A 144,179-nucleotide genomic window follows, 5' to 3' on the forward strand; every position below is an offset into this window, starting at 1 on the left:
ATGTGATCCGTCAAATTGTTTTCCCGCACGATGGTGCGCATGGCTGGATAGCACATTGCGCTCTCCGCGGCTTTCGTTCTTGGTGGATCTGGCGCCATTTGCTTCTTCAAATAAGTCGCGCTTAAAGGTATTTCGTTGTTAAGAAAAGTGTTCTTTTCTAGACTCTAAACGTTTCTTGTTGGCAGATGTGTTAGGAATATAACTCTGGTACCCGAGCAGACGTGTCCACAGAGCTAGTCCTTCGATATAAGGAATTGTGAAGAATAAATATTTAAGAATATGCGCCATAAATGAAGTCTACTTTTGTCCTGTGAAGTTGAAATCGAGGTTTCTGCAAACCAATTGATTTGTACGTAAAATTTTCACTTTCCCTTTTTCACGAAAGAGAAGTAATGGGACTAGTCGTGACGTTGAGCGCACAGGAACGCGACTGGGAAACCGGTTTCGGGGGATGGACACTTAAGCTTCGCAATGTGACGAGTTCATTTGGCATGAAACAAACGAAGCGAGGGGAAACTTGAGCGTGCAACCCCGTTTCTTTGCTGCGTCGAGGAAACTGGACCGAGCTTCGAAACCCGACTTCTTTGAAGAAGCATCCACATATGACTCCAGCAGTACCAAAAATGAAGGCCGCGGAGAGCGCATCATATGTCAGGCAGTCACGACGCAATCACATGGTCATGGACGCCTCGCCCCTGTAACTTTTTCTTTTTGTCAAATAAATAATTGATTTCCGGTAATCAATTACAGAAAAAATACTGGAAATATCAGAGAATAGTGTAGTTATTTACAAGCAATCGTTTACAATTAAACAATTACGTACAGCTCTGGTCACAACTTCCCTTTTGGAACACACCACGTGAATCTAGCGTTTTGTCTAGCCCTGATCACGGAGACGCGCGAAGGGTGCACGTCACTCTCAGGCATAACTAAGGGAGAGGACTAAAACTGTGAAAGAGCACTCGTCCATTCTCGCGGATCATGACCGCGTCTTGTCTTGCGCTATTAGCAAGCAGGTAATTCGGACGCTCTTCTGAATGGGCTGTGAACATGGTTATAGATTTCTTAGAAATGAGACGAGACGCACCAAGTGTTGCGGAACGTCAACGGCTACGGTGTCCTGTGGCGCGCTCCTTGAGCTGCTCCCTGTCACCTGAGGTGGAGGAATAAAGTGTCCGATCAGACCGGGCTCGCCATGGAATGAGCGAGACAGCGTAGAAGCTCTGTATTATTATTATCTATAGATACTGTAAGCCTTTGCAGGATCATACAGCAGCGGGTCACAGGGCAAAAATGCAACAGTGGAAGAACGGCAAAAAAAAAAAAAATATATATATATATATATATATATATATATATATATATATGGGAGGGGTCTTTGGCTTCAAGAAGACGTGGTCAGAATGATCATAACGGCGAACTGGCTGGTAACGTTGAGAGCAAAAGCAAATATATTCATATAAAAAGCATAATTATCGATGATATTCGCAATGAAAAGTTACCTTTAAGACGTAGACTTGACAAAGACGTGTAGAGCGCAGGGCACGAAACCGATGATCTAATCTACTGGATCATACTGTTCAGCGGCCTATTACCACTTCAGTATAAATGCCTAATCAGCTCGTCGTCAGCAAGAAGTTAACATGCATCCACTCGCGGAACCGAATGTTCCCACGGCCACTTCTCGCTTCGCTTAGCACTAAGGCAGTGTCGCGAGCTTTGTTTATTATTTTTCTTCACCTCACACAGCTCGAATGACTTCGTGCTAGACGCTTGACTGCGACTCTGCGATGAGGTGAAGGGCGCCCCGGGCCGAGTAGTGTTCTCATGTGTCCTTCCTCCCTGCGTGTTCAGTCATACAGGCCCATATGACACAAGAATGACTTCAACTTACATATGCAGCCGACGCATTTACACCTCATGAAAACATTCTCATCAACAGGCCTTTATATGAAATAATTGACTACCCTTGTCCTCAGTTGGTGCACGGCTCTTAGCTCCCTGAAATTATTTACAGGAACCATACAAAGTAACTGCATCTGCATTTTATGATAATACTTCCTTCATTGGTTACCTGCGCCACTTTTGTTATGGTATTGCGAAACTTACTGTATCTGGTCAACTACTTTCTATTAGTTCGCAGTCAGAAAAAAGATATGATATTGCAGTTATAAGAGAGCGTTAACGCCGGTAACTGAAAACTAAGTCTAAAAATCACGCGCAGTTCTCATCTAGTCCTTGATGCTTTGAAATTACGGCGAAGTTTAGGACTATAGCTTATATGGTAGGCTTCCTTACGTAAACACACCTCACAAAGCTAAACCAGCAGGAGTCGCACGATACTTTATTTCGAATGTTATGCAAGTTTAAATAGCGTGATTTGAAGGGCCATTGACCACCATCAGGTAGATATATATATATATATATATATATATATATATATATATATATATATATATATATATATATATATATGTGTGTGTGTGTGTGTGTGTGTGTGTGTGTGTGTGTGTGTGTGTGTGTGTGTGTGTGTGTGTGTGTGTGTGTGTGTGTGTGTGTGTGTGTGTGTGTGTGTGTGTGTGTGTGTGTGTGTGTGTGTGTGTGTGTGTGTGTGTGTGTGTGTGTGTGTGTGTGTGTGTGTGTGTGTGTGTGTGTGTGTGTGTGTGTGTGTGTGTGTGTGTGTGTGTGTGTGTGTGTGATGCTAAAAATGCTAACAGCGGAGGTACATCAATCGCAACCAGTTATTTTGCCGTGCTCTTGTCCTTACGTTTCGTCTCTGATGCATCTCACTCTCCTTCCTGATCGACTAGCCTGCGAAAGCGAAATGCGCCTTGGGTAACGTATTGAGCCCACGTCATGGACCGTAGTTGGGAGATATTTCTTTTCCGTCTTGCCTCGCGTATACGTAGGACAGCGGTTCTTTCTAAACGGACACGCACGGTGTCCGTTTGGAAAGACTTGGCCAGCAAGTGCAGCCTTATGGGGACACGCAACAAGTGCAGCCTTACAGGCGACACGTCTCTGCGCAGTGCGGTAACGACAAAAGGACACCCGGATCCTCCACCTTCACACGATTGATGGGTGATGGGAAAGCGTGCGCGCAATGAGCAAATGACGCAAAATGCGATATAAGCCCACCCTTCACTGTTTTGTCAGACAGACGGCCCAATGACTTCCTCTCCTGTGTTGGCATCAACGCTAAGGTCAGAATGCCAGCCTCGAATGAAAGAGGTTCGGTTTCGCTGAAGAAATGGTTCTAGCTTTGATTTGAATTTTTACTGCTTTTCGGGCCGTACGGTTGCAGAATTTTGAAGAGGCTATCTTCGATGCCTGATCTGAGCACTGTTGCTTTCTTAAAATTCCCAGACCCTGACGAGTGGCCTTTTAAACAGTTACCAAACTAATGCTTACTGATGAATATCGCTAATGTGCAAGACTATCACCATAGACAGCAATAGTCAGGAACGGCTCACGATAGCCCACGTAGGCTGCCCTACCTTGCCGGGCTAACGAACTATATTTGCCTTACGTGAGAACAATAACACGCAGAAAGAGCTCAAAAACAGCTGATAGGGCTATCACATTACGTACCATCCTAGCTGGAAAGCTTGCAGAAAACTGATAAGCAGATAGTTGGCTTACCTTTGGCGCCATTTTGAAGGTTCACTCAGGAGTTGATGCGAAGGTTTCAAGTTGAAGTCCGCCTCCGTTTCCGAATGTCCACGCAGCCGCACCAGGAAGACCGAGAACGACTGCCGCAACGGACTGAGGCTCATCTTCTTCCTTATCTCCCGTTAATAAAAACTTCATTCCTCTCGTAGGATCCAACGGCTGTTTTGAAATTAAAAGCCCTCATTTGCGTATAATGTGCCGGATCACTCAATACTTGACCATATCCCTATAGGCTGGTCCATTAACATCGGCCGTAAGCTTCTGGAGCGAGGGACATGGAGTGCGTGTCGAATGATCAAAAAGAAAAAGAAGAAACGATAATTTGAAGCTTTCATTTCTTCCTTGCCATTCTCCAAGGGCACGATAGCAACAGCTTTTTCCTTATGTTGCCAATTCCTGTCTGGTATGTATTAATCACCAAGGACACAATAACAACGACTGCCACTGTAGGAAGAGCATACACAATTAAACCAGCGTGGGAGCTTCTGTAAAGTAATACTTTCGTATGCAGAAGATTCTTTTGTTGGGAACAGCTTTGTAATAAAATGGCCTTTTTTTTTTTTCACATAAAACTAATAACACCTAGTAATATATTGTTACTACGGCCTTCTCAACATTCCTCAACCATCTGCACAGTGTCTTTAGACCGAACTTAAACTCTATATTTTATCTCTTGTTAGGCTGGGCTCTAAACACTGGTCAATCTTCTTCGTGGATGTGCGGTATCTCTGGTGAGGGACATTGTTGATCATCTTCAAATCGTCCCCTTTGACTTGGCCACTTATACATTGAATAAACAACAAAAACATCTGGTATTATCCGAAGGCCGGGCGACCATGCCAACCGCGTCCTAATATCTAATAATAATAATAATAATATAAGCATATTATTTTATAGGATTAACCGCCGATTAGCTTGCAGAAAACAGATAAGCAGATAGCTGGCTTACCTTTGGCGCCTTTCTGAAGGTTCACTCAGGCGTTGATGCGAAGGTTTCAAGTTGAAGTTGGCCTCTCTTTCAGAATGTCCACACAGCCGCAGCTACATCTGGTATTACATCTGATAATACAAGGTGCTATTATGACAAGTGAAAAAATAAAAAGACTGTTTTATTACAAAGCTGTTCCCCACAAAAGAATCTCCTGCACGCGAGAGTATTACTTCACAGCAGCTCCCACGCTGATTTAATGGTATGCTCTTCCTACAGTAGCAGTCGTTGTTATTATGCTCTTGGTGAATAACGCATACCTAGACAGGAATTGGCAACACAAGGAAAGCTGTTGCTATCGTGCATACCCTTGGAGAATGGCAAGGAAGAAATGAAAGCTTGAAATTATCGTTTCTTCTTTTTTTTTTTATCATTCGACACCATTGCGTTACGAAAATGCAGCCGTCTTGTGTAACGATTTGGACATGGATAATCCATAGTAGCAACAGAACTCATGTTTTTGCGATAAATCTATATGAAAAACGCAAGTCCTTGTCAGGAAAAGAAATGATTTATTTTCTGGGTAAACTGCGACGCCGATGTTATCTTCGCTACACCAGCGCAGTCAGTGGCTCTCTAAGAGGCGCTTCTTTCGTCGTAATTGCAGGGCGAGCCCATCAACTACGACTGACCTGAGATGACGGCGTTGATGTCGTTTCTAATGATCGGAGGTAATCGGCTTATATCCAGTCCTGCATCGACGGCAGCAAGTATGCACAAGTTCTTCAACGTCGGTTCCAGGTGCAATATGTGCAGGTCCAACAAAGGTGCTTGCACCTGGTTGTCCATCGGGCCGAAGCCACCGAAGATAAACACCCTTTCACCGGTAGCGCAGCAGCTGTGAAAGTGTCGGGCAGCTGGGCCTGAACCACGCTGCTTCACTTCAGTCCAGCGGGAAGCCTTGGGATCGTACTTGTGCATATCAGCGTAATAGATTCGGTGGATAAAGCTGTACCCTCCAAAGATGTACAGCTCTCCATTGTACACGAAGGCTGAATGTTCCATGCGGTCTGCAGGGGGAACGCCTTCTACGTGGGGCCGTACCCACGTCGAGGTAGTTGTTTCCAAATAGTAAAGGGCATCGTCGAAGACAACTCCATACACTCGGGAAGGATCTTTTGCGTAGCTTCCCCAAATGTACATGCGGGTCCCGATGGCAGATGCAGTGTGGAAGCAGGGCTCAACTGGGGTCTCTGCACTGATGGGGACGCGATGCCATTTCATGGACTCCAAATCAAGGAACCAAGCAGGATGCGATGGATCACCCCTAAGAATGGTGGCAAAGATGTACATTCGATTATTTATCACGCAGGCCGAATGGCCGCAGACTGCTGTCGGCACCTCGCCGTGCACCTTCGGACGACTCCATGCCATTGTGCGGGTGTCGAAGCGATAAAGCTTGTTCGGCGTTATTCCTCTGTCGCCGCCCCAGATGTAGGCGCAGTGGCCGTAAGCTACAACTGTGTGGCGGCAAATGTAAAGTGGCGCATCGTTGGGAAGCAACTGCGTCCGCACCATATCCCACCGGTACGATGAGGGGTCAAAGATGTACACATCGATAATATTTCTTGATTCCGTAACGACGTTATCTAAGTCGAACGAGTACAGCTTGCCTTGAATGAAGACAGCGGTGTGGTCTACGTGCTCTGGAACACCCTTCAAACGTGCAGTCCACATCTTGCAGGGCCTGGCAGTTTTCTCACGACCGAGGATGGGCTGTTTACTGCGGCAGCCACGACATCCCACAGATGATGCTGATGGTGATGCTGATGATGATGATTGCCTCTGTCAGAATGGCGCATACAAAAGCCGGAAAATGGATTCTTCGTCTTTGGCTGGGCATGCGTTATTAAAAAAAAAAAAGGGGGGGGGGATTCAGTCGTGTTAATATCTCTTCTCTAAGGGATAACCTGCAAAAATGTTTCTCTCAAGATATCAGTGGAGGCGTAACAGCGAACATTCTCTTACGTCTACAACAGTTTTATAACAGACATAAAGAACGCCTACTACTAAACTTCATCTTCTTCTTGCTTCAGAAGACATCACGCACCAGAGCGTCGTCTGCTCGAGTGCTCCTACGGGCAATGGTTTGGTAATAAGCGTACGGGATTGGCCAGGGTGTGGTGCAAGCATAATGAAAGAACAGTATAAGCAATTACAATTTTAACTTGCTCAGTACTTGTTTAAAACCACAGTTTCGCTTAGGCCAGTACAACTCTTAGTAATGTTCATGCTACTTCTGCAATGTTATTTGACCAGTCGTTGCCATATAACGCAAAGCACCTGACTACTAATGTGATAAATGGCCTGCTGAAGGATTGATTACCTGTTACCGTACCCGCAACATGTAGCTGTTTTCACAGATTCATTACAATATCATGAAAAAGCAACAGTAAGTATTTTTTCCCGGACACTAGTGAAGCTTTCTGTCCAGATCCCAGATTAGAGGCCACTATTTACTGCTGAATTGCTTGCAATTGTTTTTGCCCATCAAGATGTTGCCTTTAAAATTATGTAATCTTCCTCTGTCACTGAATCTCAGCCTTAGAAGCACTAGAAAGCTCGATGAAACGCCTTTTGAGGTAATCCCTTATATTTCCGCCCCGCCGGGGTGGCGCAGTGGTTACGGCGCTCGACTACTGTTCCCAAGGACGCGGGATCGAATCCAGGCCTCGGCGGCCGCTTTTCGATGGAGGCGAAAACCAAGGTGCCCGTGTGCTGTGCGATGTCAGTGCACGTTAAAGAACTCCAGGTGGTAGAAATTTCCGGAGTCCCCCACTACGGCGTCTCTCATAGCCTGAGTCGCTTTGGGACGTTAAACCCCACAAACCAAACCAAACCTTATATTTTTCCTTCTAACAGCAAGTACAAGAAGTGCGTTTTCAGTGAGTTCAGGGACAATGCGGCAATACTGTCAATATAAAAGCCGATTGCTTAGCAAATTAAGCTCTCAATAGGCCTCTTGCCAGTATTGTACTTAACATTATTTAGCTATGTGCCGTTTTGAAAGGTTCCAGTCATGAGTCGCTCCTTGAGTCTGCGGACTTTTAATGCTTGAAATTTCCTTCGATTAGCTCGTATTGCAGCTCGAAGCAATGTGAGGCCTCTATGATGTTCTTGCTTTGCAGAATTCCTTTCTCCGTTTTGATTCTTCTCTTTCTGAATTCACGCCCCTTGTGCGTCATGAGATAAGACGTTGAAACTATCTTCTCCTGAAGGAGGTATGCTCTTCGGGAAAGAACTATCTCTACTCGCTCAGACTTGTCAATTCCTGTCCTCTTCTCAGCTGGTGCAACCGTCAAAGGGCATGTCCTAAACTCGGTGTGTGAGTTACTCTACGAGTATAATAATGCAACTTGAAGATTTGTTTGTTAGCGCTTCTCTGTATTGATTTTCGGTAAAAGATTTATTAGCAATTTTTAGTTTTACTTTTATTCCTTGATTGCTATCCCTCCCCCCCTCCCCCCCCTAAAAAAAAAAATGTGTCCAAAACGTTTTCATCAGCACTGAGCCCTAACTCATAAGTTTTACATTTTACAGCCTAATTCCGGATCAGGAATTCATTTTCTGCGTCTGGAAGCGCTGGTCAACTTCCCACTTTGGGTATGTGCCATGTGTACAGTGGAAGAAAAGAATATTTCACCTTGATTAGAAGGAAGAAGAAGATCGCGGAGAGAAAGAGAGAGAGAAGAAACTTTAATTGGTTCACGAAGTTGCATGGGTGGGTTTCCTTAGTAGGACCCTGCGTGCCCTGCTGTGCAGCTTGCGCTGCTCGGAGACCTGTGTGGCCCAGCTCCACCTTCCACTCCGCGCTCATCGCGAGTTCACCGTGGAAAGGCAGACTTGCTTCACGCTCAGTCGTTGTCCACTCGCATGTCCATCCCTACCCACCTCCTAAACAGCATTTGGCTCGAGTCCAAGAAGACATCACGAAGTCACAGATACCGCAGCCAAACAGGTGGGCCAATTTTGGCGGCTCATCGACGGCACTTAAGCTGTCCGAGGACACGTGCGTTGGGTTTAAGCGCGAGGCTTAGCTTCAGGGCAGAGCCCTCGACGCGGCACAGGTCGCAGATGTCATGGCTCTACTATGAGGCAGCGACCAGGACAGCATGCAAATCGCGGAGGTTCCGACTGCGAGCACACCATCGGTCAGTCAAGGTGCGGAATATGTCACCCAGCGTAAACACGCGGCACTGCGCCGGTGGTGACACGGATGGCCACGTAATCGCAACAGCTCCGAGCAGGCAGCAACAGCCGATGCGCTGGAAACCTCATTTTACCGAAATTCGGCACTGAAGACGCCGTTGTCGTGGCAAATTCCAAAAGCACTCTCAACCTTTTCAACTTTAAAGAAAGCCATCACATTGGGGAAGCTCTTTATGCAACCGCTTGCATTCCACCCTTATCTCGGGTGCTTACTATATGGCTGCCGTGGAATCAAAACATGATTCTCACGCTAAATCCCAAGTGCACAAATTATCAGGCAAGCCCAGTTAATCAACAACCTATGCACCGCCCAAGTCTACCTCCAGATGACTGAAGGCCCGTGATTCAAGTTAAACTTGCTGCTTCATAAGTCGACATCGTCGAGGTCCTGCACACTCCCGACACTCCCGTGCTTATCCAAAAGGAGCTTAAGCGACTCCAACATGGTGGCAATGACCTTTTATGACAGGAGAGTGCCGCTAACACTATTCCACAAAAAAAATACAGTTCAAATTCACCTATACCTTAAGCCAACATCAGCCTGCGGATCCGTGGGCCACCGGGCTGATGTTTTGGTCCATCCGTTTTTTAAATTTGTGGAAGAAAAGCGACTAGTAGCCCAACATGTTCGGAAATAATGACACACTGCAGGCTTACGTAAGGGATGACTGATACTCGCATGTAATGAAACTCCACACTATACGCAAAGAGACGGAGTCTATAAAAACTATAGGAACACTTTAGCTCCGCCATTAAGGGTATGAGGCGATAGCGTTTCACAAACACGAACAATGTTCTTTTTCAGTTTTGTAGCGAGAGCTACACTACGCTAGTCAGCAGCGCATTTCGCCGTGTGTAGTTTCGTCGCAAGTGTGCATGTGCGAAACCACAGCTGCATCGTTAGTGACGTCACAGGTGAGCCACAGGTGACGTCACAGGCTAGCTCCCGCTCCCGCTGTCTACGGCGGGAGCTAGCCTGTCACCGGAGGTTGTATCTGCTGTAGGCCGCCGTCACTGCACCCGCCACCACTTCGGTGGCGGACGACGGCCGTAGCAAAGCGCGTCTTTCTCTCTCTCCCTCTTCTTTTTCTTTCTTCTCCATTTTCTCCTCTGCACGAAGAAGCGGAGGTGGCTCAGCTACAGAGCCAGTAGCAGGCCCGTGCATTTTCTTTTCCTTCTTTGTACAGTTACAAGAACAACTATTGGCCTCGAGATCGAGCAGAGTCGCCACCTTGCGGCTCAGCGGCGAAACCTACTCAGTGTGGATGCGTTTTCGCGTCGCGTGCCAGCCCGCAGTGATTTACGCGCGCGCATGCGGCGTGTACAGGAGTGTTTTTGCTTGTTTCGCAGTTCGTGTGAGCTTTTGCTTACCTATATGCCTCTTGCAAAATAAATATGAGCAGTCTATAACCCCACGCTTCTTTAAAAAATATATATACTTGTCCGCATCGAGCATGTCATGCTTGGATAAGGACATCGTCCATCGCGGTCTTCGGTACTTGAGATCCTGTGACATGCAATGTCTCAAACGAAGTGGTACTGTCGTTACCGCCGTGTCAAAGCAAAAGAGGTCGTTGCCGTCAATAAAAGTTAATGCAAACGCTCAGAAATCGCATATTCTCGTTTCTGTTTGGAATACCGCAGCTACTAAAACATATGCCACCGCAGACAGCTTCATATAGCAGAATGCAGTTTGAACAGACCACTCTATGCCTGCTATGCCGTCTATATGCACGATAGATTTGTGTGAGTACTTTGTCCCCCCCCCCCCCCCCCCCTTTTAAACCTCTGTTGCGGTGTCTCAATGGTAAGGGCACTCGACTGCTGATTTCGAGAACGGGGAATTCAATTACAACCGTTTCGAAAGGCGTTCCTCTGCTGTGGGATTTGACTGCACAATAAACAATCCCAAGTGGTAAATGTGATGTTAATAACGAAAAAAAAAAAAGACTCCCAAACCAGCCTCTGCAATCATCCGTCATAGCCGATGCCACTTTCATGCGTTAAACCCGGGCCAATATGCATTTCTTTTCTTTTGTTGTTGAAGGCTCTGTGCATCCGTAATAGTTTTAGTGAGCACATTTTGCTTTAGAGAAATGCTCGAATGTTTGGGAAACATATTCCCTGCACCTAATTGTTACCCTAAATATTACATAATGCACCTAAATCAATATACTCTACTGGTAGCCTATTAAAATCATTATAATCCCTTTTCGTCCAAGTGCTGTCTTCCGACAAAACTCGTCATTTCTGACAAGGGGAGTAAAACAGCTTCATGCGGGTTTAAATATCAGTGTTTAGTTCGGGAATAAATACATTTTTATAGTCGCATGATAAGATGACCTCCATTTCTTTCGGAATAGTTTTATATCCGGCATCTGTTTTGGAAGCAACCCTAATATTTTACTTCGCATAAGATTTAGTCACTGCTAAATAATTAGTGATAAATTTTCAGCCTGTAAAATTGCTTCCCAGAACATGAGTGCCCATGCGCAATTTATAACGATGTCTTCGCAGCGAGTAATTCGTAGCTTGCACTTTAACGTTACTGAAAATTAATCGCTGATTATTGTAAATTCTGTCAAGTGCGTAAAAGTTCTCTCACAGGGTGAAATTTATTCGCATTGCAAAACAAAATATATACACTACTAATTTACCGTTATATATTAACATTACACATCAGAAATCCCTTATACTTTCCTCGGTTTCAGGAAATCATTTACAGTTAGTGGCGCATGCATTAATGCACTATCACACTCTATGACAGTGGCCGCAAAAAGCATCTCGGCAAATTCAATTCGCTCAGCGCTGTACACGTGAACAATGCTTTCCTGTGCGGCGAGGTTTCCTGTATAGTGTCGGCGTGATCTCATTTTTGGGGAATACTTGTGCGTGGTTGTCTGGGCCAGAGTTGATGTGCACTCAGTCTAAAGCAACTCGCCATGCAGTGCGCTGCCAATGCTACATTTAACCTGCTTAATCCTCGAGTCAAGTACGATATAGTGAACCAGGATGCCTTGTATCTGCGTGGGCTTGACACTAAATTCGCCGGTCTCACTCGCATTATACACGTGCAAACCGTTTAAAAGTCGATAAGAAAAACAAAGCTGTCATTAGGCAGGCCCAAGCATTACGCGCGTGAGCGCGGTACAGCGCAAGAAACGTGCAAAGTAAATCTAGAAGACTGGTGGTTGCGTGCTTTGTTTCCCTAAAATCCGCTCTTCTTCTGCTGCATTGGCGAAATCCTTGAATTTTTTTCTGCAATATTACAGAAATACTGCAGAAGACACGTTTTCATCGCCAACAAACCCGCCGTAAACTCGGAAGCAGACCTACGCAGCGCGCGTTTCTGCGAGCGCCGCCGGCTGCCGATCCACACTACCGGAGTGACGGTGGCGCCACCTCTAGGTCGATCTCGCGGCGAATAGTTGCTGTTCTTGCAAGAACTCAGCCCCGACAGGTGCCATACTGTGGTGGTATAGTGCGTTCTTATGGAGTGCGAACAAGATGAGGGAAAGATCATAGTGTTCGGCGTTAAGACCGCCGATAAGGAAAAGTACGAAACAATCCAAGCGATTTTCGTGTAGGCAATATTTGCAAAGGCTGATAAGTCAAGACGCATGCGTAAGCGTCACAGACGCAAGAGCTAGGGAGAATGCGGACTGCCTGTCTCATCACCTCGCTGCCTGATGGAACAAGGAGTCTAGTCTGCATTGAAGCCGAACAGGCGTAGACAACGGGAAATTATATTCTTGCAATCGTAATGCTCGGCGCCCCGAAATTCGAGTAATGTCTTTATGTGAAGAAAGCCTCCCCAAGGCATTGCCGCCCGTTATTAGGAAAGGGTCGGCCTAACAAATAAGGGCGAAATATTGTAATAGCTGAAACAAGCATCCAGGCAGTGATGAAATCATTTTGTAGAGGTGCAGATAACAGGCGGCTGAAATACGCCGTCACTCTTTTACTCACGTGCTGTCGCTGAGCAGGGATAGCTCCGATGCCGTGTTCCCTTATGCGAGTGCAAAGTTCAGGAGGGTCGTAAAAATAGGCAAAGACGGGTGGAGTTTTGAAAATAGTAATAAGCTGCAAGAAAGCTTCAGTTTGTTACAGTCCTGGAGAGAATGGCCTCTTAGCTCAGAAGATGGGTGAGAGCGAGCGAGGGCTGAGAAGTTCGGGAGGAACGGTCTGAAATAGGAGCGGAAGCCAATAAAGCTTCGCCTATCGTTTGAAGAACGCGGAGTGAGAAAACCTCTCAGCCACTGTGACACTGGGGTGGGGCAACTGTCACCCGTTAATAATTAGGGGGTATTAATAACGATGCGCCCTTAACGGTGCGCGCACTTCCAGACACCCTTAGAGTGAGTGGGGGTAGCTGTTCCGGTCGCAAAGGAGCTGCCCTCGACCTGCGTGGCAAGCTCAGCCGGAATTCAACTACCTTGTAGTGACAGAAGGGGGTGGTCGTTTGGTGCCCAGCGGTCGCCGGTTCAAACCAGAGAATGGATCGGAGTCAGAAGTAACAAACAAAACACAATTTATGTAGAGCAAGAGACGATACAAATGAATACACAAGATCACTTGAAATACAACAGACGAGAGGTTCACAGAATACAAACGCTAAGCATGCAACTACAGAATGATTCAATAACGCAGGCTTTACAACAGATCAAACACGAGAGAGTTACATAAACAAACACCAAATTGTTCACCGGGCACTGTTGCAGTCCGACGCCTCAAGAGTCACGATGTGGCCGCCATACGAGACGAGCGCCGCTCCCTTGAAAGTCCGTGGGCTTGCCAGCAGCGGGTGATCCCCGGGAGTCCAGCCGAAGCACAGGCGAGCACGTCGCAAAACACTGACGAACTGACTGACTGACTCACAAGCGGCGCGGTCGCTTTAAATAGGGCGCGCCGCGTCTGTTTGTTAGCACGCGTCAAAGCTAGCGCACACACACACACATAGCTTCGCTGGTTATAGCTCCCTCTTCTCCTCCCGTCGAGCCGCGCGTCGTCATTGGCTAGGTCCCATAGAAGATTCCGGAATTTTCTGGCGGATTCCAGTCCCATGAACCACCGTCCTCCCCGGGCAATGGGAAAGAGGGTGACGGTGACGCGTACAAAGCTACGCGCTCTCCCGCGCGGGGAAGAGGCTTTTCTCGCCATGTTTTCCACGCGACGCCGCGCGGCCTCGCGCCGTACCGGCTTGATGAAAATGTGCGCCGATTTCGTGACAGCAACATAATTTTTTTTTAATTAAATTGGTTTGCAGAAAAAAAAAAAAAAGGCGCGGTATCAGTCACACATTTTCTTATTCAGGTTTGTTCTGATTTACAACATGTAAATCAAAGGAGAGCAAGCAAAAGGTGGTTTCCCACATGACATTGGCCCGCTCTTCCTGAACAATCAAAAACTTGCTTGTGCATTAAAAAAACTACAACATTAAAACACTGTATCACGTGTATTAGGACTCTAATACATTATTGCAATGAGGAAAACTAGAAAAGAAAAAAAATCATCATTGTAGTCTTGCTTGGACAAAAAAAATGCAAACCCTACATATTTGCCCTTCACAATACAAATATAGCAGACAATTGTCGACTTACACATCAACCAAAACAACAACAAAACACAAGAAACTTCACACCAGTTTATGTGCAAAACAAGTAAGTTAATCAGAGAATGTATTTTGTAAACAAGGGAAGACGTCGTGTGGTGGCACTTTATCTTTATGCTATAAACAAAGCAATGCTTCATGGACACTATTTTTGTATCTTTCTGGGCTTATATGTTTTCGTAGTAAATCTTCAAGGGTCGGGCAAGTAGAAAGCAGATATTGTATAAGATACGTTAATTTCTGAAATCCGCAATTAGTTCTAGCTCTTGAAAATGTTTTACATTGTATGCCGAAGATTGTAACCGCTATGAGCCAGGTAAGTTTGCTCAAATTCCTGCTTGTGTGTTCTTGCCAGCTTATAAATCAGAATCGCTAATTTCTTTCGTTAGAGCTGGTCAATAGAGAGCAGATTATGTTGATTATGTTTTTGCAAAATATTCGGCAGTCTTTACATAAATGCCCCGCCGTGGGGGTACAGAGGTTAAGGCGCTCGACTACTGTGCCCAAAGATGCGGTACCGAATCTCGGCGCAGCGACCTCTTTTCAATGGAGGTGAATAGCAAGGCGGCCGTGTGCTTGCGATGTCAATGCATGTTAAAGAACCCCAGGTGGTCGAATTTCCGGAGCCCTCCACTAGGGCGTCTCTCATAGCCTGAGTCGCTTTGGGAGCCCTGCAAACCTTTACGTAAATGTTATTGTTGTCAACAGCGCGAACAGCTCGTTTTCGCAGACGCAAACGCTCTATTTTGTTTGTTTGAGTGGCAGAACCCCATACGAGTAAACTGTAGTACAGGTGTGAGTGAACTAATGAATAGTAAATCTATAGTTTTACGCTAATTAGGAGGACTGTTCGAAATTTGGTAATTATACCAGCAGAACGAGCTATCTTGTTAGAGACGTAATGTGCATGGTCTGTCCATAACGTGTGTACTTGAAGTATGACACCAAAGAACTTCATTGCGCGTCCTCGAACAAGAATAAAGCCTTCAGACGCTAGCGAAAATCCCTGTCAAGATCTTTGTTTGTTTCTTCTTTTTTTTTTCTTTGCTTTGAAAGGCACATATTTTGTTTTGTGAACATTCAACTGAAGTTGATCTGAATTCATCCAAGTAGAAAGCTCGGATAGCCATTCATTTATTGCTACTTCTATCTTCTGAAGGGCGTTTCCAGAAAAAAATACATTCGTGTCGTTCGCATAGATTACACGTCAGTGGTAAGTTAACTACGTCATTGATGTACAACAGAAATAGTATCGAACCTAAAACTGAGCTCTGTGGAACACCTGTTAAGACGGAACCACTATCCAATTTCACGCTATTGATGACCGTGTATTGATATCGGTTGCTGAGATAGTTTGTTTGTCATCAGGTCTGATGCGATGCCCCTGATTCTATAGTGGCTCAGTTTTCTAACCAGTATGTCATGCGGAACTTATTTAAAGGCCTTGCGCAAGCCAAAAAATATTCCAACAGTTGTAAGCTTATTTTTAACATTAATGATAAACTTTATTTCTTTAGAAAAGTGACCTGTTTTCAAATTTTTATTTATAACTTGCGTTAATGGACAATGAAAGCCAAACTGCTCTGGCTTAATTATTCTCGTATAACCGCCTGTGTGCTCAGACACTTTTGTGAATACTGATATGATAGAAATTGGTTGGTAGTTATTTAAGTCATTAAAATCGCCTCCTTTATGAATGACACTGACTGGGATAAACTTTATTTCTTTAGAGAAGTGACCTGTTTTCAAAATTTGATTTATAACTTGAGTTAATGGACAAGCTAGGATACCGGCAAACAGTTTGATTGGTTTCACTGATGTACCGCCAGCACCAGGGCACTGCTATCACGGAGAGAATTCTTTCGAGCACTGGGAACTTTCACTGCTAGGATTTAAAAATTGAATTTGTGTAGTGATTGTTCAAGTAACTTATTGGGTCTACTTGTACGGTATTAGCATGTGTTGATGAACAGCCGTTTAAAAATTGGCTATTAATTTTGTTTAGCAGTTTCTTCGTAAATTTCGTCGTTGAACCGGAGGGAAGGTGAAACATTCTGCTTGCTTTGATCCGGCAAATCACCCAGTCCCTCCCAACTCTCCCGAGGGCTACAAGCTGTCGAAAATTTCCTTTCATAATATTCCATTCTTGCCTTTTTTATGTCAGTGCCCAATTTATCTCTAACCTTCTTGAATCGTTTGAAGACATCAATGTTTTTGTTTTAATAAACTGAGAGAAAAGGGGATTTGTTTCTTTATTCGCTTGTAGATCTCTTTTGAGATTCGTGTTTTTCAGGCTTTTTTAAATTTTATCAGCTCTTGTACAGGAAGATCTTTATCGTAGTTTTATGCAAGATGTACACGAATATGCTGAACGATCTGTTTGGATCACACTCCTGGACAACTTCATTACAGTTTTTTGTTAAGTGCTCACTGGCGGAAATTAGCTAAGCTCGTATCATCCATCTTTCGAAAGGTTATGCTTGCTTTATCGGCACTGTCCCGTTTGTCATAGCGAGAGAGAAAACAAAATATTGGCATATGCTCACTTATGCCAATAGCTAAACTGCCAGCGAAGGTGTTTCTGTCAATAAGAATTTTAGTCTGATCAGTTACTCTAGTAGGGGATGTTATTAGGTTTTCAAATCCACAACTGCATATTATGTCACACAACTCTTTTGTGGGCGTGGTGTTCATTAACATGTTGATATTTATGTCACCTACTATAATAACGTCTCAGTTATGCAAAGAGATATAATCAAACAGCTGTCCCAGGCGACTATAATATTTGCTTAATGAGCCCGAAGGTGGCCTATATATATTGTTACGGCGAAATAGGAAAGGGGGGTGTTTATTTACAGTGCTGTGGCAGCGGGACAAGGTGAAGCCTACTAGACCCCAGAAACCAACGCCTCTTCCTCTTCTTCTGCCACACAATCCTTCATCGTCGTCAGTAGCGTGACATTTCCCCCCTACTCAGACGAAGCCCTCTGGGCGTGTTCGTGAGACGTGCGAGGCTGACACGGCTTCAACCGGGCGACATGACATGGTTCGGTTTTGGCAGACAGACGACCCGATGCTGTCAGGCGGGCTTTTGCATAAGTTAAATCACTGATGCATTTGACAACCACATATGGGCCGTAATAGTGGGCCAAGAGTTTTTGATGTAGGCCGCGGCGCTGAATTGGACGCCACAGCTAGACTAAATCGCCTATAGAGTACGTGACACGCCCGTGACAAGCATCGTGTCGTACTTTGGAACGTTCTTGTGACGCTCCAGACTGTACGTGAGCGATTCTCCGAGCTTCTTCAGCGAGACAGAGGGTTTCAGCCAGACAGGGATTGTCACAGCTTGAGAAGGGCAGGATAGTATCCAGGGAGTGGTCTGGCATACAGCAGGAAGAAAGGGCTGTGCCCAGTCGTCTCGTGCGTGGCGGTATTAAACGCATACGTGATGAAGGGTGTCCCAGTTCTTACACCATGATCCACATACATGGCCAGCATGTTTATAAGCGTTCATGTTGACGCGCTCAGTCAAGCCATCTGTTTGGGGATAGTATGGCGTCGAGTGTCGGGAAGTTACGGCGCATAAACGCATGAGCTCTTCAACAACACCAACGGTGATTTCTCGGCCCCGATCAGTGATGACAATTCGTGGCGGCCCGTGTCGTAAGATGACTCAGTGCAGCAGGAAAAGCGACACTTGATGCGCCGTAGCAGATGGAATAGCGGCGGTTTCACAGTAACGTGAGAAATATTCCACGCAGATTACAATCCAGCGATTTCCATCCAAGAACTTTGGAAACGGACCTACGAGGTCAATGCCTACTTGATCAAATGGAGCTGTCGGGGTCTTCACAGGGTGCAGCAAACCAAATAGAGTTGCAGTGGGACGTATGTGGCGTTGACATTGCTTGCAACTGGAAACGTATTGTTCAATCGTCGAGCGCATTCTGGGCCAGTAAAATCTTTCTTGAGCACGGTGGAGTGTTCGAACCGATCCCAAATGCTCAGAAGTTTGATCATCATGCATGACACGCAATACGTCCGTGCAAAGCGTCTTGGGAACTGCTAGTGGGTATCACTGGCTTACAGCCGAATAACTATTTTTCCATAAGAGGCCATCACGCACACAAAAACGGCTTGCAGCTGCGCTGGCTTGGGCAGCGGCAAAGAGAGGCTGCAGACTGCTATCCCTTCGCTGTTCCGTTTTGAAAACATTCGTGTCGGGGAACGCTGGCTCGAGGGTCGATATATAATTTTCGAAATCGTCGCTGTCAGATCCGGTCGTGGCCACTGGCATCCTAGAAAGACAATCTGTGTCTGCATGACGCCTCTCGCTTTTGTACACTACGGCAAAATCATATTCCTGTAACTACAGCCATATGATCAGGCACCCTATGCCTGACCATTGCTGGTGTGGACACAGCCGTTGCTCGGGCAGCTGTACAAATTTTAGATGCTGTTGAGCCGGTCCTTGCAACTATTCAACAAAAGACAGCAATCATGGCTCTACCGTCGTCACCACCATCATTACAAGAGATAATTTCTCGATGTGTCCGTAGCAGCTGGTTCTATTGAACAAGTCACATTTACCCTGTCAGAAAAATGAAGATAGCCCGAAACGCGCTCATTTGGCATCGGTGAAAGAGCTGAACAAATTGTGGCGAATGAGCAGGACTCCCCCCATTGCTACACGGTCTGAGCATGTGACAGCACCACCAAATCACTCATCCTCCGCAACATATATATGGCCTTTGTGGAAGCTCTGGCTGACCATCCTCCTCCCTAGCACTCAGCTTCTCACGCCCGGAGGAAATCGTAGCCAGCATTGAACTTCGAAATAAGCGGCTTACCATCGACTACTAAAATCCTGAATATTGTCATTCTGTGCATTTAAAATTCAAATTCCTTCTAAGAAAGCTCCAGAAGAGATCTATGGAGCTAATTTATATTGTTCTTTCCTCCTGATTCTTAATTCGAGCTACTCGCTTCTTGTCATTGTATTCCTCTCATCTTCGCAGAAACAGTGGAATAAATCTTGCAAGGAGATTCTCATCCTCCCCATATTTGTAGCTCCCCGATAAAAAGCTTGCTCCCCATCCTTGTCGTCTTGCTTGACGCCGATATAATCGGATCGTCGAACTTCTATCCGCTGTCTGAAATATGCTTTTCTCTTATAAGTGATTCGCGTTAAGAAATTGCAATGGTGGAAGATTTATTGCAATGAAGAAATCAGATTAGATATATACTAAACTTTAATATCCAATGGATAAGGTGATCTACCCACCCGCCGACACACAGGTCAGGGGGCGGGGGCCGTGCCTCAGATGCAGGTTGGGAGGTCTTAGGTCCCAGCAGCCTCTTCAGCCAGCTGGACGAGCAGGAGCTGGGGCTCAGGGTCAGAGCTGCGCAGCAGGGTCTCCCAGGTGTCTTTACTGCCTATATTGTGCGTCCCCCTGGGAGAATACGGGCATTCCTATATTATGTGGTCAAGGGACCCTCTCGCCCCACAAAGATTACACTTATCACTCCTGGCCTCAGGAAACTTGTGGTTTGCTATAACCGGGTGCGGATATGTATAAGCTTGCAGTCGCCTCCACGCGATCCGCTTGTCTGCTGTTTAATTTCGGGTCTGGCGGGGGTACCAGTCTACGATCCAATCTGTGCTGCGTGATCTCCCCATATTTTAGCAAGCGCTCTCCGCTTCCTCGTTTATCAAGGGGCCCTGTAGCGGTTCGGCGTTCTCGAACCAGCTTGTGGGCCGCCTCGTTGCCGGGGACGGCTTCGTGCGCTGTTTGTCATCAGTGACAGCAAAACTGCCATACAAAATTTTAGCAACGGCAGGATCTTGCCCTTAGCATCCAGAATCCTAGGCCAGAAAAAGTTGAATCGAAGAAAACTGAGCTGGGAGCAGTGAGGTTATCTCGATGAACAATTCGGTATCATCTACGCTTCTAAGAGAGGAGTTCGCAGGATAGGCAAATTCAAATAATGAGAAATCGGATTAGGAATTTTGTTCTGGGAATGGCCACGACTGGTGCTAGAAATATTCTGTTTTTAATAAGTGGTGAAAGTGAAAGACAACGAAGGGTGTCGCCAAATCATGCACGCACACGAGCCACGTGATGTGCGCTCAGAAAATAAGTCCATAGCGACCTGGAAAGACGTATTCCCCCCGAATGCTGTCGACGAAAGCCCTAATGCCAACGCCCAGGCCCGGCAGAAGCCGTTCGGCACAAGGCGGCCTCCCCAAGCTTGCCACGGACCACAGGGTCCCGGAGACGCCGACGGACGAGACTGGGCAGCATTCGTCATCGGACGGCGTTTTCCCGTCGGTCAAGCGGGACTCAATGAGCATTCAGCGGCGGTGCCTTTTTGTCGCCGTCATAGCGGTGATAGTAGCTACCTGCTACATCATCGGCACGCGGCTGGTCTTCATCGTCCAGCAACTGTCGGGAGGCGGCGTCGGCGCCTACAAGTCTGCGCGGAGTCCGGACGACCCCATAGCCAAGTGGGGAGGCCCGCAGGTGTAGATGTTGGGCTGCCGCTGTGGTGCCACTGTTTAGAGGCGCTGCACCGCACCTGCCGCCAGCGCTGCTTTGCGCCTTGTTCCGACGAATGCAACAGTTACGCTTGGACTGCTGACCGAGAAAGATGTGAAAATATAAATATCGTTCTTCGTTGTCGGGTCGGCCTATCGTTACACCCCGAACATGGGTGGCCGCTGCACTGTCCAATTGTGCCGCTCAAGGAGAATGTTGCACAACTGGACAAACATATCCTATCATTTCAGTTAAGTCATGCCCGATCCTTAACGACCCTATAAACCATATCACGCCAGTCTTTCCGGTCTCACACTATCTTCAGAATATCACATGCTCATCTGCAATGCCTCGAAGATTGATCTAACCGTCGCGTTCGCTGCCTTCCGCTTCTCCTGTGTCTCTAGCTCAATCTTTTCCAGCAGCACCTATCTTCTCATGAGATCATCAAATGTAACTGAGCTTTAACTTTATAATTTGACATTCCAATGAGCAGTTGGTGTTTATAGTCGCCATTCTAGACAGATTTGACCAATTCTGACAGTCCAAGAAACTCTCAAGAGTCTCCACCAGCACCACAATTTAAAAGCGTGAATTCATCGGTGGTTAACCTTCTTCACAGTCCAACTCTCATATCCATGCATCACAACTGAAAAAACCATGGCACGATTTATCCGGATCTTGGCAGTGTGGTTACTAGGCGGTCAAGGCAGCCATGGCATTCTTTCCCAGAAGCAGGAGTCTCTTAATTTAATGGCTGCAGTCACCTTCCAAATAACCTTGGAGACCAAGAAGAGGAAATATGTCACTGCTTCCATTTCTTGTCCCTGTCCCAGGCAGCACAAACTACGGGCCAACACTGGAACTATGTTCGCATGTCTGGCCCAACATGCCACCACTCCAATATTGGGCCGATGATTTGATTTGTGCTACGTGGGCATGTTCCAGGACTTGATAGGGCAAGATGCCATGATATGTCTTCTTAATACTCATTTTAAGACCAAACTTATGGCTCTTTCACGCATATGTCAGGAGACTCGTGAGTTCGACATCACTTTCAACCATTAAAGTGGAATAATTCGCATATCTAAGATCGTCGATCCGTTTTCCATCCATCGTCACTACAGTCCGGCCTTTCTCATGATGCACTCGGCATATTAAATAGGCAGGGCGACAGTATGCAGCCTTGTCTCAGTCTTTCTCAATCGAGAACCAATCAGTAAGATCATGATCTGTTAACTCCCTTCATACAGGCCTTTTTTTCTAGTTCACACACGTTCCTCGGGAGACAAACGAGGTGAGTTGGAACTCCGATCTATTGGAAAACTTCCCACAATCTGTTGTGATCTACACAATCAAACACTTTCGCATAACCAAAAAAGCAGAAGTATAAATGTGTTTCTAGAACTTTGTTTTTCCATGATTCAGCGAAGGTTCACAATCTAGTTTTTAGTTCCTCTTCCCTTGCGAAACCCAGCTTACACGTCTTATGGTGGCTACCCTCCACGTAGCACTGGAGCCTCGCTAGGAGGATTTTCAGCACCCCCTTGCTAGCATGAAAATAAAAGCGCAAATGCGTCGGTTGTGACGTGTCAGTGGGCGAGGCCCGTGGAGCAGGGCCAGCCTTTGCGCGTGCTAAAAAGTTGAAAGGAGGAGGAAAACCGCGAAGGCGCAGATATTGAAATTTTGATTGCAAATAACTCTGCTTCCAAATGCCGCATTTCAAAAATTCTTGCGGGAAGTTCCACGTAATTCTTCCACATACAAGGCATAGGGAAACTGTATCTCTAGCTATTTAAAGACCCTTTAAGAAAAAAGCTGGCTCCAAATTTGGTTCAATAAAAGAATATTGGACAAAACATGTGGTGTTTTCGAAGGTGGAAGCAGAGTCCAGCCGTCCCGAACGAACACAACCCGTTTATTCACACATACATATAACGAAAACAGAAACGCCCCCTGGGGAATAAAGAATTCAAACCGAAAACGAAACTGAATATAACATAGCTCCTAATGAAATATTCCTGCTGGGCCCGTGCTGCTTTCCAGGTTATTATTATGAAGCCATTGGATCAGTGGAGGTTAACCAAAATAGCGTTGAAGGCTTCTTCCTCAGCTGCCCAAAGTAAAACAAAGCAATGGAGCTTCAGCACACGAAAACCACCTCAGAAAGCAGCAGTGCTTATGTGCCTCCTGGGATAATAGAAGTATGCACATAAGGACACTGCACCCTGATGATGCATTCCACTTGAGTTTGACAGTGCTTGTCACCTCACAACTAGTGATCTGGCTAGTCCTATAAAAACTGAGAGCTCTAACTTCTGTAAACTTGCACATGTTCACATTACTATGCATGGTTCGCATTACTATGCATATATATATATATATATATATATATATATATATATATATATATATATATATATATATATGTTGACAGCTGTTTCAAAGCCTCATTACTCAGACACTTACTTTTCACACTTTCAATATTCATTCTGAAATCAGACTGCAGCAAAAAAGCCACAGAAAAAAATCCCCAAAGCTAGAAGATCATTGTACATGTATATAAGTATCGGCTACTAGATTTTAAAGTGTTATATAGTTTCTTTACAATGTCTTTTAGGAACTAATCAAGTTGAGTCAAACCTACTTTACATTTTCTCCTGCAATGATTTGGGTTATAGGGTTCAATGCCTGAAGTGGCATTTGCTATGAAGGGCACTGTAGTGAAGGAGACCACAAATTTAGAGTAGCTCAAGTTGTTTAATGTGCATTCAAATCACACAGTATATGGGCACGCTGCCTTTTGCCCCCATCAAAACGTGGCTCTTGCAGTTGGGATTGAACTCTCATCCTCAGGAACAGCCATCAATCACCCTAACCACGGAGACGGGCTGTTCTCTCCAATAAGTATTTTGGAAAAGAAATTATTGTAGCTGCTGCAAAAAGTGCGATATGCTTTCTTCTACGATATGCAGCCTAATATAACTTCAATCCATACAGTTCACAGGAAGGCTTTCGTTTCAAAACAATGAAATTTTGTGCAAGCCTACAAATGGGGTTTAAGATACTAACTTCAATAAGCATTTAGGGCAATGAAATTATTTCCAACTGCCAAAAAAAAATGTCCTTATCCTGTGCAATTCACTTCATTATCCCACGTGGTCCGTAACACAGAAGCTGCTTGTGGATTTCAAAAGCACTCGGTGCAAAACAAGGCCTAATGCACCTTGCCTTGTGTCCAAACACTAGGCATTGATGGTCAATATTTTGCAAACCATGTGCATATAAATGCTCTCGATGTGTGAAATCTGCAGCAGATGCTTTAAAAGGTCCACATTCACTGCCTTGTCCTTGGCTTATCACACTAACCTGTGAAATGAAGTCAAGCAAATGAGAGTATAAGTACATGACATTTCCTAATGCAAACAGTGTTCATGTGTTCTTTGTATTCAGCTGCCATCTAGCAGCATGTAGACTGCAACTACAGATCGTCAAATTCGATAACCTTATAGTTCCAAGTAGGGTTTAATACTCTCCCATCACGCTGCCACATTGCTATAAGTGCTACTGCCATAATCATAACCCTATGAAATGCTACCCAAGTGAATGCAAAGACGTCTTGTCACATAGAAATCTCACAGTGAATTCTGTGTTGCTTTCACTATACAGGAGCACATTGCCTGTGCTGGCTATATTTTACTTTGGAACCAATATTTATCCCACAGATGCACATGTAGGGCTCCTTTTAGCATTCATGTTTTGTCCCAGGGCTAAGCAATTATTGCCTGCAAGGAAGTTTAAAAACAAAGGGTCAACTAATATCTATTCTGGTATGTAGTTAATGCCAAGATTTATTCCTGTAAAGAAATTAGGAGCAATAAAAGGAGGAGCAAATACCATCACGAAATTTAAAGTTATGACTACACAAATTTGCAAGCTTTTCCTGTAACTTGCATCATTATAGTAACAGTCTTGCAACTGTAATTGACAAAACATTTGTAAGGTCGCGGTGGTCCATTTTTAGATGTTTAGGTGCACACACCAGAGAAAGCGGCAAAGATGAAAAGGTCGACCAAGAAATGTCCAGAAGCAAGCACAGCCGATTGCTCTTGCTTCTGGACATTTCTCGCCCCCGAAGACAAGAGTGAGAAGGCACGCTGGCCCATGCATCTATCCCATTGTGTGGACCAGGTTCTCACTTCGTGTCGTTGAGAAGGCCGAGCGCACAGCGTATGAGTTCCAGAGTTCCAAGCTTCTCTAGTGAGCCAAAGGAGAGGAGCACAGCTTTGGTAGCGCTGCGCTGTTTGCGCTCCTTCTCCGCAGCTCGAACTTTCGGTGGCGGTTATTTGAGAGCACGTCACACGGAGATCCACATAGAGATTGTCGGTTCTTGACGAAGCTAAGACACCGGTAGCAGGCAGGCCAAGGCTTAGACGAAGTCGTGAAGTGCCAGTTAACGCGCCAGCTTGTGAAGCAGTGTGCAGCGTGAGTCGTCTTTTTACAATTGTGGCTGTGGTTGCCTCTGTCTTTTGTAAATACCTTTTTGTGATTGTCTTTTGTTACTGTTAACAAAGTTATTTCATCAGTTACTGCAAGTTTGTCGTCCTTCGTCTATTGGTGTGTGAGCTACACATCACACATCGCCTGCCAAATCAACGAGCACCTCGAAGAGGCGCAGAAGAACAGAACGAACCTGATTTTACATTTTTTCATGAAGTAATTAGTGGTATTGTCTTTATACTTTCTACACAGTACATTATTATTAACTTAATGTCTCCTGTAGAATTAAGTTTCCTTGTTAGTTAAAAGCACGCTGCTGTGAAAACCATGTGAAAGTACCTTGCCAACCAATCCATATTTGCGAGCTGATGTGGCACAAATGTTAATTTTAGAATTTGGTGTGTATTGTCACAACACTAACATTAATCAGGTCATTAGCAGGGCATGTCCCTCTGGACACTGCATTGTGCTGGCAAAATACCTTAAAGCTAAGTTCAGGCTTTCCTAGAATAGCAACAAACACTGTGAAGAAAATAAATAGCTCTACCAGCATTAAAGACATTGCTTCCTTAAGAGAAACTCTCATCAAGACAAACAAAGGTGCCTTGACTCAAGTTTCGCACAGAATTTACCCTAGCACCTTAGACTGCAATAAAAAGTAGAGCCTCACAGGCACATACTGAGACTTGATAATTGACGTAAAAAGAAGTATTTATTTTGAGCAACACACTGAGGGTTAGGAAGAGTTAGGATACAACAAACAACACTATTCATTAGATATTAAGATTATAACAACAAATTTATGCAGCATTTGCTGAATGTCTCACTTCAATGTTAAAATAACATCTGTGCCCTAATTCACATCATGAGTTTGATGTGGCAGTCTCAACAGCCTGTTATCCAGAAAATAAATTGCCAGTTATTTTTATAGCTCAAGAAAAAACATTGACTGGTGGCCACTTTATTGTACTGAGGAAGGCTTGTTTATTGTTTTAAGGTACAGCCTTTGTCAAAAATTTAGAGCCCAGAACATTGCTTTTAAGCTGTATATCATGGCTTCCTTAACAGTCACAGATGTCCTAGCCATTGGAGAGGGTAGGATGAAAAATCTTGCCTTCAGCAAGTTTGGAAACCTGGGAATGCATGCATTATGAGCCACATGGTATGGCTCAGAAGCTGACCCCCTGGGCTCTAAACATTTGACAAAGGCTGTACATATTAGTATGTCTAAGACAAATGTTTCTACTCTGATCAAAAATGTAGGACTTTGCATCCAGTTATTTTATATCCACATATCTTAAAAATTCTAAAATGCTACACAAAATTTTGAACATTTCAAGTTTTATGCAAGCTGCAGCAATCGAACAGCAGCTAACTACGGGCCATGGTACATGGCATGTATATTTCACTGAACAGTAAAGAAAATCAGTTACTGAAATTTGACTATACCAAAAAAAGGCAGAGGCATCGAAATTTCTTAGCTGGCAATTGGGTCCAGTAGCTGCCTCTTTATTTAGGCAACCAGATATGCTTTAATAGTGAGGTAATTTCTGTTGTGAAGGAATCGTCTGGCAGTTACTGCAAACTTGAGTTGAATCAGATTATAGCAAATTTCATATCCAGAAATTTTTTTTACTACTACTTCATAACAAACTCTTCAAAAACCATTTTTAAAGCTGTACATCATCTTAAATTTCTAGAAGTAGGAGGTACCACTGCAGACAAAGCATAGACATAATAGAAAACAGTTCAAAAAGAAGGCACAATGTAAATAATACATTCCAAATGTAAATGCAATGCTAACTCTAAAACAGCCGAGAGAATAAAAGTTCAATACACAACTGTATCTCTCACTGTATTAGAGTGCCTTGTTCTGTTTGCATGTCAGCAAATGCACTTGCAGCAACAAATTATAGCAGTCACAACAATGATTCGGTGGCTACAGATCTAGCAGCCTACTTTTATAGGGAATGCCTTTGCCAATAGGCTTCTCATAAAAGGAACAGCAACACTTCAATGTGCTATTTCAAAGTGAAATCATACAAATAAATTATTCAAAACTTGCATGGCCAGTACAGTATAAAATATTGCACCATCCAAACCAGAAACATTTCAGCACAGATATTTTTTTGCTTATGTTACCTAAACTAGAGAAAGTTCCTAAAGCTTTCAAACTAATCAAGTGATATCATGTTGAGGTGGGGCCTGTTTGTGATCTCATTTCCGCTACTAGCCAAGTAGAGTCGAAGTTAGAAAGTATATGAGAGGAGCAGGTTTCCCCTGCGCTGTTATGCAAAGAAATGGACAAAAGGTGCACTAATGATTATTAATTTCACCAGCAATAACACAAAAACAAACATACTCAGAATGCACAGTAGAGACGATGGCCACAAACTTCTATTGCTTCGAAAGGAATGACAGAGGTAGACTGCGAAATAGAGTCAGGAATATTAAAGTTGTTTAATGCATCTTTACTAAAAATAAAATGATGGTTCCCAATAATACTAGTTTAAGAGCTCAATTGGTTAAAGCAACTTTATAATCAGAGTTTAAAAAGTAGCTGTAAGTCAGTGCAACCTGAAAACTTGGGAATTCCTTTTTTAAACAAGTTCGCCAATATGAAAGCCTGCACTTATAGCATATACGTACGGGGATAGTAAGCGCAAAAAAAGACAAACACAAGAGAGAAAACAGGACAACGCGCTACTGGCAACTGATTTTTTTATTGAAATCCACACGCAATATATAGGGACATCGTCAAACCACCTATCGGCTCCCTACACGTCAGAAGGCAATATTATCTAAGAATAAATTCCATGTTTAACCTAGGTTGATCTAAACCCGATAAAAACACCTTGCTCTTTAAAAACAAATTGACACGTGGTACGTAAAGGGCCAAAGTAACATAAAAAATTAAAAAATAAACAATAAATTCCATGTTTAACATAGGGCGGACTAAAACCGATAAAAACACCGATGACTTTAAAAACAAAATGACACGTGGTGTAAAGGACCAAAGTAACATGATGGAATGAATAAGAAGTGAGCGGAATTTAAAGGCATAAAAACCAACCCCGAGAAATCATGTAACATCCTAAACCTTCTTCAATGTTTTAAGCACTATAAGCACCTTGTGCCACCAAAAGCAGGCAAACGAAACTTCTATGAAGATGGGACCCAGCGATATGTTGAAAAGTGATGACGACATAAAAAGCGCGCGAAAACAATGTTTTAAGCACTATAAGCACCTTGTGCCACCAAAAGCAGGCAAACAAAACTTCTATGAAGATGGGACCCAGTGATATGCTGAAAAGTGAAGACGACATAAAAAGCACGCGAAAACAAACTGTTTGTTTTCGCGTGCTTTTTATGTCGTCTTCACTTTTCAACATATCACTGGGTCCCATCTTCATAGAAGTTTTGTTTGCCTGCTTTTGGTGGCACAAGGTGCTTATAGTGCTTACAACATTGAAGAAGGTTTAGGATGTTACATGATTTCTCGGGGTTGGTTTTTATGCCTTTAAGTTCCGCTCACTTTTTATTCATTCCATCATGTTACTTTGGTCCTTTACACCACGTGTCATTTTGTTTTTAAAGTCATCGGTGTTTTTATCGGTTTTAGTCCGCCCTATGTTAAACATGGAATTTATTGTTTATTTTTAAATTTTTTGTTACTTTGGCCCTTTACGTACCACGTGTCAATTTGTTTTTAAAGAGCAAGGTGTTTTTATCGGGTTTAGATCAACCTAGGTTAAACATGGAATTTATTCTTAGATAATATTGCCTTCTGACGTGTAGGGAGCCGATAGGTGGTGTGACGATGTCCCTACATATTGTGTGTGGATTTCAGTAAAAAACTCAGTTGCCAGTAGCGCATTGTCCTGTCTCCTCTCTTGTGTTTGTCTTTTTTTGCGCTTACTTTCCCCGTACGATCATGAACCAACTAGCCCAGCAACAAGTTTTACTTCAGTAACTTATAGCATACTCCCGATGAATTTTACTGGGAACATTCATCTTAGATCACTTAATTGGCATATTGCTACCGGTTTGCTTCAAATGCGTTTACAGAAAAATGCAATCTCAATTATGTTTTTTCTCCTTGTGATATTTCAACCTTCTATCGTCGACAAAAGTCTTGAAACACAAGTCACACTCCTTTTCATCCTTGTGAGATTGCATGTGCCTTTCAAGGTCGGTCTCTTGTGCAAACGCCAAGGGGCAGAGCTGGCACTGGTGAGGCCGGTTGCCAGTATGGGTAAGAATGTGTCTAGTCAGAACACTGCTGTGTGCAAAGGAGCTGTCACAGTAGTTGCAATGGTACGGACGGTCGCCCGTGTGAGTGCGAAGGTGTACCACCAGTGTCTGTTTTAGGGAAAAACTGTTGCCACAGTGGCCACAACTATATCTGCGGTTGCCTGTGTGAGTATCGAGATGCCTAACAAGGTTGCTTTTCTTTGTAAAGCTTCTGCTGCAGTAGCTGCATTGATGTATCTTCTTGCCTGTAGGTTTAATCTGGTGCAAGCTGGTAGTAGTACTCTGTGTTCGGTGGCCAACTAGGTGCTGTTGATGCGGTGAATCTTGTCTAGATGCACCAGACTTGCAGTCTGTGATCACCAAGCCTGCATTTAGGGAACAGCACTTTCAATCAAACGAGTGACCCAACACTGCACTTTCATTGGTGCTAGACATGAACTAAAATGAACATGGAAGACAATCTGACGTAGAGAGACAAAATAAATTATAACTGTTTTAACTATATATGCATAAAATAGAAGCAAACTTGTTGCATACATGAAAAATTATCATTTTCGGACTGCCCTTGTAAGCTAGCTTGGCACAGTTGTCTAAGTTAATACACTCAGTACCCTTGAAGCCATCCACACTACATTAGAGGATACGAGCAAATATTGCCATGTTCACAAAAATGCTGGGGGCAGCTTCTCTGCGCACCAAAAACTCCTTTACCATAGCAATCAATTCTGTTTTGGGGCAGAAATTTCGTATAGCACTAGAGGTGTCATGAAAATGCCACACCCATTTTCTAGATTCCTTTGCCTCCTTTGCTTATGCAATTAGGGGATTAAGCATGGCTCTGCCAAGCCAATGCTTCCCAGCTACCATTCACCTTCACCACACTGCAATTGCAAATGTATGCTTCTCATCAGCATCACGTGCCGCATATGGCATAACAATGAAGTATTCAGCACTGCACACACATTCCCTATGACAAGCTACACCACCCTGGTAAAGGGGTTCTTACTATGCAGGAAGGTTGACTTGAGTTTCACAAGAAATCTATTAGTTTTCTTTTAGATGCATGACACTCGTAGAAATGAGAAATTACAGCATGCATATTACCATTACAACATTTCTTACAAAAATCCCTTAGAAGATCAAGAACTCTATTGCACTTCACAGCATTCATCCACAATGAAAAAAAAATGACTCTCTTTTTTTTAAGAGGGATTGTAAAATTGAAATCAGGGGAACTTTGTGCTTTTCCACACAAGCTTGTGGCAACAGGTGCACACTTGCGTCTGTTTTGTAAACTAACGGTGCACCATGCTGTGATGTCACACTCTTTTTGAAAGTGTTGTGGAAGGATGCACCCCAAAGTGCTAAGTACGTATTGAGCTTTCAAAACTGGAGACTGTTGCTAAATGTCCTATCATTGCTAAAATTTCTGGAATGTCTCAACACTCTTGTGACAAAGCATGCCAACAGCCACAAGTGTCTGATCAAATCGAATATATCACAGGCCCACACATTACCTTTCGCCCTACTCCTAATTATGCCACAACACTAAAAAAAAATGCAGACAAATATGGTCTTCAATTGCCAGTAGTTAAAGCACTGTGAATCTGAATTCATCCCAAAACACTGGCAAGAACTGCCAGAAAAGCAAATGCACACAATCTCACACAGCAGCTCCATACATAAAGCACCAAGTGGAGAAGAAAAAGCAGCAATAAAAATGGGCAGAATAGCAAGTTTCAATCAACATATCAAAGAAAAACCATGAATAAAAGCAAGGATTGAGGACAGTAGACACAAGATACAAGCTGCAGATTATTGCACTAAAAGCACAGGATACCTGCTATTGCTGATCTAATTGCATGCTTTTTCCTGGAGTCAAGCTTTCAAAGGCAAATGTGAAATATCACAAATAAAGCATTTCACTCACACAATTACACTGCATGATAAATATGGTCTAGCATACCCCTACTTCTGCATGCAAGATGAAATTGCACCTGGAAAGTTTTGGTGAAATCACTACTCATGCGTTAAGAAACATGACAAGGTTTATCTTCACCCACCTTCAACAAGGTGCATCATATACCAGTTGTTCAGAAGGTAGGCTTCTACTTAGATAACTCAATTCCCTTTCTTTATTATTTAAAACATACTGCAGCTTTGAAGACAAAGAAGGTGGGAATTAACACACATACAGATACAACATATTATCAGTGCTTTTGGAAACAGACTTCAACCATATCCTTAGTTTAAGGAAAAATGAAAAAATGACGCACGAAAGTAACAGAAAAAAACATTCAGCAAAAGAAACATATTGCTTAAAACAGAGACTGGCTAGCTCTTGCTTAATTGTGTGTAACGTCCCAAAAACTGTACATTAGTAGAAAAGATCCACATGAAAAAAAAAAAAAAAAAAAAAAAAAAAAAAAAAAAAAAACGGTACACAGAGCAGGAAGAGTTAACTGCACTTGTGCAGAAAAATGAGAAAAATGCTATAATAAATGTTTTGAATTTGTAATATGACTAAAGAATACTCAAGATTTTGTCAGGAAAATAAAACTGCCAGAGGTAGGTCATTCCTTTCATTTATATATAGTACGAAGAAAAAATGAATAGTGCTTAAATTGGTGCTTGTAGAATAGCGGAAAAGGTTATGGACTTGATGGCATCTGGATTGATGTCATGAAGATGGCCAAATGAAAGGTATTCGAAGTTTTGTAAATTGCAAATAAAATTTGGGTCGGGAAATTTTTTTTGCAATTTCCAGTGGAAATGGTATTTTTCCAGAGGGTTTTTGGTAAACTTTTAATTATATGGAATGCTGGTATGCCACAAATGCAAAGGAATTTGGGATTTTACCTTGGCTTCCAGATTTTTCTTTCTTTGCCTCATTACCAGTGACAAAACATTTTTATATGCAACATAGTATTTGGAACTGATCGCAACAAATGTTGCTTGTATCACCTTTAGGAAAACGCGCAACGTCACTAATTTCAAGGGGTTCTGTTGCGGACTCGGCACTTCAAGACTTGTTTCGTAAACACCCTTTCTATGCAAAGATAATGGAAGAATCTACCTAAAATAGTCAATGATATTTGGCATTGTTAGCGAGACATATTTATTTCAAGATGAGTTGTCCAAAAATGCTAAACTTGATTTTTAATTTTCTTGCATTTTTCAGACTACACTTTGTGATGTTTTCTTAGACCTGTCATTTTTTGCTCAGGTTCAATTTACAGACCTGGGTAAATATGCTCATGCAATATTTCTCCGTACTGTCAAATGGCAGCCACATGCACCAGATGGAATTACATAAGTTTTGACAAATTATAAGCCAATTTTCAAAACTTGTCAGGAAAATGGGCCTCAGCATGGCTGAAATCTTTCCCAGCTTTAACTTGTAAGCTGTTTAGTCAGGATGCATCATACTGCCGTTTATCATAGTAAGTTTTAAATCACCGAGATTTCACTTAATAGCAATTCATGTTTTAACCTGGTGCTCCAGAGGCTCCAGAAATAACAGACCCCACAACTACGCTGCTACTGTGACCAGCTTAGGAATTTTAAGGAAGTAAGCTGGTTCTGAATCTACCTCAATGACAAAAAATATCTTATTAGTATATATAGTTTTCCAAGGCAATGCCATGCAGTGAAGTTGTTTCTATCCAAGAATTTGTGTTGAGCACATGATGGTGTCCAGGTTGTGAAAGCCATTGAATCAGTGAAAGTCAGCTTAGAAGTATTGAAGGTTCCTTCCTCACTGCCTCCCTCAAAATGGCCTATAACAATTGCCTGCAATGTCAAGCAAAACAATGGAATTTAGTACAAGAAAGACACCACTGCAGAAGGTGTTCATGTGCCTATTGCACAAAGAAAAAAAATGCACATAAGAATACTGCACTCTGATCAAACGTTCTTTGGACAGAATATATACAGAACATGAGCAGGAAAGAAAGCACTACTAAAATTGCACTCTAAACATGACAGCGAACTCAGGATGCAATATTTTTCTTGAATACCTCAAGCCACATATTTGACGATGCTCAACTGGCTACTAGTGATCTGGCTAGTCTATGAAAATAACTGCATGGATTCTGACTTATGAAACCTACTGCCCACTCAGATTGATGATGAATATTAAACCTTGCATCTGCACATGACAGCAGTTACTTCAAAACCTTCCTCAGGCAGCCTGCACTCCTCATTCCCTTTACTGGCTCTGAAAACAAAGTGCAGCAAAATGACCCCAGAAAGAAGTCCCCAAAACTAGATCATTGTGCATGTGTAATGGAGTGGTCTACTAGTTTCTTAACAGAACTTTCTTATGGGAATCAGCCATGTTGTGAGAACCTGCTTTATATTATCTACTAAAGTGGTCTGGTTTAAAGGGTTTAACATCCCAAAGAAACATCAGCTGTGAGAGACACTGTAATGAAGAGCATCAGAAAATTTGGGCACCTGGGGTTCTTTAATGGGCACTTAAACCACACATTATATGGACACCATAGAATTTGCCTCCATTGAAACATGGCTGCTGCAGTCGGGATTGAGCTCGCATCCTTGGGATCAGTAAAGTGCCCCAACCACTGAGCCATCGTGACAGGGCCTTCTCTCCAAGGAATGTGATGGAAAGGAATCTATTTCCTGTAAAATACTGTATATTTTTTCCTATCTTCTGAAGTATCCTGAAGGAAAATAAAATATGCTTTATAGAGGGGCTCTTATTTCACATAACTGAAATGTGTGCAAATATACAATGACGGCCTAACAACAAATAATAAAGTATTCAGGGCAATGACATGACCTCCATTCACCAACAGATGTCTTCATCGTGTGCAGTTCCTTCCACTGTCTCATGTGATTGGCCGTTCATTCTTAAAACAGCAGCCACTCGTGGATTTGAGAAGAGCTCAGTACAAGGCAAGGTCAGATGCACCTTGCCAGGTGTGTAGACATGAGACACTGATATCACTGGTGGGAAATATTTTGCAAGCCATGTGCATCACTGTACTCAATATGTGAAAGCTGACACTAGCTGTTTTAAAAGGTTTACTTTTATCGTATTGTCCTCCTTGGCTTGTCCAAGTAACCTGTGAAATGAAACCAAGCAAATGATGGTGAGTACACAAATAATCCTAGTGCTACATGAACAATATTCACATGTTATTTGTACTCAGCTGTAACCTGGAATATGGGATTTCAACTAAGATAGTTAATGCACTTTGATAACCTTGTGTAACAAGAGTACATTGCATAGCAGTACTGGTTATTAGGATGAAAAGCTATATTGGTTTAGTCGGTTTACTGGAACTGCCGCTTACTGGTGCAAAACTTGAGCATGACCAATTAGTTTCTGCTAGAAATTTCTACAAAGCATGAGGGATGCCGTAAATTTAATGCCCCTCACTTTTTTCTCCCAAACACTATTCAAAATTTGAAACTCGCAAGGAATACAGCTGCATATCTTAATGGTCCTATATTGCTTTTCAATGCAGTCTGTCAGCTTGTATGGCTTGGCTTTGGGCTATGGGTGAATTTCATGCATGCCTTTTTCTTACAGCATTTTTTCTTATGTGCAACCAAGTCTTCATAACATGGATAAAATTTTTTTTTTTCTGTTTTGAAATTTGGATCCACAAACCGCAGAGAAAGAAATCCGAAGTCGTCAAGTCACGACTGTCAGGAAAATGGAGGAGCCTTACAGACACATTCCATTCCCTCAATGACACAATCCCATAGCTTGTCTCAATGACACATATCAGACAACCCAAAATATTATGAAAACATAAAACAACTAAGAAAGCAATAAAAAAAAAAAAGAGCACTCATTCAAGTCATTTCTGTGGTGCTATGGGTTAGCACAGAATTTTCAATGCAAAAGGAAGCAGGTCAAATTCACATAGTAGTTGGATTTTTTTATTTCCTAACTATTCCTAACTAAAACTTTACAGCACGCAAGTGATTTAACATATTGTCACGCGCCTTTGCAGAATGTCGACGGAAGATGAAGAAGAACAGTCGGGTAGATCGGTGAAGAAAAAGAAGAGCAAGGGCAGAGAAACGTTTGTACGCTTCGCCGCAGTCCTGTTTGGACCGATCCCAGTAAATAACTCCCCCCCCCCGTACAAAGCACGTAACAATATCTTTGGGTGCGTGCATTATTCTTCAGGCTGCACTGGTATGCTTTTGATTCAAAACAGCAACTGAAAATGCGGCAATATGAGCCATGAGGTGGCATCGAACGTTGAGCTACTGTATTGCCAGAGAAAGCTATTGACAACGGCCAAATCCTTCACCACCTTCACTGGGTACACGTCACTATATGGGTTGCGTTAGCACCCTTCAGGTCCTGCCTTCCCATCAACCTCGGCAAGAAACTGATATGATGAAGGCATGCATGTCTTGTTCATCATTTGCACAATGCCAAACAAGTTGAAGAAAATTACGTTGAAAAGCAATGTACTTCTAGCAAATCTACAGCCACATTTCTCTTGAATTTCATAAATTTTGAATAAGCAGAGTTCGAGAAAAAAGAAAAGAAAAGTGAACGGTGTTACTCTTTGATTAGTGAAGAAAGCTGGGCAAGTTGGTATATATTCATAACGAATCAACGAAATGCAAACAGGGAAAGATGGAAGATAGAAGAGCACATGACCTGTCTCAAACTTTCCTTTGTCCATGTTTTCTGCTCTGTTGTTTCATCATGAACATTGCTTTTTGGACACTGCTTGTGGATGTGCTGACAAGACAAAATTCACAAGTATAGGTAAGAACCATGTTACACAGTAAGTTGAAACTGGCATTCAGTTGAACAAAAGTTGTCTCTCAACTGACACCAGACTCAAAGGGAGTCAGATGCAGTTACATAGCACGTCTGGTGAAACTTAGTTTAACCTCTGGATAACATGATCCTGCCACATGCAAGCAATGCATGAAAAAATGTTCCCTTGTTCATTACTAATTTTCAAACACTATTTACATACATTTAAGAATGATACAGATTATATCATACAACTGCAATACACGTATACAAGTTTACTGCTCCGAGCACACCCTAATTTAACAACACACAAAGCCAAATAAGGTCCAGTTGAAGCACATGTGTGGCTTCACTGCTTAGTTTTTGTGATGCTTTCATGACATGAGTGCTTGCACTCACATTACTATTATTTATTTATTAGTAAATTGTTTATTATTATTTATTAGTAAATGTTCCAGGTTAAGACTTACACAAGCCACGACAGAACCTTTCCTGTGATTTGAGAACACACGGTAGGGTGGAATACTACGAACTAAGACAATGCAGCACGCAATCTTGTCAGTTGACCGATTCAAACGTGAACCCCAACTTCAGCTGAACTGAACTGCTGTTGAGATCTCAACTGCAGCTACCGCTTCTCATGTAGCACCCCTAACTGCTGTTCTGCTCAACTGATTGTTAAATAACAGTCCCTGAAAACGAATGTGCAAAAGGAACATAATGTGCTATTTCAAGCATTTGTTTCTCAAAGAGAGTGCTCTAATTTGACTTTTCCTTCTTTTATATAAAGTGTCAGTGCAAATAGAGCCGACACACAAGGCATAGGTCAAATATATGCATATGATATTTTCCCGTCTTTAAAAGAGCGCAGCTGGGCCCATATATAATGGCCCTCAGAATAAAGTCCCAATATGTACCGCTAGAAGCACTAAACTAAAAAAACGGCTCTTATGATTTTTTAATGCTCCATAAAGGTGAGAGACAGTGGTATTGCAACCTAGAAATACAACAACTGCTACCCAACCTACTTAAGTCAGGTTGTTACACTGTGTAAATGCTACTGCCTTAGTCACACTGCTATGAAATGCTGCCCCAGTGAATGCAAAGATGTCCTGTCATGTCAAAATCTCACTGTAAAAACCCAGCAGCATTCTTGGCACAGGAGCAGATGTTTGCCTGCCATGGCCATGTGCCATGTTGGTACTATTATGCATAGCAGTGGATACATAATTCAAAAGGATATGAGATTGAAGACATCTGCATAGTTTGGCAGCAGATGTTCACGATGGTTCTTCCTCTGGTAATTAGGTAATACTCCTTCTTCTGCCTCTACACTTGTTTTGCCTGCAAAGTGATGCAAGGGAAAAGACACTGGTGCTCCAAAAGCACTTTTATGCACTGGGAAGGCGAAAAATATTTACTGTGATTGAGGTGCACCAGGATGCCTAATGCCAGCAGCAGTGACTACCATGCATGCATTCATTCATTATAACTACGAAAACCACGGCAGCACGGAGGGATGACTTTTATACACAGGAGCCTGGTCGCATGCTTGATCTGGGGGATGCTGATGCGATTTTAGGAGCAAACTTGTGGTTAAGGAAAATGTAAGTTCCATCACAACCATTACGTTCCACGAGCCAGAACAAACCTCATAAGTGGTAGTATACACAGCACTGCGCATTTCAAAGCAAAGCAATCCTTACTGCAGTGACCTCCAATACAGTTTTACCATGGCATTCAACACTATACATGCCAAGATGCAAGGAAGTGCATATATCAATAACTAAACTGGATGCAATACTCTCAATGCTCTGCATGCAAATGCCGACTGCAGCAGAAGCTGAAAGTTTATCCTGTCAGACTGCTAAAGCAGCATGCTAAATCATGTTCATAGTTGAATCCTTATGAGCAAACAGAATTAGAACATTACAACTTACTAAATTTACATGACTGAAAATTCTAATGCAAAAGTGCTTCAAGCAAGATGTCTTTACACTTGTTACTCCAGCATTTCTTACTAACATGGTACAGGCATCAAAGAATCTGAAACCACCTTCAGCGGGAGGCAAGTTAGGGCAAGTGCGCACAAAGCCAAATCACATTCTCTCCCATGCAACACAGTGAGGGTCGACGTTTTAATGAGCTGGCCAGACATATAGCATGTGCACACATTTTCAGCATAAAAGCTTCGCCTCGATACTTTGATGTTAAGGGGCCCCAGGTCCACCGAGCCATGGACACTGAAAAAAGAAAGCGTGAACACACGCAGAGCACAGATGTATTGGATATGCAGACGGTAACGAAACTGACAAGAAAAGGTGTCACAGGAATGTTGGCACGCAGGTAGGTGTCCAGCTGAGAAGAGGGGCGTCCGCGATGAGTCATCTGCAGTCATCGATGGTGCTTGAGCAATGCAGCATGGTGGCTTTGGCTGGTGTGACACAACCGTTGTGTCGCAGTGGTGGGGTGAGCCGGGTGGTTGGCAGCGTCGGATAACAGCAGTCTTCTGACAGTGTGGCATCGGTTGAGAGTGCGTGTCAACTGATAACGGACCCCAGTCCCGCGGTGCCGTGCCGGGCATGTGCCAATTCCCAGGTCTCGTCACCACCGAGATCTTGACTTTTGTATGGTGGTATGTGACATAACATACCTGTTACACTTAAATCTCACTATAACGAAGTTGAAAAAGTGCCATACTTTTTTTCATTATAAGCATTCGTTTGTTATTGCGATTGACAAAAATATTGTAAGTTTAACTGCTATATACAAGGGGGTACTTACTACAGGTAAGCCACCGCCGAGCTATCAGCTCTAGATGCACCTGCGTCTGTGGTAAGTACCCGATCCCATGCAGCAAGAAACTGAAATCAAACACATTGGAACGGATTTTACTGACATTCATGTCGATGGCATAAAAAAATCAGTGATGCTACACTGCTGAGTCTTCCGCAGACGAAGGATGGCCTTCTCAACGGCAGATGCTATATCTAGCCCATCTCCGCAGTCTTCATAGGTGCCGAAGTACAGGCGCAGCAGGTCTACCGCGTCCAGTGCCTGGGATGATGTTGGTGTGCCGTATGCACCGGACGGAGTGTCGTTGTCCCCACCGACACATGCATCGTCAATTTGTTGATGCGCCCGAGCAGCAAGCACGAAGTCGGCGTCTGTCAGCTCCTCCGCTGTCACAACGGGCTTCCACATTTACGTACTCGCAGAAGGTTTCCCCTTCGCGCCAACACCAGCGTCGTGCAGTGCCCTCCATGACGTTACAGCTTCGTCCGAATCGGTGGCATCTTTGGGTGCGGTGGCTACACGGTCCGTCGAGTTGTCAGTGTCATCGTTTTCTTTGGCGGCAAATGACGCACGTCGAAAACAGTTGGCGATGATGCTGGGAGACACATTCATCTATGCCACGTGAAGCATCTCTATTGCCATGTACAAGTCGATCGTCATGTTACGGTTCAACTGCATGTTGAGAAGTCGCCGGTCTATTACCTACTTATGGTACCCAGCCTTGGAAGACATGATCACACCCTTGTCAAGGGGCTATATCACCGCCATGCAGTTCGGGGGCAAGAACAGAGCTCGGTGTTTTCCAGCGCCACAGTTGTGTGGTGGGCAGCACAGTTAAGGCATATCTTTTGATTCTGCCTCTTCAACTTCTCGTCCCAGTCCCATAGCCATCCTGTAAAAATTTCCCTTGTCATCCAGGCTTTTCTGTTCGACAGGCATTGCGATTGAAGTCGCCTCTTTCCTTTCAAACATCGTGGCAAAGCGCTTTTCCCAATCACCAAAAGTGGCATCTTCTCGGACCCGTCCATGTTAATGCAAAGGAGTAGGGTGACGAGGACTTTACTGTTTGCCACTGCGACAGAGCTCGCCTTTTAAGGACAGGGTCATCTGTGGCAACATATGATAGAAGACATCCTTCTCTGCTGAATAGACCTTTTTCAAGTAGTGCTGCTGCGCATGCGCGAAGCGTCCTAGGCCGCCATTTCCACAGGGATGCCACGCTAAAACAGTGGGAACAGTTCGCTGCACATGCTTTTCCAGGAAAGCGATGTCCCTCGCTTCATCGACGCGACAAACTGTTGCACAATGATTGCGTACAGTGCTAGCATCTTCTAGACATTCGGAATGAATGCACTGTATTACCCCTGCCTCACACTGCTTGCCCAAATTGAGTTCGCTAGCTTACTGCCGTCATTGTCATAATTTAACAAGGGGGGCGTGGGGGGTTAAGTGTGTCGCGGTGCGTTGACAGATGACTCTTGTGCCTCTGCCCAGGCTAGGCAAGACCAGCCCTGCACTCAATTACTGCTTGAAATATCCCATTGCAATACTGTGAACGAATTCCTGCACAAATTCCACCCATCATGTCAAACCTACTTCGCCTGGCGGCCGCAAGAGGGGTGCGCTACTGGAAAAAAAGGTCCCTTCTTCTGCAGAGAACTTCCACTTGAACCTCCAGATTCCATTTGAATCTTAGGTTCTAGAAACCTTCCTGTAATGTAGCTAGCTGACTGACTACTATTAGTAACTTCATCCTGATCGCTCGCTTCGGCAACGTCTTCCAGTTCCTTCTCGATGGCACTAGCTATCCTCTGCAACCTCTGTGGGTTGCTAACCGCACTGAATGAGTTTTTAACCGTCTTCATTTTGCTAGGGAATAATATATGCCCAACCATAATATGTTAGTAAAGAAAAATGAGTGCACGCTGTTTCGCGACACCAAAATAACTAGTGTGTTCTACCATAATATGTTAGCACATAAAGATGAGTGCCGCTGCTTCACTACACCGAAAAATTAAGTTTCACCATTGGCACTGTGCAGATGAACAAATATCAGCAAAAGCACTCACCGCCACAGTCATTCACCGGCAGAGTTTCACTGTGTAGTTGGACATGCACCAAAGTCGTTTGGCGGGAATGGTCGAAAGCCAAATGGTAGTAAGCCAAAGGCAAATCACCTGACAAAAAAATGCTGATGATGTTGATGTGGCCTTACCCCTTTGCACCGGGGAATATCAACTTATTAGATCAGAGAAGGGAAAAAAAAAAAGCTCAACCTTTCGGCATGAAATCGAAAATGTGTACAAGCCCACTCAGCCACCAAAAAAAAATGCAAATTGTGCACGCATGCAGCGCATGAATACGCTTGCATAACTTAACAGTGCTGGCAGTTCATGTCACATAGTAATTATGATGCAGTGTCGCCTGCTGATGAATTAAACAAACTGTTGTCATTGCAAACCACTCAGCACCACCTTCCTACAGTCAGTGTCTTTACCATTCAGTAAGAAAGCTTTCGCCTCCTCACATCGCTAGAATGCACCAAAACGCCCTTGCTCACAGCATACAAATAAGACTGAAATGATAACACCAACCATAACTGCCATCATGGTTTCTTCTCCTGCTCCTTTCTCCTCTTCCTGAAACATATGCACAGCTTTCTTGACCAATCCACGTCCAACTTAAATGAATACTGAGGGAAAACTGAACTTGGTATATGCTAATAAATGCCTGTGTTCTATTAAAAGAAAGGCTTTTTATACAGCATAAGTTTTATATATGCTGCAGATAACAATGCTGCTGATAACCCAATCGGGGCCACATGCACCTCTCCACGAATGCAAGGTCGCCGGGCTCCCACTGTGTTCAATTGTCACCTGCAGCAGCAACCGTTGTCGCAGAGCCGCAACTCTAGTGTGGGCGCAACAGCCAATATATGCAAACACTGAACTTAACAGAGGGCTCTACCAAGCAGCACTACATATACGATCAGCCCAAGTTTATACGCTACTAACATGTAGTACAGTAACAAGGCAGCTCCAAGCGACCTGAAGGAAGTACAAGCAAGCTACCTTCGCGGCCTCATTTTGGCAGCCCGCTACATTCCTTACTCTGCAATGCTGCTAATGCTAATCATCCTTAATTAGAATCAGAAAAGCAGACTGCTGAAATGTAAAACAAGCTGACACAGTACACCAAGGTACATTTTTAAGGCAATGCCACTGCCTACCCCAGGTAGCACCGAAATATTAGAGCAATATGTTACATTTTTGTTTCAGTCAAACATTTTTTTGATGTTGTAAATGTCCTTTCTTTATAATGTTCAGCAGGTTGGTATAATGTGTCCATAAACATTTAAATAATATAAATCTAACATGTATGCAACATAAATGTAACACACGTGAAAATCTACAGCAACCTTGCATGAGCATGTAGGCCCACCGCTCGCGATGGTACACAGCTTGCACGCTTTGCGAAGACCACAATACAGTACAGCAACTCCATAATACAGTACAACTCCTACGCTCACCTCTGAACAAATATCATAGAGCCAAGCTTTTATATCCATCGCCAACAGGTGTGCAACGAGTCGTAGAGGCAAATGAATAGTAATCAAACTGTCTTACAAAATATTAGGGCTATGCTTGCATTCTATGGTGGGCATCATTTCAAAGCTCTAATTGCAAAGAAATGTTATTGAAATAACATGGTTACTGGAAGGAAAAGGGCAAAAGTACTGGGAATCAGTGTTTGAAATATATATGCTGTGTTGTTTTATAGTTATGATCCAAATATTATTTTAAATATTAGACTAACGTTTGTTTGTAACATTAAAATACTGTTTGCTATGCAACATAAAACATTATTTAACATTATTATAACATTCAAAAGTCAATATATGTGACAGAACATTAGGCAACCTTTAGGCGATTTAGATAGCAATTTTGTAACATTATTCTAATGTTCAGTGCTACCTGGGACGTTGTCATGTAGTCGCAAGTTCCTGATAGTGTAGCCGAAGAAGAGAAAGTGCGAGCGGGATACACTATCATCCGTTTGCATTGGCGATGAAGAGCGTTGAAGATATTCACGGTCATCGGTTCGCATGGGAGTGAAGCATGGAAGATACTCCTGGATATCTCAGGGTTGTTCACTGTAACGAGGTAGCCGGTCGCTCCGGCTGAATCCTCGTGGGCCGAGCTCTCGGCATGGGCAGCGGCGGTACATGTGGTCAGGTTCACCACAGTGAAAACACAACGGTCGGCTGTTCCCAGTCTTTCATATGTCGGCTTTTCGTCGTCTCCACGGCTCCGAGTATGTGTCACGCTGCACCAGGAATTCACGGCGTCACGGTCCAGAATCCGTAGCCCGTTGGTACCGGAGACGTTATGTCCATTTCCTGCCTGGAGAGAAGGTCTGGGTGTGAACACCGGTTCGCCATCGAGGGCTTTCAGAAAAACTCATGAAGCGGTATTTCGGGCAGTACACAGTTGTTCGTCGCATCGGTGAACTTAATTACGAGGTGCTGCCCTGTGTAGCGCAACCATTGTCATGCCGTTCCTCGCGTCCTGACATCGTGCACGTAGTGCGGCTTAAGCCGTATTACCAGTGATCACCGAGAACCCTTCTTTCTACTAGCAAACTTGCTGAGACCGTGAGTACTTCTGCACGGCAGTTAATTCATTTTGTGTTTAGCATCGAGATGATGCTTCTTTTCGGAAGGAGGCAGTGTTCGCACCGGCGTCAATTCTTTCTTCACAGAACGCTTGCACTGAAGAAGAGAAAGTGCAAGCGTTCTGTGAAGAAAGAATTGAGGCCGGTGCGAACGATCCTTTCGGTGTTTTGGGGATCCCCGCTGTCGCGCTGGTTCCTGCTGCTACCCTGCTGACCTGCGGTTGGTGTTATCATCCTGTTGTTTAGCTAGGACGTGACAATAGAAAAAAATATATGTACATGAGCGCAAAGCTGTACTGGAGAGAATTTCATTCCTTCCAAAGCCATTTTTGCTCCACTGCTTATTGATACATGCTCTGATACAACACACGAGTTTTGCACCGTCTCCAGATTGCATTCAAACGCTAGAAGGTGGCATACGTGCCACAGGGATAAGTAATTGACAGATTGCACAGTAATTCATATATGCAAGCTCAAAAACAATTGACTATCAGGATGCTCTGTTTAGCTTAATTCATTGCGGAATGACACCTCTCGCATTGATTTCGTGGAGAAAAATTGGCCCCGAATATGCAGGCCCTACAGCCGGTCACCTACCGCTGCACTTATAGTGCACCATGTAAAAAAGCAACAGCAATGACAATGGCTTACCCCAGAAGCGACGGCCGCTGTCAGATTGTTAACGCAGACATATATCGCAAAATTACTCGGTAGCAGGTACCCATGAATCGAAAACTGTAACTGTCAAAAACAGCAGTCGTGACGTTCGCCGACTTTCGCAGCTGAATGGTTTAATGAATTTAGTGGTGAGGATCCGCATTACCTCCGCTGCAGCAAAACCGCGCCCGCTGACATCCGACAGTAGGAAGAAGGAAAAGAAAATGCACGGGCCTGCTACTGGCTCCTCCGCTGCCTCGTGCGGAGAGAATTGAAAAAGAGAAAAAAGAAAGAAAAGGAAATCCGACTGCGCCGACGAGGAAAAAGCCGAAAAGCCCGCCAGCCCGCGCACTGGGATTGTCTGCTACAATCTGCGGTGTACTTTCTGCTATGCTAAATATTACGGCGACGGCTTGCTCGCTACTTTTGTTACCCGCATACCATAAGTGAGTTAAATCCAGTCATTACGCACGCAATCGTGATTACTCAAAAACAAGAAATGAAAGGACGTGTTCTTTAGCCGTCTTATGTAGACAACGCCCGCTGCAGACGTTCCTGCTCACTACTGCTCACCCAGAAATGCTTTCGGAACTGCATATAATACTGCTGTCACACGGGCACGGCTGAACTCCTTTTAACTCCCTTCAACCAAGGTAGTCTTTATCTCAATGGAGATACGCACCATGTCACACGGCAGTCCTTTAGGAAAGGAAGTTTAAGGAAGTTCCTAGCGTAAGGAGTTCCAATCATCTCCCTCGAGCAGGTAAAGGGAGTACTCTGGTTCCCCGTGAGCTTTATGCAAGTTTTAAAAGAAGTACTTATGCATTAATTTTGCGTTTTTAACGAATTTTAATACTGCAGCATAACGCAAAGCATGGAAAAAAAGTAAATGTGCAAAAATCCAAGCATGCACGCAAGAATTTCACAAGCACATTGTGGCCAGCAGAACAGACAAACACGATATGCTAGTAAAAGTAACAGCGCATTCCTTTCACATGAATAAAGATACATTTATATTTTAAAGTCAATTCAAACTGTTGAAAAGAAAGCAGCTAAAAATTATTTCACATGTTTTTAACTTGATTATTTTATATGTATACACAAAACGAACAGCGCCTAATGGGACCCTGACGGCGTCTCGGAGAAGCTGGTTCTTAGCCGTGTGACACGGCGACAACTCCTTTAGGGTTGAACTCCCTCCGTGGTCCTTTATGGAAAAGAAGTTCGAAGGAGTTGGAACTTGCCCGTCCCAAAGGCACATGTCGTACGTTAAAAGCTTGACGTTTCAAAGGCTTTGCACACTGCTATTACTGCTATGTTAAGCAGGGAATCGTAAACAGCCGCTCGCTATCGTTCAGGCGCCAGATGACCGGCCCGATGAAAAAACTGGATCGACATTCGGGCGTTCGCCGTGTTTACGCTGTGTGAGGTCGATTGTCATACCATCTCAGGCGATGACCATCTTCGTAACCAGAAGATCTTGACAGCAGTTTATCGATTGCGGCAACCATCCGTACTATTTTTCTCCATCGCATCAGTCTGCGTGCAGACGCGAGCACATCGAGCAGGGCAATGCGTTTTCTCTGCGATTGCAAGAATTGAAGTTATTTTGCGACAACAGTAAAACGGATTTACAACAAAACCTATCACTTTCGTATTAACTGGCGCTGTACAATCAAGTAGTCACGTGACCTCTTGACTTTTTTTTTTTGTTGTTCGGTCGCGATTAGAGGTTTTTTGAATACTTGATCATTCACTATGGTTCATAAAAAGCGAAAAAATTACGCGGTAATGCACAATCTCATTGAAACACTGCAAAAAAAAAAAAAAATCGTGCGAAATGAGCGGCAGTGACGTACGCAGGAGGTTCGGTTTCGGTCGGTTCGGTTCGCAAAGTTGTTTCCTTCCTCCATGGGTATAGTGCTCTAGATATTCTAGAGCACTATACCATGGTTCGCACGTTCGCATCTTTGAGCAAAATTTACTTACCAACTCCCCTTTCGAGATTAGGCCGCCTTCCACTATACCTTCCACTAACCATTCCATTCTCCTCTCCTTCGGGGCAAGGTATATGCTTGGTATATGCCTTAAAACCAGTGTGTGATTTTATTTTATTCATGATTACATAATTTCAACAGGTAGATTCCTATGCTAGGTACGATGTCATTATCTCTTCTTTTCCTTTTTATTTTTTTCCAAATTCTAGTTAAACATTCATATTTATCTGAATACTCCAGTCCTTTAACGGCTTCAACGGCTTCAACATAAATCTGCAATGCACCCTGGCCAATCATGATCATCATCACCATCTGAGCGAGCGACGCATGGAGCGACGAACCAAGCGACATATGCATTTCTGTTTGCGCGAACATTTCGCCGCGTTCGCGTGAGTTTGTGAAGCGTCTCGCTTGCGTTAGTGGTATTATAAGTGTTTTTATCCTTGTAATCCGACGCACATCATAAAGTGGTCACCATGGTAAGTAATAGTTGTCGTTGTGTAACTTACGGAACGTGCTTGCTACTTTATTTCGTTGGTCTGGTGATTAATTGGCGCCGGAGTTAACCAGCCCTTTTTTTTTTTTCCCCTTTTGTAGACGATCAGCAAGAACAACAAGATGCTACAGCACATCAACTACAGGATGCGTATTATTCTTCAGGATAGCCGCATTTTTATTGGCACATTCAAGGCATTCGACAAGCATATGAACCTGATCCTAGGTGACTGTGAGGAGTTCCGTAAAGTTAAAGGAAAGAATCAAGCCAAGCATGGAGACCGCGAAGAGAAACGTGTTCTGGGCCTTGTGTTGCTTCGTGGCGAGAGCATTGTATCTTTGACCGTCGAGGGACCTCCGCCCCCTGAGGTTGTCTTCCTTGCGATTTTTAAATTCTATCGCATTGTACGGTTTCTGCTCTTTTCCCACACTTTTGACAGTGAATCCGGTTTGAATTCCTCATGAGGAGACCGAAGCTGCATGGTTCAAATATGTGTGGTCATTTAAGCAAGCACAGCAATGTTAAATGCTTGTCAGTGATTCGCTTATAGGTGCGGACGTCAGTAAAGCGGTAACCGTCGCCGCTGGTGTACCCGCACAAAGCGACGGAGCTTGGTGACAGAGCGGCGCGTTTTCAGCGTTGCTCTGTTACCGCTGCCTCGTCGTTCGGTTAAGGAAAGTATAAGTACGATAAAAGCGCCGGTGGTAATGCATAGCTTTTTTAAGGGACACAGCACGGTGCTGCCAAACTGCACCGTGACGCAGACTTACTAAAAGTGACTTTCTTCCGCTCTTTCGGTAATATCAAGTGACAATAGCCTTCCTTGTACTTGTATTATCCTACCAAGCTTTCACTGATACATATCAGTGTGCTTATATGCACGGCTCAGATGAAGCGAGCGTTTGCAGCTCTAGAAGTACAGGTGCAGGCAGAAGTAAATGGAGTTCCCAGCTCTAGAAAGAAACAGGGTCAGCACCACCTAGCCGAGCCCGCTGAAACCATAAAATCTTGCACGATACATGTGGATGGAGCGACCCTCCCATTGCTCCTCTTGCCTTACATTCGGCTGGCATCAGCTAGTGCTAATGTGTGATCTGATCAGATGGTTACACCTGTTGTAGCAAGCGGGTATTTTGGAATGCATGGATTGCTGCTTGGATACAGTGAAGACGCTGAGTGTGCCGCTACCTTTAAATTGCTTTGCCTGAAACAGCAGTAGACTCGCTTCCGCTGAAGATGGCCCGCTTGTTTTGGTCTTTAGATGCCCCTGGGACTTGATGCGCTCGCTAGCAACTGAACGTGTTCGAAATGCTGGACGTGCCGTCGCAGTTTGGGTTTGTTTAATATCGTTACTTATTTTCTTGTTGCTCCAACAAAGCTCAGACGGAGTATCCATGAGTGCATCCTGTCTGCCTCTTGTGGAACACACTGCATCTATGCTGAAGCCTTCTTTAGTTGCAGAGCTTAAAATGAAAGGAAAATGCCACTCTTGGTGCTTTTTAGTTTTTTTTTTTTTTTTTTTTGTGCGGAAATAGTACTTCATTAACAAATAAAAAACGGATATGTTAAAGCATCGACCTTTCTTTGGGGACTCTGGCAACTGCCAATCATGGTTTGAGCTGCGCTCTAGAGAAATTAGTTTGGCCCATACCTAATATTGGGTTAGGCTTTATAAACAATGTCATTGCCCACTCCCAACATGGACTTGGCCCACCTCCAAAATTTACTTTGCCAAAATCCAAAATTGAGTCGACCCGTGCCCGAAACTGATTAGCCCCGCTCCTAAGGTTGTCATGGTCCGGGTTCAAAGTTTACTATGTCACTGAGCTGCGAGGCGCACAACACCACAGCGGAGAATATTCACGACGCAACAGAATGATGGCACATTTGTCGAAGTATGAGTCCTCGTGTGCGGCGATTAAGGTTGCATTGGCTGTAAGTCGCAGAGCCGTGAGGTGCACAATACTACAGTACAAAATGTTTGACTCAAAAAAATGACTGCGCAAGTCTCGAAGTTCGAGTCACCTCGTGGGGCAGAGAAGGTTGCGTTGGCTTGTAGAAGCAAGGCGAAGATAAAGGGTATCTATATAAAAAGAAAAAATAGCTGAAGTGGCAGGTGGAGTATTTCGAGCACTTTTGGTTACTAGCGGGATGCAAATGGGTCCCAGAGGCAACAAAAGCTCAAAACTTTCTAGTCATTTCAGGTAGAAACATGCCTACAGCTGTCTCTGATGAAGTGGCTTAATGGTAGTGTCACCCCAGCGGGATCTGCATTATCCAGGCAGTGTTCCATGCATTCTGAAATGCCTGCTTTGCTACGAAGGCATGGCCATCCAATCATGATATTAGCTTTACATTGACGCTGGCAAAATACAAGGCAAGTGGAGCATTGTAAGGGTCGCTCTGCATGAGGGTGTGCACCTGTGCATGACTTATTTTTTTCGCCGGCTTGGCTAGATGGCGCTGGCCCGCAGTTTTTCTTCTCCTGGGCACTTCTTTTACTTCTGTCTGCACCTGTACTTGTAACTCGGCATGTTGGTGCATATTCTCAAGACACAGGAGCACAAAAACCTGTACATGGACTTTCTATGACTGTGTGCCTTTCTTTGCACTGCTATGTCTTCGTTCAAACCACACTAGGAAAATATAATTAGCGCGCAAGGAAAACTTCAGAATGAAAGTTACCCACCCTCAAAGCCTTCTGCGAGCTGTTTCTGGGTGAAGTTTTTTACAAACCAACCCTGTACATGAGCGACACGACGAGCGGCAGTTCTTTGGTTGCCCTCAGCCCACCATGCAACGCGATCACATGGCAGTTCGCCTCACGCAGTTAATGAATAAATGAAGCACGGTTTCTTTTTTCTGTATGCTGTAATGCCTTCCTTATAAGAAACGTCAGTCTTGAGAAAGCGCACAAGCGCTTTCAGTCAACATGCACATGCCATAACTGGCAATTTCTTTCAGGCAGCATGTGAAAATGTTGCGTACTGCATTTCATTTACTCCTGTACGATTACGAGCTTGTATTGGTGGAGATGTCCTCTACCTTGGTGGATGCGTATGGCTAGGTACTCATGTTGACCATAACACCTGGCAGCTGTATTTGTTTGCTGCAGCTAGTGTGCCCGAGGCACTTCTCTTGGCCTGCCCTAATGGATGCTTATAAGCAGGGTGCATGCCTTGTAACATTGCTATTGGTTGTAGCATGTGCTTTTGTGTGTAGGAGGGCTTGCCCCGAGTGCCTATCCCTGGCGCTGCCCCCGGGCCCGGCATTGGTCGCGCTGCTGGCAGAGGCATTCCAGCTGCACCTGTTGGCGCAGCACCTGCAGGTATGCTTTAGAAGGAGCCAAGGGACTTGAAAAATGATGTGCTGTTCCCAGCTGTGTAATGATTTGCTATACACTGCATGTATGGTAATACCAGCCTTACATCAGTATCATAGTAGCCACAATGTTGGCAAACCAGGAGCACTGTGAGAAGGTGTGTGTTAATCGAATTCACTTATCAAAGCCTGTTCTGGACTGTGCTGCAGAAGCTGTGCGTCAGTCACCACCATAGTGGCCGCTATGGCCTGCAGGTCTGAGTGATCTATGCCCACTTTTAGCATGCAAACTCTACTTCTCTTATGCCAAACTTCAAGGTCCAGAATGAAAAGGTGGTGTTAAAGTACAAGGCTGCAATAACTGCACTAATTGCATCATTTTGATACAGCTGCATATTTCTGCGCCTTAAGTGGGAAATTTATTGGAATTTGTGGCATGCTGTGCCAAAATGCCCCAACTAGCCACAAAAGTTTGCCATACTCGGGGACAACTCTCTGCGGCCGTGATATGTTCAGACCCTGAAACGTGTGTCGCTAGGCTTTTAGTTTTGAGATGGTACCACACCGGTCTAACACCTGCTCATATTTTCCTCTCTTGCGCCCACGTGCTTCCTCCACTCTTCGAGTACGTTGAAGCATTGCGCACGGGTCACGGTCTGTACGGTGAAGCATCCCCATAACACAAAGGGGCCGTTTGTAATGAGGCACCACTGCTACTGCGTCGCACTGCGAAAAAGGTTGTGGTGGTAAATCGGACCAATACTTCTATACTGTGTTTTAAGCACCGCATGCATACATATCTCTAGTTTTTTATGCTGCTCTTGAAAGTTTTCGGTATTTTGTTGGGCCACTCATGTACAGCAAGGTTGTTTTTATACCACTTTGCCGATAGAATCACTTTCCTGTTGTCAGATAGCGTCAGAGGTGCATCAATTATGGCATCTGTGTTTGTGCTAATGGACTTGAGGTGGTACATGTGAAAATTATTTCGGGTGTCAGCAGGTCGGGAAACGCGCAACAGCCTTAGTTTTTGAATTCCTTAATGTTGCAGTGGAGCCCAAGACTGCCAAAATTAACATTTACAGATGCTGGAACGTTAGACTACTATAAAGTCTACGCTGTGCACGAAGTATATAACCTCATATTTTGAGTTATCAAGTCGCAAGTCACGGGCCGAAGATGCAATTTTCTTTGCTTACGATTTGCTTTCTTCCTTATCTGCTTTCAGCACTTGCCCTTTCGCATTTTGGCCGTTATTTTTATTCTCTTTTTGCTTCAAAGTGCAGTTGTTTTTTTTTCTCCCTATGAGCTTGTCCAAATATGGATTTTGCTGCTCCAAAACTAAGATTTTACCGCTCCAAATTTTGCTACAAAGCCTTTTTCAGCCATTCCACCCCTGCAATAGCTGCAGTAATATGCATATCACCCATGAGCATGTGGGATATCAACATATCGGAAGTGGTTGAATACAGCGGGGTGGTCAAGCGTTGGGAGTGTCAAAGCATGCACAGGATGAGCTATAGCTAATCTGCACATGCTACACGTTTGCTGTAACAATACATCCCCACATCTTGTGGTGACATTTGCAACATATAATTTGGGTATGCTGCCCAAATTGTGATTAAACAGCCAAGATTGTATTGCATGCGTTTCAGTAGGAGCCGGAGTGAGACTGGCTCATGAAAACAGCAGTTAGGAACATATTAGCAGGGTCATACTTATGAAGCATTCTGGTTGACAGCATTTAGACACGGATGGAGCACAGAAACAGAAAACACGACACCTTAGTCCAGTGTTTTAAGTGCTGTCAACCACAATGGATCAGCTCCGACTAGCCCGACAGCTTGTCTTGTACTTTTGAAGGTTTTGTTACACAAAAAAGGTTTGAAAAAAAAAAAAAAAAAAACCTCTGTTGATATTTAGGAACTGTATCATTTGATCTATTTTGTGCAGCTAGTCTCGGCTGTTTAAAAGAGCAAATTGAATGTCCAGATCCAGCTTGAACGCTTAGCGATAGTAATCTGTATTTTATTCACCAAATATTTGTTTTTACTGCAACATGTCAGAAAATGACTTCTAGGGAGTTGTGAGATGCTAGCTGTAAGTCGCACATTTGAGTTCCCCTTAGTTTTGTGCCCTGCTCGAGTGGCTTAGTGGCTAGGCCACTTGTCTGTGGAGATTGAGCAATGAGGATGCAGTTTAGGCCCTAGCCTTGGCAGCCATATGTCAGCACAGGTGAGGTGCTCAAGTACTGTGCAATGTCAGTGAACATTGCAGTCTTATATAGTCGTAACTAATGTAGCCCTCAAGTTTAGTACTGCATAGCTCATTTCGCTTTGCAATATTAAATGTTCCAAACCTTAACCTTTTTCTTAAATATAGCATTTCTTTGAAAACCAAGCTGTATTTTTTGATGCTGTTCTATGCATCTGTATACATATCTTTTTTGTTGTAGATACATTTACTACTTCATGCTGTGTTTGTCGGCATTAGTACCATGGTTAAGCTAATGCTATGCGTGGTAAACATAGCGCACAGTGTGCATGCTGTCAGCTGTGCTGTCTGCTGCCATAGCGCACAAGGGCGGTGCCTCTCAACTTAGTATTTTTTGCCACCTTAGGAGGCACCTGATTGATAAATTGCCTTCTGGTTCCTTGCAAAATGGTTCACCCCTTTTGACGGAGGGCTATCTTTTGTATCTTTTGCGGGCTGCTGTTGCAGGTCATGGAATTGAGATTGAAACTGGCCTCTAAAAAACGTGCATGTCATAAACCAGTGTGCCATGGCCTGCAGAGGGCGCCTGGAAGTATGCATGCCATAGAAGGGATTCGACTCCTCCCAACACAACACCGCTTGCTTGTCAGACACCCAAGACACCTTGCATTGCAGCGCCGTCCAGCAGAGTAGCCAGAGGTCACCGATGCTGTCATCAACAAAAGCCATAAGCGCTGTTTCTCCCTCACTTGCACGTGCGCTGTTCGTTTCTGCACTCTTCTCACATTTATTTCACTTTGAGAAGCTCAAGTCTGCTTTGAGGCTCCGTGCTTTTAACCCTGTAAAAGCCAGGTCAGAGCATTGCACGCCTTTTCTTTTTGTTTTTTTTTATTTGTGGGCCCTGAAAATCACTTCGCGGATCTCCATTAGAGAAACACTTCTCTAGAATGCTTGTCAGCCTGTGTGCATAAAGTGAAGTTTTTTGCTGCGTGCAGGTCTTCAGGGTCCCGTGCGGGGTGTTGGTGGACCATCAGCCCAGGTGATGGCCCCACAAGCAGGTCGCGGTGGTGTGCCCTTGCCACCTGGCGCTGTGGGTGTGTCGGCACCGCCACAGGTGCGGCCACCCGGTGCCATCGGTATGCGAGGGCCCCCTGGCATGATGGGTGGGCCCCCAGGCATGATGGGTCGGGGCATGCCCCCGCCGCCACCAGGTGGGATGCCTATGGGAGGCCGGCCACCCATGGGTCCTCCCCCGCCTGGCATGCGTGGGCCCCCTCCACCTGGCATGATGCGGCCAGGTGAGTCTTCCTTCACTGATTTCTCTGAATTGTTCTCTGAGAAGATTTGCATGATCCTCTAAGCTAACTTTTTGGGCACACTCATTCATTGAATGTTTTGCAACACCACATTCTATTGAGGGATCTATAAAGTTTACAGATTTATTATAAACCTGCGATATCTTAGTGCTGTCTTTGCTTGCAAATTGTGGAGCGAATCAGACTAATCAGCCTTTTGGCTTTAAGGGGAGAGGCTACTCTTGAGTACCAACTTTTTTATTTCTTACTTCACTACAGACGCACATGACAGCAGTTTAATAGTGTTGCAACTATCCGTACTATTTTTCTCCATAGCATTATTCTGTGCTTAGACGCAAGCACATCGAGTTCTGGGTGTGTGGCGGGCCAACAAAAAGTTCCCCGGCAAGATGCGCTTCAGGTGATCGAGGACAGCGGGTGCGCACCGCTGCAGTTGATTGGGCATAGATGTTGCGCACCAGGCCGCCCTAGTGTGCACTGGTGGGGTGATCGAGGGTGCTATAGAAGAATGGCGGACACTAGAGCGCCTCTGAATGCGTTTAATTCTTGGCTGTCATCACATTTGTCAATGTACCAACATGGCACTCAATTTTTACCCCGCGCTATCTTCGTCCTAAAGCCTCTCCTTCGCCTCCATTGTTCTGCTTGCCGATTCCAGCGCGAATCTGCAACACGCTTTGCGCCCTGAGGTGAGAGGTAGTGCGAAGACCACCAACAGTGAATTTTCAGGGTAGTGTGCACTAGTGTCATGTGCTGTAAAAACCTAGTACTGGGCTGTCACAGAGAGGATTTCAAAACCGCACTATAAGCGGTGTTTTGCTTTATGCGACCACATAATAAGCGGTGTGACTTTGCATTGAGTCCTATGGGAGGCAGACCGGTGGCTGGCGAAAACCGCTTTCTGACAGGTCCTGCACTAAAAGCGGTTACGTTACAAATGTTATACACTGTATTTGTTCTGCTGTCTGCGGCCGCCCGTGATGACTTCATGTTGTTTCTTTCACACTCAAGGAGCCTATTTCCTCCGTCTTCGTGTTGCAGTGCCAAGCTGCCGCATGCAATGCGTCGGTGTTTAATGTAACCAACGTAACATTGGTGGAAGGTAGTTGGAGTCTCCCCTGCATTGCACCTTGACGGCACGGTTATGTCACTATCTACTGTGAACATAGTATCGGGCTCTTAAAGGAAAGATTATAGTGCTTACAAATAGACACACAGGTCATCAACTAGCCAGCAATTAGGTTTACTTGACTAGTATCGGACAGGTTCCGGTGGCTGCCAGCTGATGTGACATCTTCTGGCAGAACGCGCCGTTGTGAGCGTTCGTGGGCCGTGAGTTCCTTGAACAATTCTGTTTTGCGAAACGTGGCGAACGGGAAGTGTTTCATGTCGCAATGCTCAATGCAGTGCAAGTTGAAGCTTTCTCTTCAGCGAGGGACCCTCCGTGTGGATCTTCTGTACAGCAGTTTTATTTTGGGGCAGCAACCAGTTTATTAGGTCATTGTAACAGATACTATGCCACTGTTTTTGCCGTAAATCTTGTGCAAGTTTATTACCACTTCATTGCACAATTTAAGAATTTCTGTATCTTGCAGGGTTCTGGAACAGGTATGTAAAGGGTTGTTGCAACTTGCATTCTAGCAGAAGTTACACTTGTCTGAAACTTTAGGTGTATTTTTTTGATTCAGTTCATTTGGACACTGTACATTGGCACCGATTTCTGACCGAACTTTCCAATTGTATGATCACTGCCCTAAATCTCCAGAAGTGGCCTCTGATCGGGTAAGAACAGTTTTCGCGAAACAGGTACCGAATAATCTGCAGCCGCATTGTAATCGCTAGCATCACCATCAGAGGCCGCACTGCAGTGGAGTCCACTTATAACAGTATTTAGAATACCGGAGAATCTAATATAACCGATTATCGTCATAGCTGTACCGACAAGAAAACAAAAACGAAATAATACACCTAAGTATTTATCAATCTGTGTAGGCTTGCCAACTTATTAGTGATGAGTGAATCGAGCCAAACATTGTGAATCATCGTAAAGAGCACTGAACACTTTATTATAGGGTACGTACATAGCCATGAAATAACTTGAGCATGTTTAGAAAAGTAGGAAATTCGTCCTCGTTTGAGATGGATGATACTGCTCATTTCCTAACTGCACGTAATGCCCCCTAGTGGACTTTGCCATGCTGGTCCGTTTGCAGCACTTATGGTGGGTTTTTATATTCTTCTCTTCTCAGTATTTAATTTTTGATCAAAAGAGACAAATTTTTGTTGTAGACATCTTCCGGGCAGCCAAAAAGCTATCATTGTATTCGATAATCGATTGGTATATATGGTTTATTTTTTAGATAGAGGCAATAGGAAATCCCAAGGATTTCATTGTTATTAGTCAATGATGATGGTGCTAGTGAAATCCACTAAGTAGCCGTTCAAGGCAAATTTGAGCCAAGCCAAGTAGCGGTGGCTGGCTGCATAAAAAATGCCATCCTGGTTTTGTTCAGTGGCAGCTTGGTGGGTCATTTCTTGTAGGTGGCAGCTCGCAGCCACTGAAGCTTTAATATATGTAGAGCTTTGCTGACTCCGGCCAATCTGTTGGCTGAAAATGGCTTTGGGAAAATCTGCCAGAGCGGTTCTTCTGTTTAAGTGATGCCATGTGCAAAGTGCGCACAAAGAAACAAGCTTCAAAAAGGCTGAAGAGGGTAGCAATTGAACCAGCAATTGAATTGATGAACCAGGCAGTCGCCTGGTTCATCAGTGGTGTGAACGTGAAGTTAGAACGAAATTGACCCCTTCTGGGCCATTTCGTGGCTCCCGTGATGTTTTGAAAGTCGATTTTGAATTCAGCATTGATATCTTAGGGCAGGTGCTTGAAGGTAGAAATGTTCCGACAATATGTTATTCTCAGAATTTAATTTCTTTTTTTGTCCACTTTTGACCATTCCGAGACCAGTGTCCCTTGTTAAAGCAAGCAGCGAAATGTTATGTTAATTGCTTCATTTCCTTCTACTTCATAGCAGATGCGTTAAAGCCTGAAATTATATTCTAATGATTTCAGAAACAAAAATACCTTGCTTTAATTTAATTATGGCAACTGTCAAATAATATGCTCTCTTTACATACTTTGCAGGCCCCCCTCCTGGTATGAGGCCACCACCAAGGCAATGAGGGCAGGTATTCACAGGTCTCATTCTAAAGGCTAATTGTGTATATTCATAAAAAAAAACAAAAAAACTCCTTTCCCCTTCAGTCTTGTCAAACAAATAAAAAGGCTGCACATCTATCACTTGAGTTGTTGTTAATCTGCTAAATGTGCATTCCACACCACGACCTACTGTATATGTACCTAATAGGCGACCTGCGCATCGCGCCACTCTCTGCGGGAGCGCGCGGCCGAAGAAATACCACGTGACCGCTGAGTAGGGACCGAAACAGCCGGTAGATGCCGCCAAAATTCACCCCCAGAGCAGCATTTCACATGCTTCGGCTGTGCCTGCAAGCGAGTGGTGCGGAGTTTCGTGGAAGAATTTGTGGAATCATTATTTCTCATGAGCGATAGTTGCGGCAAGACAAAGACATGAGCCAGTGAAATGAGAGTGGCAGTGTTGGGTGTAAGAGCTCGGGGGACATCTTCGAAGTAGCCGTCGTCATCCTTTCGACGGACACGATTGCCTTTCTTTAGTTGATGTGCGATAGCAGCTCAGTTGGAGCAGACTGCCAGTCTTCCTCCCATGCACGTTCGTTCCTCCGTATTTGATATCTTTGCAGGCAGGCTGTGTCCAGTGCAATTAAATCTTTGCCAAATATGCGTGCTCGGTGTTCCCCCTTCCGTTTCTTGTCATACACGTAATAAGCTTGTGAACACAAACTGTAGTGATGAGTCTTTCAAAAGGGCGAGATTGTCAACTTTAATGCATGCAATATTTGTGGAAAAAAAAGCTTTCTCAATGCGCTGAGATGCGAGTGATCTGTCCATGCAGTTTTAACAAATAATTCCGAAAGCATGTATTGAAAAAAAGTGCCAGTGGTGTTTTATTGTGCCATCACAAAGAAATGGGCGCTATACTTTCAGTACTTTTCAAGAGCAAGGTTTTTTGTCTAACACTTTTCTTTTTGCACTCCGCTCAGTCAGCTGGCCAGTGAGGTTGGTAAGAAATGGCCTCATAAACTTTTGACACACGAGTTTCACAAGCCTCATTCTGTGGGCCGCACTGTCATCCATGCAGCATTGAAACAATTAATTTTTTGCAGCTGACGGTAACTTGAGGCCTTCTCTGTAGTCCTCCTGCTTAAAATGCAGGCTACACACTGTGCTCCGTTCTCTTGGAATCCAGGGCTGTTTCCCTGACCCTGAAAAGCAAGGAGGGCTATAACAGAAATGTACTTTCCAGACATCACTGAATGCAATGAAAACTACTATTACAGCATCAGCTGATGATCGCAACCCCTTTCTTCTAAAATGATCTCGCTATTACAACAGACGACGTCGTCCGGAATGCTCGAGTAAGGCGATCTTATAGGCATGTTTAAAAGCTGGTGCAGCGTCATAGCTTACCTTCAGCTTGCCGCGAGATATTCTTGAGCCACTGATTTCGTACCTCTCTTACAGGGAACTCGTGAAAGGAGATCCTTGTTAATGTTTGCCCGCTCTACTTGCAGAGCGGCATGCAACAGTAGACCATAGTGCGTAATGATGCCGCAAACACGTAAGCATCCGGCGCTACCCACAGGCACAAGGCACGTCAAAACTGCCTCCGGTTAAGTTATTTAATTCCTGCTTAAAAAGAACTCGCCGGCACCGAACTTAGCGGCCGCCCCAGCACGTATATTGACGACCCACACATGGTCAATCTTTGTGCTCCGTAGCCGGTCGCAGTCTCGTCAATTTCGACATGGGGGTGAGTTATAGCACCACTCTCAATGATGGCGGTCTAGAGAACTAAAAAAAACAGCACAAGCAAAAGCAAACCTTCGGCGTTGGAGAGGCGGCGTATGCGCAGGTCGCCCAGTAGACAGTAGGTCGTGTTCCACATATACTGCATTCTTTTAGGTAGCATTGTGTTTAAGTTCAAGCGTGGCCTTTCTATCCTACAGTGGTAAACATTTTTGTTGTCCGGATTTATGGCAGTAATTCAATCATTGCACAAAACTGCATCGAAGCAGATTTATTTAGCCCTCATGAGTGTTGATAAAATTTTAAATCTGTTGCTAATGCTGATGGAGTTTATGGCCGAGACTATGGGTGGAGCAGAAAGCAGAAACACCGCTCATCCTTCTTGCAAAGGGTTGGCACATTGCTTTTGGTTTTTTTGTCCATTCTGCCGTGGATCTTGTCTGTAACAAAGCAGTTTTATAGCTTCAGTGTGATAAAGATTGACAGCCTTGTGTCAGCAATACCCAGTAACAGTGCCGTTGGTGCAAAGCTTATTGGTTGCAAAAGTAACTGAACTTTTACCTGTCAAAATGTTGTATGCTTTCTGCTGCACTGCAACTGTTACTGTTAGCAAGTTTTTTAACGTTATAGAGTTAGACTTCCTGTTTTGGGAGAAAGGTGCCATGCTGGTCATGCTAAATGCAAATAACACTAACTGTAACCATACCTAAAACTTGGGACCCCTGTGTTGCAAAACGAGTGAATAAAAGGAGACTACGGGGTTTACAAAGCACCGGAATTCATGAGAATAATGGATGTATGGAGGCTTGTTCGCATCTGCCACTGCACCAGCTCTGCAATTGTGAAAGGGGAAAATAAGTGACATGGAAAGATACTAGTATGGTGAAGAGGTTTCGCACAGCAAAGGTTTCACGCTTAGTTCTCTACACACTATTGCATCTCACTGGGGGTTTACCAATGCATTCAAAACATTTCTGCACTTGACAATAATAAGCCCTGTAGGACAAAGGGCTTTCCCATAATTTATTGCTCTAGAGTCTAGAAGATTGGTCAGTGTGATGGCTAGTACTGGAGAGCGGGTCGCTTTTGTGATGGCCGGCTTCAAGTACGCCGCACCTAATGCGTTGCGCTGCTGCGCTGTCGGACGGTATCTGAAGATTGTAGAAAAGCGCCGCTATATACATTGCTAATTTTATGTGTTGCTTTTCAGACTTGTTTCAGTGTAAAATGTATACGCTCTTCAAACGGGTGAGCTCGGGCGCTTTTCGTACTTGGGCACCAACACGCACCTGAATCCTGCACACAGGTGCCGCTATGCCTAGGTTAAAAGCGCTAACAGAGATCGACAAAAAGTTCAGTTTGCGATAACCTTTGCAAGCGGCATGACTGCTGTTTGGCCAACATTACTGCGGCTTTGCGTAACTGTAATTTACGCTGCTCGTGCACAGAATTGTCATCGGCTGTGCCATTTACCAGATCAGCAAGCTTTTCACGAAAAAACGAAAATGCTAGTTTTAAAAATATCTACAGCTCCGATGCAGCTGAAACTTTGAGGTTTAGTTGCTTGGCCCATCAGAAATAAGATGCAATAAACAGTTTATGTTCCAAAATTAGTTTGGTTCGTGGGATTTAACGTCCCAAAGCGACTACCAGGCTATGAGAGACGCCGTAGTGGAGGACTCCGGAAATTTCGACCACCTGGGGTTCTTTAATGTGCACTGACATCGCACAGCACACGGGCACTTTGCTTTTCGCCTATTTTGTCATGACCCTTTTAAAGAACCCCAGGTGGTTGAAATTTCCGGAGCCTTCTACTGCCATGTCTCTTCATGGCCGGAGTCACTTTAGGACCTTAAACCTCATAATCCAAATCCTTACAAAATCGCATCAAGTTTGCATCACTTATAAATCCATTAAAGGATCTCGAAACTATGGTTTGTGTCGCATTCGATATTGGTTAACAGTTGCATCTTACCTGTGCTCACCTATGGGGCTGAAACGTGGAGGCTAACCAAGAGAGTTCTACTTAAAGGGCCACTGTCCAGGGAAGGCCCTTTTAAGCAAAACAGCCCAGTGTTTCGATCAGGTACCGGAGATAGTCTGCAAAATGCTACAGTGACACGCGCGCCGCTAAGCATCGAAAATACAATTCAAAGCTCTCTCATGCTCTCCTTTGGGAAGCCAGCTTCCCCGTTTCCTGCGCTGGCCCGTCGAGCCACAGTAATGATGTACGTATTCATTATTAATATAAACAGCGCGAACACGAAGACAAGGGGCAAGAAACAAGAAAGCCACAGTACATGCGCTGACTCACAACTAAGCCTAAGCCGTTTACTCCAAGGCCCTGAAAAACAAACATGAAGAAAACGAAACAGTCACGTGAATAAGCCCCTGGGTTCACCTGCTGCATAAAAAATTACTTTAAAAAATCACTTAAAAAAGACACCTCTTTGCTTGAAAGAGCAAGAGACGTCTTGCTGACGCACTTATTGTCCTTTTGAAATAAAATACGATTCCACTATCTCTCTCGTTATCTTCTCTTTGTGGCGATATAAAATCTTAACACTGTCAAACTTAGGAGTGCACTTCTTCTTCTCCTTCTTCATTATTTCACATGACTGGCAATGGGATACCAGAAACGTTTTGTCCTTTCCAATTTCCAAGTTGTTACAGTGTTCCTGTAGTCTCTTATTAATACACCGTCCGGTTTGTCCTATATAACTGGCTCCACAAGAGAGTGGAAGCCTATACACAACACCTGTCTTGCATCCAACATATGGGTTTCTATGTTTCACCCCACATTCTTGCTTCTTCGCTTCTCTTTCCCTTTGAACAGCCAGGCAGATCCTCTTCATCTTGAGCGGGGCGGTCAGTGCGACGTCCACATTATACCTCTTGCCTACATTTTTGCAGAATTGCAAAGGCCGGTTATCAGGAGTCAGTTATTATTGAGGCCAGTTGCCGGGTACTGAAGAACCTAAAAAGAACGCACAGACTGAAATCCCTGCCCAGCATGGGTGAGAGGAAGAGGAAGGTTGCAGTGGTACCATATGTGCACAGGATTTCGCATGGCCTCAAAAATGTAGGCAAGAGGTATAATGTGGACGTCGCACTGACCGCCCCGCTCAAGATGAAGAGGATCTGCCCGGCTGTTCAAAGGGAAAGAGAAGCGAAGAAGCAAGATTGTGGGGTGAAACATAGAAACCCATATGTTGGATGCAAGACAGGTGTTGTGTATAGGCTTCCACTCTCTTGTGGAGCCAGTTATATAGGACAAACCGGACGGTGTATTAATAAGAGACTACAGGAACACTGTAACAACTTGGAAATTGGAAAGGACAAAACGTTTCTGGTATCCCATTGCCAGTCATGTGAAATAATGAAGAAGGAGAAGAAGAAGTGCACTCCTAAGTTTGACAGTGTTAAGATTTTATATCGCCACAAAGAGAAGATAACGAGAGAGATAGTGGAATCATATTTTATTTCAAAGGACAATAAGTGCGTCAGCAAGACGTCTCTTGCTCTTTCAAGCAAAGAAGTGTCTTTTTTAAGTGATTTTTTAAAGTAATTTTTTATGCAGCAGGTGAACCCAGGGGCTTATTCACGTGACTGTTTCGTTTTCTTCATGTTTGTTTTTCTGGGCCTTGGAGTAAACGGCTTAGGCTTAGTTGTGAGTCAGCACATGTACTGTGGCTTTCTTGTTTCTTGTCCCTTGTCTTCGTGTTCGCTCTGTTTATATTAATAATGAATAAGTACCAACTCGCCCAACAAAGTATCTTGGTAAATGATGTACGTGCCGCGAACGACGTCCATTGGTCCGTCTCGCTGACTGACGGGAGAAGGATGGGTGTCTACCGCTCGCTGCGCGCTTTTTCCTCGCCACGACTAGACTGAATCCAGCGGCGCGCGCTCCCTCGACCGTTTTTTTTTTTCTTTTCTTCGCGCACGCGGAGTGCCACGCCCCCACCTCCCGCCAAACGCGGAGGAGGAAGGGGAATTTGTCTTGCGGAGGCTAGACGACCTCGGGCAGGAGAGTGAAAAACCTTTGCGAGGGAACGGAAGGAGAGAAGCATGACAGAATTGGGTGATTGCGGTGGCTGTAACTGCTTTATTACTGTTTTCAAAAACATTTTGCGGCCTTGCGTTCTAGGGGCGAAGTCTCACAGTCACCGGGAAAGAAAATATTTTCGACCGGAGGGTGGACAGTGGGCCTTTAAGTTGAGGACAACCCAGAGGACTATGGAACGAAAAATGGTAGGGGTAACATTAAGAGATAGGAAGCGTGCAGAGTGGGTCAGAGAAATAACTCAAGTTACCGACATTCTGGTGGAAATTAAGAAGAAAAAATGGGCATGGGCAGGACATGTAGTGCGAAGAGAGGATAACCGATGGTCGCTTAGGGTAACAAACTGGATTCCAAGGGAAGGAAAACGTAGCAGGGGGCGGCAGAAAGTTAGGTGGGCGGATGAGGTTAAGAAGTTCGCAGGGGTCAAGTGTATGCAGCTAGCACAGAACCGGGTTAAGTGGAGAAATATAGGAGAGGCCTTCGCCCTGCAGTGGGTATAATCAGGCTGCTGCTGCTGCTGATGATGATGATGGAAATTTTTCTGCCCGCTTGCAGCCAGAATGTCCTCACCTCAGATTTCTTGAAGCATGGTCTTCAACAGAACTTTATATTCTGCAGTTTTCTGTGGGAAAATAGTGTCTGGATCATTTGTGCACCGGTAAAAGTTGATGTCAGTATGCAGGAAACCGCGAGAAAGGCTGGTGTCGAGGAGCATGTTTCATTTAACGGAATTAGATCCAGAAGAAGATATATGCATGTGAACTGCAGCTTGCGGTTCCAGTTAACGGTTTCTTGTGAAGACCTTTTCTTATATTTGGTGCATATCAATGTGTGAGTGAAATTGTTTTATTAAAACGTCTGACCTCTCGTACATCTTTGTAGTCTGTCTTCTTTGTACCCTGAAGTAAATGGAGGCAGTGTACAGTCCTGGCAGAATAATATGGACCCCTTTCAAATTTTACCTATTGTTGTGAAACGAAAATAAAAGTCCTACCTTATGTGCGAGAGGAAAAATATATATTGCTCACAAATGTATCGGACAGTTTTCGCTAGGTAACATTTTGACCGTTCTCTGAAGCGTATGCCTTATTCTATCCACAACTATATTGAGAAAGCATACCAAGTGTTGCACAATTATACACATCCAGTAGAATTCTTCCGGCTAAATTGTTAAATCCTTAAAGGGACAGGATACTGGTCAGAATATGTAACAGTGTTCTGATGGAAATGGAAAGATCTTTACTTTTCTCCTATAGTTTAGATTGAGCACTGCAATATCCAAGAAGTAAGGATTTATAATTTTAATTTGGCACTGAAAATCTTTTAAATCTACTGAAGTGGCCTTTTGCAGCGAAACTTCAATTATCACTGTAGTAGTCCACGTGACCAGACCTTTGTAAAATGACACTGGCTTTAGTAAGTGCAAAGTGTTTTCTAAGAACACCCGCAACCTCCCTCCCCTCTTTCCTATGCGAAACTTCAATTGTATCACTGTAGTACATAGTCTCCGTGACCAGATCTTTGTAAAATGACACTGGCTTCAGTAAGTGCACAGTGTTCTCTAGGAACAACCGCAACCTCCCTCTCTTCTTTCCTATTCAGGAAAACCAAATGGCAAACTAGATGCAATGCCAGGCAAACACCAGGTTTCAAATGTAATGCTCAGAAATTTAGATGATTAATCATTGGAGCAACTAATGGAGCTCTATAGCAGACACAAGGAAAAAGGCACACTGCACTATATTGGGCACGTGGGAAAGATACTATGTAATGCCAAAGCCCAACGAGCCAATTTCCGCAGTGAATATGTGCCCAATGTCGCTTTTTCTCCAGCTTGGGAAAATGTTTTGAACAGGTCATAGAGCTCGGCTAACTGCATAGTATATGGATGACGCGGGACAATACCCACGCTCTATGGTTGGTTTCAGGCCTAGTCTGTCTACACAGGATGCTATGCTACAGCTAACCTTAGCAGTGCTTGACCTACATATAACAATGCATACTAAGGCAATATTAGCTATAGATCTCAACTGTTTCAATAATGTGCAACGTACAGCACTCCAAGCACTCATGAGCATTCAAACAGGTTGTAGAGTGTACAATTGCATAAGAGCTTTTCTCCAACACAGGATAGGCACACTTAAATGGACAATCTCCACACCTCGCCTTACACACTTGCACATGTGGACACACCTCAAGGCTTCTTTCTTTTGCCTGTTCATCATCATCATCATCAGCCTGATTATACCCACTGCAGGGCGAAGGCCTCTCCCATATTTCTCCACTTAACCCGGTTCTGTGCTAGCTGCATCCACTTGACCCCTGCGAACTTCTTAATCTCATCCACCCACCTAACTTTCTGCCGCCCCCTGCTACGCTTTCCTTCCCTTGGAATCCAGTTTGTTACCCTCAGCGACCATCGGTTATCCTTTCTTCGCACTACATGTCCTGCCCATGTCCATTTCTTCTTCTTAATTTCTATTAGAATGTCGGTAACTTGAGTTATTTCTCTGACCCACTCTGCACGCTTTCTATCTCTGTTCGCCTGTTCAACATCACTCTTATTCCTTAGCCACAGAAGTACAAGAAATCCCTCACCTTGGTCACATCTTATACGCCGATGACATCACACACTGGACATATACGGATCGGACAGTCAAATCGAAAAATGTCGCAAACGACAGCAGATATGAAAGTCAATTACTAGTCATACCCCCACGGGACGGACTTGCCAAACCCTCATAAAAATCCGAATCCTCTGTCATCTTCTGAGGTCCAGCAAATTCTCATTAATTCGGCAAGCAACAAAGGCAACTAAAGACTGCTCGAACTCAGAGTTCATAACGCACTACAAGAACATTTACAAGCTCAGTACCTCTGACCAGCTGCTGCATCTACTGGACGACACATACTCGGCCAGCTAGGTATTGCTACCCAAAAAAAGGCTTCACTAACAACATTCCCTACCCACATTTACACTTCAATCTACGCCAAGCCATTACCAAGGAACATGCGCCCCACTATGACCAAGGTTGCAGGAAGGCGCGCGTGGCAGCCCTGCACAAATCGTACAGGGATGAGCCCGATGCAGTTTGAGTGGATGCCACCTGCGATTAGCACAGAGCGATTGCAGATGTTCACAACCCACTCGGAACCCTGTAACTTCCGAGCTTCCTTCAGGCACCACCCTTGAGGGAGCCGAGGAGATCACTGTATCTACTGCTCTCGCATACATAGATGTCATTTACATCATTATTGGTTCTAAAACTGCCATTATAAATGATGCCAGGGGCAGGGTTCATTCCTCTGCACAATACTTGCTGGACATGCCCACCTTCCCTGACGCACTAAGCTCATTTGGGTGCCTGTGCACTCTGGAAATCCTGGCAACGAGGCTGCCGACTCCAGAGATGCAAGAAATCGGGTACAGGCGGATCTTGTGGGAGATTTCTTGAAGGAGCGTATGCACTCGCTGGGTTCATCACGAACTCCCAAGGTGAGCGCTTCAGCTACCCTTCACCCCATCCATCTCCCACTACCAAAGAACAGGCATTATGGTGTCGCCTGCAAGCTCTAACGCTGCCTACACCAGCTCATATGTCTATTTTAAGTCTGTATACCCCACATGTATGTTCTGCCATCCTAAAGCGACCCTTACCCATATTCTTTTATCCTGCCTGGCATCTTTTACCCCCGCTGGACCGGTGCTTCTTCGAACCTGGGAGGACTGGGAGACAATTCACTGCAGTCAGCAGACCTGGCCAGTCAGAAGAATACTGTTAGCTGGGTCGTATAGATCATGGACCAACATGACATGAACATTTAACTGCAAGTGAGGTCATGCGGGAACCCAGGGTGCCTGCATGCTTTGAATTTTTCGGCACTTAGTAAAGTTTCTTCCTCTGCTCTCGCTGTTTTGAACCAATTTGGAACATTCCGGCAGTTTCCAACAATGGCAAGGTGAGAAGTGCTTTATTGTTGCCAAACTACGCTGCATTTCAAGCAGTTTAGTTCAGCCCGTTGGCTGGCATGGTTGTGATGGGCAAGCTCAGGTAATTAGCCACCAAGGACAGTTACTGGTGACATAGGTTACTAAATGGCTCTTTGTAAGATGAGGCAATCTATTACTGGAGTCTCCTGCAGTATCGTCTTCATAGCTGCTTGAGTAGGCAACATGCGTCTAAGTTAGGAAATTAAGTGATTTGGACAGTAAGAATCGGCACAAAAGTTCTAAAATTAGCCGCTTAAATAAGTAAAGCTGGCATATTTCAATGTTGCAGTGCTTACTGCTGAAACAGGTCACTAGATTTCTGTGCAGCTGCCGCTTCACCATAGGAACACTAGCAGAATCTGTAGATAGCATAGCCCCCTCAACAACATGCGCCATTAGTGGCATAAACTAGTAGCCACTATCTCACTGCAGCGTGGGTGTCCCATGTTAGCTCTACTGCTCATGCTCCTCAAGGTCATGTTATTTTGCAATGTGTAAACAGTGGCGATCACCATGGCTACAGTACAAATCTATCGCATAGCAACAGTGAGTACCACAAGACCTCATAAGTAAAGAAAAAGCTAAAAAAATTGTGAAAAACATTGCCACGTCTGGGTTTTTGAACCCACGCCAGAACTAACAGATCAGCTTCCTTGACCCAGGCATGAGAGCACTGCGCTATCGCTGCAGCTGATCATGCCTGATGTAAAACAACAACCTCTTATGCTATACAGCAAACATTGTCGTATTTATCATGTTCCAACTAAAACATACTCTGCCTCTATGCAGTGAACATTGTTGCCTTCAGTCTTCATGTAGTTTTATCTGCACTGCTCCTTCATTTAACCTTGATAAATACGCCATCACATATGCCATCTGGGCAAGTGTGGCCGAGATAGCAAACATCTGGTGAATTCACCGGGCGGCGTGTCAAAAAAAGGCGGCATGGTATAGAAGTCAATCTTTCTAAAGACAGAGACTGCGGCCGTGCCAGACAGGCAGCCGAGACCATCGAATGAGAAATCAGATTAACCTATTGGCAAGAAGCTTACAAGGCGCGGAATTATGCCAAGATCGAAGCAGCAGCAGCAAATGTAGGGCCAGTCGATGGCTATAATGCTCGATACTTGATTCAAAGTTATCTGAACCACTACAATTTTCTTCCTTTCACTGTTGCCTTGAATGTGACAAGACAGTCAGCATCCTTTGATCTTGGCACCTATAACCAGGCAATAGATACTATAGAAGGCATGTGTATTACCCTGCTGAACAATAAATGAAATCATATTCTGATATCTGACTATGCCAAACAAGGCAGAGGTATCATAATTTTTGAGCTTATGACATAATCTGGAAGTTACCAAAATTTTAAGTTAGATGACAAGAAAACTTTTAACATCCAACTTTCTGTCTCAGAAGAATTTTGTGTTGCACTTAGTGCAGACGAGTTGTATCGGACTAGTTGAGTGGAAGGTTGTCGAACTAGAATATGAAGTGACATGTTTGCATGTGCAATAAATTAAATTTCAACCAGGTCTGCTTGGCTGGTGCTTTTTCTGTATATTTCTCTCCTGAAAATTGACTGTCCAGCAGTGTGATTTGGCTTTTGGGACGCGGAAGTTAATATAGAGAAAAACTGGGCAATATAAACATTGCCACCAGTAATGCGGTAACACCTGGCATAAGAGATCTTCCAAAAAAGCATAAGCATTTAGGTAAAAAAGGTGTCTTAATGCACATTTTTATTTCGTGTATTTCACTTGTTATTTCTGTCCAAGTACCTTGCAGTAGAAGTGGTATTAAAATGGCCTTAATCCCTGTTGGGGTCAGTACATGCTAAAATTTTAAGTGTCTACATCAAGGCCATGGGGCACAGCTTTTAGTGATACAGATATCACCCAAGTGAGTGTGGAGACGTGCCATTAGGCTGCTCCCCTGCATTTAAGTGCTGCTGTAGTGGAAACTTCAGGGTGATTAGTCACCCCATGCAGATGCAAGGATGTTTTTTAGGTGGCTTTTCCCAAAGAAGCTTGTTCTTCAGTGGGTGCACTCAAATTGCCTATGTGTAATTTCCACGCTGGTACAAACAGCTTTCGCATTGAAGCTGGTTTGGTTTGGTTTGTGGGGTTTAACGTCCCAAAGCAACTCGGCTATGAGAGACGCCGTAGTGGTGGGCTCCAGAAATTTCGACCACTTGGGGTTCTTTAATGTGCACTGACATCGTACAGCACATGGGTGCTTTGCTTTTTGCCTCCACTAAAAAGCGGCCGCCAAGGCTGGGACTCGATTCCGCATCCTTGGGAACAGTTGTCGCGCGCCATAACCACTGCGCCACCCCGGCAGGGCTATCGCATAGAATCGTACGGAGCACTTTCCAGTTCATCCAGTGGTGACTCAGGCCTGCGAAGTAAGGAAACCGAGTAAGCCTTAAAAGAAATGCAACCAAGTTCAACATTATCTCTATTTCACCAGCCATACCTCCCTTGTACACTGGCCACACACTTGATAACAAAAGTAATCTCTGTTTTGAATAAGTGCTAACAGGCACGAAACTGCTGTTGCTGCCAAAAAACAACTGCAAAGATACTACTTGCCTTAATATTAAAACATCTGTCAGCTTCATCATTACCACTTTTTAGGGGTCTATGAAATGGTTTAAAAGGCAGATGTGCATTACATAATGTAAATGCGATTCAGTTTCATGCTGCACGAAAGTCATCAAAAGCAACCAGAATTTTGCAAATAACTTTGAAAAATTCCCATGTTTTGTAGTATTGTTCGGTGCTAGTTTCTCATGAATTCTTTTAAAGCGCACATGACATCAACAGTGAAACAGGCAAGGAAGTCTGTGCACATGGCTGGCTGGAGAACTTCCTTCCCCTTTCTCAGCTATCTCCATACCATGGCAGAAAATAGCTCCCGATTTAGCTGGCTGAGGTAAATGTGGCTTAGAAGTGCTGGAACATTTTGCCTTTGTTTAGCTTTGTTTGGTTCTCCCTTATATAATTAATCTTAGCGTACCTTATTCCTGGTGGTTGTGGTTTTTCATTTGCGCCGCACAGTTGCTAGCCGCTGGCTCAACTCTCTAGATCCAATCCAGCATTCAGTGTCACACACTGTAATCCCTCCACTCTCCTCCATCCGCCAACTGTCACCTGTCATTTCTTCTTCTCTCTTGGTGCTGATGGTGGTGACTGGGATATTTTGGGGATACTGGTTGCGTCTTACGTTGGCCATCTTTGTGGCATCGCACTTTCACCTCTTTCCTCTCAAGTGGATTTTTCCTCTCTCCACTTTCTGCCTTCCACCACCTCCCACCCGCTCTTTGTCATCACTTTTGCAGCTCTTCTCCCTTTTTTTCCTTGAAAGTGAAGGGGAGATTTTTTTCTCCACTTTGGTACCTGCCAACTGATGCTTCAGATGCACAAGTGTTTTGCAAACAACATATTTAATGTTAATGTACCAAAAAAAATGAACAAATTGTGTAAAACTTCACTGGGCTGAGCAAGGTGCCAGCCTGCAATATTTACTTTTCTGAAGGCGAAGTGTTGCTTTCTTCGATATGTCTGGTCCTACACAAACTAGAACAATATTTTTTCCAAATAACTGAGCACTTCAATAGTTATTAGGATTAAAGCTTTTCTTACTGTAGGTGGGAACTGTTGCAGGAAGCCATTAAAGCCTACCTGCACCTTTGAACGATAGACCACTCCCATCAACTGCTGCCCAACGTTAACCTGTACGAACTGCAGCCGTCTTACCCTTGCCAACTTCACTACCCCATCCATCGGTTCACCTTCCCATCTACTTCTCCTAATATGTTTACCTTATCTAGGAAGACACACTTACCTTAAAGAATTATTGGTCATCTTAGTTTAGCATTACACCTCCTTGCCGTGCCTATCTTTTTTTTAAATTTTAGATAGGATATCACTACTTTGCATTTCTTAGCCATCTCTGCTCTCCCACTATCTCTTAACATCATAATGATCATTTTTCTTTCCATAATTTGCCATGTCATCTTCAACTTAATTTCAACCATTTTCATTATCTCAAAGAGTCTTCCCTGTATATGAGCACAGACAAAGTACAGATCTAAAGAGAAACCTTCTATAGTAATGTCACTCGGACTGACAATAATCTCTAATATATCAGGATCTTCTTCAGTTGCTGACGACGACATGGCCCAGAAGATGCTGCCGAATTAAAAGGCTGCTTACTATAAACACATCTTGTTGGTTTATAAAAGAAACACTTCGAAATGCCTTCCATCCTTCTCTTGTCTCTTTATGTATTTTTTTTTCTCTTATCAGATTTTTATGTTTACATCTTGTGGAAGTACTGCTTTAGCACGAATACAATGTTGCTATGAGTACAATACGAGTTTGATATCGTGAAAACTAAAGCTTTGCATGAACACGGCAGTCTTTCCACATTTTTGTCATTTAAAAAGCAACAGTTCTGAAAAATGTGTGGCACTGTCAAGTGCAACGAAACCACTCATGCCACACGTCCATATCTTAATTGCCATCACTGCATCCGCCTTTGCACTGCTTGGTGTTGCGAATAATCGGCCGTTTCTTCCCTTCTCCAATTTCAAGCTGCACTTTTACTTTCTCAACTAACCACCTTTACATGTTCGCAGCTAGCTTTATTTTTATTTTTTCCCCCTATATGCCTCATGCTTTGTCTCACGGCTCCAATGCCTTCATAAGGCTGGCTTCTCCTCACGGCTGATATGCCTGATGGTAAAGCCAACTGAAAAACAAAAACAAAAAAAAAAAACCTTTATTATTTTTTTTCGAAAAAAAAAAAAAACGAAATATTTTACCCTGTAATCTTTACCAGCCTGGCGATAAAGCCAACGGAAAAAAGAAAAAGGAAAGCTGTTTTATCATTATTTTTCTTTAAAAAATTTACCCTGTAATCGTAATTATGTGTGCCGTGATGACAGTTCTTGGCAGAAATGTCAACGCGACCAGACGCACTTTACTATAGCATGCATTTGTTAAATATGTTTTTATATCAACAAAAAATCTACAGTTGTCTATGGAAGATGAAATCGGACTTCAGTTTCACTTTATTATACCCAAGTTTACTATAGCAGGCTTCTACTGCACACTTTCTTTTTTGGAATGCTGGCACGATACTAATCGTGATACGAGTACGCCTGCCGCAGACATCCCACACCATCCTCACTCCACTGGCAATTTTGTGCTCACATGATCAAATCTGTGGCCATTACAAGCCCTAATTAAATGTATAAAATGAAGGAAACATTACTGTCCATTCCAAAATAGTCATGTCAGCTATTCTAGTATTAATGAAGACATCAGTGCGACACCTAGCTATGCACAATGCATTATGTATGTGATGTTTTTAGAATTAGTGGTACAAAACAAGCAAAAGTACAGTATTAACAATGCTATTTCCCCTCTAAGCTGCTGAGGTAGACAGTCTTCTGAAGATTTGGTACTAAAGTAACTCACAGTGACCGACTTCACAACGCTGAGTTTGTATTACCATTATCAAATTCAATGAGGACTCCATTTGTGATATGGACACTAGCCTGCAAATCATGACACCAAAATAAAAAATATGCTTGAATAGCTAGTCACCAACAAAAACTGAAAAATATAACCTAGCAGAAATAAATAAGATATGAAAGCATAAACTACATCCACAGGTGACCAAAGCAAGGAAATTCAAACCAAATGCAGTGATGAGAGCTTGGCTAAAGTTATTCATTAGTATCCATTCAAGGGCACCCACACGACTGTGAATGGTGGTGGTGGTGGTAGTGGTTGATTTATTTTTTTTTATAATAATCAAAAAGAAGGAAAAGAGTATTGCCGGCCGCGGCAACTGCTATCTAAAAAACTGAAGCACTTGAGCTGTGGCCGGCGGGAAGGAAAAGGGGATAGGGAGCTGATAACGAGGGGAAGTAGAGAGGGGAGCAATAGGAAGAAAGGACAGGGGGAGGAGCTTTGTACATTATTTACAAAGTGCAGACGGTCAACGAGTTCGCATCGCTCGCGCGCAAGTGTCCGAGCACTGTCCACAAATGCCTGCGCGCGAGCGGCCACTGCAATTGTTTACAAATTATATATATATATATATATATATATATATATATATATATATATATATATATATATATATATATATAATACCATTGATGTATATACATAGCCGCGCGCACGTAGCGTCCTGTCGCAGACAGATCGCGCGCGCGACACAATGCACCAGCTGCCGGGGTGGGGCCCCCGGCAGCATACGTTCAAGGTAGCACACACGGAGCGTTCAGGTCACGCACGCACTACCTGGCGAAGAGCAAGCGAGGCTTCAAGCCCACCCGCTCGATGAACGCACAGAGGCTCACCATTGCCCTGTCACGGGTGCGCGCACTGCCTCGCGGTGTGAATGAAATCGCTATACCATTTCTGGAGACTGCCATGCACAGATGGTAGCTAGCCCAGGTGTGAACCATAAGCCAGGACTAATTTTTCTTCAACTATGAAGTTTCTGTGAAAGCTGTATAGCATTCCTTTGTAGCCGTAGTGCTGTGCTTGGGTGGATGTCAGTGAGTGACTACCAATTAAAACAAATCTACTACACTTTAGGGGACTCACTCAAACATTAGACCAATATGATTGCATTTGTAACACTTGCATCCGCAGCATATTGTAGCAAAATTTTTACATATCCAAAGCCTTCATTGACCCTCCAGGGGTGTGATTAAACATGATGACTGGGCATTTATATATCAGATCAGCAGGAGAAACACATGACTCATTCCACTGAACCTGATATTACACAGTTTATTACTGTAGCTGAATATTTACTGCAAATAAATCTATCACTCTTTATACATAAAACTTTATCAGTAAGGTCCAAGGTTACCTACAAGCCATACCTAATGACAAAAAAAAAAAAAAACCAAGGCAATCGACATTTATATGGTTTAGTGCAGTGGAGTACCAATTAAAGATTCAAGCAGCTAGTGATACATATTTAATCTCTAAACAAACTAAATAACGGAGGACTATTGCAAACCAGCCAGTAATACTAGAAGTAGGGTTCACACCAGTTTCTGGCATAAGCCAACATAGGATCCAGCAATTTGGGAGAGGAGAGAGTCATATGCATCACGCACGGCATACCTTCAAAGCCTGTTTTATTTTACTGGCCCGCATGATAAGGCACGCGTCGAAGTGGAATACCCGAAACTTCGCCATCTCACACTGGGCTCCAATTGAAGCTTCTTCTTCCTTTTTTTTTTTTTTTTTAATGAAAGCGCTCAATTTTCAAGCCACGTGCCACGATGCATGCTATGACATATTTGTATGCTCAGGCAGCTACGCTTCGCACACACGTTCACTTTTACTGATCACACACAGTCCTGAGCCAATCACACACGGAACTGCAGCACTAGAGCATAGATCACCTAAAATTCACAGGCGGATGAGTCGAACCAACGGTCATTTACTCATCTGCATGCAAGCCATTGCACAGTCGCCGATGGATCGGGCCTTGCAGCACTTGCATGCACGTGCTGTCGGTCGCCACACATTTATGGCTTCTAGCCACCAAAACACATTCTTTGCTTTTTTATTTCGACGCTGCGCGCCTGGACGTCTCCTTTGAAACAGGGTGGTAGCAGTAGCTATCATGCTCATTTTTCTTTCTATATCTTAATTATTGGTTTAGATTGGTTCACTATACCATCGTTCTATTTATTAAAACAAGGTTAATTGGCGCCATCTAATGTTGCCTTCAGTTTCACTTTCAGGAAGTTTCGGTTCCGCTGTTCGTTTGTACCACTGTCATAATTTCGCGCTTCGTCGGGTAAAACTAAAGACAAGCGGCCAGCGCCCATACTAGCCCATACCTGCAGGCGAATCCGATATATCCGAATCCGATAAACACACGAACCGGATGTCAGTTTGATTGCCGCCAATCTGATTGGAGGAAGCAAATTATGGGGAAATAATCAACCATTCGATTGGCACGTAGGCTGGTACCCCCACCAGACCCAAAATGCAATAACAAAGAAGCTGCTGCATGAAGGCGCTTGCAAACTAATACGTTCATGAATCTGGTCTTGGCGTAACAATGTATTGATTGTGGGGCGAGAGGGATCCTCGGCCACATAATAGAGAGTTTTAGCTTACCGTGATCCGCGATCCGCCACCGTGATGCGCCACCGCGCGTTCTACTGCGCATGCCCAGATCCCTCTTGACGCCGATAGAAGGCGCCACATACTGGATGTCAGCACACAGACCTACCGCGTCGGGACCAATCAGCTTGAACGCCCCACCCACGCACGGTAGAGAGTCACGGTGGCGGATCGCGGATCACGGTAAGCTAAATCTCTCTAATATGAGAATGCCCGCACTCTACCGGGGTGGGAAAAATATACTTAGTAGAGAAAACTCGGAGATCCTGTTGCAAAGCTCGGACCCTGAGCTCCAGCGGAACATCGTCCACCTGGCGGAGAAGGCTGCCAATTGGCCTGCCAGCCAGCCTTCAGCGCGACGGCCCCCGTCTTCCAGGCTTACGTGCTGGGGGCGGGATGATCGCCTTCTTCTGGTGGAAAATAAAGGTTTTCAATCAATCGATAAGGGTATGACCCATACCTAGACACACGTACATACCTCAATGCACCATGACAGAATACAAGCCAGAGTCCGAGCACTCAACAGGGAAATCATCAATAATCCCAGCGTAGTCCTACACGGACGGAGCAAAGTACCTATACAAACGCAAATCAGTCGCCGTGGTAACGGACGCTGGAGAGGAAGAAATATGCCGCGCAACAATAAACAACCCAAATATAGAGGCAGCTGAAGAAGTCGCGATCGCTCTGGCAATAGCGCATGACGATGCAACGGGACAGAACCTACTATAGTGACGGACTCCAAATACGCGTGCCGAAACTGCACAGAATCGCCAATCGTATCTTACAAACAACAAGACATATAACAAACAGTAAACACAGTATAGTATGGGTTCCGGGACACGAGAGGAAGAGGGGCAACGAAGCAGCAGATGAGTTAGCTCGAGGGTACGTCGACCGAGCGGACTCAACACTCTGCACCACGGACACCTTTGACCCTATTATCTCCGCGTACTCAGATATACCAGATCATTACAGAGGCCAGCGGAAAATTAAAGAGCACTGCAGAGTCTACGTTGGAGTAATGCGAAAGAACTGATGCTACTGTTGGTTGCTTCTGTTTGCTTCTAGTAGCGGTTTCTTTGTGATTCCTGAAAATGCGCCAAGTACCTAAGAATAATTACGTCTCAAAGTACGTCACCCATATTATGCTACTTTGTGAACTATGCATGCTCTCCTTTTTATTTGTGCTCAAGATAACTACGGAACTCTGTATGTAAGATGTATCGAAATGAGAGAATTTTCTAGCCTCTGCCAAGATGCTTTTGAATGTCGACGATCTGATAACCAAGCTCGGGGAATGCTATTGGATAAGGTGAGATGTATAGTGATGAGAAGAGAGGAGTCGCTGGAGAAAGATTTGATGTTGGGAAAGGTTGAGGGTCGCCGGAGAAGGGGTAGGCAGCGAACGCGATGGTTAGATGGCATCCTCGAGGCACTGCAGATGAAGTTATGTGATGTTAAGAAGATAGTGAGAGGCCGGAAAGCGTGGCGTGACATGGTCCATAGGGTCACGAAGAGTCGGACACGACTGAACGCCTGAACTGAACTGATAGTGTCAGAAATCGTATATGGGGACACAGGGGGTGTACGAATGCGAACACAAGGGGTCAACACATATTTGATTACGAAAATGAAGATGTATTCACAAATATCTGCATCAACCCCAGGCAACATATGAGGAAAGTGGTGAACATGTGAGTTCTCCTGTTTTAATTTATCAAGAAAAAAAAAAAACGTCCTGCACCAGAGCACAAATCCACGTTTAAAGCGGAGAACAGGCAGCGCCACGAGTGAACACCGGAGGATTTTTGTAGTGGCCGGCGCGGGCTCCTTGGCAGGGCGTGCGCTTGAAAGAGGCGGCCGTTGGAATGAAATGCCCAGCGAAATGGTAGTAGTTTCGGCCAGCTGAAGTGTTGCAGCGAAGCATAAACAATGCGGGAGCCACACTACACAAGATGGAGAGACAGGGGTCTGCTCGCTGGGCGTTTATTTCTAGGCTGGAAACACGAGAAACGGAAGACGACAGAAGTAATACGCGCGCAGTTGGAAAAGGCCGAGCAAAAAACGAAGGGGGGTAAGAAAACACGGTAAAAATGTGTAAAAATACAAAAAAAAAAAACATTTGTGGCGAACGCCCCTCGTCCCACGTGTGGTACAACTTCACCAAGCCCACCCTCGAACACTCCAAGCTGGACTGGTTGAGAAAAAAAAAAAAAAAAAAGGAAAGCTGCGGGAAATTAAGCGGCCGAGATAGATGGAACGAGTATGGGAGAAGAATAGGAATGAATGAAGTTGGTGCCAAAGAGGAGAAAAAAGTCCGAAAAAAACAACAACAAAAAACGACGCGACAATCCTCAAAACTCGAGAACGCGATTACCAGGGCTTGACAATGCCGCAGGCACTTATATTACGCAGAAGACTTTTGAAGAGCTTTAGCTGTTTTTCTGGTGAGGTTACCACTTTTCTCGACGATAAGGAAAGGATGGCAGATTCACTCTGATCGTTCTGTCCACGCAGTGCTCGCGCACACGGTCACTGATACAGCAACACATGCTTATGAGATTGGAAAACTCCATTACAGCACGGCACAACAAGCGATCTACGGTTTCTAATACACGTGCATGTTTTCCCTCTCTCAGACACGTCAGGATTGTAGCATTAGTACTTTTCTTTTTCGTTCGTATTCTTTAAATACCCGGAAGCAATCACTCGATGCTGAGAACGGAGTACTGGTCAAGAAGAAGAGACATCTGGGCGAGTTGGTATGGTGACATGATAAAAAAACAGCGCGACATCAGCGCCCGTCCTGTCTGTTCTTCACCTCCGTCCACGTCTGTCGCGCTGTTTTTCTATCTGGTCAAGAAGATCGTCAAGAGCGAGATGTGCACACAGACACTTGCTAACGTGAGCGTGAGGCACTATACAGCGCATTGACGACGGTTCCTGATGACACAGGTGGTTTTCGCATGTTATATGCGTGCCGCAGGAGTGGAGCCTGTTTAGCTGCGCTTGTATTTATTAGTGTCAGTTTACGAGGCAGGGCAAGTTTTTTTTGTTTTGTTTCTTCTTGTCTCTTCTTGAGCCTTACGCTCTTTCCGACGGCTGTCGACTGAGAAGGGAACAGCCTGAGCTCCTCGAGTCGGAAGTGCCTCGCAAATCTGAATCATCGCGCCATGGGCCGCTGTCTACAAGGGCAGCTATGGTGGCTATGCATTGCTTCCCTCGTGTGCCTGCATGGTGAGTGTTACTCATAGCGGCTTTAAAGTATAAGCGACCGAAGTGTATACTGCTGCCTGCGACTGTTCCGTCGTATCAGATCGCAGAGAGGGATTTGGCCCACAGTTCTTCTGTTCCCTAGCTTCCCGACAGCATTCGTAAGTCAGTGAAGTAGCCCGAAAAGTTTTTAGGGATTAGTATATGCCGCCGGTCGAAAAAATATTGCCGAAACAAAGGCCGAAAGGAAAAGGGAATGCAGTACTCGTCAATTTGGGGGGGTTGTTCTGACGCCGGACACCCACTCCCCATCTCCCTGGTTAGGCCCCTGAAGTGCTGCCAGGATGCATGGTTGTTATTTGCAATGCATCGTTTTCTCGTAGAGGTAAAGGGCAGCCCTATGTGTATGAGTTCCCCGGTTTCTTTAATAAAGTAATCGCGGTTGCATAACTGCTTGCATTTGGGCTTGAGCGCATTTTTATAAGTATGTTGTAAAGCGCCACTCTGCGACCCCGACAGCACGTGAGTGCAACCTCCCATGTAAGGCCTGTATATTGTGTTTGGCCTCTATCTCTTTTTTGCGAAGACAGTGTACGCTGTTCAATGACCACTGGGGCTTCTCAGACAACTGTCCGCTTCACCCCCACCTGCTTCGTGGAAAACGTCAAACTCAAATTTCATTACGTTGCTGAAGCAATGAGCTTCAGAGACCGCTTGAAGTTCCTGAATACTCTGCACGAAACTGAGCCTTATTTCCGCACCTTCATTTTGTTTCGGATACCTTTATTCTTTGCCCTAGTGTGTATGGTGTTAAAGTAGATGTGAGGATGGCTAACATCTTATCTTAGTTCTCTGCCATCTGGTCATCTTTCCCTCCAAATAATTTTTCATATGCACCATGCGCGACAAGAGCCGTGTAGATAACACTACAGTGTGAATTAGCGCTGAACTCTTTGCTTGATCGAGGAGGGTTGCATTGCCTTCATGACAAGCCTTACTCGTCTAAACGTGACCGGAACGAATAGGTTTCGTAGTACTTTCTTCGCTACGCAGAATATAGTGCAACTTTGTATTTGCTCGCAAATATCAAAAGCGCCTTCCATGGATTCAACGACAATGTGGAATGTCTCACTGCTACTTTTCACTGTCACTTTTTGTGTTTTCTAGTCATAGGGAGATGTTCGGCTGAAGACAGGGAGAAAAGAAACATTGGTTTGTAGCATTTTTTTTCTTATTGTGTGTTACTGCAGAACGCAAGTGGGACCAGCTGGCGCTCAATAACACAACCAAAGTATGAACAGGCAGTTTCACTGGAAAGTAATTGGCTTGTGCGTTAATTAGGTCTCATTGATCTACGCCAGACTTCTACAAAGCTCGGCCTTCTTCTACTTCATCTATAACTTCTACTAAGAACGGCTGTGCTTTGTAGAAGGCAGCATCTGCGCTTGAAAGTAGTCTTTTGAACTGTTTTAGCGTTTTTTGCTTCAGTTTCGTGGCAATCATTTAACATGTATTTGGTGCCCATCACACTTCAATTCAAAAACTTACAGATTCAGAAAATTTGCTGGAGTTCAAAAGGTACTATCTCCACTGCACATTGCATGACTCGCATACGGCTTAAAGCTTTTTTTTTTTTTTTTCTTTGTTGTTGTTGGTAGCGGGATACCATTGCAGGAGTATCACTCTTTAACACCATTTTTCTGGCCAAGTGCCCAAATTCAGGGGCTCATAAAGCATTTCTGACGGATGCTTGACGACGACAGATTTTATGTGTGTGTTTTTTTTTTTTTGCATTTTACTGATTTATGTTTCTAACATTGCTCAGCGGAACATCCAGGCTCCTTTGCAGACGTGAACAAGATCTCGAAAGTTCTCTCGGACATCGCGATTGCTGGAAAGACTGGTAAGTTTTGTAGGTTTTTATGATGTCAAAGCGAAGGTGAAGCAATGGATGGGTAAACAATCAATTAATAACATATGAACTGATGAACGTAACCCTTCTTTTCATATAATAAATGTTGTTTTGTTAGTGCCAATCATATTGGAAAACTTATTTGTTAAAAGGTGCTATTATGTGCATGTTTTCAGTCAAAGATGCTCTTTCCAAGGCATGGCAGAGCCTGTCTAAGTTGAAGCTTTTTCATCGAAAACGTAAGGACATCATCTTGGCTAAAATACAATTTCCGTTTAAATCTTCAGTTACGTAAGAAAAAAATCCCCTAAGTGTTTTACTGCTTTTTTAACCTTGTTTCAGACAAGAAAGGGATGGAACCAACAGTGCCAGCAGGGCCTTAAGAGCAAGAAAGATTGCAATAAATACCAAGACGACACAACAGTGGAATTGTCCGTTAACGCTTACTCTGTCTATTGGTACGAGGATGCATGCCCTCAAGTTAAAACAAAAATACACAGGTTGCTACACTTTGTGTAGCATATATATCGGCAGATGGTAGGTGTAGATGACGTTGTCGATGTCTCCTCCCGCGCTGTTCATGTGCCTCCGACAACTGTCCAGAAGGACAAGGCTTGCTTTCCGTTTCAAAGCACGTGACGCATACGGCACTGTTAAGGTCACAAACACAAGTAAACACAAATATTCGTAGCTTTAAGACAGGCGACGTCACAGAAACCGCCGGCCAATCAGTGCCAGGTCATCTCACCTGACAACTACCACGTGTCAGATGCATGCCTGTGAGGAGGACCATGATGTACGCGGTTCAAGTTGCCAGGAGCAACATATATAAAGCTCCATTTTAACCACACCGCATGAACGTGCCTGTGTGGCCCGGAAGTAGGGTGTCCAATTCGGGAACCAAGGCTCCTGGACAGCTGCCTGGAAAGTCGGATTTTGATAAGCTTGCCCTCCCGTCTCAGCGGCAGAAACCTGAGTTGGCAGCGCCGGTCGATTCGGACATGATATGAGGTCTCGTGACGTCGCAGAAACCGCTGACCGTAAGCGTTTGCCCATGTCACCTGCCAAGCCTAACATGCCAGAGGCATTCACAAAGGTAAAAGGTCGAGGATTTTGAGGTACCTCTTTTATTTTTCCGATTCATCCCGAAACGTAGCGCTTTTGCATTAAAAAGAGAACCATGTAGTCCGTGTCATGTTGCACCTTTCATGGCTGGAAGCCAGTTCAATATAACTTAGCGCTGAAAGTTTTCTCGAGAGCGCATCGCTGTGGGATACTACACATTTATTTCCACCTCAGTTCAAAAAAAAAAAAAAGAAAAACAACGCACAGAGAAGTGTTATCTCCTGGGAATTAAAAAGGGGGTGTTTTTAAGGACGGAATAGGAGTAGGAGTTAGGCAAATTGGCTTTCGCATAATTTACTGCCAATGATTTTCTTGCGCGCAGCAGCGAATAGAAGAGGGTTTATCTCAATTATAACAACTGCAGTTCTTCTCGATGGGGTGCGCATGAGGAACTCTAACTGTACAGCTAGCACCGGGTCGTGTGAAAGGTGTTAAATTAATTAGCCGACGACTGTTAAGGGAATTCGTATTGCAAATACACTAACAGTTATGCCGTATTTGAAATCGTCCTCACCCACTGCATAAAAAATTTAATTCACGACGCACTCTCTTTAACGGGCTCACAGATGAGAACAAACTGGTTTCTCGTTTAGTAGGCTTCACCGACAAGATTGTAGTGCCGACAAGGCCTGTGCACAACACGGTTATGTACAATGTCGCGACCCTAGTCGAATGAAGGGAGTCAGAAAAAGCAGTGACAGTTATTTTTCCTTACGCTTTGTTTTTGACTTTTCTTTTTGTTTGTGTTAACGACCTGACCAGGCTTAAACCTAAACCTACCTGACTTAATGGGTGCCCTTCAAAGCTATAGTTCGATTTAATGTATAATTGTATAATGGAAACTGTCCGTGCAAACTGTCCGTGTGTAGCATGCGCTGTTGAAATACATAAACTTAGCACATTTAGTGTGACTTATTTTATCCACAATGATGTGCGTGGCCCGTTGTGCAGCTTTCTTCCGTGCGTTGCAACTTCTCATCAAGAAAGTATCGGGCTTCAGTTACGCAAAATCTCGCACCCCTGTAATGAAAAAAAAAAAAAAAAAAAGAAACTAGAAACAACTTGAGACACCACCTTTAAAGTGAGTTAAGGAAAAAAAAATGCTAGCTAATTGGTGCGTAGTCATGTACACTTCGAATTAGCCTATATATGTATTTGAAAGACGCGCAGTAGCCTGTAAGAAGACGTGGAAATGAAATCAAGCATTTTTTTTAGATGCCATCCCTGTACAAGAAACCCACGTCTTTAACGCGCTCGATTACTTCCTCAGCGGATACACCGAGGGCTCTCAAGAATAAGATATGGGTAGGCAGATCTCACGATCCGCCGTGTTTCGCATGGTGGTTAAACCGTGTTTTGCGCTCTCTTCTCTTTAGATCCTCTTGCTTGCAGCATGTCAAACTACGCGAATCACTCGCACTTCGGGGTATTGGATTGCCAACGAACCGGCGCCTTAGTGACGGGTTTGGCCGTGAAACGAGCGGCGTCCGGTAGTGCGCTCGCGTCACGGGTCTCGCGGGAGCGTGCCGCGGGCCATATATTTCTCTCCGGTTTCGGTCAAGCTGTGTTCGTGATCTACTGTTCCTAGCCACCAGCTGCGGCCGACACGAACTTATTCCCAGAAACATCGGCACGGCTCTTCCGCTGACCGGCCAGACCCCTCTCACACGGCAACCCGCTATTCTCTTTATTTTTACTTTTGTTACCTTCATTGTTCCGTCATTATTATTCGCACCTCCAACCGGACGCGCTCCATAGCTGTTGTGCGGCGTGTCAACTTTACAAAGTTTCCTGGGTTAATGAGGTCGCTCGTCCAGCCCACTGCTCTTAATTAGCTACATCTCTCCACCGGCGATGGCGCTACTGTAACAAGGGACGGAGCCCGCGACAGGTTTGACTCTCGGCGAAGGTAAGCCTTGTTTATGCCTTCCGCAGCTTTCTCTTAGGAGAAGCCGACGCTCTATGCCTAGACGCCGGCGGGCGATTGGGAAGCGGAAATCGAGACCTGGCGTCATGTCTCTCGTCTTGTCGCCTGCGATAAGTCACAACCTGACCGCGGGAGGAGCAGTCAACCGCGAAAAACGATGTCCAGCCTGTAAGGGCTTGCACACATGCTTCGTTTGTTTATTGTTGTGTACTGCCAAAAACAAACAAGCAAAGAACGTTAGGCTGAGTTCCGCAATGTTGGAAATAGAATTAAAAATTTACTGATTGTATGAATTTCCCTTTGCTCGTTTAAATAACCGGAGGCTGGGTATGGCGTCTCCGTGGAATGGAAAGGCGCAAGCTAAATAAGAAAGAGAGAGAGGCTCCGTAGTAAAGGCACCGGGGTCTATTTCTTCCCCCTAGAATTTATCTTTCCTGACCTAGAAATGACACGTTGGATTATGGCCATCATGGGTGAGGCTAGATTTCATGGCCTAATTAGAACATGAACATGTTGTTTTGTTTAAAACTGTAACTGTCAATACTTGATATAAGGCCCCGTATCCTCTAATGATTTGGTTTGTAAGGTTTAACGTCCCAAAGCGACTCGGGCTATAAGGGACGGCCTAATGGTGAGTTACGGCTAATTCATTCAATTTCACAGCGCACGAGAACTTTGCGTTTCGAATTTTCGCATGAGTCTGTATTTGATTACACCTCTGCCTGGTACCTCTTGAAAGATTCAAAGGCGGCCAAAGTGGCATGTGATTTTCTTTTGTTTTCGGTCTACCAACAGGAACTAAAGCGCCTGTCCAAAAATGTCTCTTCGGAACTTATTCACGCTGCTATGGCTGACCATAATATGCACTCACGGAAGATCAGATGGGTTCACGGGTGAGTTTCACTGGAACGATGCATAGGGTGCACGGCTGACTGCACTTAGCATATCCAACACGGCATTCTGCAAAGTGACATGTTTCTTTACGCTTAGCAGTAGCACCAAACTGCTATTTCTGAAGACAATTTTGATGTAGCTAAGTTGGTTTGAGCACGACGTTTACGTGTGCAAGGACTCAGCAATATTGCGCCAAATTTTTCTGAAACGAGACCTTCCCATAGGACTTCGTCCTATTGTTATGGCGTGTAATATTTCATATTAAGAATGACAATACATACGCTTTAGTGGGCTGAATGTATATCATTATTATTTTGCTTTTGCTTCGGGAATATTCAAATTTGGTTTGATATTTATAGATTCTTATGTCGTCGATTACCGGTCTTCTGAAATACAGGTGGCAGCTTCGGCAAATACTCGAAACGACTTCCGGTTTTATTACCGGCTTTATGATTCTTTCTGTTGCAGATGAAGACATTGTGCCAATTGGTGAGTGTGCATGTTACACGAGGTTTCGGTGCTTATATTGCCGGGCAAAATATTTTCTTAATTGATTCTCTCTATTGCAGATTTTGACGATCTATCTGACGGTAAGGCTTTCGATACAATGCTCTGTTTACCTTCTCTACTAAGAAGCGTTTATGAAAAACTGCAACCATTCCTGAAGCCAAGAAATGCACGAACGGGTGTTTTCTTTTAGTGCGAAAGCACGATCACTGTGTATTTCGCCGATTTACGGATTGTGTTTGGCTCATCGAGTGTTGTTATGGCAATAACCGAGCCTATATAGCTTCGCTTTACGGATTATCTATGACTTCCTATGAGTGTCTATATGAACTATGGCCAAAGTCAAGCCCAAAGTCAATTAGGGCTTAATAACACTACTTATATTTGTGGGAAACACACAATAGCAAATGAAGTCTCAACCTGTCTGAACACATATAGGCATAATTGTACATTCATAGGCCTAAATGAGCGTGCTCGGTGAAGTTAGTTCTAATAGTTATAGCTAAACGTAAATGGGAAGGCAACGTTGCAGTATAGTACGCTGCTGTGCGAATACCCATTAGTCGTATATAAACCTTCTGAAGCTTAATTACGCTTCAATAGGCTTAGGTAAGCCTAACATGCACAGCTTCGGTTTTGATCTTCTTGTTTTCTTGAGTTTGTTTATTTTGTTTTAGACAGAATTGTCTGGGTGAAGAGGGCTAAAAGTGACACGTGTGGTCACCTGACTGAGCCCTAGACACCCTGCATTCATACTGACAGAGTTTGGACATAGTATTAATAATAATATAATAATAAAAGACTAGGTAGTGCGAAAGTGCTTTCAGCCTCCGTATGTAAAACTTGCTCTTACCTATGGCTAAACCTCCGTCAACTTTAATTTTAATTTGTGGCCTTGGTGAAGTGGCAAATATTTTGTAACCACTTTCTACGTCAAATATTACTTATTAGAAAGAAGGAAATGACCACATGCCCCCGGTTAGATCCTATCCATCGGCGGAATTTGGTTGTTATTTATTATTCTTTCTAATCGATTATCATTCAGCAAATATTAGTTGCAATGTTGCGATAATATTTTCTATCTGATGAAAGCACAGACGGCGTAAATAATAAAAACTTTCCCCTATGATTTCAGTTACTACTGGTTTTATACGTACTGTCGGCCTCAAATGTAATGCGAACAGCGGGGCGCGTAGAGACTGCCTGTCATCACCAAATCGGTGTGCAGTTTCGGTTTGCGACTATTTTTGCTTCAGTCTTTTTAAGTCCATTTTCTCGTCGTGCCACTGGAGCTTGTGTATACATCCAAGAGATGGTGACTTGCGCAGCGCGGTTCGCTACCGGTAGCGGCTGTGACCTACGCTGATGAAGCGAGTGGGATGACAGAAGCAAAACCAACGCGCTGTATGCCAGCGAGTTAAGAGCGCTCGCTTCACCCACGCGGGCTTCAATTGCTCCGCAGTGAAACCGTACAACCACCAATGGGGTCTCAGTTTAGGGACTCCACCTAGTGTTTGTAAGGGCGAGGCATTTAAGGCTCTGTGCCAAGCATACCTCCTTGCGTATATCCACCCTGAGGAATGTTTTCACCACAACCTCGACCTGCGCAAGTCACAATCTCTGCAAAAAACGGGCATGGCGCTCCATTGGTAAAACGAGAGAACTAAAGTTAAAGAAAACAAAACCGAAACAATCGCAAATCGGAAGAGCTCGCATATCTGTAATGATGACAAGCAGACTGCTTGAATTCGCATTTCATTTAACGCCGATAGTATACGTCTTCACGACTCGCAGGGTTGCGAGATCCAGAAAATGAAAAGTCGTCAGAAAAACTCGAAAAGTACTCACTCAGATCCGGAAGAATATCAAGTAGCCAAAAAGGAGTCATGGTTTATGTAAAAAAAAAAAAAAAAAAAAAAATAACCATTATGCGTTTAACTTATTTTTATTAGTCTGTGTGCCCAAACGAACCCTAGATAGGTGTTTTAACAGCTATGAAATACCGCTGGCAAAACTTCATGAAAAACATGGCTTTTTATCACTGCAATAAGTATACTATTCAACAAAATAGATCCACATCTGAAGAGTGTGTCTAATGACTAGGAAATAAAAAGTGGCTATCGAGCACTGTGATACCTATACAACTTAAAAAAATAGATCCACATCTGAAGAGTGTGTCCAATAACCAGAAAATAAAAAGTGGCTATCGAGCACTGTGATACCTATACAACTTAACAAGATAGACCTGCATCTGAAAAATATGTCCAGTTACTAGGAAATCAAACCTGACTATTTAGCAGTGCGATGCCTACACAACTTTGGAAAATACATTCATATCTTAAAAAATGTGCCCAGTCTCACAGAAATAAGGCTATTTGGCCTTGCAATACCTATACAAATGAAGAAAATGAATCCGCGCCTGAAAATTGTATTTAATGAATATTGTTATTAATACAATGTTCTACAGGGAATAAAATGTACCGAAACTGTACAAGCCCAAGTGCGATATGTTTAAGGTCCTTTGTAAATTAATACCTTCTCAATAATTGATTGTGGAATTGTAAATCTAAGCTTGTGACCTTGCTCAAGTTAAAGTCAGGTCAAACTTGATCCTCAAAGTAGATACAAAGGGATGATCGGGCATTGTGTTTCTCAAGTGTTTTCGTTAATTATAAGGTTGAAAATAATCACTTCTGTCAATGCTTTATATAAAACACCTTCATTTTGATGCAAGGTGCTGCGTGGGATTGGCGCCAAGTGGAATTTTGTATTTGTAAAGTTTTGTACGAGTTTCAATCGGCGGGAAAGGGGGCAATATGAGGGCCAATTGGCTCCAAAGTAGTCGAAAAGTAGTCAAGTAGCCAACCGGAAACTTATGTAGGATCCAAAAGTAGCCAATATGGTACAAAGTAGCCAAATCTGGCAACACTGTAATAATCCCGAACCCCTCAATCTCGTATACGTGACTACTAAGAAACGTACTTTGCCAAGGAGCACAAACGAAATCATACAGAATTATTTGCCTATTTTAATTATTTGCAACAACCTCGCACATGACGGGTGCCTCATACGAATGAACTTACTTCAAAAATACTTGCTTTCTGAGAAGAATTCGTGTTGGCAGGCAGCCTACGTTAGTGTTTAACGCTACGTATTTGGGGAAGTCGTTATCAGTTCACCTATAATAGAGGTTCATCAATAAACTAATTTGGTGCTATCGTTGTGCGACGCTGAGCAGTCATTTAATGTACCAATACATACATGCATCTTTGAGGTAGTTAACAGAAAGTGGAAAGCAAGTGGTAAGTTTTTAAAATTTCCGAAAATTCAGTTGGAAAAAGAAAGGGGGTTTTTGGTTCAGTCTTAAAGTGTCTTTTGAACGGCTGCTTTGTTCGAAGTTATTTCACTGCTCTTAGATGTAAGCCTCCCCAAGTGACCTTTTTAGAGGTTGTCGGAAGGTCCCTCGCGTTCAGCTCGGCAGGTGCTTTCCTGTAAACCTCCCGCGCACGTGGTTTCCTCATCTACAAGTACGCTTGCGTCCCAACACATATCCGTAGCGGCAGTATAAGCAAAGGTGTTGAACGCTAGCGTTTCCTATAAAACACTAATTCCAGGTAGCTTTAGCTTATTCTGTGAATATAGTAGAGAGGTAATTTCATAAGATTCGTTCTCATAGTACTGACAAATTTTTTCCTTTTTTGGCGTGATTTTCAAAAGACGGCGTACTGCTTCAATATTAGATTACACTGCATATGGAACCTGTGAATATAACATTAATGATGACAAAATGATGGGGCAAAGAAAACCGTAAAAGTAACTTATTCACTGCAATTTCTTTCAGAAAAGACCATACAAATCCTGGCCGGTCACGGCAGCAGAGCATCGCCATTTGGTGTGTGTAATTGCACTTACTTGCGTACTCTTATATGGTTATTTAATTAATATTGACTAATAATATGCTACTCATTTGTGTTATTGTTATTTCAATTTGTATTGATGTACATATAGCTGCTCGTCCGTATTTCATTAGAATTATTGTGAGCTCACTTATGACTAAATTTTTATAATTTTGAAATTTGCAGCAGTAATATTTAAAACAGTAATTGAAAAAAGATCGAAGTTCATTTGCCAGTGTTTATTTTCACAGCTTATGTTAAGTGTTGTGTTTAAGTCGCACTTATAAAGTTTCCAGGGGAAGAGCTTATTTGGACAAATTCCAGAGGATTTTGACTGACCAAGAAGTTCCGCGGCGAGTTGAGTCACAAATTATGAGAGGTAAGCTGAGCTAAGTGCTTCAAGTGGGGAATGTTATGCCTGAGTAGGTGACAATAAATGCAGAACAATGTGAACATTTCTCTTGAAACTTTGAGAATTTCAGCTGAAGCTTGGAAGGGAATTTCCAGCATGGCTAAGCTACGCAGGCTTCACATTGTCAGAATGAGTAAGTATATATGTGGAGTTCTTTATTTCTGAGTGGGAAAATGTCATCACACTCTGATTATATAAACCACAATGTTTGTCGTCGATTTATTGACAGATGGTTATTCACATTACAATATTGCTTTGGAACAAAATACCGTTTGATCACAAAATAGAGCCTGAAGTGTTACAAGATAGCGACTCAAAGAAAGTATTATGTTAATCGATTAACCCATGAACAATTATTACTGAAGTAACTTTTAATAAAGTAGTTTAGTACTGTGCTTTTTTAATACGAGTTAGAGTGCAGTGCTAATTACTGCTCTCAGCATAGAATTGGATAGGTCTGAAGGTTTTGCATTTTTGCACATCCTTCCATGCCCAGAATGGGAAATGAATACCACTTATAATGCCAAAGAAGCAATTTTTTCTCGCGCTGCTTTCGCAATACTGTCGAGTCTATCGCTGAGGCTTGGTCATGCTGTATCACTGGAGCTTCCCTCTTTTGACAAAAAACCCCAAATCGAAGCATATGCCCTATATGATTGAAACATAGGCCCTATATAAGTTTCAAACTGAAAAAAAAAGAAAAATTTCATTAGGCGTCGTGGTATCCTTTCACAGATTCTCGGAATCGCTACCTCCGCTTTGGCGAGGCCATATGTCAGTTCATCCGGAAGATATCTCCCCTTGCGGTGAGGAAAATGGCTTCGCTCAAAGACGATGATCGGATTGGGACTGCCAATAAGATGATCAGTATTATCGGTACGTTCGCATAATACAACAGCGCTGTTTGCCAGAGATCTGTGTGCAAACACCATCGATTATACAATAGAGTTTTTCATTGAAAAGAGCAGGATTCCATTTTCGAATGTTCATAGATCACCAACGCTGCGTTGAAAGATAAACATGGAATGGTTGAAGCGCAACAAAAACAGCAAAAGTCGGACTGGCAATTTAAATGAAGTTACAAATGCTTGAGATAATGCTCTTGGGTTTCGAGAAAGCGAAATAAATGTGTTTGACATTGAAAAATAGCTGCTTACACTGAGACATAAAAGCTTGCTCAGGGCCTGAGTACCGTTTGCTGTGACAATGCAGTAGCATAAGAATCTCGTTGTGAGCTGCCACGCACAACCACTTGTCATACATACCAACCATACCGGGTATTACCAGACGAAATTTGCACGAGTGCACATACAATGCACCGCAACACAAATCATATAAAGCGATTAGAATCAACTTCACATGAAATTTACCTTCCTGCCCCTCCCCCCTGTACCTTAGAAAAGGAAAGAGGAATTTACTTCTCAGCGCATTTAAACCTGCGAACTGTGTTAGGTCGTAGCTTGCTCTTCCGTGTGCTGATTTTGGCAGGCGACAGGTGGGAATTGTGCCAAGGAAGTGGCTTTTCGTTTCAACGGGACTCTTACGCTATGACTTAAGAGCAACATTTTGATAGCCTGCGTGCTCTGCATCCTAGATATAATTAAGTAATTTCATCAAACTAAATTTGCCAATTTCTCTTCGTCATTACGCAGGGTCCATGCTGAACCACCAGTCCTCATGCGGCCAGAGTTTAAAGCGTGGAAAGCGAAGAGAGAGCGGTAACGTACTTTTACAGAACCAATATTTGGGGCCTGCGTAAACACAAACTAGATGTATCCACCGTACAGGAACTGACGAACCAGCGTGGTAAAAAAGGCACTGACCTACTAGTGAATTTTATTGATGCATTGCCACAACTGATATGCAGTCTCAAAGAACTTAAACAGAAAAAAAAGCAACATAGAAACTTGTACCTGCCAGCAAGAAAGAATGCCAGCTGATCAATTTTCTTTTTTTTTTTTTACTTTTTGTTCTATTACCCAATATACGAATTTTCTTGTTTCCATTTATCACTCCAGGACCGTGCCCATTCGTTTTCTCCCCTTTCGTTTTCTCAGCCCTGTGTCATCTTTCCCCTTTCCTTCTCTTCCCCATCACTTCCTTCTTTTTATTATTTCTTTAATATCTCTTTCTTCCTTAGCTTGGCTCGCGTTCACTATGATCCGCTTAGATTGATGCCAAAGCTATCGTGCAAGAGTGGACTACAAATGAAGTAGAAAACATTCATTCGAACAAGCGTCATTGCTGTTCCGCATAAGCTCTGTAGTACTTTTGTGTGTTTGTTTTTGGAGTGTATTGCAACAATGCTGGCAATTTAGCTGCCAGGGCAGCGCCCTGTCTATGTTCTTCCTTCGCTGTCCAAGTCCCATCATCATCATCATCATCATCATCATCATCATCATCATCATCATCATCATCATCATCATCATCATCCTGACTATGCCCACTGCAGGGCGAAGGCCTCTCCCATATTTCTCCACTTAATCCGGTTCTGTGCTAGCTGCATCCAACCCGGTTCTGTGCAGCTGCATCCAAGTCCCAACTGTTTCATTAATGTCACGCTGTACATCCATTCTCATAATTGTAGCAAATCCACTTCATTAGGCACCAACGCACCAAGCCAATCATTAGGCACCAACGCAAAAACGTAATAGAAATTAAAACTGCAGCGAGAACCGCCAAAGTAAGATATTTCTCTTTCTATTGATTTCAAAATATTTTTAATCAGGACCATGGTCAGTAGGTGATAACTACTGAAACGCTTACAAGCCCGAAGAAAGCACGTAGGCAGTGCCTCTTGTTATCTCCTTATGCTGATTGCTTATTCCTTCCTTTATTTCGTTAACATTTTTGGTAACATTAAAGCCTCTCCATTCAGCGTGCACTTCCAAAACGGCGAAAACAGTGCATGGAAGCGTTCTAGAAAACCGAAATAAACAACAGTCCCTCAATAAACGTTCAGCTATCATATAACGCTCTTGACTAAGTACATATGCTTTCTGCCATGGAGGAAGCCCACGTCGAAGGCTTTGTCGTGTGCTAGACTAACATGACTGACCGCGATATGGCCCCTCGTTGGTATTTGCACGTACGTCAGTATGCAAAATAAATAGGTTGAAACATGCTTGCGGTTTGAATCCTTGTATACTCGGTTTTTATCGTATTTTAGGGAATAAGGGCTCATTATCCTTCAAGTTCACGTAATCGTACAGCTTCTCAGAAGGTTTACATGTTAAATAACAATAGTCGTACTTTGGGGCGGGGAAACCGGGAGCACCGCTTATTCCTGCCAACCTCTATGTCAATTAGCAACTGCAGGTACACAGGCGAAGCGGAATCAATAAGCAAGTTCAAATGGGTTCAGTGTTATCCCATCGGACTGCTTTTATTGCCCTATGTTGGGGTAAATATCAATTAGGGGTCAATTAGACACTAGCCTACATAACCGATACATACTAAAATTGCACACTTCTTGTAACAAAAACAATTGTCTTAGTACGGGTGTCGAACTTGAAGCTCACACCCCATCGTGGCAGTCGCACTATCAAGGTAATTAAGATAGCGCATGACTTCTAGCAGGTGCATACTTTGTGACTACGCGTGCTTTAAATTTGTTTCAATTTTTGAAATCATCCTAAACGTGTTCGAATGAGCTAACCCCATGCAAATAAATGCACCCCGCGTGATTGTCTTGTCACTGTGATCAGCAAAAACTATGTAATCCTCTCCTCAGGTCCAACAAGTACCACCGAAGGTGTCACGACAACAACCGGAGCATTTCCAAATCAAACTGCTACGACGACGACGACGGAAGATGGTGCGGAATTCGTTGGAAGTAGTTTTTAAATCTGATGCAGAGGGGCTTTAGAACTCTTATAGTGCAAGTGCTCCCAGTACCCGATGGAACGACGCAACTAAGATCTCTCTCCTCAATGTCTCATATTCAGCTTTGTAGGGCATCATGAAATTTTAAACAATGATGTATTCTAGACGTGATGTTGGGCTAGTCGGTTCATGGTTATAACAAAACAGAATTGCGCGAAGGCAAAGGAACAAGAAGGCACGAATACAGTGTGTATTCGTGCCTTCTTGTCCCATTACCTTCGTGCAGATCTGTTTTGATGAATTCTATTTTATGGATCTCTGAAGATCTCTTGCTCAAACTCTTATTACAAATTTTGTAAAGAAGTAGAAGGATGTATACTGAGATTGCTTGTTGCTCGTTTGACAGTCTTATTATGTGTTTTTTAATTCTCAAACATAATTACAATGAAGAAAAACAGACAAGTAAATATTAGTACCTAAGTTTACATCAAGCAATTCTCTATATAGCAAGGAAATATTCTGGCCGGATAATTTTTATTATTACAGCTTAGAACGAGTTGAAGAGCTCAGCTCGTTCTCTGATGCTCTTTCTTATATACCTATCGGGCAGTTCGCGAAGATCGGTGTAATTTTCGTGTCATAAACCTTTGCATTCCTACAGACTTTCTTGAAGATGACCGAGCGGAGATATCCATATCCACATTTCTCAAGGCAGCTCAAAAGCTAGGTGAGATGATTGATTAATCAATTGATTTGTTGTGTAATTACAATATGTGCTGCAGTAAAAGCTTCGAGAAAACAAAGATAATATTATCGCTGGCAGTGCGGGCGTAAGAACTTCATTCTGAACTTCCATGCACGACCACACACCATAAATACCGACCGTGCCTTGCATTACCACACACACAATACATGATTGCCACCCGCCGCGGTGGCGCAAATGTTGGGGTGCTCGGTTGCTGTGCCCAAGGATCGAATCCTGATTCGAATCCTGGCCGCTTTTTCGATGGAGGTGAAAAGCAAAGCGGCCGTGTACTATGCGATGTCAGTCCACTTTAAAGAACCCCAGCTGATCGTAATTTCTGGAGCCCTCCACTACAGCGTCTCTCATAGCACGAGTCACTTTGGGACGTTAAGCCCCACCAGCCAGCACATCACAGCTCGTCAAATGCACCACCATACGCACTGTGTAAACTGATTAGGTCTACTTTAAAGAAATGTATATTTACAGCAATTCGTTTCTGACAGGAATTTACGTCATCGCATACACTGATATTTACACTGTTGCATAAATTCCAGATTTCCCACAAAGCAGAGATAGGGCAGCACAATCATGTATTGCTCGAAGAAACCAGTCACTGTACAGGGCCGGGCAGCCAAAAACAGAGGTTCTCGGGGCTTCTTTCTGAGTCGCTCCGAATATTGTTGACTTTGCGAGATCGGAATTACTAAAATGTGCAAGAATTTGAATTTACGTAAATATGGCGTGAATTTCGCACCATATGCCTTACAAGTGCTGGACAGTAGCGCCGATTGGTTTCGGGTCATCCTTTGGTCGCCCTCATGGTAATTTGTGCGCCGCCATTTTTACATACACCGTATGAAATCTCAGCATAGATGCTGCTTACCATCCTAACTCTAATTGCGCACTGCGTGCACCACATGTTTAACATGCTAACCTTACGCACTGCATGTTTACTGGCACGTCACATTTTCTACCTAAGCCTCTGAAATTTCTCTTCAGTGCATGTCATTAATGAGACGATTCTAAGCAAAACACGATGCGTTTTTGTTCATACAGGTACAATATTCTCTCAGAGGAGAAACAATACAAAGAATATTTTTCCTTTTTCACAAATTTCTGTTGCTTCCTTCACGGCGTGCACAAAATTATGTACGTTGAAGAAAAAGGGGTATAAGTTGATGGGATATAACTGTGTATTTGTATGAAATGCTGACAAGTAATGCTTACGAGCGGTATTTGTTTAGGACAGTATGGGTTTTGGTAATATGCACATGTTTCAGATAATTGCTTCTCTGTTCAAAGCTGCTGCTGAGGTAGTGTGGCATACGCAGACACAAGTGAAAGTGGGAAATAGAATTCTACCGTTGTTTGAAAATATATACAATTAATTTTGAATGGCTTAAAACCAGCACATTTTTTTTTTCATACAAAACCCGTATTTCTTTTCCTCGCCTGTACAAAAATATTGGTGAATGAGTGGCAGATTACTGAAATTCTCTTGGTCGTCACGACCAAAATAAAAAATTAAACTACTGATTAAGAGGGGTTAAACAGCTTTGAGGTCTTAATGAGCGCGCCGCTGAGCTCTAGAAAATTCTTGCTGGGTTAGTATGGGTGCAGTTGTAAGAATAAGAACGTCAGTGCTTTGCTACACGCTCTTATCTAACCATACAAATTAACCATACAAATTAACCATACAAATTAACCATACAAATTAACCATACAAATTAACTAAACACTTCTTGCGTTCGGCTAGTTGCAGCATGAGTTTCCTCTTACTGATGCCTCAACCTTGCATGTTTCAGAGTCGGTGCATTCTTCTCTCCATGACTACATAGTTTACAAGTGCAACGTGGAAAACGATGTGATCAAGATGCTAGAAGGTTTTCTGAAAATTATTTACTTCGGCGATTATCACAAGTTCATACATATGTTCGAAGAGTTTTTCGGTCACTGACAGCGCCTGTAATAGTCTTTGTCACTCAAATCTTTCTGCAGAGAAGTAATAAATTTCCTCGAAGCATGACTGTGTGTTTTATTCCGGATTTCTTACAAGACACTGCCTACTGAAAGCATGTTAGAAACATGTAATTGTTATTAAAATAATGATTGGGGTTTCGCGTTAAAATATCGCAGCTTGAACTTATGTAACAAAATTTATTTCATGTTTTCTGCAAGCTACACATATTAGGGTACTGAAGAACAGTTTGTGTTGAGGTAGTATTTGCGATATTAAAAAAAAAAAAAAAATTGAACTTGTTCGTGCTAACCGAACCTGTTAACACACCCGTATCTCCATAAACTCTACAATAGTTAGCTTTTAACGAGAACTAAAAAATAAGATGAAAAATTTAAATATAAGTACTATCTGGCGTTCAGGAAACATGAAAACACTTGTAGTTTTCTCATGCTGGTGGCATACACAGACACTTCCATTTGGCTGTTGAAGTGGTGGAATTTCCGCTCTCCAACTACATAGTAATCAACTTAATGGTTTTGTGATCTGCAACTCAGTTGACTATTGTCGCTGGTCAGTGGCCTCCCACGTCGAACTTATGGCACCACCGACGAGTTTTCATAACATAGCAAGAGTAAGAAATGCGGAAGAATTTGATGTTAATTCTGGAGGTCGTTTTGTATGTGTTAACCTCGGCGCTCAAGTTCGGAACACTCTGTAGCAGCACGCGTTCCTGTTTCAATGTTCTTCAAGCTGCTGTGTTTTCTTTCTGGCCTATGTCCTATTTTTAACACCAAGTGGCTCATTGACCCTGACTGCTCATTGGAGGGTCAAATTCTAAAGTTAAAGCTCAGCTACTTTGGTCATCTGATGAGAAGAGAGGAGTCGCTGGAGAAAGATTTGATGTTGGGAAAGGTTGAGGGTCACCGGAGAAGGGGTAGGCAGCGAATGCGGTGGTTAGATGGCATCCTCGAGGCGCTGCAGATGAAGTTATGTGATGTTAGGAAGATAGTGAGAGACCGGAAAGCGTGGCGTGACATGGTCCATAGGGTCACGAAGAGTCAGACACGACTGAACGACTGAACTGAACTGGCTTTTGTTAAGATTTTCTGAACATTGGTTGCCTTCACTTCTTATAAATATCGACTTCCTTAGCACTTATTGCCATCACATTCCGAAATGTGAAAAAGAAATGGTGGCCTAATGCGTGCTAGGTCTAGATTATTCCACTGCAGGAATGCATGCGTGGTGGCCCATTTTCTGTCGCCCCCCCCCCCCCCCCCCCCAAAAAAAAAAAGTATAGTTTTTAGGAAATTTACTTTTAACCACGAGCATGTTCTGCGTTGTCGCACAGGACAGCGAGTAACTTGATGTGGTAACTGAAGTAAGACACATAGTTCATGCTGGTCACGTCCCTCTGTCGTGTAAAGATGTGATCAAGGCAAGATACACTTCTGAGTGGCTTGAATCGGGTTGTTAACAATTTTGACTACGAGTAGTTCGCCCACGAGGACTGGCAAATACTCTGATTTCTTAGCGCCGACGTTAAAGTTGTCGCAGATGATGAGGGGAGCGTCCAGTAGCCACACCATGCCTGCGATCACATTCTCTTAGTTCATTAAAAACATTGCTATGAAATCTTTTCTGTCCTTTTGAGCGACGTTTGGCGAAATGTGAATTTCGACGCTATGACCACGTCTCCTCCGCTGAAGTCGCACTCGACGGACACGTCTCCGCACGTGAGCTTTGGCCTTTCGACAGCAGTTGTTTCCTCAGTACACAACAGGTTTTCTGTGCGCTATTGGTAAATGGCAACGCCAGCAGCTCTAACGTCGTGGTGTTTGAAGAAAATCAACAAAGACAGATCCGTGAAGTGCAACAGGCTGGTCATTCTTTACTTGAATCGCGAAGGCGGCGCTAGATGAAGCTACATGTCCAAAAGGTGTTCGAAAACAGTATACAACGCGGCGGCACCGAAGCAGTGGCACCGCGCGGTGGCCATGTGGTAGAGCATTCGCCTCGCATACGAAGGTACCAAGTTCGATCCGTGGTGCCGCCGGGCACCCACCGGTTTTCAATGGGTACAAGGTTTCCCTCTGCCTGATTCTCGGCTCTTTAGGGGTAAAATGCTTGGGAAAGGGGCCATGGCTCAAATAGTTGCGCCGATGAGACAGAGATACGTTCCGCCAATGGACTACCATCAGTGCGCTATTTGTATTGGTGTTTGCGCGGGCAGCGTGAGTGCGCGTGAGCGAGCTGCCAGGCTTGGGGACGGCATGTTAGCGGCGCAAAGACAGGGTAGATAAGTGCGTCGAAAGCAAGACTCGGGGCTTTTTTGCCGGCGGGAGGCCGGCGGGACGGAGGCGACAGGCGGCCAGTGAGCGTTATGGGCCATCGTGATGTGCACGGACGACAGAACCAAGACCTGCGAGACGAAGACTGAAGCAGTGCCTGTAGGGATGGCTTAGGCGTATTTGCGTGAGTTGCTGCCATGCGAGGAGCAATGTTTTTTTGTACCGCCGTTAGCGCTCTGGGGGGGGGGGGGGGGGGGCACTATCGCTAGGCCTATTCGCACCGCAGTGTGTTTTGTCTTGCCGCAGTAAAGCCCTAACTCTCGTTCTGTTTACCCGATGTTGTTTCTTTTTATTGAAGGCTTTTTCGTTTATCCAGAATAAACCGGTGTTTTTAAGAGACTGGATTTGCCACTCGTCGGGTGAGACCATGGCTCGAGGACCCGTTTTCTGAAGGCGAGGCCTTCAGGTCATATAAAATGCATTTTCCTCCTAATACCCTTTTTTCCAACGTTTGAGAAGTTCTACAAGTAAACTTTGTAATAACATTTTCTTAACATTATTAAAACATTTGTACACCATGAGGGAGCTTTTGCTGAAAGGCAGAGTAAATCCTGCAAGCCCAGACCCGCCCCACTTCATTCAACGCTTCCCTGTGAACTTGCGGCAAAGCGAGCGACAAGCACCATGTTATGTCATAAATTAGAAGGACGTTTAAGCTTCGGCTTAAGGGTAGACGCGAAAGTGTACGCATTCATTGGATCACTTATAGTGCTCGTAGCTCGGCATCCCGGCTCCATTTCAATATTCTAGCTGCATCGTACCGAGCCTTCTTGTGCGCCAGAGTTCTCGGCATCCGTCTTACGAAGTCTCACTGGCAGTCGAGCACCGCAATCACGAGAAGACACGCCCGCGAAAAGAAGCCATTATAGCATTGCACCCATCTGGTACAATGTCAGACGACGATGACATGTAGTACCAGCTACAGGTTTTATCACAAGTGTTCAAAGTCAGCGACCGCACGCCCGAGATTATTCGTCTACACAACGCTGGCTACATTCACTAATCACCAGTTACCATACTCACTAATAAATCAGTCAATAACACTATCAACCAGCCCGCAATCAAGGAGCCAGAGCTGCTATTATTGTATGCACTCCAAACAAGGCGTCCATCTTTTTTGCGGCACTCTTTTCGACTCTAGACAGGCAGTTTGCACTAGCGTCAGTTTTCTAGGAAAATACATATCAGGTCAATTCCAATGGCCGCTGCCATAAAGGAATCGGCGCCACCCAAATATTTCCTCCGGCAGGATTTTTACTCGTCCTTGAAAGCTCCCTCTCAAACATGAATAGAGCGGCGCTTTTCGGAACGAGAGCAATAATAATAATAATAATAATAATAATAATAATAATAATAATAATAATAATAATAATAATAATAATAATAATAATAATAATAATAATAATAATAATAATAATAATAATAATAATAATAATAATAATAATAATAATAATAATAATAATAATAATAATAATAATAATAATAAAAAAAATAATAATCAGCCTGGCTTTCCTTCGCTTGGAATCCAGTTAGTTACCCTAAGCGACCATCGGCTATCCTCTCTTCGCACTGCATGTCCTGCCCATGCCCATCTCTTCTTAATGATTTCCATTAGAATGTCAGTAACTTGAGTTATTTCTCTGATAAGGGAAATGATAAGGTGAGCTATGAAGCTCTTGCAAAGCAACCTCAAAGCTGCCGGCTTCGCCAGCTCGAATATTACAACTCTTCATAGCTTACTGGTGAGATACCTGCGAAGTGGAAGCTGGCTAAAATTATTCCCATTTTAAAACCCCGCAAAGCAGCCAACTAGCTACTCATCTTTCCACACAATATCCCTATTGAGTTGCGTAGGCAAATTTATGGAGTGTATGATGAGCATAACATGAGCATAACGAGCATAACATCGTTTCTCGAAAGCTACAATGAGCACCCCCAATACATGAACGGGTTTCGTCAGCAGAGTTCAGCAATAGACAATGCGATCGCCTTCGCCACACCATTTGAGAAAACTACATGCTGGTCGCATCCCTATCACTGTTTTTCTCGACGTCAAGGCTGCTTTTGATTCTGTTTTCCACCGTGCAGTTCATCAGTCTTGGGCAGTCTTGAACTTGGAGGCAAGCTGTACAAGTGGGTTGAAAACTACTTAAAGCAGCGAAACATTTTTGCTAGTACCCCAGATGGCCCAACACATGCTTTGCGCAGTAGGGCAGAGCGTACCACAGAGTGCTGTGCTGAGCCCCCTGTAGTTCAATATCACCCTAATACAGATGACAGGAAATCTAACACAAGGAGTCCACGTCTCGTTTTATGCACCTACATGTGGAGCAAATCCAGATTACGCCACGTTAAGCAGCGACGTCTTCCAAAAGCATTACGAAACATCTCCACTTGGCTATATGAAGACTTCATCTTTCTCCGAAAAAAAAAAAAAAAAACGTTTTCATAGAATTCACGAGGTAAACAATGACCAAATATTCACTAACACTTGGTCGGAAGCCTATACCCTAAGTATAGACCCAACGATACCTCGGGATTGTCTTATGTAAAAAAAAAAAAAAAATAAAAATAAAATAAACTCTGTGCGAGAATAGCAGCAGCATCTCAAATCTTCAAATATATGGCTGTAACACGCTGGGGCTGAAATTTTCGCTCGATGGTTCTCCTTCAAAAGGCCTACGTTGATGGTCTTCTGCGGTGTAGTGTACCAGTTTTGCAGGAAATGTTCGCAACAAATAAGAGGACTCTGGAGGCAGCGCGGAACAACTGCCTGTGGATCTGTCTTGGGCTCCCGAACAGCTCCCACACGTCAGGAACAGTTGCGGAAGCAGGGTGTCTACCACTCGAAGTCATCGCCGCACAGGAAACTATTCTGACCCATCTATGTGACGTATTTAGAGTCCATATAACCCACAGCAATTCCGGCTTTGATCAAGCTGTGCAGCTTTGCACCTACTCGCTCCAACCTTTCCTCTTCAACACTTTGACCTCTTAAAATCAAGAAGCTCATACCGGGTATTGCTGCGAAGAACCTGCTGCAAGCTGTTCTGACCTACTTAGCTGAGCAGTGTTCGGAAAACACACACATATACACTGATGACTCAACTTCTCACGACTCCTCATCATGCGGTCTTTATGTGCTCTCATCAGGTCAATTTCATGGCGCCTACAGCGTAGAACACCCTCAACCACAGCAGAGCTATACGGATTAAAATAAGCTGTGTCCTATATTTTGCTCAATAGTCCAGGACGCTGGTTAGTCTTCACGAGCTCAAAAGGTGCAATACAAACCTTGTCAAACCTACTGAAGAGAGCAATTCAACAGCCAATTTCCCATGACGTTGGATGCCTGCACCACTTGGCTATTGCTGAAAGCCACGCTATAATTATAAACGGATTATGGCTTACTGCCGCATCCTGGCCAACGAGAGAGCAGACGAAGCGGCCCGCAAAGGTCTACAGCGTCATAACTATAAGCCATCTTCTTCACAAAATCAGATGCGTTCCAGCTCGCCAAACGGTATATCCAGGATGAGAAGAACCGCCTCTGGAACTTGTCAAGTCATATTACCGTTCTGTCCATTCCATCGACCCCCATCTCAAATCAAGACTACCACTAGGGCTTCCGCATTATCTAGAAACAAGAGCATTGCCTCTATCTTAATACTGCTTTTACGAACAGTCTAAGATACTGTTTCAAGCAAACCGACAGTATGTATTGTCACAACTGCGGCTCAATTGAGACTGTACTTCATACTCTCCACGCATGTCCAGCGTACGCCATAAACGCACGCACTATGAACAATGCAGTCTGTCGCCCGAGTGCCATTCACAGTGTGCTCTATATTAGGTCCCTTAGGCTGCTAAAGAGAGCAGAGAGGTACAGTGAGATTCTTTTTTACTTATTTAGACGCTATTCGTGTTTTAGACAAACTCTAAATTGCCCATTCACTTGATAAACACGCTGTACATGCGCGGTACTGGACTTCGGACTCATCCAAAAAGGCAGTCATACAGTGGACTATTATGTCACAACCATCTTCAATGACCACACTTTTTTCTAGCCCTTCGTCCATATTTATTCCCAATTCCCCCCCCCCCCCCCCCCCATTCTCTTTCTTTTACGCAGAGCAGCATGTCAGCGAATATTCGCGCGGCTAAATTTTTTAAATTTTGTTTACAGCTCTCTCTTCTCTCTCTCTCTCTCTCTGTAGTACTGCATGCCAGGAGGTTGTACCGGTTATTGGATAGGTTTCCGTTATATGTGACTCGATATGTGCCACCTCTTCGCATACCCTCGAAAATGTAAGGAAATGTTTTGTGAAGGATTCAATGGGCCGTGCAGCCTGCTTATCGTTACTCCAATTGATCACAGGGCTCTGCGCGCTCTTGGACTAATCAAGCTGGAAAGTAGATGGCAGGCGTGAGACCTTGCATTCCACTTCGTGTTCAGATAGACTCATTGGCTGCACTCGCCCAGCATTTTTGATCAAGCCACAGACTCCTGGACTGCCTTTAAAACAAAGCCACCTGTTTGTCGTGTCACTGTTGAAACTGAGTCCCATTTTCTGGATTGCTTGTATTCACAACGCTATGACGCTATTTTGCACATGAATTCATCATGCTTTTAACTCATTCAGGTGAAACTTGCCGTGTTTACTGAACCCTGCGGCATTGTAACTTATCTGTTTCTATCCCTCATAATCATTGTTATCTTCTTTGCTGTCACTGCCCTTTTTATGCTCTTCTTCTCATTATTACTCTTATTATTACTCTTAATTATTCTTCTTCTTCTTATTATTTTCATTGTTATGTTTGGGCGCACGTAAATTCCTACGACTGCTCAAGGCCTCTCTAGATAAATGAATAAATAAACCGTAAGCTAAAGCTGCGATCAAACGTTATAAATATATTTGCAACGTGATGCAAATGTCCAACATAAGTACATTATTTTAAATTAATGCATAAAGTTACCTCCTTTGCTCAACAATGTATATAATTATTTTTAGTTAAAATGTTACCTGCGGACTTATAACTGCGCTAGTTCTCTGAAAGCTTCCGGCAAAAGCAGCCCGTATTCTAAAGCATATTCCTTTAATTTAATATAGTTAAGATTAACAACTTGGACTGCTTTTTAATCACAGAAGAAAATCTGAAAGCCGGCCTGACTAGGTGAAGCTCCTTCGAGCCGCTGTCTAGACACATCTTTGGACTCTGAATAGCCCATTTTCGAACCAGCAGAAGTTGGCATCTGAAGATACGAGCAAGCACTGAAATCGTGAATTTCACGAGATTTGATTTAATTGGAGGACCCAAGCATCACAGGGTGGCGCTTCGGGCGCCAGTGAACAGCGCCCTCTCCGGCCAACGCCATGTAATCGGTCGGGCAGGGTGAATAGCTCGCCTGCATACTTTCGTGTCTTTGCATACGCTTTGTAAAGCTTACGTGCTTGGATAAAAGGAGAAAATATTTAGACTCGCAGTTGTTAAGAAGACCCACTTATATGCTATTAAATGCATGTACCACACACTTGGAGCATCGTGTTTAATTCATTAAATCTCTTACCTGACGCTCATGATACCTGTTTTACTTTTCTCTTTTCTCAGGACCTATCAAATGACTTAAAAAATAAAGCACCCCAAAAATACGCAGTGCTACTCTAAGTAAACGAACTATTAGAGGTTTACGCTGTAACCAACATATTTTGTTTCCTGTACCTAAACGCGAATAGTAGCGATCATCAAAAAATTAACCGTGATGCAAACTTCCAGGGAGACTTCCTGGCTACTCCGTTGACTAAACATTCTAGAAGGCACCTTATACCACTAAAGTGAGATGATGCAAAAGCCATTATAGCGCGGTGGATTGGAGCCCTCCGCTACGGCACTTCTATCTCCCTCTCTTCTTTCACTCCCACCTTCCTCCCGTCCTTTACGGCGTGGTACATGTGTCCGCGGAGAATTGTGCGAGATACTCCGCCTTTTCTATCCTGTAAATCAATTTTAAACGCCGCTTATGCCTGCTGTACTAACGCTTCCTAGACATCTGGGTCTGCTTCTGTTTGCTCTGTGGTGCGGCGTTCGAGGAAGCGCCAAAGGAAATTTGGCGCCGCACGGACGCCTGGATCGGAGGCCCGACGGGGTCAACCTCGTATATGCATGAATCGCCTGGTGGCGTCATGACCTGTCATGACGGTATATCGCGCGCCCCTTGTCGAACACAACCAGCATTTCACTGAACCCATCAACGTTCACCGGCATTCTATAATTTGTTTACAGGAAAGGAAAGGCACAGTGTCTGTCACTCGCGGAATCCCGCTATCATGCTCACGGTGGACAATGGGAATTATGAAGAGCGTTTCACGATCCGGGGCGTGCGCAACTGGTAAAGCGCTGGGCTGGGGATCCAAGGGAAGGAGGTTCGATTCGCGGTGGAAACAAGGTTTATTAATTTATTTGCCAAGTATGGCTCGCTTAGTGGCCTGGTTAGAGCAATGTGATTCGAGTGACGACCTAAACAATGAAGATTATGTCTACTCCCCTTTATCCCCATCCATGGCCATGAGCCTTCCCATTCAATAAAGGACATTCAATCAATCAATCAATCAATCAATCAATCAATCAATCAATCAATCAATCAATCAATCAATCAATCAATCAATCAATCAATCAATCAATCAATCAACTCTCGCTCTCGAAATCGTGGCACCTCTGCTGGCAACCTTCTGTCGACAACGATGAGGCATTTAAGGCTTTCGCCTTCAAATTTCTGGAGGGCCGTTGGAGCTGTCTACGTACAAGCCTTCCTTTCATCCGGAGTGGGGCTACATCCGAGCCAGCCCGAAGGGAAATAAACTTTGGCAGGTTGCCCAGGACCTGCGATGGACGATCTTGAACAACCCGCTAGATCATACAAGGATAGGCAACAGCGTGAGCATAGACACCTCTCCAGACCTCACATTTGTGAATGGTATCAGGGATGCAAAGTGGGTAAACACGGGACAGCCACTGGGAAGTGATCACTATATCCTTTCCACGATATTTAGTGCTGCTAAGCACAAAGACAAGGTGAAAGGAACTCGAGTGACGGACTGGGACCGATTTCGGGAAGTCAGGAATGATACAGTGACCGGGGAAATCGAGGACTTAGGAGCCTGGGTTGAGGCACTCAAGCAGGCCGTGAAGAGTACCACAAAAGAGGTTCCAGCGGAGGAGGAGGGCTCTACGGCTGATTCCAGATTGTTACACATGTGGGAAGCACATGCGAGTCTCCTTCGGAGGTGGAAGAAACAAAGGCATAATGGTGTGCTCCGTAGAAAGATGGCCAAGTTAGAACGAGAAATCGAAACGTACACATTGGAGTTGCAGTGCAAACAGTGGGGGCAGATTTGTGACCGGATGAATGGGCAATTCGGATGCAAAAAAACATGGCAGTTGTTGAGGCACCTTTTAGACCCGACGGCAACCAAATCTGCGCAGAAGGGGCAAATGGCTAGGTTAGTGCATCGGTATCAAGGCACGACTGGGGAGTTTATACATGAACTCCGAAGACGTTACATAAACACAGAGGCGGGCGGTTGCTTGCCGGATTACTCGGGAGAGGAAAACCTTGAATTAGATGCAGACTTTACGGTGGCGGAGGTGGAGTTTGCAATGGGTCAGCTTCGTACCACGTCAGCAGCGGGTCCGGACGGGGTTACTAATAAGATGCTGAGGAACCTGGATTTCAAGTCAGTAGGGGCACTCACGAATTTGATGAATAAATTTTGGGTGGCCGGGGAGATTCCGCCAGAGTGGAAGCATGCTAAGATTACATTTATTCCTAAAGCAGGGAAGAAGCTCTGCATTGAGAATCTGCGTCCCATCTCGCTAACGTCGTGTTTAGCCAAATTGATGGAGCATGTGGTCCTGAACAGGCTTCAGGGTTATGTAGAGGACAAGGAGTTGATACCTGAAACAATGATTGGTTTCAGGGCTAATTTATCAACGCAGGACGTCATGATACAACTAAAAAAAGACGTTGTTGATCCTGGGTACGGCACGGGCACCAAGGCTATCTTGGGGCTCGACCTAACTAAGGCCTTTGACAATGTTACCCATGAGGCAATATTGAGGAACCTATCGGACATAAGACCGGGGGGTAGAACCTTCCGGTACATCAGATCGTTTCTGGAGGGTAGGACTGCGGAGATTATAGTCGGAGAAATGAAATCGGATTCCTTCCCATTGGGGGGCAGAGGGACACCGCAAGGGTCGGTATTATCGCCGTTCCTATTTAATCTCGCATTGATCAAGATACCACCCAGGCTGCAAGGGATATCGGGACTTAAACATACATTTTATGCGGATGACATTACTCTTTGGGTAACAAGAGGCAGTGACGCACATTTGCAAGAAACTCTACAGCACGCGGTGGATATTGTTGAGGAGCTAGCAGGGGAAGCAGGACTCTCGTGCTCTCAGCCCAAGTCCGAGCTTTTTGTGCTGAGGGACAAGCCAAGAGGGATACATGCGAGACACTATGTGCCGCCACCGCCTTTAGAGGTCAAAGTGGGGGGCGTACCGGTCGCTGAGGTTCAAACGATCAGGATCCTGGGTATGTATCTGCAGACTAACAGGAAAAATAGCGAGTCCTTGAAAAGGCTTAAAAATACGGTCAATGCTACCGTGAGGTTAATCAGGAGAATCGCTAATCGTAAGAGAGGTGTTAAGGAAAAGGACTTGTGTAAGCTGGTGCAGGCGTTTGTGCTCAGTAGAATAGTGTATGCGACGCCTTATTTGAAGTTGGACGCGACGGAAAAAGGCAAGGTGGAGGCTATGATTAGGCAGGCATATAAAGCGGCCCTTGGGTTGCCTCACAATGCGTCTACCGAAAGGCTGCTGGGATTAGGGGTGCACAACACCCTAGAAGAACTACGGGAGGCGCACTTGGTGATGCAGCTCGGTAGGCTTTCAAAAACAAAAGCAGGAAGGGACATATTGGAAAGGATCGGCATTGGAGTTGATGCTCCAGCTGGTGACACTAAAATTCATATTAGGCGGGAAATGCACAAGGGCTTGTACATAAAACCTTTGCCCAAGAACATGCATCCAATACATCACGAGGACCGCAGGAAGGCAAGAGCCAAAGCTTTACATGTTAAGTACGGGAAGTACAACGGGGCAGTCTATGTAGATGTCGCCGAGTATAGGGACAAGGACGCATTTGCAATTGCGGTGGTGGACGGGCGGGGACGCTTGATCGCCTCCGGATCAGTCAAAACCCGCTCCCCAGAAACTGCAGAGGAAGCGGCGATAGCACTAGCTATTACTAGTAGTAATGCTGACTTGATCTTCAGCGATTCCAAAACAGCCATCCGAAATTTGGCGAGGGGCAGAATATCTGTCACAGCGGCGCGATTGCTGAATCGGGCCACGGGGCGAGGGACTACGGAGGCGGAAATTGTCTGGGTACCAGCACACTCTGGGAATCCTGGGAACGAGACGGCTCACATGAATGCTCGAGGTTTCGTCAGCCGAGTAGGTGAGCCGGACGTTCCGGGAAGGTCCACGAGAGATGGGCTGGTATCCTTTCATGACATTACTAATCATTTCAAACTTGAGCGGAGGATTTACCCACCCCCGGACAAGCAATTGGTGAAGGCGCAGGAATGCGTCTGGCGACGATTGCAGACTAGATGTTTCTTAAACCCATACGTGTTGAGCAAAATCTACCCGGACATTCAGCCGGAGTGCAAATGGTGTCAGGAATTGGCAACCTATGACCACATATTATGGAGCTGTAGCATAGCACCGCCACCGGCGGATATTATGCGTGATCCTTCCCTCGAGCAGTGGGAGGCCGTGTTGGCCAGCTCAGACCCGGTCGTCCAGACCAGGGCCGTGGAGTGGGCCACCCAGGTCGCCGTCAGCCATGGGTTGATGGCCATCTAACACGGAACCATCCATACATGCTCTCTGACGAAAATAAAGTTTTTCCATCCATCCATCCTTTAACAGATTAATTAATAGGCTGCCGGTTCAAAGGTTTTCGAATAGTCCGCATAAGATAGGCGCCATAAACTTAAAGGAGTCCATTAAAAAAATAAAGATCTCAGCTGGCGAGAAAAATTTCTGCGAATCTTTGCGCCTCCTCGCGGCATCTCTGCGCCGTTTCTGATGATTGCCACGGTGAAGCGTAGCGTTGAAACAAAAGTATGCTGGAATAATTCTGGCTCCGACTGAACACGTGAAACCAATGGGCTGAAACTGTGACGAAGCTCTAATGCCCAGGGGCCACGGTCGTGGCTCACCTTTCTCTTGCACGACGTAACAGATCTTAACTGAAAGGCTGGTGAAAGAATGGAGCCGTGATGATACGAGATCTCTGTGAAAGCACATCACTTCTCAGAGGGAACGCTGGAAGCCGAACAATTATATAGAAATGACGACGAAAAGTCCAAGTGGCGTCATGGTGGTTTACCTTTTATCTCAGCCTAAGAGCTGCGTTTTCAGAAGAGCGTGTTGTCGGGCTAGTTGGTTCTGCATAGTATATAAGAGAAATGCGCAACAACTTAAACAGGACACAAGAAGAAACACACACAACAGTTCACGAGCGCAACTACCAACTGTTTAATGGGGTGAATCAATAACAGCATATATACAGACAAGCAGAACATGCGTAAAAGTAGAGCAGGCACACACATCACAAACACCGCATGCTGAAGTTTCATATCTTGATTCGTTTGTGTAAAATTGCGGTGTTTGTGATGTGTGTGCCTGCTCTACCTTTACGCATGCTCTACTTGTCTGTATATATGCTGTTGCTGATTCACCCCATTAAACAATTGGTAGTTGCGCTCGTGAACTGTTGTGTGTGTTCCTTCCTGTGTCCTGTTTAAGTTGTTGCGCATTTCTCTTATATACTAGCTGCGTTTTCACTGGCACGCATCTTAAGGGGGATTCGCCTGGCGTTCCCTTTTTGAAATGTTTTACGGCATCTCGTTCTGAATAGTTTTGTCAGTCATACTTAAAATCTGCATCATCGGCACCAGGGTCTTCGTTCACTCGCATATGCGCTCACAGGCACGTCCATGGTGACATTATTCAAGCAGCTCGTCCCTGTAACAGTTTACAGCTTAGGTTCGGCCACCAAAATTGCATTCACTGCCCGCTATCTCAACTATCATCTAGAAAAGTTAAGGGCGACTCCTCTTATTTAAGACGCCCCTTCCCCTAAGCATCTTTGTCACTGTCTGCGAGCGCGTGCGGAAGGGAAAGATGAGTGATCGTGGGTACGAATGGCGCCAGCTCTGATGTAACTTGTACAAATTAGCCCAATGTCAGGCTAACAAGCAGCGCTGTAAAGAACTTTCTTAATTATTGCTACACTTGAATCCAGTGGTGAATAGGTGAATTGGAGACAAGGTTGCTACGAAAAGACTATAAACGCGCCGCTTACACATGCGGTCAATATGAGCTGCCTTTGACATTAGCAGCGTCTTATTATATACTGCTATACTGCTCTCTATACTGATAATTTGAAGGAAAACGTATGAGAAAGGCTGAGCGAGAAACAAATGTGTGTCTGAGCACGTGCACTGTTCGCAGAATGAAATAAACATTTATATTTTTGGAAGCTATTTTAGCTAGACTGATTACGGGATGACAGTAATAACCATATGTCTATTTTTTGTGTGTATCGCCTCCTAAGTACAGGAAAAGACTGCTCGTGCTTCGGGCATAAGGTTTTTCTCATAATTTGAATGCACCCATATCAGTTATTTTGTCTTTTTCAGGCAACAATTCTTAAAGATGTGTACGTCAGGGACTAATTTGCATGCCCTGTATGAGACTCCGCATGATTTCGACGTTTTTTTAGCCACGTATATGTGATAGTAAAATGAAAAGAAAATACATGAACAAATAATTTTATTACTTTTAAGCACCAAACCTAGTCTTTACACGGACTCACAACCACAACCTATCCACGTTTCTTGAGTTAACGGCCAGCCAGCTGTTGAGCTGCGGCCTGTTGGAAAGACTGCTGGGCAACAGCTTGTTGAACGAGACCACCCTTAACGGCTCCCTTGATAGCTCCCTTGATCTGTGAAGCTTGCTGCTGCTGAAGAAGACCGCCCTTAATGGCACCCTTGATGGCTCCCTTTACTTGAGAGGCCTGTTGCTGCTGAAGGAGAGCTCCCTTGACGGCACCCTTAAGAGCGCCCTGCACTTGACCGGACTGTTGCTGGGCAAGAAGGGCTCCCTTGATGGCTCCCTTGACCTGGGAGGCCTGTTGCTGCTGAAGAAGACCACCCTTAATGGCACCCTTGATGGCTCCCTTCACTTGGGAGGCCTGTTGCTGCTGGAGAAGAGCTCCCTTGACGGCACCCTTAAGAGCGCCCTGCACTTGACCGGACTGTTGCTGGGCAAGAAGAGCGCCCTTGATGGCTCCCTTGACCTGTGACGCCTGCTGTTGCTGAAGAAGGCCACCCTTAATGGCACCCTTGATGGCTCCCTTTACTTGAGAGGCCTGTTGCTGCTGAAGGAGCGCTCCCTTGACAGCACCCTTAAGAGCTCCCTGTACTTGGCCAGATTGTTGTTGTGCAAGAAGAGCACCCTTGATAGCTCCCTTGACCTGTGAGGCTTGTTGCTGCTGAAGAAGACCACCCTTAATAGCGCCCTTGATAGCTCCCTTGACCTGTGAAGCTTGTTGCTGCTGGAGAAGGGCTCCCTTGACGGCACCCTTAAGAGCGCCCTGCACTTGACCGGACTGTTGCTGGGCAAGAAGAGCTCCCTTGATGGCTCCCTTGACCTGTGAGGCTTGCTGTTGCTGAAGAAGGCCACCCTTAATGGCACCCTTGATGGCTCCCTTTACTTGAGAGGCCTGCTGCTGCTGAAGAAGAGCTCCCTTGACGGCACCCTTAAGAGCTCCCTGCACTTGGCCAGATTGTTGTTGCGCAAGAAGAGCCCCCTTGATGGCCCCCTTGACTTGTGAAGCTTGCTGCTGTTGAAGAAGACCACCCTTAATGGCACCCTTAATAGCTCCCTTGACTTGCGAGGCCTGTTGTTGCTGGAGAAGAGCTCCCTTGACGGCACCCTTAAGAGCTCCCTGCACTTGGCCGGATTGTTGCTGGGCAAGGAGAGCTCCCTTGATGGCTCCCTTGACCTGTGAGGCGTGTTGTTGTTGCAGAAGACCACCCTTAATTGCTCCCTTGATGGCTCCCTTTACTTGAGAAGCTTGTTGTTGCTGAAGAAGAGCTCCCTTGATGGCACCTTTAGTTTGAAACTGCTGCTGCTGGAACAGCCTTTCTTCTTCCCGTCCGTCTTCGTTAAGGTGCCGTCCTGTTAGGGAAGAAATGTACGAAGTTGGTGGTTTCTAATCTGTTAATCGAAGGAGACTACAAATGAAGTTCAAAATATTTCACCACCCAATGAAATTAAGAAGTGCTGCAAAAAGCCACAGAAATATGAAGCTAGATGAGAGCTAGGATTATGAAAGTTGCTTTTAGAATGTTTATTTTTTGCATTAGCTATCAAAAGTAAAGTTAAATTTTAACTCGCTTATGTCACATTAACGCGCAAACCTGGGCTGGCTAAATTGGATAATAGTTAAGACGGCGCTAAGAACGTAGAAAAACAGAAGCAAGACACTCGAAGGGCTCATGTCGTGTCTGGCTTCTTAAATTTGCCCTCATTTAAAGGTGCAGGTAGCATGGAGCATAGTCTTAATAATACTGTAAGAAAAATGAATAAACATCATAACTGAATTTTTCTTCCTGAGAAAGGACGGGGACATTTAAATTGACCGATGGAATTTAAAGGGAAAATTGTGGACGAGTCAACAGGCGGGCATCATTTAAATTTGTATGACAAATATAACTGTGAAAACTAGCATATGTATCTTACCTTCAACAAGCAAGCAGGAGAAAAGCTAAAAGAGAACAAAAGAAGGGAGAGTAAGAACAAGTCTATTCCATCTAGCTCAAACCAGATTTTTGTGAAAATTTGAAAAGAATGAACTGCTGCCCTATCTCAGAAATATGTCACTTGCATGTTTATTTGCACAGTCTAGTGATAGGGTATCGAGTCAAGAAGAAAAAGACTATTTAGTAGCATCTGTTACAGGAATGACCTAAACCGCTTGCTCCTACACTAACCATCTCTTGTAAAGCGTTGGGACCAGCGTGCTATCAGTGACCTTTTTCTCGCAAAACATTTTCGGTTTGGTTTGGTTTATAGGGTTGAACGTCCCAAAACGACTCAGGCTGTGAGAGAAGCCATAGTGGAGGGTGCCAGAAATTTCGACAAACATTTATTAAGCTGCACTGACATCGCACAGGCTTGATTTTCGCCTCCAGAGAAAAGCGGTCGCCGCGGCAGGATTCGATCTCGCACCCTTGGTAACAGTAGTCGAGCGCCCTAATCACTTCACCAAAGCGGCGGGGCAAAACAGTTTTCATTATGTCTACTTAGTACAGCAAGCTAGGCTGGTATCACGTTTGACGGTGCTAAATATATATCGATCATTGGTTCACATTTAGGTAGTTCCGTAATTTTGACGTGAAGTTCTCTTTTGAGGACGCGGAGAAACAATCAGTATTGTTCGTTAGCATGAGCCTCTTTTTGTCACAAATTGTGCTCTTTTATCCTGAAGAATATTTGGAACCAATTTAATTAGGTCACAAGTTTTTTACGTCAAAACCTTGGTTTCCTAATACATTAGGTCATCCTGCGCAGCCTCATTGCCTATTACACTTCCACGACATGTCGAATGATTTCTACGGCACCTGTTGCTAGTAATATGGAGGCCAACGGTACACTACTGCTCAGAAAGAACTAAGAACGACATAAGGTTTAGCCTTATAGGAAGGGTTATGCTGTCTCTGTCATTAGTCGCTTAAAGAACAACTGACCATTACTCATACAGACTAATGTATAAGGTGTTACCAGTACTCTTAGTCTCAACAATTAGAAGCTGTCCATCGCTAAGTCAGAACTCTTATTCCATTTTAGCTTTACGGGGATTGCTGCTATGGATTGCTGCAAGACTCATATATTAAACGCACCTATCTTCACTCCTATCTAAGATTCAAGACCGCATATATGATGGGCAAATCGGTGCAATTTTTCCATCTCCGCCAAGGCGCGCATACCAGGAGTATCCAGTCGAGTGCCCTGAGCTACTCTGTCTTTTTAACGTCGGAATTGGGTGTTTCCGTAAAGGTTCGGCCTTGCTCAGTCTTAAGTACTCTGCTAGGAGGGGATACCGGACTCAAAGCGCGCACTTTGTGAAGCTCCCAGTCGCACTCATGCTTACCGCAACGGCGACAGCCAAGGGCAGAGCGTGGATCCTCATCTTGGCTTCTCTGGCGCTTTCTGCCTGCCTGAGAGTGATGCCGCTCTACTGAGGCTTGGCCAAGATATACCCCCGCGCAGATGAGAGGCGTGATCGAGAAGCTGCCGTTGGAGCTTGCGCATTTGATTCGTGGCGGCCGTTTTACTGCCTTCCGAGCGCGGTCCTTAGGTGTTCCTCTGGGACGGCCTACCATAAACTTGCTGCCGCGGTCGACCATAAATCTCCCGTTACCAAGATGAGATCCCCGGTACGCGAGAGCTATTAATGCCGAATCGGATTTAATGCGTTACCTGTACGAAGATAAAGAAAACAAGTTGGACAAGCAAGACGCATCGAGTCCTAAACGTGGGTTTACGGCCTAGGATGCGAGCTAGGCATCAGCTTGTGATGTGGCGTCTCCTTTTTTTTCTTATTGTTTAGTGCGAGGAAAATAAAGAATGATTGACAGCGTCGGATGCGAAACCAGGAGACCGTAGCCTATGCGGCGGCAAAGCCCAAGCTTGCATGTCGCCAAGCAGCGGAAGTGGGCTATGGCAGCAAGATGGCTGGCGCTACCAGCGGTAACGCCGACTGTTGACGTGCGCGCGAAGATTGCGCACGTAACCGGTATGTACGCTCCTTTCCCGCCTGACCTAGCGTGAATTCTCAACGTCAAACTTGCGGGAAAGCAGCAAAGCTTCTTCCATCAGGAGTGGCGTACGCATGCCCGCAGCTCTCAACACCTATGATTTGATACAGTTTAAAAGAATATACAGATATCTGCCACTGCGTTTTTCCTAGCTAACAAGGCAAGAAAGGTGTCTGGTTGGTGCTCCATGTGGGGTATAGTGTGATCATGGTGTACAGAGAACGCAGGAGATGCACAGAACGGCCAAGAAATGAAGCGCGTATAGAATCGCTTACAAAACTTCTCCCTCCTTTCGCTCTCGCCCTTCGTCTATTCGTCTGTCCTGTGCATTTCCTGTATTTTCTGTATCAGTAAAGTACGATATCTCTACTATTTTTGAAGCTGGCTCAAGGAAAACGACGGCAAATGCTATTGCTGATAACAGAAGCGTTCATATGCATGCCAAGAGGCGAGTAAAAGACAGATTAGTGTAACAAGCACACGAATTCTGTTAGTACAACAGATTGCAGCTGTAGAGCACATTCGCTAGTCTTGTAAGTAGGTGAGGCCTTATTATGGCACCAGCATGACGAACGTGGAAAGGGAGAAGGAAATATAGGAGGAAAACCGAATCACAACTCGATTGTTAACCACCTGTATGAATCAGCGTTTGTTCTCTGTTTCCTTCTGTCATCAACATCTACCATGCTGTTGCTCTAATAAAATAATTACAAATGCAGGAGCGACTTTTTGCATATTATGTCTAAAAAATATCAGGAAAGCTTAAAAACATCTAACCTATACCGGCGAAGATAAAGTTTAGTATTTAAAGGTAAGCTTCGGCCTATGGCTGTAATGACACAAGGTATGTTTTTTGTTGTTTTACTCAAGGTAGGATTCAAGGATAATTTTGGAACAGTTAAGCCGATAACTAGGCCTCGGGAATGCTCAATCTTTCACCGGTGTGCGCCCAGCGGCCCAGGGGATCGAACCTCGAACTGCTCGAATGATACTCATAACGCTAACCTAACGATTCGGTTAATTTAAAGTAGGCAATAACGAGTCATAAAAGTCTAATGCGACCCACATGATGCGAAAGGAGGCCAAGGAAAATTCAGCACTGGAATGCAATAACAATTCCAGAAAAGCTCTCATTTCGGGCAAAACTTATGTTTCCTATAACAAGATCACGGACGCTGCTTCTCTTCTCTCGGGCTGTCTCAGTGTCTATGAAGCGAAAAACGTTATTAGTCCGCGAAAACAGCCACATTAGGTACAACTTTCTTTATTTGGTTATCGAAGACGCGCTAATCTCAAAAATGACTGAACGAATCAGGTAACATACTCCTTTATCAAGAACCGCATAGACAGAACCAAAGAATTGAGGAAAAACACATTTACGATTGGTTGAGGTCCCATAAGATAATTATAAAGTGCCACAGCCGTAGCCATGGCTATTTATATCACGGCCACGGCAGTGTGGAGCGCACTCTGAACACTTGCAGATTTTTCGATTGTCAAAACACTTTAGAAGTAAAAGGATTCAATATTTTGTGCCTTGTCTAGGCAGCGGCTTCACGCACACTTGTGAACGGTTCTTTTTGACATAATATGTGCATTTAAATAATGCATGCCTAAACCGTCGCATTGGTTCATTTTTTATGCGTATTTTCTCGTTTGAGTGCATAGAGTGGAGGTCAGGTACGAGTTCATGCGATATAGAAAGGAACAAATTTTGAGCATTTGGATTATGATTACTCTGTGCAGTTATGGTGGTAAGCCCACTTTTCTGTGATTTTTGCCTAGTTTTTCTAGTGACATAAAATTACTTTGTGTCATTTTGAATTTTAGTGCCTGAATTAGTAAAAATGTCGCCGCCTTTATATGCTCACTGGTCATTCCACATTATACTGGAGAAGCCTGTACGCATCTCGATGCGCTGTGAAGTTATTGAGAATAGTCACGTGGCTCAGGCATGTCTGGAATAAGGTGCAGTCAAAGATAAGTTGGTGTATCGATAAACTGGCCCGCAGAAAACTGTTCAAAGGGCACTATTACTTAGGTCAATAAGCCAAGAAATAGACAACAATACTCCAGCCATTTGCTTATAGAAAATGACGGCAGCGTGTTAAGTTATTCGTTTGTTCCGGTTAATTTATTATTTTCCCGTGCTACTTCATTTCCACGAGGAAGGGAACCATCGTCGAAGTAGGAGAAGAGCCATGCTGAGTGTTGTAGAGGTACAAAATCTCGATGCGCTGCTAGCTTCGCAAGGCAGCTCCCAAGCCTCCGCGCAGCCGCCATGCTTAGCAACAAGGACAAGGGGTCTTTCTTAGCATCCTTCGCGTTCATTGGCTATCATAAGCGAGAATGATGATAAAATGGATTTCAAGGTTAGAACTATGGTGACCCTCTCTGTCAACGAATAATGTAATCCCAGCCCAATGTTCTAAGCAGGTAACAAAATATTGTGTTCAGTGGTTTTCTATGAATGGCCCGGTTAAGAAGCGGGGACGCATATGAATTCTTATGGTTCTCCTGGCGAATGACGTAGAAGAAAAGGGTTTAATAGCACTGGTGCTTCATTGGGCTGGTAAGGATGCAAGACATCGGAAACTTCATTCTGCGGTCTTTCCAGTAAGTAACCCATCTATTTTTCCCACACACACATAAATGTATTGGAAGTGTTCTTTAGTGATAGGGCCGGGCTATCAGTTTGACAACGCTTCATAATTTCGTTTATTTTTGCTTTAGTGTCATTTTGACAACCTAACTTGTTGCTAATTTCCTACAGAGCAACACGCATGCATAAAGCGCAGTTTTTCCCGTTGTCGTCAACAGTGGTTTTGCCTTAGTTGTTTATAAAAAGGATAATTTACCGAGCCCTAACCGCGTGCGCTCGCCATAAGGAATAGTGTTATGGGAGACTTCACTGTTACTGCCGTACTAAAAATTAGTCATTGGGCAATCACAAGCCTGATAAAAACGACAACCCATCAAAAGGTACAGTAATCTTGGCAGCCACAGAGAGCCCGCCATTTAAAAGAGAGCACGGAAGGAAGTTTCGAAAGAGAAGAGACGCTTATCTCGTCCATATCACGCAAGTAACGCCGAATAGTAAAGTTTCAAAAATTGTCACAAAAGCTGCGGTGACGTTATGTGTTGCAAAGGAAAGTCATTTTAAGCACGAAAATATTGATTGAAACTACACTTCTAAAATAAATACATTTGAATCATCAAAAATTACCATTCGGTCAATGCCGTGCTCTAAGCGATAATATAATGTTTAATATAAAATATATTGTTATGCGTTGCGTGGTTATTATTGGAACAATATCCGTATTAAGCATTGCTGCAAAGTTATATTCTGAATGTTACGTTATTGTTTATATCACAAAAATAACCTTAATATACATTTCATGAATGAATCTTTATTTCTTGAACGAATCACACGTGTACTTGCGCAGTGAAAATCTTGTATATGTGTAACTTACTTACACATATATGTTACCTATTCTGTTTTTCATTTCTGTGCGCCCCACCCCTTATGTAATACCCTCTAATGAGGGTCTTTAAGGTATTAAAGTGAAGTGAAGTGAAGTGTATCTGAACTTTTCTCCTTCTGGAGTAAATATATTTTTTCAACTAGAAACAGGAAAAAATGGCTTATTACCGATCCGCTACAACCACTGATAAAAAGCCACTTAATACTTGCATAAGCTTGTTTCAATGGCATTCGTTTGGAGGTGAGTGAGTCGCATGCATTTATTGTGGCGCATTATACATAGCTCGAGTATACCTCTGTGAATTGCCACTTGCAAAACATTGCTTCATACCTTCAAAACTGGCGGGTCTGCACGGCCTTAAAAGGCTACTTGAACTTTTTAGAGCAAATTACGTTGATGCCGTTTGCAAGTTTTATTAACGTTCGGGCAAGTTTATTCTAGTGATCATTTATAATGTTTAAAAAATCTGTGAAAATGACGATATTAGGAGCAACATAACGTTTACCAGAACAAAACGTAACTGTGTAGTAACGTATTGGTGCTATCTGGGTAATTACCGTCAAAAATCATGTCAACTGCTCCTCCTTCGAAAGTTTGCATAAAATACGCAAAGTATGCATGCTTCAGTGTGAGAGGAAAAATTCACTAAATGTTTTTATCTCGATTTGCCATTTTTAGCTGCCTAAAGCAAATGACGAAATGCGCACTCCTTGCATTAACATCTGCCTCTCACTGTTGTATTTTGTCGGTCCGCTTCAAAAAGGGCGCACCTTACAATTTAACGCGCTTAATTTCACTTACGGCAAACAACATGTCGCAGCTAATGTCCTAAATTTTAAAGTACTGCTCAATTTAGCTCTTCTCTTTTGCTGTGCATTTGTGGCCCTTCAACCTTGGAAATAATCGTAATATAAAAACGAACAAGTTATCATAGGAGGTTGCTCCTATGGCCAATTACTCCTATGGCCAATTACTGCACCAGGGTGGCCAACTCCTGTTCTGGTGAGGGAGTGCGTTGCCGGAGGTGTTCACCGGCATCAGGTCGCGCCCCAGAACTCTTTATGCAATTCCATCGACACGCGGATATTTTTTTTTTAATCCGGTGGAGAATCGCGCGGCACCGGGATTTGAACCCCGGTCCATGCGAGGCGGATGTTCTACCGCTACGCCACCGCTGCAGCGTGGGCTGAAATGTGGAGGCTAACCAAGAGAGTTCTACTTAAGTTGAGGAAACCCAGAGGGCTATGGAACGAAAAATGGTAGGGGTAACATTAAGAGATAGGAAGCGTGCAGAGTGGGTCATAGAAATAACTCAGGTTACCGACATTTTACTGGAAATTAAGAAGAAGAAATGGGCATGGGCAGGACATGTAGTGCGAAGAGAGGATAACCGATGGTCGCTTAGGGTAACAAACTGGATTCCAAGGGAAGGAAAGCGTAGCAGGGGGCGGCAGAAAGTTAGGTGGGCGGACGAGGTTAAGAAGTTCGCAGGGGTCAAGTGGATGCAGCTAGCACAGAACCGGTTTTAGTGGAGAAATATGGGAGAGGCCTTCGCCTTGCAGTGGGTATAGTCAGGCTGATGATGATGATAAAAAACGAACAAGTTCTTTGAAAAAAAAAAAATGTTTGCTGCGCCAGCACATCTTACGATCAGGAACAAAAAAAAAGGAGAACCATATAGCAATAAGACTTTGGCAAAACCTGCCGCTCCTTTTGACGCTAGTTCCGCTCAGTGCTCTCGCAAGAGGGTTGAAGTCAGACGCTCCTGTGTGACGTAACCTATTTTCAGTGGTCGCGATCATTCACCTTTTTTTCGCTGTTCACTAACTTGCAGCCCGCTCACGGTGCACTGCCTATTGAAAAAGGCGAAATAACAGAAGCCAGGTAAAACAAACGCTGCAACTGTGCCGCGTAGAACAAGGATGTGGCTCACCATGGAATACGGCCCACGTCTTCTGTCTCTAAATAAAATTAGCCGAAATCTTTTTAGTTCGAGGCGAGGGATGCCAGGTGTGACACAGCCCGGCCACCTTATTTTTGTTCTGTACGGCGTCAGAGACGTAAATCGAAAACCAGCCTATTTGGTACGCTTAGAACTGAGCTTTTCTTCACAAAACTTTCCTCATCAGACAACAAATTTGCCTAGCGAAAGCTAACTTGTCATACGCGAATAGCCGGAATCACTGCTATGTAGAAAATTGAAACATTGAGCATTCAGTACTAGGACACTTCGTGCACTGCGCAATTTAATTGATTGGGGAATATAGTCTCATTCAGAGACACGATGCAAGGTCTCACGCCGACAACTGTACTCCACACCATTTTCGTCGCTTGCACCCTGGTGTGAGACAGTGACTATATAATTCTCTTTACTGCGCGAGCAAGCGCTAATGTTATGGCTGCTTACCCCACTGGCAGCCCTGCTGAAATAAACATACTTGAAAAGGAGTGAATGGACGCACGACACCCATGTTACTCTTTATTGGCATGCTCAAGCAACATGGACTCACTCAAGCAGCACGTCAGGTAGGGACGGCAGCAACGTTGCTTGAGTACAAGTTTGAGAGGAAATGAAAATTGAGAATTAAAAAGATTTTTCCTGGAGAAAGGAGCCAAGCTTTTGAAGGATTACGCTTTATCGAGCGCTTAACCTTGGTGTGCTGTCCAAGAGAGCTTTTTCGTTCCTAATGCATGTCAGAATGGAAGCACGCTGGACAGCGAGATGCGGCTGCAGGTGTCCTCGACGCGGTCGCAGTCCACAGTCTCGAGGATCGAAAGTAGATGTTCCAGGAGCCTCACGTACGGCGTGGGAAGGCCGACCGCATACAGGTGCAGGTCCACATTGGCCCTTGCCGCCACGGTGAGGCGGCAGATGGCGCTGAGTCCGCAGGATGTCCCAGTCTCCACAGGCGCCATTCGACCCAAGGGCAGCAGCAGGGCTGCAACGCCCAGCACAGCGATCAGTGCTGGCAAGAGGAGTCCAGAGGTACGCAGTAGCCAAAACAACAGGAGACCAAACATGGCTGTTACGACGTTGATGCCCATTGGACGTGGGGAATAGCGACCATGGCCGACAGCTACACTGTTGTCTGTGACGTCGGATGAAGTTGGGAGTGCCGTTGTTGAAGTGGATGCTGGGTGGCTTCCGGTTCCCGCTGGCTCTCGCGTGCGCGCCAGTCGAATGGCTTTTGAAGTTCCGTGGGTTTGAACATTGAGGTATGGAACTGAAAGGAAGCAACAATGGTTACTTAGACAGTGCGACCACAAAAATGAAGTACAAAAGCGATCATTTTGCAATCCGAACGTACTAAACACAGTGCTGAAAGCTCCTAAAAACGAGTCTTACTCCAGTATTTCACGTATTTAGCTTTGCATAGTGTTCAACACTCTATAATAGAATGTGGTATTTGATATGCTATGTCACAGAAGTACCCGTTGCCACAAAGCAATGTTTCTTGAGCTTGCTTCTTAAGGAAAACCTGTTGCTATTCAACAACAACAAAGCAAGGTGAGAGTGAAGCAAGAAAACTGCGATTTGTGCCATTAATAATAGATATATTTGGTCGAACAAGGAAGTCGCGTATGATTTCTAGTTATATTTGAAATGTGCGTTAGTGCATTTCCAGAAATTTTTCTTGAACATGGTGACTAGGGCTATAGGTACTGTACTTTATTAGGGTATTTCGAAAGAAAAAAAAAGCTATGTCGCGAAATAAAGACGCGCGGTGCTCTGAAAAATGAAGCCATGAGATAGCCAAACTGTGTACCATACACATCGGATGCATATTTCTCATACCTAACAGTTTCCATGTAACTTGCATCACTTTTTCGCAGCTGACCTCTCTATACCCTAATATATTGTGGTTACTCACTAGAACCTACACTTTCGTCAGGAATTTGTTTTAGGTACAGAAGGACAAAGCATGACAGAAGGACAGAGCATGTAGAAACGAAGTTGAAACTAAAAGTGCTAATTAACACGTCCAATCTCAGTAATGCCCAAACTAGTCTGTAAAAATGAAAATGCAAGTTTTAGTTTCGTTTGCGTAATTCAATATAGATCTGCTAAGCGACAATTATTTCTAAATTACTGGGGGTTTCTAACTTGATACCGCTAGTGTGCCGATATTTTCACACATACACACATGAAAAAAGTACAGCAAGCTAAACACACTGTACACATTGCCTGTCAGTTCGCTTTAGTTAATTAATATAATTTATTTAATGCACCAAGAAACGCTACCTGTCCGTTTCGTGTGAACTGCCAGCGTTAGCATCCTGACAGCGCGTTAGAGGGCATTCAGCTTACAGCTTTCACCAGTGATAGTAAGCGACACCAATTAAAAAAGTTTTCCTGGTCTAACTCTTGCAAGCCTGTGCAACCCACGATAGACCAAAGTTCATACATTCTTAATGAAGAAAGAGCAGCCGAGCACTTCGTTCCAAAAATGAAGAACAGTTGATTCGGTATCTTGTCTTGCGGCGACACGTACAAACCACTACCGCTGATCATTTTATTAATTAATTCAGTAAGGAACATTGTGGGTCGAATTCAGACCGTAGATGTGAATGGTGCATACATCGCAACGTGTTAATTATTGTCTAGTGGTCATGCTCTTTGGCTTGCCGAGTGCGCTCGCATCAATAATTTTTTTCTTTGCCCCAAACGGGTTCAATCGAAGTGCATAAAATTAACGGCGCTTTCCTAATCCACCGACATAGAACCTTACGACCTACCTGAACTCGTGACTTCGGGGAGTCGAGCGAAGAATTTCATAGCTAGTGAGCCAAAAAAGGCTGAAGGGGCCCATGGTTACTAACCGCGGCTAAGCATGACTGACTGACCATCCCTAACCTAGTCATAGTCATGGTTAGTCATAATCATAGACGAATTATGACTGAGTAACCATGACCAACAGACTAACTATGACTGATCAATTATTAATTGCAATATTAGTTATCAGTGATCGATCTCTTTGTGGTTGACACGGGCGAAGGACAGTTTCTGGTCCCGCTTTTTGGTCCCAATTTCTGGTCACAGGAAGCATGAGACAATATATAATATCGCGCTTATAAGGCCGCTGAATGGAGACTGTACCACCTCGCCTAATTCACGACTTTAATTGGAAATATGAGGCGGTACCTTCGACCCCTGCATGACTTGCGCACAATGCGCAAAAATCGATAAAATGCCGGCTTCATGAGTTGAATTTACATTGCTGGCTAGTGCATGACCAGAGCAATGTGCCTTATTTGAAAAACAGGAGATAAAACGCTTGCCAAAACTGTCGAGCTGCGTCCTCAGAACCGCCGCGGACTATGCGTCTGACGTCTATACGCCTGGTTCGAGAACGGTAGGATGTCAGCACGAGCGGTCAAACTCCTAGCATTGCGTGGCATTTCCTGACTTGCTGAATGCTGTAGACTTGCCACCTGCCTTTGTCGTCGCAAGCGCTGATATTTTAAGCGATAACTTATGCACCCCATTCGACCGTGAAGCTGTCGGTGTCGTAGTAGTTTTTATATATTTATTTATTTTTCCTTAAAGGTTCCTTTTGGGACATTACATGAGAGGTGAGGATATCACGGCAAAAAATACACATTAATAAAAAATGGACAAAAATTACGTTGATGAATAGGCTTCCTCGATAGCTGTCTTGAACAGTCGATGATTCATGACGGTGGCCACTTCAGCGTAGAGGTCACTCCAGTCACGGGCAGTTTTTAAGAAAAATGATTGCTGGAATGTGGTGGTATGTGCACGTTCAGGGTAAACAGCGTTCGGGTGGTTATGTGGGAAATGCGATGCCCACGTGGAATTAATCGGTTAGCTTCTGGAAAGTTGTGAAAAAACTTGTGAAATAAGCAGAGAGGTGCTGCGTTCCGACGGGTGACTAGCGTAGGCAACTGCAATCGTCATTTCAGACCTGAGATGCTGGTATTATAGGAGTATTCAGATGAGATGAACCTAGCGACACGATTCTGAACTGACTCAATAGAATTAATTAGGTTAATCTGATGGGGGATCCCAGACAGAATTAGCATATTCAAGCTTAGGTCTGACGAAAGCCTTGTAAGAGAGCGATTTGAGAAACTTGGTGCTAGAGCAAGGTTGCACCGAAGATACCCAAGGACACTGTTTGCAGAGTTAGTTCTGTTGGTGAAATGGAGAGTCCAAGTTAGATCACGAGAGATATGGACGCCTAAGTACTTGTCGGCATCGCATGTCCGAAATAATCGGGGCCTGTGTAAACATTTTTTTATCGCGGTAACTTGTGGCTCTAGTCAGTGACTGATTGGTGTGTGATAGGCGATGACGGATAAAATAGTATTAATAAAAAAAGGGCTGAAAGGTGTCAAATGCTCAGAATGAAAAGGCAATGCTTGATGATCCTAATTAAGACAATTAGAGTCTAATTGATCAATTTAAGTATTTAACAAAAAAAAAGAGATTCAAAGGTGTCAAAGTGCTGAGATAAAAGACAATGCTTGATAATGGTAATTTAAAAATTTTAGAGGGTGTAATAAATCAAATACCCACTTGAAATAATCGAAGAATAGAAAAATTGGAAGGGGTTGAAAAGTTTCTAAATGCTCAGAATGAAAAGCCAATTTTTGATGGCGCTAATTTAGAAAATTTAGAGTTTTTAGTTGATTAATTAGTTGAATAATTTTAAATAAGGAAAAAATGCGTTCAAATGTATAATACTGCTCAGAAAAAAGCCAATGTTAGCTGATGCTAACGATCAGTGTATACAACTAAAAAAAAATAAACGAAAGAAAAATAAAAGTAAAGAATACAAAATTTGAATGATGAGAAACATCTTCGTGTGTGAAACGCAATCGCGTCATACCCTAGCTTAACGGCGGAGCTTAAGTGTCTCCCTAACTTTTATGATGGAATTAAATGACAGAGATCCCGTAAAAAAAAAAAAGAAAAAGAAAAGCTCTGCCACGTGTACCCACCCGGTTAGGTTCCGTTTAGCCAGCCAGCCACAAGAAGACGGGCATTGAAAGCACAATACTATCAATTTCACCTCGATTGCTCACCCATATGCGCCCTCGAACTGTACACCCTACCACGTTTTCAACCTGAACGCACGAGCGTTGACCGCCGAGCCGATAAGCACCGTACGACGGAACACAGGGGCGAAATGAGCGAGAATACGCGCGTGCGCGGAATGAGCACTCCGGTGCAGCTGTCCTCGGCCATGCTGTTGCGGGAACCGGATCAAACCCCATCTGCTTTTTTTGTGCGTTATCGCCTTTCCTTCTGTTTTCTGCATACCGCTAGCAAAATATTAAAAAAGGCCACGTTGTACCGCCTGCCCTTTAATTTGCCGCAGGAAAGTGCACGTGACCCATAGCAAAAAGAACATGATGAAAAAACAGTGCTACGGACGTGGACGGAGGTCAAGAAACTGCGCTACTTCTGCAGCGCTGTTTTTTCATCATATCACCGTGCCAGCTCGCCCAGATGTCTCTTCTATTACAGCAAAAAAAAAAAAAAAAAAAAAAATGCTGATACGCATGTAGTATAATCAGCGGGCGTATATCGCATTCCATCCAGCGCTACCACCTGACCGCTTATTTATAACTGGATGGAAGCGTTAAGAAAGGAAAAAGGATGACGATAACGGTGCTCAAAAGAAGCAGGGGTGATATCCCGTTCCCAGAACAGCCTGGCAGAGGACAGCTGCACCGCAGTGCTCATTGCGCGCACGCGCGTATTCTCGCTCATTTCGCCGTTGTGCTCCGTCATATGGCGCTTATCGCCTCCACGGTCGACGCTCGGGCGTTCAGGTTAACAAGGTGGAAGGGTGTATGTTCTTGCTAGGTGTAACGGCCAAGGGAAGGCAGCTTGGGCGTTCGATGGAAATATTTTGCCATTTTTACGTCCAAACTCACAGCCAGAGTCAAAACAAACAACGATAAAAGCTGACTTTCTTTGATGAAGCATTCGTTACTGTCTCGATGTGGGGGTGGGAATTTTTTTATATAGCGCACTCTAGCTGCTGCTGCTTCTATACCGACGCCAGCATAACCTCGCCAGCCGCGTTGAAAGTACCGGAGTACAAGTCTTAGTCGCGTAAAGGGAAATTTTCTGGCAAAAAATATCCAGATATAAATTGAGCGCGCAGGGTCAAGAAACGGCTTTTTGATAAGCTGCGAAACTTCCTGTAAGCAAGATCAGTTATGTACTACGTTCTTTAGCATTCGTGTAATAGCAGCACTTTGGTGTCTACATCAGTCATTCGCCGTCCTAATCCCCGGACGTAACCCTCTACTGTTTTGTCTTGCTGACGGGAGAAGCCCGATAACATACCGAGCAAGGTGAGCGTTAGTCCAGTAGGCAAGCTTTCTTTGTACCAAACGGGCGATTCGGAGCAGTAGCATGCTGCACGTGAGCGTATGCATTCTACACATTCAACGAAGAACTTACCGTAAATGAAGGCCACGGTCAAGATGACGGTCAGAGCGAAGATGCTGAGGATCACGAGAGAAACTACACTTCGAGGATGCATGGCTGAAAGGTGAGTTTGGGCGCGGTAACCGCAGCCGCCTGACAGTGCCACAGAATCACTCGTGTGCCGAAGAGTGTTTGTCCTTGTCTTCAACATACAACTCGTGTTACTGTTTCATGCATAGCTGTCATGATAAGGTGGCGTGTCGCACGCCATGACATGAACAAAAACAATATCTGGTTTGCATGCGGGTTTAGCTGTTAGAAACAGCCGCTGTCTCATGCCTGGAATCTTTTTTTTTATCACTTCTTAGGTATCATGCCCCTTTTCGAGAAAAACATAGCTTCTTTTTGCGCTCACTGACAAGTGACTGCCACGCCTTCCCAGTCAGGAGTGAGGTAGCACGAGAAGCGCCGGCACAAAATAAAACATGCCTTGGGTTCGCAAGATTTTCAGGAACAATGCTCACGTGGGTGAGAATTTTTTTCCAGCAACAGTAATCACGATCAAACCTTCTATCCATCGCGCTAAAAAGCTGCAAGGATTATGGTAAAGTAGTTCTTTGCATATTTGATGACACTGTTACAATGGAAATTGTGTAAACAAAGAATTTCACTGACGCAGAAGCGTGACTATCGGCCACCACTCGAATCACCATTACGGGACGTTTGTTCGAAGGCGAGTTCGTTTAAGCCTTGGCGGCTTTTTCCTTTCCCGTCTAGTGTGTTTTCTGCATTGCTCTTGAAGGTGTGGTTGTCTAGTGTGAAAACTGATGTCACCGCCAGGAAGAAGTCCTTAAAGATCTGCCACAGCTTATCTTTATCGATCGCATGTCATATTTGCTGCCTCTGACGAGGAAAGTACGCTGCCTCACTGCGGTTTTTGAAGCGATGACGGCAAGCTCCAGGATTTCAGCCCTGTCCCGGACATTATAAAACTGCGCCAACGGCTGGCTCCGCTTTACTGACTGCATGATGAAATCTCGCGGTATCTCTTTTGACTGGTTGCGCTACTATGGACACCCCACACCAGTTAAACTTTTTCTTACTCCGTTGTATGCTGCGTATATCACAAAGCCATTAAGGTGTGTTTTAGGGCATACATTCTGTACGTCTTGTTCAGTACCATAGACGCAGGCTACAATTATTCTCCCTTCATTTTTCCAGCGACGCAAGCTGTTATGAAAATATCGCGAGAGAAGACAACGGGTTAGCCTTGCTTTAGCTTTCACGTTATCAAGCAGGGTAGAGAGGGGTAGAGTGAAAAGCATCCGTTTAATACGACACTCAATCTGGAGTTAAGAATCCGTGTAGTTTAACGCGCTTTATACCATAGCTGCAACGGTACGTGCGGAAGAGTTCGGCCGTAAGGAGCACGTTAAGTTTTTCACTTCTCTGCCAGCGTTACTAAGTCGGTGCTCAGACTCCTTTATTATCGACCCATGCTGCGCAGTCAGCCGCAAAAAGGCGCACGTGTGCAGAGTTGTCATTAGTACCGCGTGCTGAGATGTTTCTTTCTTAGGATGCAGCCGCTACTGCTCGCCTTTTAAATCTATCTATTCTCTTTTTTTTTTTCTTTTGCATGTCTACAAACACGTGACGGTGAGAAGCGATGACTGTAAATAAAGAGCAGTCAGAGCAAGGCGCAAATGGCGATTGCCCCGAGTGTGACTGCTGCGTCTTTTGTGAGCAAGCAAATGCGCACTCTTCCGTCCTGTCACCGTTTCGAGAAGGCAGATGCTGCTCGTTTGTTTAGAAAAACGCTCTAGAATACGGCGCTTGGGCGATGATACAAGCTGTGATGCGGTGCCCCGCGCACTGACTTCGCTCCGTGGCTTGTCGCAAGTAGCTGCACTGGGGCTCCATGTCGTCTTAGGCAGAGCTTCTATAGAATGTTTCCAGTTTACCTTGGTCGACCACGGCATGAAGAGCAGCATGCCGGCCACTCGTCGATGTCATCCTGCTTAAAGTCTCCAAATTTAATTACGGTGCCTGTTGCCTTTTTGTCGATGGTTGTGATTCATAACTCCAGGACTGTACCTCTAAATCTCAGAGTGGCGATAATTTTAGCTTCAGCTAATATAAAAATGCACTAGTACGTTCTCAATGAAATATACAACCTGTTTTGTAGTCCGATGTTGTGGGCAGCTGTCAATCGCTGGCGGCATAGTGCATAACTGAATATTGTGTCGTGTGATGCCTACGAGCTACCTGATCACAGCAAAATGCTGTTGAAGTACAATAGCTAAATTTGCGTACATTACTATGGAATTGTTAACAAAACACGGAAATCGTAATTAGTAATTAGCTTCTCCCTCCCTCCTGCGACGTCTCTCGTGTATCACCACTGGTTGTAAAGGAGGACGGGAGAAGGAAGCATTACAAAAAGTGTATCCACATCCGATTGCAACATCGAAAACTATTCGGCATGCGACAGCTGTGAGTCGGATTAAACCATCCCTTGGATTATGTGCCTCTCTACTGTATTTGACGTGCCTTCAGGTGGGCACTGGACTCGATCGGTCATTAGACTGCACATGAGATTATTCCATGGAGCACAAAGTCAAGGTACTACTTTTGATGTACGCTAAATCATCGGACATCAGCCAGATTTTAGCGGCGATATAAGCTTCCTTCTGTGCTTTAATTTTTGCTGTGTCCTCAGTCCTTCCGATTACGTGCATTTCTTTCATTTGTTTTTTTTTTCTCTCTCTTAACACCATTGCGGGGATAATTGGGCAATATGTCAAAATATATTGTGATAGCATTTTGCAGGACAGCCTGTTGTACTTGAGCCATTAATAGCCAGTGCTGTATAAAATTACTAAGGAAAACGGACAAGATTTGTCAATATTAGATCGACCATTGTGGTTTGCTCTAAATCCGTACAGTGGGGGCTTCTGGCATCCCTGGAAGTCCTAACGGTTGAGGACAAGATACGTTTTCAACTTAAAGGCTGGAAGGCTGGTGCTGCGCAGCGAGCCACACAGTGTTTGGTTTGGTTTGGTTTGGTTTTGTGGGTTTTAACGTCCCAAAGCGACTCAGGCTATGAGAGACGCCGTAGTGGAGGACTCCGGAAATTTCGACCACCTGGGGTTCTTTAACGTGCACTGACATCGCACAGCACACGGGCGCCTTGCTTTTCGCCTCCACCGAAAAGCGGCCGCCGAGGCCGGGATTCGATCCCGCGTTCTTGGGAACAGTTCTTGGGAAAAGATGAATTCAGAAATCTGGATTTGGCCTGGTTGGTTCATAACTCAAATTGATTTCCAAAGACGGCCATGAAAACAAGAGGACTGGTCCAGTTGTTTTCATGTACTTCTATTTCGTTATGCTTTCACGTCGTCCTCAGATTCAGTGTGTACTTTCAAGCACTAAAATAAAAGCTTTTATATTTTGGTCTTAGCTCAAATAAAAAAAAAATGACACGAAGAGCTACATCGCAAACATTCTTAACAGAGCGCTCATATCCACATCCAACTGAAGCGCATGATGTATCGGACATTTCTGATTGTAAACTGATCCGGACAGTGTCGCAGTAGCGGTCACATTTTTCATGCATTCTATGCACGAGCTTCAATTTAACGCAGGCATTTGTTTAGCGTGACCCTTAAGGCGGAGTCACACTGCGGAAACAGTTGGTCAACTCTGTCTGTCAACAGCGTGTTCGCGCAGTGTTGGCGGCCCTGTCACATCGCGCCAACACGAACTATTGGGAAACATGTCGTTGTCGCCCTCCAGCAGCTGCCGCGAACTTGTTCTCCGACAGTTGGGCGACACCGTGTCACACCGCGGAAACTTGCTGCTCGTTGAGGCGCTGATGTCAGGAGCCGCCCATTTTGCTACTATTTCGCCCAAATTCATGCGCTATATACGTGCCTGTGAAAAATTCAATAGACAAAGTGGCTGTCCCAGTTACTCTGAGCTTGCTTTAATGATGAACGAGGGCACTGTTATTGTGGGACCCTCGGTTCGGCTCTCACTCTGGTCCATCTCCTCAGGTCCCGTCCTGAGAAATGATGAGCAGTTTGGAGGAATAGGCAGAGGCTTACGGCATCTCTGCCGTGATTTATCTACATACTTACAGGAGTACAGGGAAGTCACATGAGAGGCATTTGTGAAGCCTCGACCGTGAGAACGCGAACCCGACAGACCACCACCTTGGCTTGCAACACAACACGAGTGGAATTCCTCGTCCGGACGTCGAGTCGGCGTTCTGACCGCACAACCATACAGCTCGCCCACGCGAGCTTCGCTGATCCGATCACGTCATACGCCTTATCAATAATTAACCACTCGATTACAAATACACTTCTTCGTTTCACACACGCACGTTCGCACACAGTTTTCAAACATCCGCTCTCCGTGCTGACGCACCACTCACTCCTTCGCCCATTTCTTCACGTGCCCGCTCTCATTGTCGACGCACCACGCACTGCTGCTCGGTGTCCCGTGATCGCACTCTCTCGCATCAAAGCATGGACGCTGTATTTGCTGCGCACTAAGCCCATTCCAAAAAGAAAACACCACTACCAAAACAAGGTAAACACGGATGGCACGGCGCCAGCCACCGCGGCGCCGAATCGTCGGAGGGACGCTGCAGATGGGGGTTGTCAGTTTACATGTTCCCAGGCGCACACACGGGACGCTCACGTTTGGTTCAAGGTTCACACAGCCGCCGCCAAGGCGGGAATTCCCGGCGCAATAAGTCGGCCGGCGACGTTACGGCTGGCAGGCAACAGCGCATATCATCGCCACCCGCGGGAGACGCCGTTGCCGAAGCTCCGAGCCCATGCGAACGGGTGAATGCGCTGCCTGCAAGACGCCACAACGGGGGAAATGGTTTGCATGGAAGCTCTGCAAAAAAAAAAAAAAAAAAAAAAAAAAAAAAAAAAAAAAAAAACCGTATCTGCAAGTAGGAAATTCGCAGGAATGGGTCAATCAGCTCAAATATGAGTACTTTGGTTGGTCTGTTGTCGTCCGGAAATTCGCCCGGCCAGCGAACAGGCCGAACACCGTTGACGGACACTGTTTCCTGCTTGTTTTGGTTGCCAAACACTGTCACACCGAGGTAACACTGCAGCAACCTGTTTGGCTTCCCGACTGTTCGTGCGGTGTGACATGCTGTTGGGGAACAAGTTGGTTCGGAAACTTGTTGACGGCTTGTTTGGCAAACTTGTTTGGTTGAACACTGTCACACCGAGGCAACACTGCAGCAACCTGTTCGGCTTCCCTGCTGTTTCTGCGGTGTGACATGCTGTTGGGCAACAAGTTGGTTCGGAAACTTGTTGGCGGCTTGTTTGGCGAACTTGTTCGGTTGATGTCGCTGTTGTGTTTCCGCAGTGTGACTCCGCCTTTAGTGTAGAGCCAGCTTGACGTGGAGCCAAGAAACGTCGGCGCTTCTTGCAATGTGCTTATGTTGCAATAAACGCACTTGTACTAAGGGAGCAGTAACTCACCAGGCATCTTTGAATGTGGACGTCAAATTTCCGTGTCATAACTGTATAGTGATGGCTTCAATATTTTACTGCCACCATAGTATATGCGCTAGTGCGATGAGGCCATCGTAGGCATTCGCTGCATGCCTTCGCCAAGATTATTTTCTGAAAGCTGCCTAGCGGTTGTTTTCGAAAGTCCTTCCGGGATACGAGTTTCCAGTGTTCCTCCGTCGCTGCAGGAATTGCCGATGCTCGTCGTGGCGATTTTTTTTCAGCACCCTTCCTTGCAGAAGCGAAAATACTGATGACGCTGCCGCTGCTCAGGGAGAAACTAATGTTACACACCCTCCGGGTCACTAATACCCAAGTCACATGGTCATTTTGAAAGGCGATTGAGCCGATAGCCTTCCAGATTTTCAATCGCGATCGAACTTAAGGAGTTGTGCTGCTGCTACACGGCACAAATCGAAGACTATTGAAATAGTTCTGCCGTTTGGCGCCAAACTTTTGTGGTGACACTGTCGTTGTTTTCGGTTATGCTTAAAAAAATAAAATCTCTCTAAATGCAAAATAAAATATAACTGTTACCTTTTTTTTTTTAGTAAATGAAAGTGCTTATTGTTATTCAAGGAAAACTTTTCTTTTAACGCGTTGACGTTCATAAGGCTGTGCTTTTCATTGTGTTTGCTTTTCTCGGCGGTGCATGTTGCAGTGGTAGAGAGTACATAAATAATGCGCCTATTTTAAAATTTTTATGGACATTAATATGTTACTGCGTAAATTAAAGATATAAAATAATAACGCTTATTCACGTTTTTGTATCTTATACGCGCTGTGCAGGTGTGTGCGTGACACTCCTCTGGTCAACGCTAGTAATCTTGCGCGACGTTCGAAGGCCTTCGAAATCTCGATAGAGTTCTGAGCTGTTCCGTTGACTCGATAGACTATCGACTCAATGGCCATTGAAAACGTCCGTGTGGCAGCTTTCGAAGGCCTTCGAGTCAATAGACAGTCGGTTCGAGGGCCTTCTAAATGCCCGTGTGACAGCGGTATAAAACAAACCAGAGCTAATGGCCAGCTGCAGTCTTGAGCTCAGCTTCATTGTTGGTATGCTTTAACTGCTGATGAGTTATTTCAACAGAGGAATTCGGTTTTGTTCATGTTTTAGTTTTTTTAGTTCATCCTGCCTTTCTTTTCAGGCACATTTCATATGTGCATGTTGCCATGCCTCGACCCGGTTAGACATGCGCTTTACAAATACATCATGCCAGGCTGCCAGCACCAGGTTTATATATCGCTTCATAGACCGAATTTACAAGACGCTATGTCGTTACCTGTCCCACGCCGCAGAAACTTCGGCCGCGCCATCCTCGTCGTTGATTGTGAGCGAAAAATCCAGATGGAGAAATAAAATTCAGGAGGAGGTCGAAATTTCCGGATTGATGTTAAATTTCTCATGTAACTTCCTGTAACCAAATGAAAGTAATTGGGCGTAAATGAAAAGTTACTGTTTTTTTTTCTTGTCATGGGGGGGGGGGGAGGGGGGAGTAGCACCTGAGACTTGAAGGTTGTAAGGCAGACACGCTCCTAAGCCACGAAGGTTTGGTTTGGTTTGGTTTGTGTGTTTAACGTCCCAAAGCGACTCAGGCTATAAGAGAGGCCGTAGTGGAGGAGTCCGGAAATCTCGACCAGCTGTAGGTTCATTAACGTGCACTGACATCGCACAGCACACGGGCACATTGCTTTTCTCCTCCATGGAAAAGCTGCTGCCGAGGCCAGGATTCGATCCCGCGTCCTTGGGAACAGCATTCGAGCGCCGTAACCACTGCGCCACACCGGCGGGGCTAAGCCGTGAAGGCTTTTTCTCTTTATTGATTCGTAGGCAACGAAGGCTATCCAGTTCAAGCGGAATAAAAGTATAGACTTGCTGAATGCGAGATGTAAACGAGGCCCGCCAACATTATAGCGTTCTGATTTTAAGAGAAGCTGAAATAAACGCTTCCATGTTTAAAGCACCACTCCATTGGATGGCCGCGACTATAGCTTAGATGGAGACGTCGCGTTTACAGCCGCAAGTAGTGAAACGCGGCAAAACGAACGTTTTGCCTCTTGTAAGACACCGCTTCTACAAAAGTCTGTTCTTTTGAGACAACCTGGAACACAGCCCGCGGTGCTCTGAGCAGAGGCGAGTGATGATGATGATGACGGGCATATACAGATCAAGGAGGTGAAAGTTTGCGCACTGCACTCACACTATTCTTCGATAAATTATGCAATTCGTAAAACTTGAGCGTTTCGGTAATACGACTCTCAACAAGCGCCGCTTATAAGCCATTAGGTGCATGTATATCATGTCCTTATGCTAAGCACGGTGTTTCATTAGATAAAATTTTGTATCTCTCGCTTATTGTAACCATCTCTAATTTGAACCCAATTCTTATATGCAACGACGAAATATTAGGCGCTACAAAAATATCCAGCGTTTCACTAAGCAGGTGAACTATTAAAGGATGGCCCAGAAACCAACATGTTTTCTTGCCTTTACCTAAACCCAAATGGTAGCGAACGTATAAAAAATTCCTTATGAGGCACCGACAACGTTTCAATCCTTTCATATCGAAATGTATCAAGAACAATAATGAGCTTGTTAACATGAAGTGAACTGAAACAGTGCGCTCTCCTTCGTCGTCCTCGCCGAACTAGGATGAATTAATACAATTTCCGACTCGTATTTTCAGCGTATGAATATTTTGTTAGAAAAACTATTACTGGAGATGCCCCGAAGTTTGTGTCACAGTGTTTGGAACCGGATGCTGTTTATGCAACAATGCAATGCAGAGGGGAAATTGAATTAATGACGCGACGAATGCGTAGGAGCACACAGCGAGCAGACGATGCGGCCGGCTCCACTCCGGGATATACTTATTAACTCCGCCACCAGCGGCGTAGCCGTCGTTTTCAACGCCGCTAATGACTCTTTTGATTACAATGGCAGACGAATCGTCATACGAAGCGGAGCACTTTTTTAAATTCTGGTATTTCCGAAATGATCTTGAGAGGGCTATAACTATACGCGCTGAATTAACGACATCCTCATCATCGTCAGTCCACTGCAGGGCAAAAGTCCCTCCTATATGCCTCCTATATCCCTCCAATTAACGTCACACAAAAACGTTGGCAGCTACTACACTGCAACGGATCCGCTCTTTCTCAGTTGACTGCTTTGACAACTAACTTTTGTAATAGTCACTGATAACAGGTAAAGTGGATGGCACTGGTGGTCTCTGCAATTGTAGAAACGAAAAAAAAAAAAAGAACGGCGCCTCGATTTTGGGATGCATTGTCGTTAAATTACCGATGCTAATATGCTTTGAAGTTTTAATCCGTACATATAAATCTTACTATTCTCCTACTGCGTGCGTTAGTATTTATTCTTTAATATTTTGGTTTATCATATTTACATTTCCTTTTCAATTCCCTAGCATTTATTTTTTTATTTTTGCGATGTAGTTATACATCTCAAAATCTAACATCTCTGCACCCCAATTCTTGGCCGATCCCCCTGAGTGGGTATGTGCCATCACATTAGAGGAAAACAACAACAACAATTACCGATGGCAGGGCCCAGGATCGAAGCCCAGAAGGGGCTACTGCAATTTGGCCGAAGTGAAGTTCAGAAGACGCCTGGTGAGCGATGAAGGTGCACGTTAAAAACACTCAAGCAGGTGAAATTCATCTAGAGCCACCCACTAAGGAGCCTCTTTCTATTTCCTGCGGTATGGTCAGCGTGTCCACCGAGAAATGATACATATACTGTGTCTCTGCTTTCCTCATACCCAGTATATCATCATTAAATTTTGTATTGAATCACAGCAAATATTTCTAAACATTCGGTGCTTGCAGTGCTCTTGTCGTTGTGGCTGTAGGAAGAAGGAAAAGCAAATGCACGGGCCTGCCACTGACTCTATAGCTGAGCCACCTCCGCTGCCTTTTTTTTTATTTATTTATAGGAAGGGAAAGGCGCGGTAACTGTCTCACTTGTTTTTTTGTGGACACCGCAACCGCGCCGTAAGGGAAGGGAGGAAGATGGGAGTGAAAGTGAAAAGAGAGAAAGAGAAATCGTAGTGGAGGGCTACGGAGTAATTTCGACCACCTGGGGATCTTTAACGTGCGCTGACATCGCACAGCACACGACACCTCTTCGTTTCGCCTCCATCGAAATGCAGCCGCCGAGGTCGGGTTCGAACCCGGGTACTCCGGCACAGTAGTCGGGCGTCTTACCACTGCACCACCCCGGTGGGGCTCAGCCACCTCCGCTGCCTCTTGCGGACAGAAGAGGAAAGTAGAGAAGAAAGAAAAGGAAGAGGGAGAGAAATACGCGCGCCGCAACAGCCGTCGTCCACCACCTAAGCGGTGACGGGTGCAATGACGACGTACAGAAAAAATTCGGTGGCAGGCTAGCCCCCGCCACAAGCGGCGTTGACCTACCAGTCCCAGCCCCGTAGCTGTTATTGTTGTTGTGGCTGTAGGAAGAAAGAAAAGAAAATGCATGGGCCTGCTATCGGCTCTGTAGCTGAGCCACCTCCGCTGCCTTGTGAGGTCAGAAGAAAGAAAAAGAAGAGGGAGAGAACGATGTGGCCACAACAGCCGTCGTCCATCCCCTAAGCGGTGACGGGTGCAAAGACGGCCTACAACAGATAAAAATTCGGTGGCAGGCTAGCCCCCGCTGCAAGCGGCGTTGACCTACCAGTCCCAGTCCCGTAGGGCCAAGAACAGCCACCTCTTGTAGTGCTTCTACAAGCCGATGCATTACTGACCAGAATACATAAGACTCTCTTATTGGCTAATCACGCAAAACTTTGTCGGCACATGAATATGACGCAAGCAGCATTATCAACACAGAGGTTTGCACTTGAAAGAAGATCTAATTATAACGTTTTTAAATATTTTACCCCAGTTGATATCAGGGTTTAGATCAAAATTATGTACTGAAATAAAATAATACGGAGGAGGGGCCACAGTGGCTTTAAATTTCCTGTTGAGCTTCCAAGTTGAGTTTTGAGGTAAGGTTTCTGTAGCAAATTGACATAGCCATTATATTCATGGATAATTAATTTATCTGCGCTTTCAATGTACCTTTCCTGGTTTGAAAGCCTGTCAAATTTTACGGCAAATCAATGCAATTGATGCTGATGGTAATACGTGAGCAAGTGTGCTCCGATTTCTTGAGCGTGTTTCTATCTCATATGCCCTCTTTGCGTAGTCACGCAAACTAACGCTTTGCCTAACGATCAATGGCGCCCTTTCTACGCAGCTGAGCCGGCTAATGTCAGAGCGCGAGAAGCTGGCTGTGGGAAACGTGAGCAGAAGGGTCAGGCTTCCATTTTTTGGATTAATTTCGTATACTATCTAGCTACCTAAAATGAAAGATCTGCTCAAATCAAGCTCCCGCTTACAAACTTAATCTGCAAGTGAAACTGACCGCATAATCTTACGTTTGGTCTGTATGAAGCACGGATAAAGCTGGATGGCGAAGATTTACAAAACACAGCGGCAGAGCCTCTGAGTTTAACACGCGAAGATGGAATTGTGCTCTAAACTAGCGACAAACGAGGCTGATGTGTTCTTACCGCCACGGGTAATAATCCCACATGCGGCAATATGTTGGGTACTAGAGCGCAAGCTCTGCGTTGGCCACCTCGGACCCAAATTTGAGGATGATCATAATAGACTCACGGCGAGCCTGTGAGAATTATGTGGCCGGTGAGGTTTCACCGTTGGCCTATGGCCTATTTCGACCGAGAAGTGTTCCCTTGTGGCATTCACAAATAAAACAGTGTCACCTTACGCTATACGCATCAATAGAAAAGCCATTCCCTATAAGGCTACGGCTTCCTTGTAGCTTTCCTTGATAGGAATTTGTCATGGAGTCCCCACCTCAACGAAATGAGAAACAGACTTGTAGATATTGTCTAAGTTCTCTCCTTTTTCGGGGTAATGTACTGGGGAGCACCAGTGTACTGGGTACCTTAACTGTACCGGTCACTATTTTTAAGCTACATGCGGCACAGCTTCTCCATATTTAGTATCATTAAAAAAAAAAAACAAACAAACCTCAGGGCCCTTTAAAGTCTGCAAGCTTAAGCTCTTTGTATCTGCCTTGGACTACTTAAATGTGCCTCAACAGCAGCGACTGTTCTTGTCGCCCGGGAACATCCTGTTACTGCACACATTGCTGTTGACACAAGGAAAGCACATATTCGGCACCTAACAAGGGTTTCTATTTATCATCTACTAACTCTTCCACTAATTAGGCCAAGCACTGTATTGCCAAATTTATAGAGGCTCATCGCACTTTTATCCCTTCGCAGTTCAGCCCTGCCGCAAGACCCTGCTTCCCCATATGAAGTGTACATGAACCTCGGATACAAATTTATATTCCTGAAATTATGAAGAAAGCCGGAACATCATCGCATGCTCCTAAACAAATGACGTTGGATTATCTGAATTCTAAACATCAGCATCGTATACATGTCTACACAGATGGCTCAGTTAATCCAACCATTTCCGCGGAGCCTGGGGTAATAACGGCCAAGTCATTTTTATAAAGGTCAAGACGTCATATCTTACTTCTACTGGTGCTGAACTAGCTGCTAAATAGCACGAAAACGTTGGGGATGTGACAGAGCATGGTTGTTACATATTTACCGTTCTCTAGCATGCTCTAAGACTAAGGCTATGAGTCAACAGTATATGGCTCAGCCAGACCATCCTAGATAAAGCGACTAGATCCAGTACATAATCTGCAGTTATCTTCCGGTGCTTGTAGAACATACCCAATAGCCATTGCTTATGTAGAAACAAGTGAACCTTCCTTAGAAGATCGAAGAACGACATTAACTTCCACATACGTCCTCAAAATCCGCTCTCAGCCTATACAGCTTTTTCACTCTATACTCGCAAAATGCACATCCAGCATTCTCTTCGGCAACAAGCCCTGTGCAGTAAAACCACTCACCCTGCGTTTCGAGGTGGACATAATGAGTGAAATACCAACAATTGCTCCAAGGTCTGAAACATTACCACCATGGTACGCCTTCCCTGATGTTCGTGACCTCACATTAACAAATTTTCAGAAAACATGAACTCATAATACAAGAATGCTTGGCACTGAATAAAAAATATAGGAATGACTTATACAGATGGCTCAAAAACTAAAGATTATGCCGCAAGTGCGATAGTACAGGATGAAGCGGAGAAATCAGCCCCAATCCCTCAGTGCGCATCAGTTTTTACCGCAAAATACTATGGAATGTGTGCCGCTGTGGAGCAAATAAAGAATGAAAACATAAAAATAGCTCTGTTTACACAGAATCTTTAAGTGCACTCTGGAATTAACTTTAGAAATGCTGTTGAGCCACTGATAGGAAACATAATACATAACATAGCAATAGTCACTGCACAAAAACATTCAATAAAGTTCAGCTGCGTCCCCAGCCTTGATGAGATTAGGGGTAATGAGAGAGCACACGTGTGTGCTCCACAAGCCGGAATAATGAAAATAAAACAGATGAACATGTTACACCGGGATTGCACCAAAGTAGTGCGCAGCAGACTAAGAGCCAAGTGGCAGGCTACTTGGGAAAATGAAACAAACGACAACCTGCATACCATAAAACACATATTAAGGGAATGGAATTCATGTCAACATCAGGAATGATTCATTGAAGTAGCCTATCTTGTGTCGTCTACGTCTAGGGCACACACATCTTACACGCACAATTTTTACTGAGAAAGAAAGATAAACAGGTATGTGAATTCCGTTGTGATCAGCTCGGTGTAAAGCACGTTTTAATCACATACATAAAACTCGAAGACTTGAGGAAAAATATTTTACTTTCTTTCACAGTCAACTCATCCCAACACGCACTTTTTGTTTTTCACAACTTTTAACGTTTCTCAAGAGATCAAAATTTTTATGGCAGCTATAGTGATCTATAGGCATCTAACCTTGTGTTTGGGGCATGATAGCCGTAGTTGCTGATGCGCCATAAAACACCATATAACTAACTATGCTACGCCGCGAGTCACATGAGCGACTCGTTGGAGATATCCGCCAGCTGTACCACGGCGCTATATAGAAAGGTCACGAAATTATTTTTCAGTAGCTGCCGGGACAATGTGGTGTAAATAGAAACCACCAGGTGGACGAGGCTGCCGGATCTGCCCACAACGACAGAGTTCCAGTAAAAATCTCCATATTGAGGGTTGACGCAGCATGTGGAGATCCCACTTTCAGCTGGAGATCACAATTTCAGCCTGGAACACGGGGTAGTTTTGCAACCGCCGTCTCGGGGCGCAGGACCCTGGACTTCGCCTTCGCCTTCTCAGTAAAATAGCGCGTCAAGAAACAACATTGCTGTGCCGTTTATAGCTCGATGTTGCTTTCAAAATCATGATTTCCGGTTTGGAGCTGCCGACAGCCCTGCCTGTGAAAATCATGGCTGTGAAGAGAAGTTGAACATTTCATGCGTGAATGCCCGGCATTTCTGAGTGAAAGATGTAAGTGGCGTTGTGCACTGGGCCTCCTCCATCCTCGCCCTTTAACGGCGGATAAGATCCTTGGTCCATGGCAACAACAATCGACTGCCTTGTTGAGGCATATAAGGCACTGTTTTGTTACCTGACAGCCACCGGCTTGAGTGACGAATTGTGACTGCACTCCACGTCCATCTTCTTTAAACCCCTCATTCCTTTTCCCCAGTGCAGGGTTGCTAACCGGAAGCCTTTCTGGTTAACATCCCTGTCTTCACTTCACCTCCCTATCTATCTATATTCTAGGTCAGGCACTGAGGAATCGGAGCCCTCTCCAAAACGCATTGTTTGGATTCCGGGCCACCAAGTTCTTCTAGGCAGCGAAGCCGTCGACGCGGCTGCCCGAGCGTTTACTTACCAGGCTTCTCACACAGATTCCTCCAACTCCGAGCCAAGACAACCACTAATGCGGTTTTGCGAAATTCTGATTCACTATTTCGAATGTCAGTTTTTCCGAGCTCCAGGGGCTCGCACCCTGAGGCTCCAAAACACCAAAACCTTGTTGTGTCCTGCAATAACAAAACATTGTGATCTCAAGATAAAAGGGTGATAGGTGCATTAAGATGCATATGTATCTGTCTTTTTTTTTTTTTTGAAAAGGAGGGGGTGCATAAAGTTAGAGGCAGCAAATCTGAAGCGAGCAAGTGACCTCTAATGTACTGGGGGGTATCCAAATGTTTTAATTATCACCATGAAATAAGAAGCGCACAATAGTCACTCGCAGCGATCAAAGTTAGTTCTCCTCGTAGTCTCCCTGCAGAGTGACACATTTCTGGCAGCATTTCTTCACTTGTTTCAAGCCCTCTATATAGTAGTCCTTTGCTTTGCTCAAAAACCACTGCTCCACTTCGAAAATGATAATATTTCTGTCGTCGAATTGCCGAACACGAAGTGGTTTCTTCATCTCGTAAAAGAGGAAGAAGTCAGTTGCCGCAAGATGAAGAGATTAAGATGGCTGCAGCAAAAGTTTATAGCCTGTCTGGCGGGAGGCGACGAAGGACCACTGGGCCATATGGATGGGTGCATTGTCGGGCAGGAGACGGACGCCTTTGCTGGTCATGCCACGATGTTTTTGCTTCAAAGCCAGCACGTGCATTTTCTGCTGAAGGTTGCAGTGGTGATCATTTTCGATGGTATCGCCCTTCAGAAGGTAATCGGTTAAGATTATCCCGCGGCTATCCTAGAAAACGGACAGCATCACCTTCCGGCATATTTCTAGACCTTCGCCTTCGCCTACTCGGGAGGAGAGGAGGATGGATGTCTCCACTACTTGATAATTTCTTTGGTATCCGGATCGCAGAGGTACAACCGCCACTGGTTCATAGTGACGAGGTGGGCAAAAATCGTATTAATCCACTCCAACAGAGTGAAATTCTTCTGGGAAAGGTCGTGGCGAGTTTTCTTTTGAAGAAGTGTCAACAATCCTCCAAGCACTATCATAACTTAGTATGGCCTCCGCCATCACTCTATCCATTGTCGTTCGTCTATCGTCGAGGATAATGGTCTCCACTTTCTCCACCATGGCAAGATCATCCTTAATTGAGGGACTACCCGCCCGTGGCTCGTCTGTTAGGGGCATGTGACAAACTTGAATGTGCTTCTTCCATCTCACAACCATGTCATATGAGGAGCTTTCATCCCCATAGACAGCTTTCATTTCATCGCGGATCTGGCGTGCGTTGTTGCCTTCAAACGGAGGGGCTTTATAACACTTCCCACTTCAATTTTTGTTCATCATGCAGGTTGACGTCTTCTACAGTTTATGGAAAGAAACCTACTTTAGTCAAATTTTTGATATTTTCGCAAGTATGCATGGGAATGACACTGATTATGTACAGTCTCTGTCAAAAATATACAGCCCAGGGGTTTTGCTTCTAAGCCCCGTAACGCGGCTCAGTACGTATCTGCACTGTCCGAAATTTAGTAGACGATAAATCTAGTCCCCATTCTTCTCTATGCTTACTTACATATTCCAGTATTGCTTCCAGGGGCTTAGTTAGAATGCTTAGAAGCGAACCTCTTGGGCCTTATATTTTTGACAAAGGGTGCACATAAAGATTCATGTAAAATCTTAATGAATTCTTTATTATAACTAAGACGTTTGGATACCCCCTCGTATTTCATATAAAACTATTCAAAATGTTTTCTTTGACGCTGTACTTAAAATATTTCGAAGAGCTGAGCATAGGCCTCTTCGTTAATTTTGTCTCACTTGTCTTCAAGTCTGGGCCAAGAGGAAATGAGCCTACGAGAAGGTGTAGCACTAAGAAATTTAGTGGAAAACGAAAGAAAGTAGCGAGAAGCAGTTGCGGACTCGAAACTATTATAGAATGCTTAAAGAAATTCTCACTTGCGACGAATTCGCAGCAGCTTTGATGGCCGCCCTCTTTGACGATGCCGCCTCTTGAATTCTGGAAATGCAGTTCTCGCAACCGGATCAGGAAAGTCTTACCATCGCTAATTGAGTAACGCATTGTGCTGACTTCCGTAGGACACAAATACTCGCTTCAACCTTGAAGACTGAGTATCCTTGAGTGGCTCGTGTGCTTCAGACCACGCCGGATTTTTTTTTCTACCCCATCGGACTCGAGCTGTCTGGGAGTCGTAACTTTTTCTTTCCCAGATCATTCTGCATGCAGCAGACAAGGTTAAAACTTTGCCACTCAAAAATACCCAGGTAGAAGACGGAATTCGGAGTGGCGGACTGCGCTAAACGAATTGAAATGAGTTGCAGTACTTGGCTCCCAATAGATGCAAGAGCGTGACTTTCGAAGTTTTGGAGCGCATCCTGAATATGTAAGCCACATGTAGGCGGCTGTTCTACGCTGCAGCTGCCGTCCAACAGCTGGAGTGGAAAACAAATAAATACAAATCACGCGGAGAGAACGCATCTCGCGTACTCTTACTGTTCAGTTCTGCTTTTATTTTTTCCCAACCCCGCCTTCCAGAGTTCGTGTTCTCTTGCGTCCTAACGGGCCTGGACACGTTTTCAACTATGGTCCAAGAACCACTTCACAAGACACAACTTTCTGTAAACTCTAATGCCAACCCCAATTTCTTCTCCTCCAATATAGAGTATAGTGCTTGATAAACATAGCCAAACACGCGCTTGGAAGATGGCAGGACTCAGAAGACGTGCGTGTGCAGTTGCAATGTCAGTGTTATCTACCTCTTCATGCTTTCCCTCCCTTTTTAAGCCTCCCATCACGGCACGCGGTTGACGTGTCCTCCGACTAGCCGGAACATGGCTGGGCCCTTTTTTTTTTCACGAAATGCTTTTTTTTATCCAAGCCGCTTTGATCAAAGCGAAATGCTGGTAAATAACAGTGCTTTGCTGTATCATTTGATTTCTTTTTCTCTTCAAGGCGCATCCTTTGCGGTCTAAAGGAGACCGCTGTCCACACGTTTTGTATACGAGGTAAAAAAAGATAGACAGATTGGTACGAACGTTGTTGCGTCTTTAACTTTCCAGATTGATTTCGAACGTTCCGCTAAAGAATACTAATTTTGTAATTTTCAGTTAGAGTCTTTCATTGAACAGTAAAACCTGACCTAACTACTGTTCTACATTCATCTAAGTAGATCAGCCTATACGCGAGGAGGCTTAGCATCATAACTGCACAGACTATTGATTTGTCCCTTGAAGGCGAAAGTATAAATGTCTCTTCGTGAGTTTATATGTCGTCGGTTAGAATCCCTGTCGCGAGGTAGCCTCGAACTTGACTTCTCGTTTTTACATTTCTGGTTGCTGTATCCAACGATATATCATGTGACGTTACCCGAAACGCTATAGACGAATGGTCGCATAACAATTTTGTTATGAAAGACAGGAGCGATTGCTCCGGAAAGGCGGTGGTCCCGGGTTCGATCCCCGAATCAGGACGAAGTTTTCTTTAACTACGAAGCTTCTGAGAAACCTGTACAGCTTTCCTTTGTAGCCGTATGACTCCGCTTGAGTGGATGTCAATGAGTAATTACTCCCTTATTAAAGACAGGAAATCTGTCGTCACGTGGAAGTCCATTATAGTTATGCCATACCAGCAAATGGCTAGCCGGAAGGTATGGGAGGAGGTAGCTCCTTCGTGGTTCTTCGGGGTTGAGAATGCAGGGGCGTTAGCCAGTTGTTGCGAGGGCACCTCACCACAAGGGTTTCTGCCATGCATGTCATCGTCGCACTCGCCGATTTAGCGGCTAGACGGCGATTCTTGGAACGGCGTCTTATTGGGATAGTCAGTCGGTGCCAACAACCGGCTTCCGAAAGAATTCCGTTCTATAACTGGGCGCCACTATCTGGAAATGAAAATAGTTCATA

The 144,179-nt window shown here is 44.3% G+C and overlaps 7 protein-coding genes across 7 annotated transcripts; 2 read left to right on the forward strand and 5 right to left on the reverse strand.

The window, feature by feature from the left end:
• Positions 1–5,281: 5,281 nt before the first annotated feature.
• LOC146178205 (kelch domain-containing protein 3-like) lies at positions 5,282–6,337 on the reverse strand. The gene has a single exon (XM_084579650.1). The coding sequence runs from the start codon at positions 6,335–6,337 to the stop codon at positions 5,282–5,284; it is 1,056 nt and encodes a 351-aa protein (XP_084435776.1).
• A 23,043-nt stretch (positions 6,338–29,380) lies between these two features.
• On the reverse strand, positions 29,381–36,521 carry LOC146178206 (uncharacterized; the record flags this gene model as incomplete). The annotated part of the gene is made up of 3 exons (XM_084579651.1): positions 29,381–30,141; positions 34,830–34,866; positions 36,432–36,521. Coding segments are annotated over 3 exons (666 nt in total), but the record flags the coding sequence as incomplete, so codon positions are not given.
• On the reverse strand, positions 36,519–46,319 carry LOC146178207 (uncharacterized). The gene is made up of 4 exons (XM_084578017.1): positions 46,107–46,319; positions 43,307–43,735; positions 41,402–41,509; positions 36,519–37,880 (listed from the first exon to the last, which is right to left on the reverse strand). The coding sequence occupies exons 2-4, from the start codon at positions 43,437–43,439 to the stop codon at positions 37,768–37,770; spliced, it is 354 nt and encodes a 117-aa protein (XP_084434143.1). The 5' UTR covers positions 43,440–43,735; positions 46,107–46,319; the 3' UTR covers positions 36,519–37,767.
• Positions 46,320–47,077: 758 nt separating this feature from the next.
• LOC146178208 (small nuclear ribonucleoprotein-associated protein B-like) lies at positions 47,078–57,299 on the forward strand. The gene is made up of 5 exons (XM_084578018.1): positions 47,078–47,139; positions 47,258–47,524; positions 50,379–50,484; positions 53,687–53,989; positions 57,147–57,299. The coding sequence occupies exons 1-5, from the start codon at positions 47,137–47,139 to the stop codon at positions 57,182–57,184; spliced, it is 717 nt and encodes a 238-aa protein (XP_084434144.1). The 5' UTR covers positions 47,078–47,136; the 3' UTR covers positions 57,185–57,299.
• A 26,821-nt stretch (positions 57,300–84,120) lies between these two features.
• LOC146178209 (uncharacterized) lies at positions 84,121–95,617 on the forward strand. The gene is made up of 11 exons (XM_084579715.1): positions 84,121–84,220; positions 84,690–84,710; positions 84,791–84,811; positions 88,570–88,620; positions 88,914–89,003; positions 89,107–89,169; positions 89,772–89,912; positions 90,689–90,754; positions 92,770–92,853; positions 93,523–93,588; positions 95,412–95,617. Exons 1-11 carry the CDS (start codon positions 84,145–84,147, stop codon positions 95,561–95,563), a joined length of 831 nt encoding a protein of 276 aa, XP_084435841.1. The 5' UTR covers positions 84,121–84,144; the 3' UTR covers positions 95,564–95,617.
• Positions 95,618–109,858: 14,241 nt separating this feature from the next.
• On the reverse strand, positions 109,859–113,257 carry LOC146178210 (uncharacterized). Its single transcript, XM_084579716.1, has 3 exons — positions 113,219–113,257; positions 111,808–111,832; positions 109,859–111,243 (listed from the first exon to the last, which is right to left on the reverse strand). Exons 1-3 carry the CDS (start codon positions 113,255–113,257, stop codon positions 109,901–109,903), a joined length of 1,407 nt encoding a protein of 468 aa, XP_084435842.1. The 3' UTR covers positions 109,859–109,900.
• Positions 113,258–119,830: 6,573 nt separating this feature from the next.
• Positions 119,831–126,005, reverse strand: LOC146178211 (uncharacterized). The gene is made up of 2 exons (XM_084579717.1): positions 125,814–126,005; positions 119,831–120,594 (listed from the first exon to the last, which is right to left on the reverse strand). The coding sequence occupies exons 1-2, from the start codon at positions 125,989–125,991 to the stop codon at positions 120,065–120,067; spliced, it is 708 nt and encodes a 235-aa protein (XP_084435843.1). The 5' UTR covers positions 125,992–126,005; the 3' UTR covers positions 119,831–120,064.
• Positions 126,006–144,179: the final 18,174 nt, after the last annotated feature.

This window comes from Amblyomma maculatum, chromosome 9 (genome assembly GCF_055883805.1).
Source record: "Amblyomma maculatum isolate TAMU_Amacu chromosome 9, ASM5588380v1, whole genome shotgun sequence".
Taxonomy (NCBI): domain Eukaryota; kingdom Metazoa; phylum Arthropoda; class Arachnida; order Ixodida; family Ixodidae; genus Amblyomma; species Amblyomma maculatum.

Excerpts from the sequence above, each read along its gene's own strand:
- LOC146178211 (XM_084579717.1), bottom strand. The coding sequence starts at position 125,991 with ATGTTGAAGACAAGGACAAACACTCTTCGGCACACGAGTGATTCTGTG. Across the intron at positions 120,595-125,813 it reads GACCGTGGCCTTCATTTACG|TTCCATACCTCAATGTTCAA; the intron begins GTAAGTTCTTCG and ends GCTTCCTTTCAG.
- LOC146178208 (XM_084578018.1), top strand. Across the intron at positions 47,525-50,378 it reads AGGGACCTCCGCCCCCTGAG|GAGGGCTTGCCCCGAGTGCC; the intron begins GTTGTCTTCCTT and ends TTTTGTGTGTAG. Across the intron at positions 53,990-57,146 it reads ACCTGGCATGATGCGGCCAG|GCCCCCCTCCTGGTATGAGG; the intron begins GTGAGTCTTCCT and ends CATACTTTGCAG.
- LOC146178205 (XM_084579650.1), bottom strand. The coding sequence starts at position 6,337 with ATGTGGACTGCACGTTTGAAGGGTGTTCCAGAGCACGTAGACCACACC.
- LOC146178207 (XM_084578017.1), bottom strand. The coding sequence starts at position 43,439 with ATGCGAACCGATGACCGTGAATATCTTCAACGCTCTTCATCGCCAATG. Across the intron at positions 41,510-43,306 it reads ACTACATGACAACGTCCCAG|GTGATTTGCCTTTGGCTTAC; the intron begins GTAGCACTGAAC and ends TTTTTTTGTCAG. Across the intron at positions 37,881-41,401 it reads GCCGGTGAATGACTGTGGCG|GCAAAACAAGTGTAGAGGCA; the intron begins GTGAGTGCTTTT and ends ATCACTTTGCAG.
- LOC146178209 (XM_084579715.1), top strand. The coding sequence starts at position 84,145 with ATGTCTCTTCGGAACTTATTCACGCTGCTATGGCTGACCATAATATGC. Across the intron at positions 89,913-90,688 it reads TAAGATGATCAGTATTATCG|GGTCCATGCTGAACCACCAG; the intron begins GTACGTTCGCAT and ends GTCATTACGCAG. Across the intron at positions 90,755-92,769 it reads TGGAAAGCGAAGAGAGAGCG|GTCCAACAAGTACCACCGAA; the intron begins GTAACGTACTTT and ends TCCTCTCCTCAG.
- LOC146178210 (XM_084579716.1), bottom strand. The coding sequence starts at position 113,257 with ATGAGGATCCACGCTCTGCCCTTGGCTGTCGCCGTTGCG. Across the intron at positions 111,833-113,218 it reads CCTTGGCTGTCGCCGTTGCG|CTTTTCTCCTGCTTGCTTGT; the intron begins GTAAGCATGAGT and ends GTTCTCTTTTAG. Across the intron at positions 111,244-111,807 it reads CTCCTGCTTGCTTGTTGAAG|GACGGCACCTTAACGAAGAC; the intron begins GTAAGATACATA and ends CTTCCCTAACAG.